This window comes from Nycticebus coucang, chromosome 4, assembly GCF_027406575.1.
Source record: "Nycticebus coucang isolate mNycCou1 chromosome 4, mNycCou1.pri, whole genome shotgun sequence".
Taxonomy (NCBI): domain Eukaryota; kingdom Metazoa; phylum Chordata; class Mammalia; order Primates; family Lorisidae; genus Nycticebus; species Nycticebus coucang.
In genome coordinates, this window is record NC_069783.1 from 137,417,178 (window position 1) to 137,561,356 (window position 144,179).

The 144,179-nt window shown below is 39.8% G+C and overlaps 1 protein-coding gene across 2 annotated transcripts; it reads right to left on the reverse strand.

The window, feature by feature from the left end:
- Positions 1–2,239: 2,239 nt before the first annotated feature.
- On the reverse strand, positions 2,240–47,942 carry LOC128583992 (solute carrier family 5 member 4-like). Of its 2 annotated transcripts, none has more exons than XM_053588737.1 (15): positions 47,781–47,942; positions 47,024–47,095; positions 45,239–45,343; positions 41,630–41,689; positions 40,151–40,255; positions 35,850–35,955; positions 27,384–27,464; positions 24,855–25,075; positions 21,872–22,007; positions 20,058–20,165; positions 18,763–18,913; positions 16,322–16,490; positions 15,007–15,222; positions 8,497–8,599; positions 2,240–2,454 (listed from the first exon to the last, which is right to left on the reverse strand). In XM_053588737.1, the coding sequence occupies exons 1-15, from the start codon at positions 47,937–47,939 to the stop codon at positions 2,240–2,242; spliced, it is 2,007 nt and encodes a 668-aa protein (XP_053444712.1). In that variant the 5' UTR covers positions 47,940–47,942. The 2 variants fall into 2 exon arrangements, with proteins under 2 accessions (XP_053444712.1, XP_053444710.1); XM_053588735.1 differs by having other exon boundaries at positions 2,240–2,443; positions 8,462–8,599; positions 47,781–47,915.
- Positions 47,943–144,179: the final 96,237 nt, after the last annotated feature.

A 144,179-nucleotide genomic window follows, 5' to 3' on the forward strand; every position in this document is an offset into this window, starting at 1 on the left:
TATTAAAATTTCATGTCCTATATTTAAATATTTTATTCATTGTTAATCAATTTTTGTAAGTGGTGAGAATTGTCAGTCAAGTTTTAGGCTTTTACATGTGGTTATCCAGTTCTCCTAGCACCATTTATTGATTAAGAATCATTTTCCCCAGTGTATGCTTTTGTTTGATTTATCAAAGATCAGATGGTTGGTTTCTTCTATAGGTTTTGTGTCCTGTTCCACAGATTATTCTTCTATTTTGTGTCAATGCTATGCTGTTTTGACCACTATACACTTTTAGTGTAACCTGAAGCCTGGTAAAGTGATACCTACAGTTTTGTTTTTATTTCTAAGAATTTTATTGGCTGTATGGGTTTTTTCTGGTTCCACACAAAATGAAGTAATTTTTTTTTAAGGTTTTCAAAGTATGATGCTGGTAACTTAATGGGTATTGAATTAAATCTGTAGATCACTTTGGGTAGTACAGACATTTTAACTATGTTGATCCTTTCCAGCCAAGAGCATGGTGTGTCCTTCCATTTGTTAGTGTTTTCTATTTCTTTTCTTAGGGTTCCATAATTCTCTCTGCATAGATTCATCACCTCTTTTGTTAGATACACTCCCAAGTATTCCATTTCCTTTGGAGATTCTGCCTGATTGTTACTGGCATATCTGAAGGCTCCTGATTTGTGGATGTTGATTCTATAACCCAATAAATACTGTATTTCTTTATCACTCCAAAGAATTTTGTGTTATGAGTCTCTGGGGCTTTCTAAGACCAGATCATCAGCAAAGAGTGAGAGTTTGACTTTGTCTGTCCCTATTTGGAAACCTGTAATATCCTTCTCTTGTGTTATTACACTGGTTAGAGCTTCCAGAGCTAGAATACAGCTACACATTTAAAAAAAAATTATACATCATGATCAAATAGGCTTCATCTCAGGGATACAATTGTGGATTAACTTTCACAAATTCATAAATGTAATACACCACAAAAATAGAAGCAAAAACAAAGGCCATATGATCCTCTTGATAGATGCAGAAAAAGCATTTGACAAAATTCAGCATCCTTTTTTGACAAGAACCCTTAAGAAATTAGGCATAGATGGGACATTTCTTTTTTTTTTTTTAATTAAATCATAGCTGTGTACATTGATATGATCATGGGGCATCACACACTAGCTTCATACAACCTAAGAATAGGGGGACATTTCTTAAACTGATAGAAGCCATCTACAACAAACCCACAGCTAGCATCATATTTAATTGAGTATAACTGAAAGCTTTTCCACTTAGAACTGGAACCAGACAAGGATGTCCACTATGGAGATGCTCTTTTTAAATGGACATTTCTGGAAACTGCAGAAAGCAAGTGTGGTGTAGAGTATTATGCCTGATCAACTTTATAAAACAAAAAGGTTCCACCTGTGAGTGGATCCTACAGTATTTGTCTTCCTGTGTCTGCTTGATTTCACTTAGCAAAATGTCCTTCATGTTCCTCCATGTTGCAAATTGCAGGATTTCCTTTGTCATTATTGTCTGAATATTCCTCTGTGCGTATGCACCATATTTTGTTCATTTGTCCACTTTACGTTTTTTTTCCAGGCCTTAGCTATTGAGAATAAGGCTTCAATGAAAAGTTGAATGCCTTGAAGCAGAGAGTGGGTAGTGTTTGCCAGGAGCTAGAGGGGTGGAGTTAGGGAGGAGATGTTGGTTAAAGGGCACCAAATTTCAGTTAGTAGAAAGGAATGTCACTCTCTAACCAAGGTACAGCATGGTGACTTCAGTTAATAATTCTGTCCTGTGTACTTGAAATTTGCTGACAGTAGATCTTAATTGTTCTCACAAAAGTTATTTCACATAAAGTGATAGCTATGTCAAATAACTGGATAGTGAGCAGTGTTTCAAAACATATAGATACATCAAATTATTTCATTGTATAATTAATGCCTTGAATATGTACAATTTTTGTTTGCTAATTATAGATCGATAAAGCTGGACAAAAGTATTTAGACCCATGTGACTAGTTTACACATATATAGGATCACTTCATACTTTTACAAATGATCAGCTTTTTCTTTTTGTCAACTACACAAAGAAACAACAAAAGTAAAATGTCACATCTTTAAGTCACCTCATTAGGCAAAATTACCAACTGCTTCCCTCCCCTTCGCAACATAAACTATAGAATTAAAATCAATACAATTATTCCTTACCTAGTTATTACTAATTACTAACTATTCTGGTGCTCGGGTAGAGTTCAAGCAAAATAGCCATAAGCAAAGACCACCAGGGTCATGAGGAGGATGGCATTGATGTTCACCACAGTCCTCCAGAAAGGCCTCTCAGACGTGTTGGTCAGCTTCTTCCTAAGGGCCTCTTCCTCCTCCTTGGTCAGTTTGGGTCCTGTCTCCTGCAAACCACAGAATAAGTCCCAAGTCTTCCTGAGACATCCACGAGATTGCTTAGAATGATCTGAAACAAATAAAAATAAACAAATGATGACCAAATATGGGAACTAGAAATCCTTGTCAGTGTAGTGAAGATGACTGTAAGGAATGACTACAACTGCTTATAATTAATGTTAGAGAAACCCCTGAGAAAATCCAGATAGATTTGATTATATGAAAATACAAAACTTTTGCATGGCATAAAGTTCAATAAACAAAGCAAAAACAAGTGACCAAACAGGGAAAACGTCTATATTTATATTTTAAGGTAGTTATTATATATATGTATATATATTTTGTATAATATAATATGCCTAAAATATAAATAATATATTTTGTATAATAAATAAATATAATATATTTTTATATGTATATATAATAGATATATATTATACAATACCTAAAAATATATTTTGTATAATAAATAAATAAATTTTGTATAATATATGTGTGTATATATATATATAGAGAGAGAGAAAATCTGAAATCTCTAGAGAGAGAGACTTTCAACAGCCCCATGTAAACATGTTAAAGAGATTACCAAGTCAAAGAAAATAGAAAAATTCTTCTTAAGCTCACTTATAAAAGTAAATCTTGAGCAAAACCTATACTGAGATATAATTTCTTGCTTAGCCATGGCAGAAATTCAAAGGTGTCACAATGTGCCATGTGAGTGAGTCTGTGTGGACATAGGCAGTCTCACACCTTGTTGCTAGGAAAGCTTGACTCACCTCCTATGGAGGGAATTGGGTTGTATATATCAAGATTCCATGAATATTAATCTTTTGACACAATAATCAAATTTCTCAGAAATCTATCCCAAAGGCTAATTTGGAAAAATACAAGACTTTAATACAAGGTCATTTGTTGCAGCATTGGAAAAATTAAAATATATTTCTAAATACAAATGTTTATGAAAAATAATAAAGAAAGGAAGACTACATTCAGAAATAAATGATACTGAAAATGATAGAAATTAAAATCTGTGAGAAACAGAAGCATTGTTTTCAGGGAAATGTATATGGTTTTAGTTACTGAGATTAGAAAAGAAGAAAGCAAACGTCCAGTTTCACTGGAAATCAGTGTTGGAATACCTTTCAAAATATGGAATAATGTTAAAAATAAAGTTAAGAAAAAACACATAAGAAACCCAAGTCATGTAGATAGATAGGAATATAAATGAAAACACAAAGTAACAGTATAGAAAGAAAGGGTAGTAACAGAAATAACAAAGCCAGAGTTTATTTTTTGAGAAAAGTACACTAGATAAGTCTAAATCTAATTATAGAGGCAGCAGAGATGGATAAGTAGGTGTATTCCAATATACTTAAAAATGTGTATTAAATAGCCACAATCCCAGAAACATATAATTTTTCCAAACAATGAATAAATATTCTAAATAGCCCTATACTTGTATAAATTTGACTCTTGCTTGCTCTCTGTCTCCTCACTCCTTAACAAGTAACACTAATGGCATTATTGGCAAAATATCAAAATTCAATGTAGATACAATTTTGATCATTTTGAAATATTTCTTTAAATAAATGGGACAATTTCTGGTTCATCAAATTTGAACACTGTGATCTTAATATCAAAATCAGATGGAGACTAAGAAAAAAAGGAGAAGAAAAGAGAGGAGAAAGAAGAGGAGAGGAGAGGAGAGGAGAAAAATGAAAAGGAAAAAAAGAATAGAAAAGGGGGGTGAAAAGATGACAAAAGAAAAATTATGGGCCAGTCATACTCAGGAGAGCTGACATAAAAAAATGTAAAAAGGAGCAGAAGGCATTAACCATTCAGTTTGAAGAACAAAACCCCAAACAAAACAGTGTCCAGTTTAAGACATCATAGCAAGGCTCAACTATAACTTGGACTTCACCTAACAAATGCACACAATGTAACCTATAAACCTAACAGTTTATACCCATATATTAATGTGAGGGAGAGAAAGACAACATAGCATGAAGTACTGGAGACCTTGTCAATAGTTTTTTAAAAAGATCGTGAATTTCTGAGGGGTCTGTTTTTATTTCATTGTTACCATTTCTGATTGATGAAATTTGGGATTTTACCCTTTTTTTCCTGGTTTGTTTGGCCAAAGGTTTATCTATTTTATTGATCTTTTCAAAAAAACAACTTTTGGATTTATTGATCTGTTGTATAACTCTTTTGTTTTCAATTTCATTTAATTCTGCTCTGATTTTGGTTATTTCTTTTCTTCTCCTGGGTTTGGGGTTGGAATGTGCTTCCTTCTCCAGTTGCTTGAGATGTCCCATTAAGTTGTTAACTTCCTCTCTTTCCGTTTCCTTGAGGTAGGCTTGCGGTGCTATAAATTCCCCTCTTAGGACTGCTTTTGCATGAATACTACAAGAAACTCTACTCTCAGAAATATGAAAATCTGAAAGAAATCAACTAATACTTCGAAGTACACCACCTACCAAGACTTAGCCAGAACAAAGTGGAAATGTTGAACAGGCCTATATCAAGTTCTGAAATAGTATCAACTATACAAAATTTCCCTAAAAAGAAAAGCCCAGGACCAGATGGCTTTACGTCAGAATTCTACCAAACCTTTAAAGAAGAACTAGTACCCATATTACTAAACCTTTTCCAAAATATAGAAAAAGAAGGAATATTACCCAACACATTCTATGAAGCAAACATCACCTTGATCCCCAAACCAGGGAAAGACCTAACCAGAAAAGAAAATTATAGACCAATATCACTAATGAATATTGATGCAAAAATACTCAATAAGATCCTAACAAACAGAATCCAACAACACATCAAAAAAATTATGCACCATGACCAAGTGGGATTTATCCCAGGGTCTCAAGGCCGGTTCAATATATGTAAATCTATAAGTGTAATTCAGCACATAAACAAACTAAAAAATAAAGACCATATGATTCTCTCAATTGACGCAGAAAAAGCTTTTGATAATATCCAGCACCACTTCATGATCAGAACACTTAAGAAAATTGGTATAGAAGGGACATTTCTTAAACTCATAGAGGCCATCTACAGCAAACCCACAGCCAATATTGTACTAAGTGGAGTTAAATTGAAATCATTTCCACTTAGATCAGGAACTAGGCAAGGTTGCCCATTGTCCCCATTGCTCTTTAACATTGTAATGGAAGTTCTAGCCATTGCAATTAGGGAAGAAAAGGTGATCAAGGGTATCCACATAGGGTCAGAAGAGATCAAACTTTCACTCTTGCAGGTGATATGATTGTATACCTGGAAAACACTATGGATTCTACTACAAAACTCTTAGAAGTGATCAAGGAATACAGCAATGTCTCAGGCTACAAAATCAACACCCATAAAACTTTAGCCTTTATATATACCAACAATAACCAAGCCAAAAAATAAAAAACAGTCAAGGACTCTATTCCTTTCACAGTAGTGCCAAAGAAGATGAAATATTTGGGAGTATGCCTAACAAAGGACATGAAAGATCTCTATAAAGAGAACTACGGAACTTTAAGAAAAGAAATAGCTGAAGATGTTAACAAATGAAAAAACATACCATGCTCATGGCTGGGAAGAATCAACGTTGTTAAAATTTCTATACTACCCAAAGCAATATACAATTTTAATGCAATCCCTATTAAAGCTCCATTGTCTTATTTTAAAGATCTTCAAAAAATAATACTTCGTTTCATATGGAATCAGAAAAAAACTTGAATAACCAAGACATTACTCAGAAATAAAAACAAAGCAGGAGGAATCACACTACCAGACCTCAGACTATACTAAAATAGATAGTGATCAAAACAGCATGGTACTGGCACAAAAAAAAAAAAACCAGAGAAGTAGATGTCTGGAACAGAATAGAGAAACAAGAGATGAATCCAGCTACTTACCATTATTTGATCTTTGACAAGCCAATTAAAAACATTCAGTGAGGAAAAGATTCCCCATTTAACAAATGGTGCTGGGTGAACTGGCTGGCGATCTGTAAAAGACTGAAAGTGGGCCCACACCTTTCACCATTAACTAAGATAAATTCTCACTGGATAAAAGATTTAAACTTAAGACATGAAACTATAAAAATACTTGAAGAAAGTGCTGGGAAAACTATTGAAGAAATTGGTCTGGTTGAATATTTTATGAGGAGGACTCCCCAGGCAATTGAAGCAGTATCAAAAATACATTACTGGGACCTGATCAAACTAAAAAGCTTCTGCACAGCCAAGAACATAGTAAGTAAAGCAAGCAGACAGCCCTCAGAATGGGAGAAAATATTTGCCGGTTATACCTCTAATAAAGGTTTAATAACCAGAATCCACAGAGAACTCAAACGTATTAGCAAGAAAAGAACAAATGATCCCATCTCTTGTCTTGTAAGGGACTTGAAGAGAAACTTCTCTAAAGAAGACAGACATGCGATCTACAAACACATGAAAAAAAGCTCATCATCCTTAATCATCAGAGAAATGCAAATCAAAACTACTTTGAGATATCACCTAACCCCAGTAAGAGTAGCCCACATAACAAAATCCCAAAACCAGAGATGTTGGTGTGGATGTGGAGGAAAGGGCACACTTCTACATTGCTGGTAGGAATACACACTAATACATTCCGTCTGGAAGGATGTTTGGAGAATACTTAGGGACCTAAAAATAGACCTGCCATTCGATCCTATAATTCCTTTACTAGGTTTATACCCAGAAGACCAAAAATCACCATATAACAAAGACATCTGTACCAGAATGTTTATTGCAGCCCAATTCATAATTGCTAAGTCATGGAAGAAGCCCAAGTGCCCATCGACCCACAAATGGACTAGGAAATTGTGGTACATGTATACCATGGAATATTATGCAGCCTTAAAGAAAGATGGAGACTTTACCTCTTTCATGTTTACATGGATGGAGCTGGAACATATTCTTCTTAGCAAAGTATCTTAGGAATGGAAGAAAAAGTATCCAATGTACTCAGCCCTACTATGAAGCTAATTTATAGCTTTCACATGAAGGCTATAACCCAACTATAGCACAAGAATATGGGGAAAGGGCCAAGGAAGGGGAAGGGAGGAGGGAGTTAGGGGGGAGAGAGAGTAATGCACCTATGGTGCATCTTAGAATGGGTACAGGAAAAACTTACTAAATGCAGAATACAAATGTCTACATACAATAACTAAGAAAATGCCATGAAGACTACATTGAACCATTTGATGAGAATATTTCAGATTTTTTATGAAACCAGCACATTGTACCCCTTGATTGCACTAATGTACATAGCTATGATTTAACAATAAAAAAAAAAAAGATTCATGAATCCTGAGTATGGACGTTGGAGACATTTTTGTGAAGAAAATGAGATAAGAAGTTAGTTTGGACCAGGCACTGTGGCTCCTGATTGTAATCTCAACACTCTGACAGGCTGAGGTGGGAGAATTCCTGGAGCTCAGGAGTTCAAGACCAGCCTGAAGAAGAGTGAGGCCCTGTTTCTACTAAAAAATAGAAAAAGTAGTGGGGTGTAGTGGCTCATACTTGTGGTCCCACCTACTCAGGAGGCTAAGGCAAGAGGATTGCTCTAGCCCAAGAGTTTGAAGTTGCTTTGAGCTATAATGCCACAGTACTCTACCCTGGGCATCTCTCTCTACAGAGTGAGAGATCTGACTCAAAAACAAACAACAATAAAGTTCCAAAGAATAGTTATTTTTCCTCTTGGAAAAGAGGTAGAAATATTTTAGAGTGCTTGCTGTATGTGGGGAAAGAATAGTGAGAAATAACACAAGAGAGAAAGGTTACTTGCTTCATCACAGCCAATCAAGATTGTACCCTTAATGAATAATTAGGAGTAAGAGGGTTTGTAATTGATCGGCATCTTGGAAGGTGGAATATGGTTTCATGGATGGGTAATGGATGCACAGACTGACAGGGAATCAAATGAACAGATGAATTTCATATGTTGTCTTGGTTGTTGGAAAAGTAAGAGTTTAAAGTTTCAGTTTTCCATAAATGTAATTATCAAAAGCTGAATTTAGTGGTAAAGGAAAGACAGTAACTCAAACGATGCACACATGGAATTTCTACATGAAAAATTGAGATAATACCTTCTCCAACACCATTCTCAGTTTCATCCTGCCTTTGCTCATCTGCATCTAAATCAATTCGTTCCTCTGTACTGTTTCGAAGAACCCAGCACAGGCGATATAGCTGAATAGAAGAGAATAAAAAGAAGTATATTAGTAAGAAATATTTGTAATATGCTGATGCTACGTTTTACTACTGCATAGTTTTAAAAAATAAAATTGCATAGAAGAGTATAGCTCATAAAGAAAATGTCTCCTAACACACTCATTCACAAAAGCATGCCACCCATTTCAAATAATCTCTGTTTTTAATTCTGGTAGTTATTCAAATTTTTAAATAATATACTTAAAATTTATAGTTCTTGACTTATAATTTCAGAAGCATTAAGATTTAACTAACTACATTCACTACTAACCCTAGCTTCATTCATTTTTCTTATCATCCAAATGTCGCTACCTAAAACATTATTTCTTTCAATTTGTGTGGTGGATACTTTTTCAACTTTTAGAATATCTTCTTAAGTTCTCTTTCTGGATCTATCATGTTTTGATAGTACTATTATTTGGTTCCAACTGCAATTAATACCTTCACATTTCCCTTTTCACAACCCACCTCAAAACATTTGTAAGCTATACCATTATCTTAAACCATTAAGCTTTATAGTTGTAATTTTTCTGTAAATATAATTTTAATACAATACCATTTACATATCATATACTTTTTTTATATTTTGGCCACAGGTATACAAGACCTGGTACTGGGAACAATGAACAACACTAGCACTGGGTCATTCTAAGAAAATTGTTCCAAGAATCAGTGGGCTTTTGAGTCCACAATTCAAGTCAGCAAAGGAGGAGGAGGGGGGAAAGATGGATAACTAGAGACATAGATCACCAGAATCTCCCAGCAAGGAAACATTTTAGATAAAATAAGAAAAAAAAAACACAGATATAATTCTGAGGGGAAAGTGCCAGTTCCTACTGAAGAATCTGTGGGAAGAACTTATGGAACCGAACAAGAAGGAGCAAGATTTTGGCAAAGACGAGTATTTCATGAGGAGAACCCCCAGGCAATTGAAGCAGCTTCAAAAATACACTACTGGGACTTGATCAAACTAAAAAGCTTCTGCACAGCTAAGAACACAGTAAGCAGAGCAAGCAGACAGCCCTCAGAATGGGAGAAGTTATTTGCAGGGTATATCTCTGACAAAGGTTTAATAACCAGAATCCACAGAGAACTCAAACGCATCAGCAAGAAAAAAACAAGGGATCCCATCGCAGGCTGGGCAAGGGATTTGAAGAGAAACTTCTCTGGAGAAGACAGGCGCACGACCTTCAGACATATGAAAAAATGCTCATCATCTTTAATCATCAGAGAAATGCAAATCAAAACTACTTTGAGATATCATCTAACTCCAATGAGACTAACCTATATCACAAAATCTCAAGACCAGAGATGTTGGCGTGGATGTGGAGAAAAGGGAACACTTCTGCACTGCTGGTGGGAATGCAAATTAATACATTCCTTTTGGAAAGATATATGGAGAACACTCAGAGATCTAAAAATAGATCTGCCATTCAATCCTGTAATTCCTCTGCTGGGCATATACCCAGAAGACCAAAAATCACAACATAACAAAGATATTTGTACCAGAATGTTTATTGCAGCCCAATTCATAATAGCTAAGTCATGGAAAAAGCCCAAGTGCCCATCGATCCACGAATGGATTAATAAATTGTGGTATATGTATACCATGGAATACTATGTAGCCTTAAAGAAAGATGGAGACTTTACCTCTTTCATGTTTACATGGATGGAGCTGGAACATATTCTTCTTAGTAAAGTATCCCAAGAATGGAAGAAAAAGTACCCAATGTACACAGCCCTACTATGAAACTAATTTGGGACTCTCACATGAAAGCTATAACCCACCTACAACTTAACAATAGGGGGAAGTGGGAAAGGGGGGGGTAGAGGGAGGGAGATCGGTGGGATCACACCTGTGGTGCATCTTACAGGGGTATTTGCGAAACTTGATAAATGTAGAATGTAAATGTTTTGGCACAGTAACTGAGATAATGCCGGAAAGGCTATGCTAACCACTGTGATAAAAATGTGTCAAATGGTTTATGAGGCGAGTGTATGATGCCCCATGATCATATCAATGTATACAGTTATGATTTAATAAAAAAAATAAAAAATAAAAAATAAATATCAACCGCCCAGACCTTGGAGTGCTTTGGAAAGGATAAGTGGGGTCTGTTTCTCCTTCACTCACATCTCTGGCAGACTGATGACTACAGACCTGCTGGAGAGCTTCTCCATCCCCATAAGCCCTACAGCTGCTTCCAGTGAACAAGGAGCTTCTTGAAAACAAAGCCAGTGCCCCCGATCAATAAAAACCTGAGTTGAGATGATGGATGCCATGGTGTGTCCCTAGCTATTGTGTCTTTGTGCTCCTAAGGGAGCTACTGATGTTCATGTCACTGGTCCCACTAGAAACACTTCCCATTGCCTGTACAGAATGTGGTGGCCACAGTGGACTTGTGGGTCTCAGGGTAACTGTGTAATCCAAGACTTAAGACATCCCAGGCAGGCTGCCTTCTTGGGATTAAAAACAAAGGGGACCAGAATGCCAGATCACCTCCATGTAGATTTTTTCCTCCCTGTCTCCTCCTCTCCCTATTTCTGCTGAGTAGCCCATGTTCCCCAAGAGACAATTGACCTGGGTCTCTTGGGCAGCTGCTTCCCCTCTCTTGGTATGTTCCCTACAGCGAGTCTCCCACAGAAAGTGTGGGCTTATACCTTTCTTGTTATGAACCTGCCAGTGGACCAAGTGGTTCTTGGACTGTGAGATCCTTGCTTGGCAGCCCTCCCTGGTGCTTCTTGTCTGGCTGCTTCAGCAGAATAAGGTACATGCCCACATGAAGGAGCATTAAGCCTACTTGAGCACTCCATGCACAACTTAGAACCAGTACATATCTTCGTGGTGTGGTCGTCAATTGAACTTGGGGGACCAGGGGTAGTCCCCTAGGCCAAATCCCATACACCCAGGATTCAACCTAGATTCTTGAGGGAATAGAGTAGAGATTTGTGAACTAATATCAGGAAGTAAAGGAGCTCAGAGCATTATCAAAAGGAGGGTGTAGTGTGGGTCTGAACCCCAGCACACTCACAGTGAATCCCTCCCCTCACATGGAAGCCAATCTCTAAGTACTGGGCAAAATCCTGGGTAGATAAATCCCAGCCTGTGACACCATTGCTAATGAGCTCAGCTACTTTGTGCTGCTACTTGTGGCCAAATATTGGAAGGAGACCTTGGGGTAGGGGAGAAAAGAGTATAGGCTGTACATTTCTGCCAGACTATGAATCCCAGAGGGTTCTTCCTCTGTGAGCAGACTTTTGGGTTTGGTGGGGCCATTTCAGCCCCTCCATGGTGGCTTTCCCTAGTGGCCTCAGATTTGTCCTTTAATCCCCACCAGGACAGCTTTTATGTCCACCTCTGTGGAGACTGAAGAAAGACTCACCCCAGCCAGCCTCCCTTTTCCACCAAAGTAGTCCCTGGGAGATCCAGGGCTCCACTGACTGCCTTGGGCATTGGAGTGCTTCTCCTGAAGTGCTGGAGCCGATCACAGTTCCTGCAATTGCCACTAAGTAGCAGGGAGGACAATTTACACAGCCCCAAACAGCATTTACTGAGTCAATCATACAGAGCTTGGCTGGCTCTCACCCAAAAGCAGCTCATACTCTCATAGAGATTAAACCTACCATAAAATATAATTCACATTGTTAAGAGACTAGAGCTGGGGAAAGATAAAGGATTTCAAAGATTCCAACTTTCCTTGTCAAAAGGGAATAGAATTGCTCATGTGCATAGCACACTATGGCCATAGTCTACATGTAACTGGAAATTCAGAAAACCACCACATGAAGGATATTCGTAACCATGGTGTTCATTCAGAATCTAGACCACCTTCTAAGTACTCAGAAGCAAAGCCAAAAGTTCTTTTCCAACATATGCTACAGACACATCATTATGAGTAAAGGGCAGGGCGGAGGGGGGACATCTAAACAAAAGAGAACTCAAAAACAAAAAGAGACAGTTGCTACAGATAGGAAGCCATTTAGTGCAAGAATTCTGGGAGTATGAAGAACCAGCATGAAAGGGCACCCTCAAAGGAGCACAACAGCTCTCTAGCTGTGAATTCCAACCAAAATAAAAATAGTATAATGTTATATAAAGAAGTCCAAACATAAGCTATAAGGAATCTCAATGACTTTCAAGAGAAAATGGAAAACAAATTCAAAGAACCCGGTAAAAATATTTTTTAAAAAAGCTTATTGAAGAAATAGATACAATAAAACAAGGTAACTTGCAGAAATAAAAACTCATTTAGAGAAATAAACACCCAGTGCAAATGTTAAGAATGAATTAAAAAAGAAAAGAATGAATTACACTAAGCAGGAGAAAGAATTGCAGAGCTTGAGGACAAGTGTTTCTAATTAACTAAGTCTTTCTAATTAACTAAGTCTACTTTTTTCTCAAAGAATCAAGAGAAATGAAGAAAGTCTATGAGAAATATGGGATTATACATATATAAAATGACCAACTGTAAGACGCACAGTCATCTCTGAGAATAAAGAAGATAAAACACAAGCCCTAGAAAACCTATTTAAGAGAATAATGGCAAAAAATTGTTGCAAAATGTGTTGCAAGAGATTTAGACGTAGAAAAAATGAAAATCCAATGAATACCTAGGAGACTCATTGCAAAAGGTAATCGTAAGGCATGTGATTCATCATAACACTGGCCAGAATTAACACAAAGGGGAAACTCTTATGAGTAGTGTGCCAAAACATTAAGTAACTTACAAAGGAAACCCCATTAGACTAATAGCAGACTTCTCAAGAGACGCTTTAAAAACAATTAAGGAATGAGTCTTATTTTTAGTGTCCTTAAACAGGATAACTGCTAGCCAAGAATATTGTGTCATGTTAAACTAAGTTATATAAGTTAAGAATATATAATGTTGTTCCCAGACACACAAAGACTAGGAGCATTTGTTACTTCTAGACCCGCCCTACATGAAATACTCAAAAGTTCATTAAAAATACAGCAGCACAAAAGCTACCCAAAAGTGTAAAAATACCCACAAGTTATAGCTCTTGGCTCTTCTAAAACAATAGCACCAAAGGGAATACAAAACAGTAAGATATCATCTAACATGTTGAATAGAACACTATCCAAAATATCAATACTACAAGTCAGTTTTAATTGTCTGAAGGCAACTTAAAAGACATAGACATCTATTTCATAGATGAAATAACACAACCCAAGTATTTACCACCTCCAAGAAATACATCTAAACTACAAGGATTCACATGGACTCAAGGATGGAAAAAAATAGCATATAGGCTGTATTTATATTTTTAAAATGATTAATATCTACAAAGCCCCTCTACTGCCCCCTTCTACCAAGATACTTCTTGTCAAAAATTTCAGGAGCATATGCTTTAAGACTTTTTCTGTGGTTGGACAAATATGTATCTGTCTACATGTAATATAGTACAAATGCACACTCTACAATATTATATTATTCTGTACTTATTTTTCTGCTTAACCATATAAAGTACATTTTCAAAGCAAATAATACAGCGTCCACATATTTTATGCAGGTGCATAATATTTAATACACTATCATTGTGTACTCAGGCTCTTCATGATAAAGTTTGGATTTCCCCACTTTTTTCCATTTTTAAACATTTACAGAGAAAATCCATATGTATACACAAATATATACATATATGTGAGTGTGTGTATATATATGTACATAAGTATGTGTATATATATGTATATATATTTCTACTTGTAAAGGATTTGTACATAATAAGCTCCTGAAAGTAAGAAGTAAGATTGTTGACTCTTAAGGTATAGAAATTTTGAAATAGATAAATACTGCCCAATTGCCCTCCTGTAAATTATAAAGCTTAGTCACTCATCCACAGTTCTGGACTGGAGGCATTTCTCCACATCTTCACCAACACTATATTTAATTCATATTAAAAATATTGCCAATTGGAAAGTCAAAAATCTTCTCATTACTCTACTTTCTCTGTCCTTCCCCCTTATGCTGTGTGTTTTTCTTTCTTCTCTCTCTATACCCGTGTCCGTGCTGTATACGACATTCTCTTCATCCGAAACAGGCACAACCCAGTGACAGTTCTGCAGTGAAGTCTTTAGACAACAGTTGTCATTCTCTTCCCTATAAGCTATTTTTAAAATGGTGTACATTTATCTCATGAAAGCACTGTGAAGTTTCCTAACACCTTACTATCTATTTCCCTGGTGGTTTGCACATACTAGGTGCAAATGGTTGTTTATTTAAAGGACTGGACGATAATCTCTTAGGGCTATTCTCACTCTATTGTTACAATGAATACATTGCTTGGGAGTCATATACTAGCAGCAACTTTAGAAGGCAACAAACCCTCATTTTTAAATGAGCATAATTCCATTACTTATCACTCACATGTATGTCAGGAATGGGTTTTGTTAACAGGGAAATTCCCAGAGCAGCCACAGTGGTACCAGAGAAGAGAATGATGGCAAAGTACAGATAGTGCACTCCACAGATAATCTTGGGACAGTCACTGGCAGCCAGGCAGCTCCCTGTTCCGTAGGAAAACTCTGCCATCATACGAATAAGGCCCATCACAAGTCCAGTGATTAGGCCCCAGAATGCTCCCTGAAAAAAAAGCAAGAACAAAATAGGAGTGTTTAGAAAAGATCAGAAACTCATTCAAGGAAGTCATAATTATCACCTTGCCTGCTTCCTCAGTGAAGGAGCAACAAATGGCTGACATTGAGCACAAAGTTACCAAAACAGAGAAAATTGCAAACATATATGTTTATTACTGGGGCAACACTATTGCAATGTTGATTCTCTAATTCCAGGAAACTACTGTCTATACTGACTCAAGATGAAATTTTCCTTGACACGCACACACACACACATACACACATTAATATATGTGTGTGTACATATATGCATGCCTATATATACCCACACATATACATGGAATTATGACTTATTTTAAAAAATAAACAGAACTATGAATTATGTTACACAATTTGCAGAGCTGATACTAGGTAGTTTTGAGAGTTCTATTAAGCTCTTGACAATGGAAAGCACTCATTTTCCCTGAGGCATTGATAGAGGTGGAAAGATATGAACTTTGGACTAATTCACCCAAGTCTGAATCCCATGACTTTACTTACTAATATTAAGTAATATGTGGAAAGGATTTCAATAGTAACATATCTCTATCTGATCCTCATGTGAAAAATATTAATAATAAGGCTAATATCCTAAGAACAATTAAGGGATTGAATGTACATGGTCCACTACAATTGATCATACATGAGGTGCACATGTTTCATAATGGAAATTAACATATTTTTAATCCTTACTAAGGGTTTTACTCTAAGTATTTCACATCCTATCTCATTTAATCCTCACAGTAATTACAAAGCCAAGTAATTTGCTTCAGATCACAATACTATTAAGTAGTACAGCCATGATTGGACTGTGACAGTCTCCTTCCTAAACCTGTGTTCCTCAGCACTGGGAAATTCACATACACAATATTTTTTAAGAAATATAAACACTGTACTATGAATGTGTACTGCATTTTTATCCTTTAGTAAGGTTCAGGAATTGTGGCTGACTTCAACAGAAATTGAGGTGGGCTATGATTTGTATAAATAGGATATCAAGAATGTAGTGGAAGAAACTATTTTTTCCCCACTCCATAAGGGAGAATGTTTTTTCAGTTTCCACTTACCTGTTCATTGATTCTTTTACAGAAGACGGCGAGCAGGAAGACAGCTGCAACTGGAGATCCAAGATAACTAACCATCGATTGTGTGTAATGGATCAGTTGTCCATTTTGAGATGCCTGTACTAGTGGGACCCATAGGATGCTGATGACAATTATTACAAGAATAAATACCCTGGCAAGAAAATAAATATGTACATATTAAACATAAATTATTATGGGCACATTTCTTGTGCTTTAGTTTTTGAACTTTTTCTAATTGCCATCTGTTGATTTTCCAAACAAAAATAAAGTCCTTGAGAAAGGACTCAAAGGTTACCAGTATACAAAACAACTGTGCCCACGATGCTGTTAGGGGCAGGGCTGCTTTCACTGACAACAGATGGAAGCAGGAAGCTGGGGAAGTGTGGTTTGGCCTTGGGTGGCTGCCGTGAAGGAAGGAGTCTGACCTCAGAGCTCATAAAAGTGTGCAGCAGACCCACTTCTGGAGTAAGCAGTGTTGCTATCACTTGCTTCTGCCTTGGCCCTAGTATTGGCAACCAGCAGTAGCAACAACTCCAGGTGGGGGAGCATGAAAATGTGCAATAGCTCTTTTTCTGGGTGCACAATGGTTTGACCTTTGGGTTTGATGGCAGAAACCAAAAGCAGCAGCAACTATGGGTGGGGGATGTAGATGGAGCTCCAGGGATGCGGAGATGCAGGGGCTGTTGGGCTCCAGGGATAGGCTCAGCTCAATGGGTGCTGGGCTCTCACATTAGCACTGTGCATACATACACCTCCTTAGGACTAGGGGGTGTATATAGGAACCATCATGTGCTCTCCATTTGAAGTAATGCCTTCACATGGTCTCCAGACACTTCCCTGTTCTAGGTTCAGGAGCCACAAAGGTCAAGGGGCTCTCTTGTGGCTTGAATTATGTCCATGGCAGGAATATAGGCTGTGAGTGGTTGGCTTCTCTTAACCTTACTTCTCATCAGAAAGCCTCTCTTGGTTCCTGGCCAGTCTGGTAGAGCCAGCTGCCTTGCTTCTCTCTCTTTCCATGCATCAGGAGCTTCCTGTCACTTCTCTCTTGGGTCACCTATTCAAATTGTGATTATCTACTTCCTATTTTGCTTTTTTTTTTTATTAAATCATAGCTGTGTACATTGATATGATCATGGGGAATCATTCACTAGCTTCACAGACTTTGTGGAGAATGTAAGTACCAGAAGCCTCTAGTCAACCATTTTAAAGCCCCTCCAACATTGAGAATCATTATCACCATTAATGCTACCATTTTTTGCGAAAGTCACAAGCAATTTCTTTTGAGATCTCTTCTCACTTTCCTTTCTAAAAAGAATGACTAAACTGTAAAACATTACATGTGTAATACATGCACACTTGTAGCAATCTACTCAGCAGAAATGTGAGCCAATGTTCACCAAGAGACATTAACAAAAACGATCAAGCCAAAAATCTAATATATTACTGTGACGAGATACCATATTGAAATGCAGTGAAGATATTTCAGCTACTCATAGCAACATGGCTGGATATCCCAAAAACAACACAGATAATAGAAGCTTTGCAACAATGATTAAATTTTGAATTAGTTTACTTCCATTACCTGAAACTGGGAAAAGACAAATTATAGCATTCGGAGTCTTAGTGGTTAGCTTTGGAAAGTTAGAGCCCAAAGGGGGCTTCTAGGTGCTGGTAATTTCCATTTCTTGACTTGGTTGGTGGTTAAATGGATGCTCATTTTGTAATAAATTACCGAGATATACAGTTATGTTTTATGCCTTCTGAATGAACATTACACTTTGATTTTTTGTTAGAAAATTCTATGACAACATAGGGTCCGCTCAGAAAGCATAAATGGAAGAGAGAAGACTAACCATTCTTTCTGCTTATTTTCTTCAAGCTCGCTGAAGGAAAATAAGCAGGGACCCCAGGTGCTGAGGAACCCCTGCATGGAGCGAACTCTCCCAGCAGTGTCTTGGAATTAGCCCCTTCCATGAGTCTGTCCCTTTCTAAAACGGTCCAATACTTAATGAATGCAATCGTGTCAGTGTTTGGATATCCTAATCTATTACCTCCATGTGATACACCTGGAACTGCTAAAGATAACACATTAATCTGTCAGAGGAGGATGGAATTTTACACACCATTAAGATACCGATGCAGTTACATGAAGATGTGGATGGGGAACAGTATGAGGAAGGAGAGAAATAAGAGATAATTGGAGGCAATTTAAAGTATGAAAAATAAATTATCCCATTTAAATGTGTAGCCCAACTTTTTGTATCTGGAAAGACGTATGCTGAGTTAAAAATGCTCTAATGATCCCTCCTTCACTTTAGGGCTCTATGCTTACTTTCACCAAAGCCATAGACAAGGGAGCTTTAGTCCACGTAGACATATGCACTTCTCCAGAGGATTCAAGGGAGAAACCAGGGTTCCCTCACCTTCCAGCTATCAGGAGCTCTCTCTCTGACGCCTGCTTCCGCATCTTGGTGTAGATGTCTATGGTGAAGAGGGTGCTGGCACTGTTGAAGATGGAGGTCAGGGAGCTCATGAGAGAGGCCAGCATGACAGACAGCATCAGGCCACGCAGTCCTGGAGGCAGGAGGGGCTTTGTTAGTGACTGGACACCATGCTCCATGAGGGCCTTGCTCAACAGGAGAGCCATTTATACATGTCATCTGGAACATTGATTAATTAATGTCCTTGTCCATCTACAAGCATGTGGAGGTTCCTGCATATTTCTTAATGATCCAAGAATAATCCAGTATAGAATTTTAGTCTTAAGTATAAACTTAGAGATCATCCCCTGCAACAAGTTTTAGAAGAATGGAAACCATGTTTTAGCATATTTATTTGGGGAAGGAACTCTTGGGTTCCTAAAGCCTTAGATAACTGGAAAGGAAGAAGGTGAGTAAGTTTTTCTGCTAAAGAAGTCTCTGCAGGAGCAAAGACAAGAGTTTTGAACCAGTTTGCTCTGCCAAGTAGGCTCTAAACCTCCCTGACTGACAGTGGATGGGGGTGTTCATGCCAGTGACTCCTGCCTCCTTCCTATTGATGAAGTTCATGTATATCATTGTGAAGGAAAGGTCACAGATATTAGCCAACCTCTGATGAGATTTTTCTGGTCAGTCCTGAGCTCTGTACCTGACGCTGCTTCTGTTCACTCCAGTAGGAAATCCTTCTGGAATCCTAACAATATACTTAAATTGTATGTGTTGTTTATTCGCTATTTCAAAATGCTAAAATGTGAACTCTTAAGGGCAGGGGCTTTGTACCTATTTTACTGATGTTTTCTAAGTGCAAGAGCAATACCTGGCACATGATAGGCACTCAATACGTGGTCATATATTAAATAGATTGAAATATAATATTTGAATACCACTAGTCCAAGAAAGGCAGAATAAATAGTTACTCTCTAGCCCCCTCCATTTATAATTTTATGGCCATTAAACTCTTTCATTCACAAGTAGATCATTTAACCATTTTTAATTGCCTTGGAAGATAATAATCTGTAGAAGTAAGGAAGGTTGTCTTCTGACAGGAAATGTATCTGGTTTGTCTGTGAAATCTCCAGGTTTTGCAAAGGGCTTGTAGCCTATGTAAGGTGCTCACAAAATGTCTGATGAAAAGAACTGAATTAATGGAAGTCAGAATTACCAAGAATTATACCACAATCCTACCTCAAGCCCCACCCATGAAGCCCTCCAACGCCATCTCAGCAGGGACATTTTCCTACCTGCAGGCAGCAGTTCCAGCACCATGATTGCATAGGCATAGTTGGTACAGCCGACTTCAGTGCCACAGTGTTTCACACATTCAGAAGGCACCACACAGGCCACCTTATCTGAGGAAGGATTCAGAGGTGAGTTCAGTGAAGTCCAGACAGCCACAAATCACAACAGCTGAACAAATTGGTAACTTCAATAGATCATGGGGAAGGAAAGACATTTGCCTTAAAATTGGAGATTGAACTTTGAAGTCCATACCATAGGTCTGTTGCTGCTTTGCCTAGAACAAGAGCTCATAGCATCTCATCTCTGCAGCTCTCCTTGAGCTGACCCATGGGGCAGGGCTTTCTCTTGGGATGTGGCCCAGCCACAGCATGAGAGCAAACAGAGGATGCTGATCCCACCCTCCAGAAAAATAGCAAGGGAAGAAATTCCTTCGGTAGCAAAACATTCCAGGGATGCACAGGAAGTTAAGTCCTCTGTCTGGTCATATTCAGCCCAGTATGTTTTGCCTACATCTGAGAGGAGGTGTCCCTTGTAGTGGCTAATCAGGCTGAGTACCTGGTGTGTGATGATGCCTCACGTCACCAGCAATTGCATAAGACATTGGGTTTTGTTTGTTTGTTTGCTTGGGGTGTTTTTTTTGGTTGTTTAAAAAGTATCATAACAAGGGCGGTGTCTGTGGCTCAAAGGAGTAGGACGCCGGCCCCATATGCCAGAGGTGGCAGGTTCAAACCCACCCCTGGCCAAAACTGCAAAGAAAAAACACAAAGTATCATAACAAGAGATATGGAAAGTTGATAAAGTAAGATCCAGGATAATAACAGTTTATGATATGAGCTTCTTTTTTTTTCTATATTCCTTTCTAATCCTTTTTCCCAGGGAATTATCTTTTGTGCATAACTATGGTAATGTTGGAGATATTATTTTGTAGCCTTCTTTTTACATGTAACAAAATAACCTCAGCATTTTCCCAAGTTCTGAGATAGTGTTCAGTCTCTTGTGTGCAACTTTCCAGAAAGAAAATATACAATGATCTCTTTAGCCGTTTGCTACTTGGATGGTTACACATTCCTTCCTGTTATAAAACACCATGAGGCTGCAATGAGAAGGGATTCTGATCCCTTGACGTGTTCCTCTCAATTAGAGTTCAGTGAAATAAACTAATGCCCAGTTGAGAAAACATGATATCCCTTGAGTCTTATCCGATGGTTTTCCATAGGAAAAATGACTTCTCTATTAGCCTAACAAAATTTGGTTACATTCTCCCCACTTTTCATAATAACAAAAGGAAGTGTATATTTTAGGAAGACTTCCAGCCCTAGAAGTTACCCTCAGATGACTCAGAAATTCACATACCGCAAACAGCCTGATTCCAAAGCAATGAAATTAGACTCAGTTTTCCAGCTGCCTCAAAGGGACTAAGATATGACAGCACATCTCAAAGCCCTTCTCAGTCCAAGACGTCATCAAACCCAACCACGACCACTCACCCAACTCAAATTCGCTCAAATCTACTCCAGCTTCCAGCGGCCTATGTCTCACACTCTGTGCTTCCTCAGTCCACGCCACTCACAAACAGTATTCACGGAATCAAATACCCACAACAAGACAGGCTTGTGGGATAAGGGAGTAAAGCGTCCACTGTGCCAAATTTCCCTGCCTCCAACCTGCCACACAAGCTATTCCTTGCACTTGGAATTCTGTTTTTCCTTCCATCCAGAATGGATTTTCTAGTTTGTAACGATTTTACTGCATCTTAAAAATTCATCTCAGAATCCAAGCATACAAGAAAGACAGGCCATACAGATTCTGGGCTCACCTGTGTACAGAATGCGGCTGATCATCCCCGGCATCACCATGAGGAACATGGGCAGCAGCTTCAGGTAAGAACACATGATGCAGGCAGCCTTCACGTGGGACATGTCCTTGCCGCACAGACCACGCTGCACAATAACCTGCCAGGAAAACACTCATGAAACAACCAGAGGATGATTTCAAAAAGTATCTATTTTCAGGGTTTAATGTTATAATGAGAAATTATGTTATGGCTAGTAGAAAATAAAAGGCTATAGAATCTGAACAAGATTTGAATCTCTATTCCTTCTACATAGTATTTGACTTCTGTGAATCTCAGGTTTCTCATCTCTAAAATAAGATTACCTACAGCAAGGACTTCTGAATATCTGGTATAATGTATGTAGGACCCTTGGCACATAGATGTCAGTACACATTAGCTACTATTAATATACATTCACAGCTCCCAGGTGACAGTGCAATAATGGTAATGTGCCCTGCCAGGTACAAAGTTGTCACTTCTGATTCCACCACAAATTATGTGTTTAAATTATGTCTGTAATACGTGGAAGCATCATCAATGCCTTTCTCTTGAAATGAGGCAGTTGCCTCCATGGGACATTAAGCCACTTGTCATGGAAACACCATGGTCAGGTAGCCATTAGAACAGAACGGTGAGACATTCGTTTCTAGATTTCTAAAATAATATTTTGAGAACCTCATCCAGTTGTGATTCAAATATGATAGTCCTGGGGAAAAGAATGCACATTATTTCATAACCCTACTTAAATTATACAATCTCTTAACTAAGAATTTTGCAGCAACATAGGACTTCTACCCATAATGACATAACTTCTTGATATTTTTTCTTCTTCAGGACTGTCAGAATAATAGAGATTCTTTTTCTGATTAATTATTCTTGGATAATCATTAGGGAGACAGCAGAGGTATCAATCCAGTGCTGAGGAAGCAGACGGTATATTTAGGCTGAGGCCCAGGACCAGGTACATGGAGATACAACACAAACCGCAGGTGAGCAGGGGAGCCCTGCTGGTAGGCAAGCTGGGTCAGGCATCAGAATTAAGATGAACACAGGGCCACTTACAGCAGGCAAGTCAGGTGTTCAGGGATGAAATATAAATAGTAGAGATGGTTGCACAGGCCAATGATGCATTTTTTTTTTTTTGAAAACCAGTTGATTATATAGAGAAAATAAAGCTCTGACTATGATTTAAATCTGGCTAACAATTGTGAAATTATAAGCTTCAAGTTCATAGACACTCTTCAGAAAGAAGAAAATTGAAAAAAAAAAAGAAATCCATACTATGAAAAACAATATTCAGTAAACAAAAAATAAGATCTCTAAAGTTATAAAAACAAAAGCAGAAAATCAAGGATAAAGTTAAAGAAGTGTCCTAGAAAGCAGAGCAAAATGATCAAGAGACAAATATGGGGAGAAAAAGTACAGACACCAGAGGACAGCCAAGTCCATCACTACATAGAAGGTCCCAAAGAGGAAACAAAATGGACAAAAATCAAGAAAAAAAATTCCCCCAAATTTTCCAAAACATTGATTACCAGATTGAACGGGTTCACAGTTGCTCATCGCAAGGGACAAAAATACATCCACACAATAGTGGTGAAATTTCAGAATTCTCATGACAAAGGAAAAACTTCCAGAGAGAAAAAAACAGTCATATCTAAAGGATTAAGAATACATTCTGGATTCTCATCTGTTAACAGATGAATTCAGAATACAATGAATGTATGACTGTGGGAAAATTCTTCCCAACCTAGAAATGTGTAAATGACTAAATTATCAACCGAGGCAAGGTTAGAATGAAGACATTCTCAAATATGTAAATTAACAGTAAATTGACCTCCCATGATAACACCTATCTCAGGAAGACACTAGATGTATTGATTGCCCCCAAAGAGGGAATAAACCAACAAAAAAAATCACATGGGTTGCTGAAAAAGAAGATTTAACTCAAGAATAAGGCAAAAGGCTTCCCAAAGACAATAGTGAAGGGGTCGTGGGCCGAGCAGGGCACAAAACAGACAGGAAACCCTGCCAGGCTCTGAGAGGACAGAGGCTCCTGGAGAAAATGAGCAAAAGGGTTTGTGGAGCACTTGGTGTGTTCACAAGTATTAAGGGAAAATTTTGACAACTTTATAGGGTATGGTGTTTAATGAGTAAAAATTAGTAAGAAAATTGGGCGGTGCCTGTGGCTCAAAGGAGTAGGGCGCCAGCCCCATATGCCAGAGGTGGTGGGTTCAAACCCAGCCCCAGCCAGAAACTGAAAAAAAAAAAAATTAGTAAGAAAATTTAAAACAAAAAATTAGGGACTATACATACCCTGAAAAATTTTCTAAAAAGCTAAAAAATAAAACCGAAGCATGTCAGGTGGCTCTGCTGTGAACTCCATTGAAGAAGTCACAAAATTCTGATGCAGATAAATCGGTAGGGTGGGGGAGCAGGAGATGTGCTTAGGTGGAAGTGAGAATGGAAGGTTGTAAGAGAGCTGAGCCCTCACAGCTCACTGAAGGAAGCCAGCAGAGAAATCCTAACACTGGAAACCAAGGGGCAGCAACACAGGCACTTATTTGATTCATTTGAGGATCAAGGTAAGGAGTAAATTCTGATTCAACAGTTCTGAACAGAATCATAGGGTCTGAGAGTGTTTATTCCTAATGATCTCCACAGTAATCTCCTTGCTGATGGGTCACAGATCACACACTGAGCACAGGGATTTAAAATGTAGAAATAAATGTCAAACACCTAATTGAAAGAGCTGAAAGGGTCTGCATCTGAGAGACAAGAAATAGGGTAGAGAGTGGAATGCCAGGCAGCTATTTTTTATTTTTTAAAAAAATCAGCCTAGAAATGTTTGACTCTTTAACTGGTGTGTGTGCACAAAATAGAAACTAAATTTTTTTCTACAAGAAAGAACAGCATAAACAAATGCATGCCCGCACATGTGTGCACACACACACACACACTTCACCTGATCCGTGCACCAGTACCACAGAGCTGCAATGGGTGCTCCAAATATCATTCCCGGCCACGGAACATCCGCCGTGGCAGGATCTCGAAATAAGTGGAAGGAGTCCGCCCGAGGAGTGTAGCAGCTGGCGTCGATTGTCAGGTTGTCCCCCTCCACTATGGACGGGATGGCATTCATGTACTTCTCTGTAAAACTCTCATAACCTCCAACTTCGACAAATGCTGAAAAGGCATCAGATGAAATGAAATGTCTTACTGAAATCCAACATACCTGATGTTTGGGTCCCTGCTTTGTGGTGGAGATGCACAAGCGCTTCCCACCAGCGTGCTCAAATCTGCACTGACCTTGTCCCAGGATTCTTGTCTTTCTAGCACCTCCCGTGGCAGTGAGCATGGTACCAGAATGACTGTCACAAAGTTCATAATGCAGACAACTCTAACTTCTCTCCCTAGAGTGCTCTTTAGAATTTTGAATTAATGTCTCACATTCAGGTAAAAATGAGACTGCAACCAGCAGGCTGATGCTGATATCTCACAACCATCCAGCACAGAAACAATCCAGAATATGAGCTAGCAAAGTGAGCCAGTAAAATTAGCCGTCAGAGAGCCCCAACTCCTCTGAAAGGAAGAGGAACCAAGCAATGGCTTCTCTTCCCGACTCAGATCTGGACTATTCACACCTCACTTGTACTCTGACTGCCTCCTACAATATTCTGCCTGTTATGACAGGAAAAAAAGCTGGAAAGATAAGAAGCAGAAATTGGAGGCAGCATTTTGGATTTGATAAGGGAAAATGGTGAGACTTAGCCCAGTAGGGATCTGGAAAGGCTAGTCAGGTGCCACAAAAGAATTATAGTTGATCTTATAAAGATGAGCCCAGGCATGTGGGGTCACTAAGTCTGTGTTTACATGATGCAAAATTCATCTGAGTAGCACACAGTGGTAGAGTTGTATTGACATTAAATTGCTTCTTCATTATTTAATTGAAGACCTACTATGTGCCAAACACTGTGCTGGGATCATGGGCAAAATGAATGTGTAAGGCAGGAATCAGGAATTCAGCCTACTGATGGATATGGAACACTGCAAGAAAATCAAGAAAATTTGATCAGATAAATACTGTTTATAACAAATACACATGGGAGACCTAAGAGATAAAGAGTCCTCCCTCCTCATCTGCAGGATGGGACAAGTGAGACTTAGAGAGACTGATGTCAGGGTGTGAATCACAGAGACCAGAAACAATGAAAGCATGAAGAAGAACAGCATAGAAGTTTCTGAATAACTGAAGAGAAAGTGCATGAGGGACTGTTGCTAGCAGTTGCCTCTGGAGCAGCACTGTGCAACAGAAACTTCCTGCAGTGATGGAACTATTCTATATCTGCACTGTCCAACATGGTATCCACTAGCCACATATGGGACACCTCAGATATGGCTAGGTAAGGGATAAGCTTGATTTTTAATTTTAATTTAAATAGCCACATGTGGCTAAGTGGCATCCATATTGTGTTGTGATCACTATAGTGGATTTGCTATTTTCTCATTTCCTTCTGCTTTTGCCTCGTGTACCTTCAGATTTTGTGATTAGGAGTAAAGCACAGTCAGCGCAGCTGTACTTAGTGCAGCCTGAGTGGGTGGACTCTGGTAGCTACAGGATAGGGAAGAGACATGTATTTTCACTTATACACTTATTACTGCGTGCAAGAATTTCCTGCGGAAAGATAAATGAATGCTGCAATAAAAGGAAATAAGAATTAGCAAGCTATAAATTAAATTTACCATTATCACTTATGGGCATGGCTTAATGAACAGAATGAACCAACAGATGATATTATTAAGTAAGAGTCATTAAGGAAAATCCAACCTATGTTTAGATATTCTACAATAGTCATAGTAGTGCAATTTAATATATATCCATTCAAAATAATAATCACAAGATTACTATTCAATTCTCTAAATTGTCTCTAGGATTTAACTCTTCATTTCATAAAGAGAAGACTCTATGTAATTTTTTTTTTTTTTTTTTTTGTAGAGACAGAGTCTCACTTTATGGCCCTCGGTAGAGTGCCATGGCGTCACACAGCTCACAGCAACCTCCAACTCCTGGGCTTAGGTGATTCTCCTGCCTCAGCCTCCCGAGTAGCTGGGACTACAGGCGCCGGCCACAACACCCGGCTATTTATGTAAGTTTTTTTTTAAATGTCCAGGCTTTGAATCCAATCTACCAATATTTCTGTCAAGTTATCAACCTGATGGTATTGATTTTGTCTTTTGTGAACACAAAGATATTAGTGTTAAACAAGGCAACTTACCTAAACAATAAGTTTTTAAAAGAAGTGAAGTTCTTCCCCATTTCTTCATGTTGAGATAATATACCAAGAAAGAAGTCAGACAGACAATTCAATGATGAGAATTATATAAAGAATGTGAAAATGTGACCTGAGAGAATGCAGTAAAGAGCAGACAGACTGAGCAGGAACAAGTCCCAGGATATCTGACGGTTGGTACTGCACGACCTGTCTTCACTTACCAAAACCCATGAGAATGAAAGATCCAATCAACATAATGACAGCTTGGAAGGTGTCTGTGTAAATCACTGAGGCCAAGCCCCCTGTTGAGAGAAACAAAAAAAAAAACTAACGTGAGGCATTTTACCTATGTGTATTCACTATTTGCCTTTACCTCTAGGTTTCCTTCCACCCAAGCCCTGGCATGACTCAGCAGAAAATATATCATAAGCTCCTTGCTGGTATGGCTGAAAACTGCAAGCTCCTTTTGGAATCATCTCCTCAGTATTGCTGCCTTTTATTCGCCTATTTCCCTTGCTTCATCGTGATTCAAAGTTTCTATGAATAATAGTGTAGGTCCATCTTTGTGGGAGTTTTTGAATATTAAGTAGGGAAAAAGCAAAATTATAATACCATGAAATTCACCCTTAATGATTTCTCAATTCACTTCCTTTAAGCACAATATACCTGCTCTAAAAAGAAAAAAAAAAAAAAAAAAAAACTAGAATATGTAAAAACAAGATGGCTGACTAGAGGCAGCTTTCATCAGAAAATCTTGGCCAGAAGGAAAAAAAATGTACTTTAGTAAATTTAAAGCAGTTGAAATTGGTGGTGTAGCAGGGAGAGGGTAGGTCATGGGGAGAAGAAATTAAGGCATTTAGCAACCACACTAAGACAAGCTACAAGATGAGAAAGAGGAAAGGAGAAAGCAGAGGACAGTTACAGAGTAAACCAGACTCAGAGGAGTCAGAGCTGAATAGAGGGATAAGGGACCCCTTCTTCCACTGGGGGTTCTCCAGGAGGAGTGAATCACAGAAACTCTCATCCCATGGGACAGTGCTACAAGGGACAAAAGACACAGCTTTCCTGCACTGAGGTGTAACCTCTTCTGGGTCCCCCTCCTATCTGGCAGAATAGTGAGCAATTTTGGCCCCTAGAGGTTGTAGCCACAATTCATACCCACTTTTCTTTGGTTACTAGACAGAATACTCCCTATTAGGGCCTGCTTCCCTCTGCATGGGTAGTGGAGATGCTACCCAGCTCACACAGCCTGGAAAAGCTGTCCCACTCCCAGGCACCAGCAATGGGAAGGGACTTTGGACCCTATCCAACCGCCATAATGACTTTGGCAGCAAGTGTCACAGAGGTTGGTTCATCTGTCACTGGAAGCCTGTAAGAATGACTTGCAGACATGAAAAGTGATGCAGATGGGCTCTGCCTCACTATCATATGTAACAGCAGCTCAGGAGGCCTCTGTACTGTGTTGCCCAGTGAGCTGGGAGAGCCCCACTGCCTCCTCCCCCTGCACAGGAGGGAACTGTGGCTCAACTAGTCTATCTCCTTCTAGGTGGGATCTATCCCCACTTTGTGGGGTGGTTCAACCACCACCTGTGCATATCCCCCAAACTCAGGGCACCTCCTAGAAGTTTGGCCTCCAGCCTTCTGCCCCTACTAAATGGAGAAGGGTGGACCTGCTCTCAATTGATCCCACTCTATAGAATCTTGGGAGGCAAACTGCAAGCTGCAGATTTCTCTCTCCACAGTTTTTGAATCTGTTGCTTGCAGGGCTGACACTTTGGCTGGGACAGTTGACTCACTAGCCATGAGTCACTCCTGGCCTAGGAGCATCACCTGGGGGTCCTGCCCCCAGCCTGGCCCCACCCTACCCAGATTAGAGAAAACAAAAGAGAAAGAGAAAGCAAAGGTAACTATGAAATTGTGGCCTGAGTGACCACAGTTAACCCTGTGTTGGTTCTTTCTACATCTGAGCTCATTTGAATCCTCACAGCAATCCTATACCATAGTGGCACCTGTCATCTTACAAAAGAGGAAACTGAAGCTTAAGAAGTCAAACAACACGCTGTTAGTCCCATAGCTGCCCGGAGCTACTGTCCACTGTCCGACCTGGATCCTGGAACCCACACTGGCACCGGCTGGTCTCTGAGCAGAGAGCTTGGGTGTCCCTTTCTCCTGGTTCCCATATTCAGTGCCACTGGGGTCTTCAGAGTCATGTGCCTCTCTCTCGAACCCTGTCACCTCATCACCATTGTGTCCACTCAGCACTGCTGGCCACTGTGTCCTCACAGGCTGCTCCTGAGGCTCCAGGTCCCATGTCTGATTACTCTGCAAAATGAATGATGCCCACTCCCACCTCAAGGAGCTCCTCTTTGCCCCTACACTGCATTGAAACTGCTCTTGCCAGTGAACCAATGACCCAGTTGCCCTCCCAGTGACCAAATAAGTAGTTTATCTTCTTGACCTGAGGCTCCTTGACCTGAGGCTCTGGGGCACACATAGCCCCGGGCTCCCAGGGGCTGTCCTTCCACACTCTGCACAGCCTCCTCACTGCTCCCTTGTGGGCCTCCTTTCTCCTTCCTCAAATTGCTTTTTGTCATGGCATTCTGGACCTGGCTCACAGTTCTCCTTTCCTCTCTTCTGGGTGATTCCATCCTGCTCCTCTGACTGAAGTCACCAGCCTTGTGCAGAATGAGCCCTCCTCCATGTGTCCAGCCCTGCTTTCACTCCGGTTCTCACCCTCAAACACCCAGCAGCCCACTGGATAGTCCACTTTCATGGACCACAACAGTTCAAACCCAACTTACCAACAAGCCTCAAACTGAAACATTGCTCTTTCCCTGAAGCACACCTCCTCTCAAGGGGATTCGCCATCTTGGTAAGAGCTACCCCTTCCTCCTCATGCTTATCTGGTTGCCAAGTTCCATGTCTTCTCTGTGTCAGGTCACTGCCACATCCCCTCCTGGTGCTGAGTCCTCCGGTCCCTCCTGAGACCATGAAAGGGGGACTGCTTCAGGTCCCTGTGCTTATCCACACAGAAGCCAGGTGCACCTTCTATCCCCAAGCCCTCTGACGACCCCTCCCTTCTGGACCCAGCCCTGGGCTCCACAGGCAGCCCACAGCCCATCAGGGCCTCTCAGAGCCCATTCAATGCACTGACAATCAGCAAAGTAAAGATAGATTGAAACTAAAGGACAAAACCTAGCTTCCACAATGGCCCAAGTGATAAAACTAAGCAATGGACCTCCACAAAATGAGTCAAACAGAACTCCACCATACTTATCAATTGTCTCAACAAATGTAAATGGCTTAAATTCTCTCACTGAAGAGGCAAAGGCTGGATAACTGGATAAAAATTCACAAGCCGACTATATACTATATTCAGAAAACACATATACCTCCATGGACAAACAAGAATGATGGTGAAGAGTTGGAAAACAATATTTCAGGAAAATGGAAATCAGAAGAAAGGAGGGGTGGCCATCTTATTTGTAGATACATTTCACTGTAAATCAACAAAAGTAAAGAAAGATAAAGATGGTCACTATATACTGATCAAGGGACTAATACAACAAGAAGATATTTCAATCTTAAATAAATATGAACTCAATTTAAATGTTCCCAGATATATAAAATGAACCCAAACTGGTTTGAACAACATGATATCCTGCAACACCATAATAACTTAAGAATTTAGCACCCTACTGACAGAACTGGACAGATCCTCCAAGCAGAAACTGAGCAAAAAAATGATGGACTTAAACACAACTTTAGAACAAATTGGCTTAACAAACATGTACAGAACATTCCACCCCAACAATACTGGGTATAAGTTTTGGTTGTCAACTCATGGACCATTCTCCAAAATTGATCATATCTTATGCAAAAATCAAATCTCAACAAATTTAAAAGAATAGAAATTATACCCTGCATCATTTCAGACAATAATTGAATAAAAGTAGAATTCAACTCCAACAGTAACCTTCATCCCCACACAAAGTCATGGAAACTAAACAACCTTACACTGAATGACAACTGGGTCAAGGGGGAGAAAAAAAAGGAAATCATTAAATTTCTGAAACAAAATGGCAATGAAGCCATCATCTATCAAAATCTGTGAGATACTGTAAAGGTAGTCCTAACAGGAAAATTTATTGTATTAAATGCCCATATCTAAAAACAAATGATGAATCAACAAGCCAATGAACCATCACAAGGAACTGGAAGAAGAAGAGCAATCCAATCCAAAGCCCAGCAAAAGAAAAGAAATATCAAAATCAGATCATAATTAAATAAAAATGAGAACAAAGAAACATTTGGAAGATTAGCAAAATAGAAAGTTGTTTTTCTGAAAAGATTAATAAAATTGATAAACCCTTAGCCAGATTAACTAGAAACAGAAAAGTAAGATCTCTAATAACCTCAATGATAAACAATAAAGGGGAAATAGCAACAGACACCGCAGACATACAAAAGATCAATACTGATTAACACAAAAAACTCTATGCCAGAAATATGAAAATGGGGAGGAAATGGACCAATATCTGAAATCACACAACATCCTTATACTTAATCAAAAGAATTAAACTCTTGAACAGACCAGTATCAAGCACTGAAATCACAACAATAAAATGCAACCAACATAAAAAGCCCTGTACCAGAATGTTTCACACCAGAATTCTACTAAACCTTGAAAGAAAAGATGGTACCAATATTCTAGAACATATGCCAAAACACTGACAAGGAAGGAACCCTCTCCATCTCCTTCTGCAAAGCAAATATCACCTTGATATCAAAACCAAGAAAGGATTAAAAAAAAAAGCAATCTAAAACCAATATCATTAATGAATATCAACATAAAAATACTCAAAAAATCTTAGCAAATAGAATACAGCTACATATTTTAACAATATACATCATGAAGAAGTGGGTTTTATCCCAGGGATGCAAGGCTTGTTCAACATACACAAATCCGTATGCACAATTCACCGTATAAATAGAAGCAAAAATAAAGGCCATATGATACTCTCAAAAGATACAGAAAAAGCATTTGACAAATTCAGCATATTTTTCTGACAAGAACACTTGCAAAAATAGGTATAAATGGTCATTTCTTAAACTGATAGAAGCCATTTATGACAAACTCACAGGGCAACATCATATTAAATGGAATCAAATGGAAATCATTTCCATTTAGAACTGGAACCAAAGACATCCACTATCACCACTGCTATTCTGCATAGTAGTACTGGAAGTCCTAACCAATATGATCAGGCAAGAGAGGGATATCAAGAGTATACAGATAGGGACATTGGGGTCAAACTTTCACTCTATGCTGATGATACGACCTTACACGTAGAAAACCCCCAGGGACTCAACCATGAGATTCATGGAAGTGATCAAGAATTACAGTATGTCTTACGATATAAAATCAACCTCCACAAATCAGTAGACTTCATATTTGCCAACTACAGTCAAGGTCAGAATCAAATCAAAGATACAATTCTATTCATAGTTTCAAAGAAAGTGAAATTCCTTGCAATATACCAAACAAAGCATATGAAGGATCTCTACAGAAAGAACTATGAAGCTCTGAGAAAAGAAACAGCAAAAGATGTCAAGAAAGGGAAAAACATACCATGTTCATGGCTGGGAAGAATCAACATTGTTAAAAGGTCCATAGTACTCAAAGCTATCTACAGACTTAATGCAATCCCTATTAAAACACCAATATCATAACTTTGAAGAACTTGATGAAAATAGTTCTTAATTTCATATGGAACTGGAAAAAAAAAACCTGAATAGCCAACAGAATTCTAAGAAATAAAAACAAATACAGAGGGCAGTGCCTGTGGCTCAGTGAGCAGGGTGCCGGCCCCATATACCTAGGGTGGCGGGTTCAAACCCAGCCCCAGCCAAACTGCAACAAAAAAATAGCCAGGCCTTGTGGCGGGCACCTGTAGTCCCAGCTACTAGGGAGGCTGAGGCAGGAGAATCGCCTAAGCCCAGGAGTTGGAGGTTGCTGTGAGCTGTGTGACGCCATGGCACTCTACCCGAGGGCCATAAAGTGAGACTCTGTCTCTACAAAAAAAAAAAAAAAAAAAAAAAATACGGAGGCATCACACTACCAGACTTCAGGTTATGATACAAGTCTATGGTGATCAAAACAGCATAATTTGGGCACAGAAATGGAGATATATGGTAAAGAATAGAGAACCTATAGATGAAACCAGCCATATATCACCATCTGGTCTTCAACAAACCAAACAAATGCATACACCAGAGAAACAAATTCCTGTTTAATAAATGGTGCTGGGAGAACTGGTTAGCCACATGTAAAAGACTGAATCTGGGCCTACACCACTTACAAAAATTGACTCATACTGGAGAAATATTTAAATATAAGACACAAAATGATAAAACTCTGGAAGAAAGTGTGGGAAAAACTTGACCATATCAGCCTGGGAAAAGATTTTATAAAGAATGCCCTATTAGAAATTGTAGCAATTCCAAAAATAAATAAACAGGACTTAATCAAGCTAAAAAGCTTCTGCACATCTAAGGGCACAACAACTTCAAACAGACAACCTTCATAATGGGAACAGATATCTGCATGTTATGAATCTGATAAAGGTCTAATAATCAGAATCTACAGAGAAATAAAGCTAATTATCAAGAAAACACCAAATAGCACCATTTATCATTGGGCAAGAGACATGGACAGAACCTTGTCCCAAGAAGACAGACAAGTGGTGAACAAACACATAAAAAAGTACTTGTCATCCTTAATCATCAGAGAAATGCAAATCAAAACCAGTCTGTAATATCACCTAACCCCAGCAAGAATAGCACACATCACAAAGTCCCAGAACTACAGATGTTGGTGTGGGTGTGTAGAGAAGGGGACACTTACACACAGTTTGTGGGATTGCAGACTAATATAGTCTTTTTGGAAAGAAATATGAGGAATCCTTAAAGAGCTGAAAATAGACTTTCAATTTGATCCTGCAATCCCATTGCTAAGTATCTACCCCAGAATAAAAAGTTATTTTACCATAAGGACATTTACACTGCAATGTTTATAGCAACTCAATTCACAGTTGCAAAGATGTAGCAGTAACCCTGGTGCCCATCCACCCATAAATAGATAAATAAACTATGGTATATGTATACCATGGAATAATATCAGCCATACAGAAAGATGGAGACCTCAATTTTCTTTTTTTATTTACCTGGAAGAATTTGGAGAACATCCTCCTAAGTAAAGTACCACAAGAATGGAAAATCAAGCACCCAATGTACTCAATATGAAACTAATAGATGAACAACAACATACCCACGTGAGAGAAAAATACATTTAAATGCAAGAATGGGGGTGGGAGAGGCAGTATAGTAAGCTCTCATCTATCAGGTACAATGGAGAGGTATTTGGCAGACCTAACAAATGTAAACAATGTCACCCAATTGTGTATATCCTTATATTAATCTGAAATAAAAGAAAAATCATTGTGCTTAGCTGCTCAGTATTGGTGTGTATCATTGTTAGTTGTGCAAAAACCCTTCTCTTTTAATTCTAAACTCACCAGACTCTAGCCACCATGATAGTTATTTCATGAGAGTGTCATGAGGTAACAAGACTGATCCTCCAAGTAGGAAATTCATATTCTTATCTTTTATTTATTGTGGAACATATGCTCTGTGAAAATTGGCTGTACAAAAATAGAGTGACTTATGTCAGACTCTAAGAAAATGGATCCAGGAGGCCATGAATATGGGTCTCTCATGCACCTATGCCTGTAACAGGAACTATTACAAGAGTTGTCCCACCCGGTACTTTCAAGCTAAGCCACTTCTATGAAGACTCTCTTCTAGCTACACCCAGTACCACCAATGGCCAAGTGCCATTGCCAACAATAAACCCCTACAATCAATGATCTTTCTTCTAAACCATTTGTGTGGAATCTTTCTGTCTTTAAAGGTTTCCCATTGCCTCGACTCCCCTGGATGTGCCTAGAGTCTGCAGGACCGTGCATATTCCAGACTGTTATTACCACATAAACTGTTGGTTCAATGTATGAAAATGGCTCCAGAACTGTCTTGATTGTTCTAGCAGCTATTTTTCTTTATTTTTTTTTTCTGACTCAGCTGGCGTAGTTTAATTTTCATAAGTTAGAGTATACATGAGACACTGCACTGATACCTGGTTCATGAGAGCCTATTTGGACCATTTCCACACACCTCCTCCCCACCACCATCCCACTGCTCCAGTTCTCCTCCTCCAACTGTCCCATTCACAGCCCTAGGCCACTCCCTGGCATCCTGTGTTCATGTGAACTTTACCTTGTATTTGCCAGTCTCATATCTGAGCTGCCATTTCAGATAGCCTTCCATGTGGATGATATGCTGAATTCTAAATAGCAATCTGGCACCAAACACAGAGCTGAACTAAATCACCAGTTCCCCATTCCATCTGCCATATCATTTTCCTTCATCGAGGTGCTCATATCTGATAAGGAGGATTCTGTTTTACTTGCTCTAGCTGTGCCTCTGAGGCTGTGCTAGACTCTCACAGTGGGAATGAAATGGTGACCTTACCTCAACAGTGACAAGGCTAACACAGAGGTTGCTAATTGCAAGTGGGGGTGGGATTAGCAGAAGGCAGTGTGACTGAGCAAAATATGCAAGAAACTCACCAGTGATGGTGTAAACAGCAGTAATAGCCAAGAGGATGAAGATTGCCAGGTAAAGGTCCAATCCCAAGGCCAGCTTGATGAATATGGCTCCTGAATATATGTTTGACTAAAAAGGGAACAGTCAGGATGAGGAAAATATGTATTTCAGGCCACTGGTTTCTTTGCTGCAATGTTCACTATTCCCCCTCCTCCCACTATTTCTTTTCCTGGTAGATTCCTACTTCTCTCTGAAGACTCCACTTACATGTCCCTACAAGGATGCTTTTCATAAAGCCTCAGAATATTTTTTTGTGACTTAAACTTATAAACTTAAACTTTATTTCAGAAGAGGGTGCAGTTTAAATGCCAAGAGAGAAAAAATACAAAGAACAAAAACAAAAATTGCTAAATACCTCTGAACATAATGATTTGTACAATGTGAGAATCAATCTATGTAAGTTAACAATTAAATATAACCCCACCAGTGTGTGTGAGGTGCAGTTGTCTAGGAGGAAGTTTTGTATAGCATTTTTCTTGTACACAACTACAAATACATACTTAAAACTATATTGAAGTGATCTTGATTTTCTATGAATCACACAAAAATATTGAGTTCATCTTGTACTTTTCATGAGCTGCAGGTTTTTTGAAGTCACTTTTGGAAGCATAGAGCCATAAACACCTTCGTGACCTAGCTGAAATACAGTTAGCTATAAACATTTGATTAAGGTTTAATGACATTTAATTTAATGGAGCATGTACTTATGTGGATTTGCTGGCAGTTAAGGCATAAAGTGAGCGTTCTATATTAATCTCTAATATCAAGTAATATATGGGCAATTAATTACTGAAGGCCTTTCCACATTTACTGCATTTGTAAGGTTTTTCTCATGTATGAAAATTCTCTCCTGTACAATAAGAGCACCAAGAAAAGGCTTTGTGACATTCTTTACATTTGTAGAGTTTCTCTCCAGTATTCACTGTCTTGTGTTCAGTGGGCTGAGAGTACTGCTTAAAGTCTTTGTCACATTATTGCCAGTTGTAGAGTTTTTCTCTAGTATGTATCACTTTATGTTTAGAAAAGTCTGACCTATACTTAAAGACACTGTCACATTCTCCACATTTATGGAATGTCTCTCCCGTATGAACTTTTTTATGTATCCTAAGATGTAAGTAAATCACACATTCATCACATTTGAGGGTCTCTATCCAATAGTAACTCTCTAATGGTTAGTAATGACTAAATGTTCATTGAAAGCTTTGCCACGTTATTCACATTTGTTAAGTTTTTCTCTAGTATGAATTCTCTTATGATTAGAAAGACTTAATCTTCGATTGAAAGCTTTGCCACATTCTTCACAGTTTTAAACATTCCCTTCAGCATGAATTATTTTATAAGAAAGGCCTGAGCAATATTTAAAGACTTTGCCACATTCTGCACACTTGTAGGGTTTCTCTTCAGTATGAACTCTTTTATGCACACTAAGGCCTGAGAACTGGTTAAAAGCCTCGCCACATTCCTCACATTGATAGTGTTTTTCTCCAGTATGAATTTTCCTATGTATTGAGAGGTTTGAGCACACAGTAAAGTCTTTGTCACATTCTTCACATTTGTAGGGTTTTTCTCCAGTATGAATTCTCTTATGATTAGAAAGGCTTGTGCTGTAGTTAAATGTTTTGCCACATTCTTCAAATTTGTAAGATTTCTGTCCAGGATGAACCTTCTTATGATTAGAAAGGCTTGCTCTACAGCTAAATGCTATACTCTTCTGTAAACATTCTCATATGTTCAGTAAAGAGTGAGCATTGGTTAAAGGCTTTTTTACATTCTTTAAATTTGTAACATTTCTCTAAAGTATGTCTTCTATAATGTTTGTTTAGATTTGACAGTTTCCTAATAACTTACAAATACTTGTTACATTGGGAAATTTTGCTACGGGTAGGTGTTGAACATTCATTAAATTTACTAAAACACATTTTCTTCCCCTTACACTCACATTTTCTGCCCCTCACACTTTTCCAGGTTTTCTTAAGATTAAATTCTCAAGGCCACTTCTTCCATAACTATTTAGTATCACCTTTGTTGTTGTTGTTTGTTTGTTTGAGACAGAGCCTCAAGCTGTCACCCTGGGTAGAGTGTCATGGCTTCACAGTTCACAGCAACCTCCAACTTCTGGGCTTAAATGATTCTCTTGCCTCAGCCTCCCAAGTAGCTGGGACTACAGGCACCCGCCACAACACCAGGCTATTTTTTGGTTGTAGTTGTCATTGCTGTTTGGCGGGCCAGGGTTGTATTCAAACCGGCCAGCTCTGATGTATGTGGCTGGTGCCTTAGCCACTTGAGCTACAGGCGCCGAGCCTAGTATCACCTTTTGGAATGACTGTTTTATGCTCTGTCTTCCATGCCAGCAACTGATTTTACATATATATTGTAAAAAGATTTACATACATACATGTATATTACTATATGTATATACAATAAAATCTTTTTTTTTTTTTTGCAGTTTTTGGCTTGGGCTGGGTTTGAACCCCCCACCTCTGGCATATGGGGCCAGAACCCTACCCCTTTGAGCCACATGCACTGCCCTATAATAAAATATTTTTATAGTATATATCTAAAATCATATACATATGTATGTATGTATATATGAATATATATATATATATATATAGTGGGTGAAAAGCCAGAGAGAAACATGATCTTTTTCAAACCTGGCAGAGGAGAACTATGAGAACTGTCCTGTCCTGACTCATCACGTTGGTCTGTCTAATAAGTAGCAAGGACAGAATCTGTTATCAGAGTATGGAATTACACAAGGTACTGTGTAAGGTCATGTCTAAGATTAATCATTGTTAATATCATGTAAAATGAAACCTTGCAGGTGAGAATGCCCTCCTGTTGGAGAATCTTTCCAGCCAAGCACAGATGCTGCAGGTCACCCTGCTGGCCTCCTGGCACCCCACCCGCCCAGCTCACCGACTTTCCAGCCCTAGTCCACCACCAGGAACCCCCCACTGCCAGAAAGCTGCAACCTTCAGGGGCCCCTTTGGCACCTGTCATTCTGTCTCCATATCTGTTCATGCTCTTTGGAGCCATAAAGCTGTAGGTGTCAGAGCCAGAGGACAGATGGGAGATGAGCAAGCCCAGCCCACCTGAGGAACATGTGGGCACAAAGCCCTGACACCTGTGGGCTCCTCTGCTTCCCTCTGCCTCCCCTAACCTCCTCATCCCGGGGACTGTTCAGGTGTCTCCTCTGTGAGGACAACCTCCAGTTCCATCCAGAAAGGACCATCCCCTTTCCTGGGTGTGCATAGGGCTTCTCCTGTAATTGTCCATATGCTCCAGTCCAGCACAGATTTTCACATATTTTTGTGGATTGCCACAAGAGGCTAATTATTTCATGTGTAAAATTACCTCCTTACCCATGTGGTGAGCTCCTGTTGCTCAGGAATCTTTCTTATCCTAACATAGAGCTCAACAGTACACAGTAAGTGCTGGGAAATGCTCACGTTGCATTAGGAAAGCTCATGCTGTCTAATCTAAGCAGCTGGATTGCTTTCAACAACATAGCTCAATAGAAAAGCAATAGTAAAGGTATATTTTCTTCTTCATGGACACTGAGACATGTGTCTGGACCATAACCCTGAGATTATTTCATTATTCACTGATACACAGGAGCAAACAACTTACTCTGCCTTTGTTTTCTACATGTGTGCTGCTGAGTCTTCAAATTACTTTCTTCTTCCCTCAGTGACTATCTCCAAAAAAATGTGACTTTTAAGTTCTTTTAACACTTATTTGTGACATTTGTTTTACAGGGATGGTCTTAGATAAAAGAAGGTAAATTTAATAAAAATTTTAAATAATAAAATCAATATAATAATACAAAATGCAGTTTTTTCTGCTTAACATGACAGAGAATCCAAACTGAAGAGCTAAAAATATAAACCTAGACTAGCTCTGATAATATAAAAGTTATCATGCAGTGCAAATGGTAAGAGACCAAAGAAGTGGTTTTCTTTACTACTAAGCAGCTATGTTACTTGAAAGAGACATTAATTCTTTCTGTACATCCAAGTTTTCATAGCCTCGATGAAGGCTGTGCACATTCACTCTGTAGCCTCTCATGACTTGAAAGTCTACTCCTCTGTGAACACAGGGTTTCTGAAGCTCCTTTATCCCTCCATTAAAACTTGATAGAGAGACCTCCAGGAGTTTAAAACTTCCATATGGGCTCGACCCCTTTAGGACTGTTGCTAGTCTACACACCCAGATCTGTGATCTCAGCACTCTGCCCCATCAGGAAACCTTTTGAACTCACTGCGATAGACAAAATCACACAGAGGAAGAGGGAGAGGATGGAAAAGTAGACCTGGAGACGATTCCCACCAAACCTCTTCTTGAGATACCCTGGCATGGTCATCACCTGCAGAGACAGAAATCAACAGAAATTCACCTTCAGGGCCCCTCATATTCAGATTATTAAACATTCATCAAATACCTGTGAGCAGTTATGTGCTGTGCCTGACGCCTGGGGAATGGGGAGGTGAGGTAGGCATGGTCCCTTGGGAGAGTGACAATGCTGGAATGAATATATAGACATAAGAATCAGACGACCTTGGGATCTTGTCCCAGTTCCACCTTTAGCAAATGACGATGTCTCTGAATCTCCATTTTCTCATCTATAAAATGGGAGGTTAACACAAAGGAACAGATAATGTACCTACACCATCAAGTACCTAGTAGACACTCAACAGATAATCTTTATTACGTTTACTAATAATGTTTCAGTCCACTGAAACAGTAAATATTACTTGTAAATAATTAACCACAGTTTACAATTAATTGACAACTGAACAAATTGCAAATATACAATTGGGTATATGTTTATTTGATTATCTTTACTGAAAAGAAGAGAATCACATTAAATCTTAGAGGAGAAAAAACTGTGGTGGCCCCGCATAGTGGCTCACACCTGTAATCCTCACACTCTGACAGACCAAGGCAGAAGGATCACTTGAACTTAGGAGTATAAGACAAGCCTGAGCAAGAGTGAGACCCCTGCCTCTAGTAAAAATAGAAAAATTAGCTGTGCATCCAGCAGGTGCCTATAGTCCCAGCTACTTGGGAGGCTAAGGCAGGAGGATCACTTGAGCCTAGGAATTTGAGGTTACTGTGAGCTATGACACCATAGCACTCTAGCCTGGGGCAACACAGTGAGACTCTGTCTCAAAAAGAAAAAATAAATAGAAAATCAAAACCTGTAGTTACCATTACTGAGGTATGGTAATGCATATTCGTGATGCATATTATGAAAGGCACAGCTTTCTGGTTTCTTCACAGCTCATGATTGACTCTCTCCATATAAAAGAAAGTTAAATATTTATATAATGCTATAAAAAAATGAAAGAGAATCCCTGGCCCACAAGAAACTAGAAAGGACCCCTGAAAGATGGCAATCCACACGTACAAACTATAGCCATGGTTCTATGGCAGGAGTTTTTGTGTTAAAGACACAAAAGTTTTCAACAGAGCTCGTTCAAGTATGGAAGTTGAAGGAACCTGGGGTGAAAAGAGGGTGAATATAGGGGGGTCTGCAGGGTATTACCCAGAAGGATTTCCCCTGATCTCTCTCACCCCAGAAATACAGCACCCTTTAAACAGTAGTAACAGATGGAATAAATGTGGGACCTAGGCTCAGAGATACAGGGCAGCACACCTGGTTTCATGATTGAACAGAAAGAATAAGCAAATAAATGAAGGCCACAGAGATTCACCTTCAACACCTGTGGATACTCACCCCTGCCTTGAGGTAGATGGGGATAAACACCCACCCTAGAACCAGTAACATCACCGAGGACTGCAACAAAAACAGAAGGTAATGTTAAAGTGGGTTGGTGTGTGGACCTTGTCATTGTATGACCTCTGAAGCCCGAAAAAAAATTATTTTTTTCCTTAGATCCTGCCCCGCTCAAACAATGATCACCTCCCAGGACAACTACGGGTTCCTTGCTTCCTTTTCTGTAATTCAGATGTGACCATAGCTGAGCCTAGCTGGACCTAATAGAATATAATAGAATCTTTATCAAAATAACTTTTTCTTGAAGGCCAGTTATTATAAATAGAATGACAGAGAAATGGGAAAGAAATTTGGAGACAGAAGAATATTCCCAGTGCCTCCCCAAGTCTCACCATACATGATAATGATCACAACATAATCCAACATTAATATGAAATGTCTGAAAAGACTCTTCCCATATGAAGTTGAACAGCTAAGTTCATGAACTCATCCTAGAAAAAGTGCTACATACCTCATTGCTGAATGTCACTATGGTTACATTTGAAGTACTCCCCTTGGCCACCTGGTGACCGTAATGATATTCTGCAATGAGGTATGTAGCACTTTTATCTAGGATCAGTTCATTAACTTAATTGTCAAACCTTGTAAATCATATAGGAGGTTCTTACACCAAGCAGGTGAGACCAATAAGGTAAGCACAATCATTCTTATCTTTTTTGTTTTTGTTTTTTTTTTTTGGTTGTATAATTTCTTTTTTTATTATTTTTTATTAAGTCATAAATATATAAATCATGCATACATTAATGCATTCATGGAGTAGAATGTGCTCACCTTATATATAATTTGAAATGCTTACATCAAACTGATTAACATAGCCTTCACCTCACTTACTTAATTATTGTGTTAAGACATTTATACTCTACACTTAATAGCTTTGACATGTGCCCTTGCAATATGCACCATAGATGTAGTCCCTCCAATTACCCTCCATCCATCCAACCTGCTCCCTTCCTTTCCCTACCCCTCCTCTTCCCTCCTTCATCCTAGACTATAGTTGTGTTTTATCTTTCACATGAAATTGTGGGTGATTATAAATTGGTTTCATAATAGTACTTAGTACACTGGATACTTTTTCTTCCATTCTTGAGATACTTTACTAAGAAGAATATGTTCCAGCTCCATCCATGTAAACATAAAAGAGGTAAAATCTCCATCTTTTTAAAGGCTGCATAATATTCCATGGTATACGTATACCACAATTTATTAATCCATTCATGGGTCAGTGGGCATTTGGCCTTCTTCCATGACTTGGCAATTATGAATTAAGCTTCAATAAACAATGTGGTGCAAATATCTTTGTTGTAAAGTGATTTTTGGTCTTTTGGATATACACCTAGTAGAGGAATTGCACAATCGAACAGCAGGTCTACTAAGATTAATAGAATCATTCTTATCTATGGAGGCAGAATCCAAGCCTCACAGAGATTAAGAAAGTGCAACCTCACAGTGCAGGCTAAAAGGAAAGAAGACACATTCTCAGCAGCCCGGTCATCACACCCATGTTGACCATAGATCATTCTGTCCATGCCCCTGGAGGCTGGCTTCGTGCTGTGAGCATGGCACTATAGAACAAAGCTCTGTCCATAGGGTACATCTAAATTCTGGGTCCATTCTGGAGTCCCCAATACTACTGAAGTAAAAGGGGGCAGAATCTTCAACAAGGGAGGGGCACAGGAATTTGTAAGGATTGAAGGTCATTTTTAGAGCCAATCGAGGGATGGTTTGTGCAAACATTCACTATGATCCAATTTCCTTCCACACAAGCCTCTTCCACACATAGTATTACCACTATGCACACAGATGTACAAGGAACTCATTATGCTAGAATGAGTAATAGAAAAGAACAGAAAAAAAAAAGAGGCAACTCAAAAACAGAGGATGATATGTCCACACCATGCCCGGCTCTGTGCTAGGTGTTGGGTGGTATGAGCAGATACATGGAACGGCCCCATTTAAAAAAAAAAAATTAATGTATAATTAAGAGGACACACTTCTGTTGAAATGATAATAGAACATTTAGGATGTCAATCATAAACTCTTGTAAAGTCTACCTACTGTCTCCCAAATTATTTGCTCCTTCCTCTGCTATCACCACCTTGAGCAGGCCTCTATGGACAATGTCTCCTCCTCTCTGGCATCATGCCAGGAGGCTCCTGGACACATGCTGAACTCACCCACGGCCTAGGGTGTATGTCCCTCTGTGAGCCCCTCGGTCTACGGTGCATGCTTCCCTCCTGTGCTCTCTGCACTCTGGTGAATGCATGACTGTCTCTCCCCCTGAAATAGAAGTTCCCCCAAAGAAGGAACCCTTGCTTTCACATTTTAAAATGTCTTGCATCTAATTCAGCGCTAAACACACAGTGTAATAGCTCAAGGAGGAGATATAAAAGTGAGGAGATGATTAAGAAAATAAAATGAAAGCAGAGATTGAATCATGTAGAAATGAAGTTCCTGGGGAGAATATCTGCTTGAGAAAAAAATGCTTAGAGGTGAGTAATGACAAGTCTCTCTAAATGCTTAGAGGTGAGTAACGGCAAAGGCCCAGGCAGAAAGGGCCACAGAGGGCTGAAGGTCAGTCAGACCGAAGAGGCCTGGCATCACATAAGCACTCCGAGAAAAAACCCAAGGGATATAGGTTTGATTAAAATGCCTAGATGTGTGGGAACTTAATCCTCAATCCGACAGTGATGAGTGGTGTAAAAACTTTCAAAAGATGATTATATCAAGGGAATGAGTTTTCCAAGGAGTTCCCAATAAAAGGATAAGTTTGACTGTCTCTTCTCTTTCTCCTCTCTCTGTCTCTCCCTCCTCTCTCTCTGGTCTTTCTCCTCTCTCCTCTCTCTCTGTCTCTCTCCTCTCTTCTCCCCCCCTCTCTCTCCTCTTTCTCTCTTTCTAGCTCTCTCTCCTCTCTCTTGTCTCTATATCTCTCTCCTGTCTCTCTCTCTTCTATCTCCCTCGTCTCCCTCCAACTCTCTCTCTTTCTCCCACACTCCCTCTCTCTCTCATGCTCTAGTCACCTTCCTCCTTTCCCCCTTAACACACCAAGAAGGCCCTCACCAGATGCACATCCCTTGACCTTTGACATCCCATCCTCCAAAACTGAAAGAAAAAAAATCTCTGTTCTTTATAAATTACCCAGTCTGGCTCAGCTCCCGTAGCACAGTGGTTACGGCCCCAGCCACATACACTGAGGATGGTGGGTTCAAACCTGGCCCCAGCCAGCTAAACAAGAAGGACAATTGCAACAACAAAAAAAATAGCCAGGCGTTGTGGTGGGCACCTGTAGTCCCAGCTACTTGGGAGGCTGAGGCAAGAGAAGTACTTAAGCCCAAGTGTTAGTGGTTGCTGTGAGCTGTGATGCCACAGCACTCTACCAAGGGCAATTTAGTGAGATTCTGTCTCAAAAACAAAACTAAACAAATTAATTAATTCATTAATTAAAATAAAATACCCAGTCTGTGGTATATGTATTTTGGTATAGCAACCTGAAGAATGCTGAGACACCAGACGTGGGATTGATTTAAAGAAAAAGCCAAAGCTGTCACTTACATGCCATTCAAAGGTTGCAGTGGCGATTCCCGAAGATGCTCCTGTCCCAGCCAACCCCACAAAGTGGGTGCTGCCTATGTTACTAGCAAAGAGAGAGGCTCCCATCTGGAACGCAAGAGAAGATATTAGGATTAGAGTCCAATGACACAAATCAGACTTCTTGAAAATGGATTGAGTTGCGAAGTTTCGATCCCTACTCCTCAAAATGGGAGTCAGTAAACTCATGACCTAAATTCAGCCTGTCACCAGCTTTTGTGTGTCCCATAAGCCCAAGAATGCTATTTACATTTTTGAAGTATTAAAAAAGGTTTAAAATATATACATAAAAATACTTTTTGAGATGTGAAATTGTGAAAATGTGAAATTATATGATTCAAATTTCAGTGCCCATAAATAGTTTTATTTTAACACAGCCATGCTCACTGGCTTTACATGACCGTGGCTGCTTTTGTTCTACAGTGGCAGGGTTGTGTGGTTGCAATAGCCTATATGGCCCAGGATCCCTAAAATAACTGCAATGTTGTCAGAACAGAAAAGCTCCTTGAGTCCTGCCTTAGGGAACATTGGTCTATCTACCTAAATGCTTTGATTCAAGCCTGTCCTTGGCTCAAGATCCAAGAACAGCCAGACCTCCCATCCCACCAGTTCCTGCCCATTTAATCAGCCTGGAGGACCCCAAAGCTGATTAGGAGGGAGTCATTCTCTGTTCTTCCTGCCATGGGACCCTCTTCTCATTCATCTCTTTTTCAGCACATTGTCTGCTGTTCTTAAGGCTTGATGGTTAAAGCAATCTCTTGAGTGGACATAGACGGACTCCAGTCCTAGCAGAACAGCACTGGGGTGTGGGACCTGCTGTGGTTCTTCTGTTCCTGTGTTTTTAGCCCTCTGTGAATTCACTCTTTCTATTCAGATATTTGGGGCAAAGGGATGGGATTGAACTTGTTTGTGGCTTTGGGATTGCTTCAGCCTTACATGTCTTCCAAAACACTCCTCAAAAGGAAATGTCTGATTGAATGATACAAATAATCCATTCCATACATGCAACTGGTCTGCCTAAATCACAACAGCCAGGACAGTCCCCAGTCTCCACTTCCCTTCATACCATTTAGAAAATGGGTCCGCAAACCAGTGAAGGAAGCATTTACTGAGCACCCACTATCTATCCAAGCCAGGGCTGACAGTCTCCACATTCAACGAGGAAGAGGCAGCCTCTGCTGCAATGGAACACCACCCCCGAGGCCACACATCTGAACCCACAGCGCAAGGGTCAGAGAGACATCACACTAGCACCCTCACAGGGACACCCCCCACTGCCACAAACTGCATACAAGAAAAAGTCTAGACACACAGGGCAGGGCTGGAGTGAGGGGTCTTTCCAGATAAGGAAGGGCTTAAGACAGTCATTGAAAGAGGGGAGCAGGGAGGTGCAGGAAGGCAAACCAGAGTGGCAGTCTGAGCTCAGAACTGGTCAACAGGAGTAATGTGCAGGGCTAGTTAGCAACCAAAGCAGAGATTTCTTGTTGAAGATTAGAATAAAAAGAATATGAGGTAGGGCTGAACTGGGAATGCTTAAATGCCAGACTCCACCTTCTGTCATAACTGGTAACGCATTGTATTTCTAGGAATCATAGGGCAGAGCCATGAGGTCAGAGATTTAGGAAAAAGAACCACCAACAAGTGAGCAACCAATGTACATCAGAAATGACCACATCCCAAATGTTTTTGATATTTGCTCTTAAACGCACATCCAGGAATTTTATGCACAGGACGCTGTGGTCCACTTACCGGCCACCAGGCTGTATCTCGGCCAGCTAGAAAGAAGCCTCCCACAGAGCCCCGGTTGGTCCTCAGCATCGCCTGAGCAGAAGGGAAGACAGGGGAGAGTCACACCGCAGGAAAATCACCCAACAGAGCCTACGTGATCTGGCCAGAGCTTATGGTGGTGGCTTTTTCAGCACTCCTACACAGAGAAACTTGTTCCTAAAAATTTATATAGCTTCAAATTTTAAAGTACTTCTAAGTCATAGTGTTACAAAAACCCAGAACTGGGATAATTTTAAGAAATCCCATTCCTCAACTTCTGTCCCAATTTCTCTGTTGATTTGCATTTATGAAAACAACATAAGGTAACACTTCAGCTGTGCTTGGAAGACAATTTGCGGCCTCGAACTCATTACTGAAAAGAAAGAATAAATGTTAATGAATTAAGCATCCAAATCACTAAGTTAGAAAGTGAGCTAACAACAAAGGAAGGCAGGAGAAATGAAATCATAAAAAAATAACACGTCTGTTCTGTATAACAGGTGCCGGAGATGCCAAACAGAATAAGTCTGAGGAGCTCAGGGCTGGTCATGCTCACTCAGGGGGGCTCCCTGGAGAATAAATTGTCAATGTAAGCATTATTTATGCCACACACAAAAGCAATTCTGGAAAGAAAAAAAGACAAAGACATTTGCAAAAACTCTCAGTCTTGTCTCAGCTTTGTTACACCACACCTTTCCCTCCCACCTATGCCCACCCTGAAAGCCCACTGGTTTCATACCCACAGCCCAACAGCCGTCACCACCACGAAATACACAACAATGACAGAGATGTCCGTAGGGTTTTGGATACGTTCTGACAGCGCAGGGGGCTCTGGGGTCCCAGTCATGGTGCTGGGGCTTAGCGTGCTGGCCATGGCTGCAGGAGGTGTTGTACCCATCTCGGGGATGACTCTTTCTTTTTATAAGTGCTGGGTTAATCATCAGCCTCAGGCAGATGAGGGGAGATAGCAGAGACAGCTCCATTGTGTGCAGACCTTTAAACCCTACCTTTGAAGCCTGGCTCTGATGTCCTGGCCCTCCAAAGATTGGTGTTGGCCTGTGTAGGGAGTAAGAATGATGGGCGAGGGGCCAGAAATGTAAGATAATTGGAAGTGGAGAGTGGGGTGTTACAGAAATGAAGTGTCTCTAGGAGCATAGCATGTGGAGGGGCAAGGCCAGGGATGCTGGGTCAAGGGGTGAATCAACCTCAGAGTCTGTGATGGTGGTTCTTATAATTTGGAATGCAGGACTCATTGACCACCACCTTCCTGAAGTGAGAAGCATTGAGTCCTGGCTCTCTTTTGTCCCTCATATTGTCTCTGTGTGTGTGTGTGTGTGTGTGTGTGTCTTGTGTGTGTGTGTATTTGTTTTAATCATCTATGTACAATTCAGTTACATTAAGTACATCCACAACGTTAGGCAACCCTCACTACTACCCATTTTCAGAGATTTGTCATCATGCCAGACAGAACTTCTGCACCCAAGAAACAATAACTCCCAACTGCTTCCTCTCCCCATCCTCTGGTAACTTCAGTTCCACATTCTGTCTATATAAATTTGCCTACTCTAAATGCAAGTGGCAGTCACACAGTACCTGACCTTTAATGTCTGGCTTATTTTGCTTAGTTAAATATTTTCAAGATTCATCCTTGCTGCAGTATGCATGAAAATAGCATCTTTCCAGGACAATATTCCATGGTATATATAGACAAAATTTTATCCATTTATCTGCTGATGGACATTTAGCTTGTTTTTGCCTTTTAGCTATTATGAAAACTTCTGTTATGAACTTTGGTATACAAATATCTATTTCAGTGTCTGTTGCTGGATCACATAATGCTCTGTTAAACATTTTAAGGAACCACCAGTCTGATTTCCACAGAAGGTGTGTGAATTTTGCATTTCCACGAGCAATGTACAAGAGTTCTACTTTCTCCGTACCCTGAGCAATACTTGGTATGTTTCATTTTAAAAATTATACCCTTCCATTAGGTGTGAAGTGGCATTCCATTATGGTTTTGATTTGTATTTCTAATGCGATGATTACTGACTCTGACCATCTTTTTATGTTCTGGTTGACCATTTGTCCATAGTCTTTAGAAATGTGCATTCAAGTCCTTTGCCTGTTTTAGAATTGCATTGTGCTTTTTCATTCATAGACGTTCTTTAGATATTCTAGTTGCTAATCGCTCATTGGGAATATAATTTGAAAATAATTTTCCTATTATGTGGTTACATTTTTACTCCCTTCACTGTGTACTTTGAGGCACAAAAATTTTCATTTTGATGAAGTGCAATTTATTAATTTTTTTTTTAGGATTTTTTTTCTGCAGTTTTTGGCCAGACCCAGGTTTGAACCCACCACCCCCAGTATATGGGGCTGGCACCCTACTCCTTGAGCCACAGGCGCTGCCCCAATTTATTTATTTATTTTTTTCCCTTTTTATTTTTATTAAATGTTTTATACATAGATCATAAATACCTTTATGCCAATTTCAATGTGTTGATTATTTGTACAAATTGGAGTGCTCACATCATACTAATCAGCATAGCTTTCACCTCATTTACTCAATTATAGCATTAGGACATTTATGTTCTACACATGATAGAACCAACGTGTACTTGCAATGTGCTCCATAGTTGTGGTCCCCCTGCTATCCCCTAGTACCCCTCCCATCCCCTCACCATTCCTCTCCCTCCCCTTCCCTCCTTCATCCTAGGTTAAAGTTGTGTTTCATTTTTCATATGCAAGTGTGAGGGATTATAAATTGGTTTCACAGTAGTACTGAGTACATTGGATACTTTTTTTTCATTCCTAAGATACTTTACTAAGAAGAATATTTTTCAGCTCTATCCAAGTAAGCATAAAGGAGATAAAGTCTCCTTTTTTTTTACTGCTGCATAGTATTCCATGGTATACCTATACCACAATTAATTAATCCAATCATAGGTCAGTAGGCACTTGGGCTTCTCCCATGACTTGGCAATTATGAATTGAACTGCAATGAACAATCTGGTGAAAATCTCTTTATTGCCAAATGATTTTTGGTCCTTTGGATATATACCTAGAAGAGGAATTGCAGGATCAAACGGCAGGTCATTTAGACATTTAGATCCCTGAGTGTTCTCCAAACTTCCTTCCAAAAGGAACATACTAGCCTGCATTCCCACCAGCAGTGCAGAGGTGTTTCCTTTTCTCCACATCCACGCCAACATCTATTGTTTTGGGATTTTATGATGTGGGCTACTCTTACTGGAGTTAGATGGTATCTCAGATTTATGAGTGTTTGCATTTCTCTGATGATTAAAGATGATGAGCATTTCTTTTATGTGTCTGTAGGCCATGTGCCTTTCTTCTTCAGAGAAGCTTCTGTTCATGTCTCTTGCCCACAATGAGATGGGATCACTTGTTTTTTTGATTAGTAACAAGTTTGAGTTCTCTGTGGATTCTGGTTATTAGACCTTTGTCAGAAGTATAACTTGCAAAAATCCTCTCCCCTTTTGAGGGCTGTCTATTTGCTTTACTTAGTGTGTTCTTGGCAGTGCAGAAGCTTTTCAATTTGATCAGATCCCAGTAATGTATTTTTGATGTTGATTCAATTGCCCGGGGTGTCTTCTGTATGAAGTATTCTCCCAGGTCAATTTTTTCAAGTGTTTCCTCTGAACTCTCTCTAAGAATATTTATAGTTTCATGTCTTAAGTTTAAGTCCTTTAACCAGTAAGAGTCAATTTTTGTTAGAGGAGAAAGATGTGGGTCCAGTTTCAGTCTTCTACAAGTTGCCAGCCAATTCATCCAGCACCATTTGTTGAATAAGGAATCTTTCCCCCAATTTATATTTTTAATAGGCTGATCAAAAATCAAATGACAATAAGTGTCTGGGTTCCATACATCTACCTCTCTATTTTTGTGCCAGTACCATGCTGTTTTGATCTCTATTGATTTATAGTATAGTCTGAAGTCTAGAAGCATGATTTTTTTGTTAGAGGAGAAAAGTGTGGGTCCAGTTTCAGTCTTCTATAAGTGGCCAGCCAATTCATCCAGCATCATTTATTGAATATAGAATCTTTCTCCAAATTTATATTTTTAATTGACTTATCGGAAATCAAATGACGATAAGTGTCTGGGTTCACCTCTTGGTCTTCAATTCTGCTCCATACATCTACCTCTCTATTTTTGTGCCAGTACCATGCTGTTTTTATCACTATCAATTTATAATATAGTCTGGAGTCTGGAAGCGTGATTCCTCCCGATTTATTTTTATTTCTGAGTAATGTCTTGACTATTTGAGGTCTTTTCTGTTTCATATGAAATGACGTACTAATTTTTCCAGGTCTTTAAAATATGAGAGAGGTGCTTTAATAGGGATCGCGTTAAATCTGTACATTGCTTTAGTTAGTATAGACATTTTAACAATGTTGATTCTTCCCAGCCATGAGCATGGTATATTTTTCCATTTGTTAATGTCTACAGCTATTTTTTTCTCAGTTTCATAGTTCTCTTTATAGAGATCTTTCACGTTCTTAGTTAGATACACTCCCAGATATTTCATCTTCTTTGGCACTGCTGTAAAGGGAATAGAATCCTTGATTGTTCTTTCCACTTGATTATTGTTGGTGTATATAAAGGCTACAGATTTATGAGTGTTAATGTTGTATCCTGAGACATTACTATATTCCTTGATCACTTCTAGGAGTTTTGTAGTTGATTCCCTGGGGGTTTCCAGATATATAATCATATCATCTGCAAAGAGTGACAGTTTGACCTCCTCTAGTCCTATTTGGATCCCCTTGATTGTCTTCTCTTGCCTGACTGTGTTGGCTAAGACTTCCATTTCAATGTTAAAAAGCAGCAGAGACAGCAGGCATCCTTGCCTGATTCCTGATCTGAGTGGAAATGATTTCAGTTTTACTCCATTCACTATGATATTGGCTGTGGGTTTGCTGTAGATGGCCTCTATCAGTTTAAGAAATGTTCCTTCTATACCAATTTTCTTAAGAAAGGATGCTGGATATTGTCAAAAGCTTTTTCTGCTTCAAATGAGAGAATAATATGGTCTTTGTTTTTTAATTTGTTTATGTGATGTCTTACATTTATGGATTTACATATATTGAACCATCCTTGGGACCCTGGGATGAAACCCACCTGGTCGTGGTGTATAATTTGTTTGATGTGTTGTTGGATTCTGTTTGCTAGGATCTTATTGAATATTTTTGCATCAATATTCATTAGAGATATTGGTCTATAATTTTCTTTTCTTGTTGGGTCTTTTCCTGGTTTGGGTATCAGGGTGATATTTGCTTCATAGAATGTGTTGGGAACTATTCCTTCTTTTTCTATGTTTTGGAAAAGATTAAGTAATATAGGTACTATTTCCTCTTGAAAGGTTTGGTAGAATTCTGATGTAAACCCATCTAGTCCCAGGCTTTTCCTTTTGGGGAGATTTTTTATAGTTGATGCTATATAGGCTTGTTCAACATTTCCACTTCTTTCTGGCTAAGTCTGGGAGGGTGACATGTTTCCAAGTATTGATCTATTTCCTTCAAATTTTCATACTTCTGAGAGTAGAGTCTTATGTAGTATTCATTAAGGATTTGCTGAATTTCTGAGGAGTCCATTGTTATTTGGCCTTTATCATTTCTGATTGATGAAATTAGGGATTTTAGTCTTCTACTTCTGGTTAGGTTAGCTTATGGTTTATCTATTTTATTGACCTTTTCAAAAAACCAACTCTTTGGTTGGTTGATCTGTTGTATGATTCTTTTGTTTTCAATTTCATTTTGTTCTGCTCTAATTTTAGTTATTTCTTTTCTTCTGCTGGGTTTAGGGTTGGAAAGTTCTTCTTTTTCCAGTTGCTTGAGGTGACCCATTAAGTTATTGACTTCCTCTCTTTCCATTCTCTTGAGGAAGGCTTGCAATGCTAAAATTTTCCTCTTATGACTGCCTTTGCTATATCCCAGAGGTTCTGATAGTTCATTTCTTCATTATAGTTTTTTCCAAAAAATTGGTAATTTCCTTCTTAATCTCATCAATGACCCAGGTATCATTCAGCATGAGGTTATTTAGTTTCCATGTTTTTGCATGCATGTGGAGATTCCTGTTGTTACTGAGTTCAACTTTTATTCCATGGTGGTCTGAGAAAATACAAGGGATGATTTCTATTCTTTTAAATTTGCTTAGGTTAGACTTGTGACCTAAGGTGTGATCAATTTTGGAGGATGATCCATGGGCTGATGAGAAGAATGTGTATTCGGTTTTGCTAGGATGAAATGTTCTATAGATGTCTATTAGATGAAAATGTTGAATGGTTAAGTTTAATTCTAAAATTTCTTTGCTTAGCTTCTTTTTTGAAGATCTATCCAACACTGCCAGAGGAGTGTTAAAGCCTCCAACAATTATGGTCCTGGGGAAAATCAAATTGCTCATGTCAGTTTGAGTTTCTCTTATAAATTGAGGTGCATTCTGGTTGGGTGCATAGATGTTGATGATTGAAATCTCATCATGTTGAGTGTTGCCCTTAACAAATAAGAAGTGATCATCATTGTCTTTTCTTACTTTGATTGGTTTAAAGACTATTGTATCTGCGAATAAACTTGCAACACCTGATTTTTTCTGATTTCCATTTGCCTGAATTATAGATGACCATCCCTTCACCCTGAGTCTATGTTTATCTTTTAAGGTAAGGTGAGATTCTTGAATGCAGCAGATGTTTGGCCTGAGTTTTTGTATCCAGTCAGCCAACCTGTGACTCTTTAGAGGGCAATTCAAGCCATTCACATTAATTAAGAGTAATGATAAACCCGACAGTTTTGGGTATCGAGTTTTTTGAAATTCCAGTGGACATTTTTAATCCTTTTGCCACTATGGAAGTTAGAATTTGATCAAAAGTTTCTGAGTGATTTTACTTTGGCGGTGGAGGATTGTGTTTTTAATTATGGAGATAGGTCTGAGAATATCCTGGAGAGCTGGTTTAGTTATGGCAAATTTCTTCAACATGTCAATGTCGTTAAAGTATTTAATATCTCCATCACAGATGAAACTCAGTTTATCTGGATAAAGATCCTGGGTTGAAAGTTATTTTGTTTAAGGAGATTAAGGGTCGATGACCACCCTCTTCTAGCTTGAAAGGTTTCAGTGGAGAGATCTTCAGTCATTCTAATGTTCTTACCGTTGTATGTAATGGTTTTCTTACATCTTACGGCTTGAATTTTCTCCTTCATATTAACTTTAGTGAAATTAATTATAATGTGTCTATGAGAATTTTTATTTGGGTTGAGTCATGCTGGTCTTCTAAAACTGTCTGCTATCTAAATTTCAGAATCTCTGGGCATGTCTGGGAAATTCTCTTTAATAATTTCATGAAGCAAAGCATCTGTATCCTTCACAGCAACCTCATCACTTTCAGGTATTCCTATAAGGCGAATATTAGACCTCTTTGAATTATCCCAGAGCACTCTGAGAGAATGATCCATTTTTGTTCTCCACTTTTTTTCCTCTTTGAGTGTTTGGGAACATTCAAAAGCTTTGTCTTCAATATCAGAGATCCTTTCTTCTGCCTGCTCCATTCTGTTACTGAGGGATTCTACTGTATTTTTTAGATCTTTGAGGACTGCAAATTTTTGCTTTAATGTGTCAAAATCTTTGGTCATTTTGTCTTTAAATTCATTGAATTCTTTATACATCTTTTGAATTTCTGCTTTAAATTCTAATTTCATCATTTCCTCCATTTTGTTGATCTTATTTGCTATCCAAACTCTGAACTTGACTTCTGACATCTCAGCCATTTGTTTGTGAATAGGATCTTGTGCTGTGTCTGCTTTATCATTTCTTGGGGAAGTTGATCTACTCTGATTGTTCATATTGCCAGAGTTTTTCTGCGGATTCCACCTCATGATTGTTTTTCACTGTTGGCCCTAGCGGGGCCTAGTGGTCTGGTAAAGTGAGATTGGATTGGAGTTTCTTGGAGTTGTGGTTAACCAGCCCTTTGTTAAGGATCTGGGACTGATGACTACAGCTTTTTCCCCTTTAGCTTTGTGAAGGACCTGTAAAGTATTACAGTCTGAGGCTGGGGAAACCTGCTTGGTATGGTGGGGTTAGATGGCTCAGTCTTGTATTCAATTGGTTCTTGTCTGATCCTGGTGGATCAGTGACACTGGTGAAGTCTTAGCTCAGACACGAGAGGGAGCGTGCAGTTAAGATGGCCACCAGCATGCGCACCGCTGCCCCAATTTATTAATTTTTTTATATTGCCTCTGCTATTGGTGCCATATCCAAGAAATCATCATCAGATCAAATGCCACAAAGTTTTACCATTTCTTTTTATTAGTTCTTGCTGTGGTGTTTAGATCTTTGATCCATTCAGAGTTTTTCTTCTTGTATATAGTGTAAGGTAAGAATCCAGCTTCACATATTTACATTCAAGTGTCTGAATTTCCAAGCACTGTTTACCAAAAAGCCTGTTCTGGTCCCATTCGTATACCTTCTAGAAATTATGTGAGTTGAATCTGAGGGTTTACATGTGGACTGCCTAATTCTATTGTTCTATAGGTCTATACTTGTGCCAATAGCACAATGCTTTGATTACTGTAGCAAATTCTGTAGCAAATTTTGAAATTGAGAATTTTGAATCCTCCAGAATGATTCTTTTTTCTTTGCTTCTTTATTTTTTTTATTAAATCATAAACACATAGATCATGTATCCATTAATGCATTTATGGGGTACAATGTGCTGATTTCATATAGAATTAGGAATGCTTACATCACACTGTTAATATATACCTCATCTCTTTTACTTACTTATTGTGTTAAGACATTTATACTCTATACTAATACATCCGACATGTACCCTTGCAGTATGCACCATTGGTGTGATCCCACCATTCACCCTCCCTTGATCTGACCTCTCCCCTCCCTAACCAACCCCCCTCCTCCCTCCTTCATCTTGGACCATAATTGTGATCTATTCTTCATATGAAAGTGTGAGTGATTGTAAATTGGTTTCATAATAGTACTGAGTACATGGGATATTTTTTCTTCCATTCTTGAGATTCTTTACCAAGAAAGATATGTTCCAGCTCCATCCATGTAAACATAAAAGAGGTAAAGTCTCCATCTTTTTTAAGGATGCATAATATTCCATGATATACATATACCACAATTTATTAATCCATTCATGGGCTGATGGGCACTTGGGCATCTTCCATGACTTGGCTATTATGAATTGAGCTGCAATGAACAATCAAGTGCAAATATCTTTGTTACAAAGTGATTTATAATCTTTTGGATATACACCTACTAGAGGAATTACAGGATCAAATGGCAGGTCTACTTTTAGATCCCTGAGTATTCTCCATATTTCTTTCTAAAAGGGGTGTATTAGCTTAGTTGCTTATATATCTCCACAGCTGAGATATCAGCCCAATGCCATTGATTCATTAGGATTTGACAGAGACTAGCTAAATACCGGTGCCATCTAGCCCCACTAGATGGTCCCCACAGATTCAGGCTGTAGTTCTGAATGGGACCTTTGTAAAACTCTAAGGGAAAAGCTGCAATCACCAGTCCCAGATCTTTGGTAAAGGGCTGGTCAATTACAACTCCAGGAGCCCTCAATTCAATTTCACCTTGCCAGCTTCTCTAGCCAAATGGTGAAAAATAATCATGGGACAAAATCAGTGGAAAAACTCTAGCAACATGAAGAATCAGAGTAGATCAACTCCCACAAGGAACGACAAAGGAGACACAACAGCAGGTCGGAAAGGCACAGAATGATTCTTTATCAAGATTGTTTTAGCTATTCAGAGTCCCTTGGTGTTTCACATGAATTTTAATATGGGTTTTTCTATTCCTGAAAAATAATGTATTGGAGTTTTAATAATGATTGCATTTAACCTAAGGATTGCATCTGGCTAGTATTGTAATATTAACAACATTAAATCTTTTGATCCATGACTATGAGATGATTTGCCACGTATTTATGTTTCCTTTAGTCTCTTTCTACAGGGTCTTATAGTCTACATTGTAAAACTCTTTTATACCTTTGGTTAAATTAATCTATAAGTATTTTATTCTTGTTAGTGCTGCTGCAATAAAGATGTTGATTTATTTTTGGTATTGTTCATGATTTGTATAGAAATGCAATAGATTTGGTGTATTGATTTTATATCCTGCAATGTTGATAAATTAGTTTATTAGTTCTAACAAAAATTTTGTGGAATTTTAGGTTTTTCCATGAATATGGCCATGTTATTTGCAGATAATTTTTATCTTTTTTTCCTTTTGAATTTGGATAGCTTTTATTTTTTTTCTTGCCTAATTTCTCTGGATACAACATCCAATATTATTTTTGTCTACAGCCATCCAATCTTAATGTTGCTAATCTCATCATATCTTAGAAACTAAACAGGGTCAGGACTGGTTAGTACTTAAATCAGGAGACTGATATTACTTTGTTATTTTTTTATTATTATTAAGTCATCTGTACATAGATCATGAATACATTTATGCCATTATGGGATTCAATGTGTTGATTATTTGTAAAAATTGGAGTGCTTACATCTACTAATCAACATAGCCTTCACTTCATTTACCCAATTACAGCATTAAGACATTTGTGTTCTACACCTGACAGATCCAACTTGTACTTGCAATGTGCTCCATAGGTGTGGTCCCCCTACTAACCATCCCTCTATTGACCCAACCCCCACCTTCTCCCCTCCCTTCCCTTCCCTCCTTCATCCTAGCCTACAGTTGTGTTTCATTTAATGGAAATGATAAAGTCGTCCTTGATTTGTTTCCCACCTTAAGGAAGGAATTTTCAATCTTTCACCATTGAAGATGATGTTAGCCATGTGTTTTTCATATATGGTCTTTTTTATTAAGTCATAAACACATAGATCATGTATACATCAATGTATTTACGAGGTACAATGTGCTGATTTTAAATAGGCTGAGGAATTTTCTTCTATTCCTTATTTATTGAGTGCCTTTTCAATAAGAGAGGATGTAGAAATTTTTCCAATGTTTTTCATATTAATTTTGTCTTCACTCAATTAATTTGATGTATCAAGTTGATTTATTTTAGTGGGGTGTGCTCTTTCTGCATTCTGGGAATAAATCTCACTTAGCCATAACGTATAATCCTTTTAATATGCTGCTAAATTGTGTTTTCTAGTATTTCACTGAGTATTTTGCATCATATTCAAAAGGGCTAATAGTCTGTAGGGGTTTTTTTCTCCCTTTTTTTGCGTATTTTTGTTATCAAAGTAATAGATGAATTAGAAAATTTTCTCTTCAATTTTTTTTAGCTATTTGAGAAGACTTGGTATTAATTATTTTTTACATATTTGGCAGAATTCACTAGTTAAGCAATATGGTAGAGGGCTATCCTGTGTGGATTTTTTTTTTAACTTTTACTTGACACATAGTAATTAATTTATGGGATACAGAGTGATATTTTGATACAATAAATCAGGGTGATTACCACATCCATCGCCTGAAACATAATTTCTTTGTGTTGAGAATATTAAAAATCATCTCTGATGGCTTTTTGAAAATATAAAATCAATTGATATTAACTATATTCACCCTATAGTGCTAGGGAACATTAGAAGTTATTTATCCTATCTTGCTAAATGTATGCACTAACCAATCTTTCCCTCTCCTCTCCCCTTGCCCTTCACATTCTCTGGTAACCACAACTCTACTTTTACTTCTAAGAGCTCGACTTTATTTTTATAGCTCCACATTGTGAGCAAAAACATGTGGAATTTATCTTTATTGGCCTGACTCATTTTACTTAAGATCATATCCTCCAGAGTCCAGGGGTCCTCAAACTTTTTAAATAGGGGGCCAGTTCACTGTCCCTCAGACCATTGGAGGGCTGGACTATAGTTTAAAAAAAAAATCTATGAACAAATTCCTATGCATGCTGCACATACCTTATTTTGAAGCAAAAAAACAAAATGGGAACAAATACAATCACACCACCTCATGTGGCTCGTGGGCCATAGTTTGAGGACTCCTGCTCTAGACCCAGCTATGGTGCTACAAATGGCAAGATTTCATTATCTTTATGGAATAGTATTCCATTGTGTGTGTGTGTGTGTGTGTGTGTGTGTGTGTGTGTGTGAGAGAGAGAGAGAGAGAGAGAGAGAGAGAAACCTCTCTACTGTTTTCCATAATAGTTATACTAATTTGCATTCCCACTCACAGTGTATAGGAGTGCCCTTTTTTCTGCATCCTCACCAGCATTTACCATTTTTTCTTTTACTAATAGTTACTCTAAGTGGGGTAAAATAATATCTCATTGTGAATTTGTTCTTATGATCCTTGATGATTAGTGATCTTGAACATTTCTTCATATACCTGTTGGTTATTGGTATGTCTTCTCTTTAGAAATGCTTGTTCTGATCCTGTGGTTGTTCTATTTATTCTTCATTCATTTCTTCCTCTCCTTGTTTTCTTTCCAGCTTGTTTTTTATATTTGGAAGTGGTAATGTTTAATTCCTTTCTCTTTCATTTTTGTATATATGCTCTCCCAGTGAGTCTTACACTTCCATGTGTTTTCATGAGGGTAGATATCAGCCTTTCACTTTCAGATGTAGGATTCCATTAAGCATTTCTTGTAGGCTTGGTCTAGTGATGATAAATCTCTTCAGAGTTTGCTTTCCTGGGAAAGACTTCATTTATCTTTCATTTCTAAATGGTAACTTTGTTTGATATAGTATTCATGGCTAAGAGGGTTTTTTTTTAACTCCAGTAGAGTTAATATATGTGTATCATCTCATTTCCTCCTAGCCCACAAAATTTCTGCTGAGAAACTTTCTTTGATTCTAATGAGGATTACCTTGTATGTCACTTGACACTCTTTTTATTGTTGTTGTTCTTTCTAGAATTCTTTTTTCTTTTTGTCTTTGATTTGTGATAGTGGGACTATGCTGTAAATAGAATAGGATTTTTTTGTTGTTGAATCCATGTAGGAAATGAGATTCCTGCATCTAAATATCTATCACTCTCCTAAGACTTACGAATTTTCAGCTATTATTTACTAAATAATTTTTCCATAACTTTTCCTACTTTCCCTCCTTGTAGAACTCCCAAAATGTGAAAATTTATTCACTTAGTGGTATATCATATGTCATATAGGCTTTCTTTATTCATTTTTATTCTTTTTTTTTTTTTCTTTACCTGGCTGGCTTATCTCAAAAGATCTGTCTTCAAGTTCAGAAGTTATTTGTTCTGCTTGATCTAATCTGTTGCTGAAGCTCTATTGTACTTTTATTTTATTCATGGAATTCTGCAACTCTAAAATTCCTTATTTCTTTTTTATAATACCTATATTTGTTGACTTTCTAAATCACATCATGAATCAATTTCCTGGTGTTTTGAATTGTCCTTGTCTTCTTGAATCTTTCTGAGATTCCTTAAGATCATTTAAAAAAGCCTCCTCAGTAATTTCATAAATTTTCCTCTCTTAAGGGTCTGCTACTAAAGAATTATTGTGTTGTTTTGCAGCTGTAATGTTTCCTTACCGTTTTGATATTTCCTGCGTCCCTATGTGGGTATCTATGCATCTTCTGATTTTATGGAGCAGCTTTTCGGGGACTTTGGCCTGTGGATGCAACTACAGTGTCAGGTGACCAGACTGTTCTGACTTTGGTTCTCAGTGGGTACAGTATCTCAGCCTCTGCATAATTTCCTCAGCTCTCATTAATATCAGAGATGCCTGTAATTCCTCACTGGCCTAGGCTGCAGTTGTTTGTGGAGGCTGTGGTGCACCTTTGTTGGGAATGGTGACCCTTGACAGGCTGATCCTTTGGGGCCATAAAGGTGCATGTGGGCACCCTGTGAGCTTTTCAGTAGTGGTGACTACTGAAAGGTGACTCATATGGGCACCAGCTGTGGTAGTAGCAAACCCCAGGTAGGTCATTTCTTGGGCCCATGGGCATCTCACAAGTGTGCTGGGAGTGACAGAGGTGTTCCATTTGCTGACTAGTCTTTGAGTTCCTAGGCAAAACATGTAGGCATTGCCAATGTTGGTGGAAGGCCCAGAAGTTTCACTCCTCAGGCCACTGAGCAGTGCATATGTGTGGCAGTGGCCCCAGGTGGGCCAGTCCTTGCTACCCTGGGGTGTCCTATGTGGGCACTCAAGATCATGTGGTGGGTGTTGGGTGAGCTTGGTTTCAGCCTCCTGGGGCTGAATCACTGTTGGCAGTGGCTGCCCTGAGCTGATAGCGTTGGGCTCTAGGGAATGTGTGTTTCAGCTCCGTTTATCCTGGAGATAGCCTCCCTGATGAGCTAGGGCATCTATCCCCAGAGTATAGTGCACTGCATGGACTCAGGTGCTTGTAATGGTATGGTTGCCCTGCTAGGTCCAGCAGGTGTCATGATACTGTAGCCAGCTGGTGGATGAGGAGGTATGTCAGTAGTATTCTGAGTTGTGGATGTGCTGGGTCTACTGGGCCTTGGGGAAGGTGTCCTTGTGGTAGCTCTGCTCTCCAAATGATACCCTGCTGTAGCAGCATGGGTCTTAGGGGTGGGAAGGTCCCTGCATGAACTTCCTTTATGTAATAATGTAGTCTTATGGAGTCCAGGTAGCTTCCTATACTAAGCTCAGGGCCTGTGTGGGCTGAGTGGACATCCTACAGCTTGGATTGCAGGCCTCTGTGGTGGGAATGTGGATTGCTGAGGTCCTCCTACTTACCATTTCCCCAAAATAGGGGTCCTTCTTGGCTCTGAGTTGACCCTGACAAATCTTCGCCATCTTGTGTTTCCATGCTTCATAGAGTCTTTTTCACTGCCTGACTGAATTTCAGTTTTCTCCCCTAGATAGTCTGTTTAATGTTTGGTTATTTATTTACTATTTTCGTCCTTGTTGTGGATAAAGCAAATGCTGATCACCTCTAGTTAGCTATTTTGATCAGACCTTCTCAAGGTGTTTACTGATTCAACTTCCTTACTAGTTATATGTCTACTTTTATATTCTATCCATTTAGGATTTACTCTTAGTAGACTGTGTTTTTCTAAGAATTAGTCCATTTGTTTCAGGTTAACCGATTTGTTGACATTCAAGTGCTCACAGTATTCTCTTACATTTTTTTTATTTCTATAAAATTAGTAATAATGTCCTCCAGTTCGTTTATTTGTTTTTATTTTTTTTATTATTAGGGATTCATTGAGGGTAGAAGAAACCAGGTTATACTGATTGCACTTGTTAAGTATAGTCCCTTTTATAATTGTGTCTTGCCCCCCAAAAGGCATGTCACACAGCAAGAACCCATCATGCTGCTTTCTTCCCTCTCTCTGTTCTTCCTTCCCCCTCTTTCTTCCTTTCTCTGCTCTCCCCACCACCCCCCCACTGTGTACTAGGTCATTAATTGTCCTTACATCAAAATTGAGTACATAGGATTAATGTTTCTCCATTACTGTGATGCTTTACTAAAAACAATGTGTTCCACTTCCATCCAGGTTAATACAAAGTATGTAAAGTCTCCATCTTTTTAATGGCTGAATAGTATTCCATGGTGTACATATACCACAGCTTGTTAATCCATTCCTGGGTTGATGGGCATTTAGGCTGTTTCCACCTTTTGGTGATTGAAAATTGAATTGTGATAAACAGTCTAGTGCAAGTGTCCTTATGGTAAAAGAATTTTTTTCCCTTCTTGGAAGATTCCCAGTAATGAAATTGCAGGATCAAATGGGAGGTCTAGTTTGACTTCTTTGAGGGTTCTCCGTACTTCTTTCCAAAAAGGTTGTATTAGTTTGCAGTCCCACCAGCAGTGGGAAAGTGTTCCCTTCTCTCCATATCCATGCCAGCATCTGCAGCTTTGAGATTTTGTGATGTGGGACATTCTCACTGGGGTTAAGTGATATCTCAGGGTAGTTTTGATTTGCATTTGTCTGATGATTAGGGATGAAGGGCATTTTTTCATATGCTTGTTAGCCATTTATGGTTATATACTTTGATTTTCTTCTCATTTTCTTTTGTATATTTGGTAGATATTTTGTTTCTGATTATCATGAGGATAGCCTACCCAAGATTTCATACAGCATTCTAAAGCTATAGCTACCTGTTTCAAATTGATGTTGACTTAATGTTACTCACAACAAAAGCCCTGTTTTTATGAATCTCAGACCTCCTCTTTATGTTATTGACGTCACAATAACATAAATATTTTATATGTATGTAGATTTTAAAAATAGATTTTAGAATTTTTATTTGAGAGAGAAATGCAGTCATTCATTCAAGTCTTTATTGACTGGCTCTCTGAAGGCTCCATTCTTCACTTTTTTGGCTAGACTACAGATCAGCCTGAGTGAAAGTTTGGGATCATCTCAGGACTTTTCTGAATGTGTTTCTTGGCCAGCCAGTCACATGTCTTTCTAAATTACCCCCATGTGTATTTGCTCTTGAATATCCTAATAAATTTTCTAATGAATGTCTAATGTCCCAGTTAAATGTCCCAAGATTCCCATTTCACCTTCTTCTTTAGGATTTAGATGTTCTACTTCATGTCTTTACCTAGAAGGTCTTACCTCAGGTATCAGTGTGTTTGGCGTCTCTCTGTAGCCTTTACAAGCAGGCCTGGTGCTTTCATTAGTTATGAGATACAGAGATGATGAGTCAGTCCTCCAGCGATTTGCCCCAGCCAGATTAGAGCAGACATATCTAAAAATTTACTTTTCTGCTTTCAATTTGAATAGGGAAACTGGGAACTAGATTTCCACCACTTGAGACCAAGACTATGTCCTTCCTGGGAAAGGGATGGGGCAAAGTCAAATTAAAATACCACAAAATTTTCTACTGTTTTGGAGACATCTTTTTCTTGACCAGGCAATTTCTTGGCTGCTGGTAACCTCTGACTATTCTCATAAAGCTGTTTCATAAAATGTTTTGATATTTCTATGGGATAGGAGAGTTTAGAATATCCTCTTCCACTAGTTAGCTGACCACCTTATTTTTACAATGAAGTCAGTTAGGGTGATGCACCTGTGTCCCCTTAGGTCACCACTGGAGGTTTTGTTGGGGATCACTTTATCTTCTACCTAAGTCTGGGGTTTTGACTTTCCGAGGGCTCACCTGATCTTGTGGGCAGTGGGAAGTTTCAAATCTCAGCATCTTTTTCTTTGGCTCCTTCAGATTGTGCAGCTTCAGTTCCTCCAGTTCCTATAGCTGTGTACTCAGATACTCTCATCTAATACCCAGGAACAGAGGGAAGGGGGAGGTAGAGTGAAAATCTCAGAGACATTGGGGTCTGCAGTTCCTGGATGTCGACCAGTCTGGGACTAATTAATGAAATAAAAGTTGTGCACTCAAAGAGGAGCATGCTCTCCTACATTCTCTGGGAGGTTTATGTAGAAATTTGATGTGAAACTGTTTTTGCAAATGTATGGACCTGTGTTAGACCCTGTGGACAGCTCCTCCCATCTCTTGCACCCTGTCTCTCTGCTGGAGCCACAATGGCCTTCTATGTGTTATCATCAGCGTATACTGGGTTCCTTAAATAATTGCCTACTGAATAAATGAATGAATGTTAGTAACACTAAGAATAAGACACTATTATTTGTAGATCATTCCTACAAGAGGAGAGATTAGAGTCCCCCATCCTTGAACTTTCCCTGAGTCTCACCACCATATTTCCTTCTAATTCCACCAGGATCCATAAGTTCACAAAACACAAAATACCAAACTTATTACCAATTTTGCTCAGTTTTTCACCTTCTCACATGTTTTCTCTACCAGCCTTTGTTTCTCAATCTTGCCACTGTTCACATTTGGGTTAAACAATGTTTTTATGGAGGGCTGATGTGCATATTGTAGGGTACTTGGAAACATCACTGGCTTCTACCAACCAAACACCAGTAGCAAACTGTCCTACCCTCCTCCCAGTTGTGACAACCAGAAATATCCCCAGTCATTGTTAATTGTCCACTGGAGGACAAAATCACTCCTGATTTAGAATTATTGACATAATCAATAAATCCATTTTATTAACTCCATACGATTGACTTTTTTTTTTTAAATTTTTTTATTTTTTAAAATTTTTTTTTTAGTGACAGAGTCTCACTTTGTCACCCTGGGTAGAGTGCCATGGCGTCACAGCTCACAGCAACCTCCAACTCCTGGGCATAGGCGATTCTCTTGCCTCAGCCTCCCGAGTAGCTGGGACTACAGGCGCCTGCCACAACGCCCGGCTATTTTTTGTTGCAGTTTGGCTGGGGCCGGGTTTAGAACCCGCCACCCTCGGTATATGGGGCCGGCGCCTTACCCACTAAGCCACAGGAGCCACCCCATACAATTGACTTTTCATCTTTCTCATCCTCCAGATCCACTCTGTCACTGGCCTAGTAGGTTCTATTTCTAATAATGTTTCAACTGTCTCTCCTTTGATTTCTATACTATGGACACTCCCATAGCCATATTTTTTCTTTCCTGGATTTCTCTAATTTATGTAATTTTAAAGAGCTTTCAAATATGAAAACCTGAAAATCTCTCTGCCATGTTTAAAATCTTCCATTTATTTTGAGTAAATGAAACACCAAATCCCAAGATGACATATAAAACAGCCTCACCCCTGCCAAGACTCCACCTCACCACCTTCTGCAAGATGGTATGCACAGCAAATTCTGTCATCTCATAGGGGTCACATGGTCTTAAATGCTACAGAAATGTTACGCCTTCTTATTTATTCTTCTTACAATGTCTGATATATCTAATTTAGAATTAGAACAAGGTCTACTTCCTCTGGGAGACCCAAATATAAAGAATAACATGGCAATTTATATTCAAATTGTAACATTAAGGTGGACTTATTCCTGTCATTTTATTAATTGATTTGTGGTTGTTTTGAATATCCTTTGTTTCTTTACTTCTCTCATATTATTAGTGGGGTTTGGAGATTTTCTGTAATGATGACATTTGAGTTTTTTCTCTTACTTGTTTTTGTGTTGTTTGTTGCCTTTTTTTTCCTATCAGTAACTTTTTATATTTTTGTGTGTTTCCATAATGGTATACATCCTTCTCTTAATTCCAGTCCTAGGACTCCCTTAAGCATTCCTCAGAAGGCCACTCTAGTGCTCCTGAGTTCCCTTAGCTTTTGCTTGTCTGGAAGAGACATTATTTTCCCTTAATTTATCCAGGATAACTTTTCTGTGTATAGTATCCTTAGTTTTCTTTTTCTTTCAACATTTTGAATATATGACATTATCCCCTATCCTAGAAGTTTTCGGCTGACAAATATGCTCTTAGTTCAAGGGAGAGTCTTTTATAAGTGTATATACACTTGTGCTCCTTTTATAATTGTGTCTTTGTGTTTGACTTTTAACATATTGGGATATAATGGAAAGGATCTCTTTACATTGCATCTGTTTGAACATTTCTGAACCTCCAGCATCTGGATGTCTAAATCACTTGCTGTACTCAAGTTTTCATCTATTATTTTGTCAAATAGTTTTTGCAAGCCTGTCATTTTCTTTTAGCCTTTGTAACTCCAAACCTTTGTGAATTTTGTTGCTTTATGCTGTCCTATATATTACACCAATTTTGCTTATTTTTTTTATTATTTTTTATATTTTTGTCTGACAGGGTAATTTCAAAAGCGGAGTATGGCACACCTTTTCTGTATTGAACACAACTACAAGAGGGACTATACGTAATAAATTCAAATATTGTGACCTAGTTTTTGTACCCTCCATTAACCTGAAATGAAAAATTTATCTTCAACCTCTGAGAATATTTCTTCTTCTTGATCTGGTCTATCATTGAATAAAAAACATTTGAAATGTATTTTTTATTTCAATCAATGAATTTTTCTGGTCTGGAATTTCTATTTTATTCTTTTTAATAACATGTATTGCTTTGGTAAATTTCTCATTCAAATCTTGAGTTGTTTTTATGTACATTACATTGTTTTTCAGCATCTTTCTGAACTTCTTTCAAATCAATATATCTATATTTTTATGGGGTTATGTAAAATTCTTTATGATTGGGATGATTGGGATCTGTTGCAGGATTGGTTCCTTTGGAGGTTATACATTTCCTTGCATTTTTATGGTCTTTTTTTTAATAGTTCTTTTTTTATTAAGTCCTTTGTACAGAGACCATAAATACATTTATGCCATTTTCAATGTGTTGATTATTTGTACAAATTGGAGTGCTTACATCATACTAATCAGCATAGCTTTCACCTCATTTACCTAATTATAGCATTAGGACATTTGTGTTCTACACATGATAGATCCAACTTGTACTTGCAATGTGCTTCATAGGTGTGGTCTCCCTACTATTCCCTATTTTCCCTCCCACCCCCACCCCTCCTCTCTCTCTCCCCTTCCCTCTTTCATCCTAGGCTAAAGTTGTGTTTCATTTTTCATATGTAAGTGTGAGTGATTATAAAATGGTTTCACAGTAGTACTGAGTACATTGGATACTTTTTTTACCATTCCTGATATACTTTACTAAGAAGAATATTTTCCAGCTCCATCCATGTAAACATAAAAGAGGTAAAGTCTCCATTTTTTTACTGTTGCATAGTATTCCATGGTATACATATACCACAATTTATTAATCCAATCATGGGTCAATGGGCACTGGGCTTCTGCCATGACTTGGCAATTACAAATTGAGCTGCAATGAACAATCTGGTGCAAATATCTTTATTGCCAAATGATTTTTGGTCCTTTGGATATACACCTAAAAGAGGAATTGCAGGCAAATGGCAGGTCTACATTTAGATCCCTGAGTGTTCTCCAAACTTCCTTTCAAAAGGAATGTACTAGCCTGCATTCCCACCAGCAGTGCAGAAGTGTTTCCTTTTCTCCACATCCATGCCAACATCTACTGTTTTGGGATTTTATGATGTGGGCTACTCTTACTGGAGTTAGATGGTATCTCAGATTTATGAGTGTTTGCATTTCTCTGATGATTAAAGATGATGAGCATTTCTTTTATGTGTCTGTGGGCCATGTGCCTTTCTTCTTCAGAGAAGTTTCTGTTCATGTCTCTTGCCCACAATGAGATGGGATCACTTGTTTTTTTTTTTGTTGTTTTTTTTTTTTTTTTGTAGAGACAGGGTCTCACTTTATGGCCCTCAGTAGAGTGCCGTGGCCTCACACAGCTCACAGCAACCTCCAACTCCTGGGCTCAAGCGATTCTCTTGCCTCAGCCTCCCGCGTAGCTGGGACTACAGGCGCCCGCCACAACGCCCGGCTGTTTTTTGGCTGCAGTTTGGCCGGGGCCGGGTTTGAACCCGTCACCCTCGGTATATGGGGCTGGCGCCCTACTGACTGAACCACAGGCGCCGCCCAATCACTTGTTTTTTGATTAGTAATAAGTTTGAGTTCTCTGTGGATTCTGGTTATTAGACCTTTGTCAGAAGTATAACTTGCAAAAATCCTCTCCCCTTTTGAGGGCTATTTGCTTTTAGTGTGTTCTTGGCAGTGCAGAAGCTTTTTAATTTGATCAGATCCCAGTAATGTATTTTTAATGTTGATTCAATTGCCCGGGGTGTCTTCCTCATGAAGTATTCTCCCAGGTCAATTTTTTCAAGCGTTTCCCCTGCACTCTCTCTAAGAATATTTATAGTTTCATGTCTTAAGTTTAAGTCCTTTAACCAGTAAGAGTCAATTTTTGTTAGAGGAGAAAGATGTGGGTCCAGTTTCAGTCTTCTACAAATTGCCAGCCAATTCCTCTAGCACCATTTGTTGAATAAGAAATCTTTCCCCCAATTTATATTTTTAATAGGCTTATCAAAAATCAAATGACAATAAGTCATTTGGGTTCCATACATCTACCTCTCTATTTTTGTGCCAGTACCATGCTGTTTTGATCACTATCAATTTATAGTATAATCTGAAGTCTGAAAGTGTGATTCCTTCCAATTTGTTTTTATTTTTGAGTAATGTCTTGGCTATTCGAGGTTTTTTTCTGTTTCCATATAAAACGAAGTACCAATTTTTCCAGGTCTTTAAAATATGACAGAGGTGCTTTAATAGTGATCACGTTAAATCTGTAGATTGCTTTAGGTACTATAGACTTTTAACAATGTTGATTCTTCCCAGCCATGAGCATGGTATATTTTTCCATTTGTTAACATCTGCAGATATTTCTTTTTCTCAGAGTTTCATAGTTCTCTCTATATAGATCTTTCACATCCTTAGTTAGATACACTTCCAGATATTTCATCTTCTTTGGCACTATTGTAAAAGGAATAGAATCCTTGATTGTTTTTTCCCCTTGACTATTGTTGGTGTATATAAAGGCTACAGATTTATGAATGTTAATTTTGTATCCTGAGACGTTACTATATTCCTTGATCACTTCTAGGAGTTTTGTAGTTGATTCCCTGGGATTTTCCAGATATATAATGATATCATCTGCGAAGAGTGACAGTTTGATCTCCTCTGGTCCTATTTGGATCCCCTTGATTGTCTTCTCTTGCCTGATTGCAGTAGGTAAGACTTCCATTACAATGTTAAAAAGCAGTGGAGACAGTGGACATCCTTGCCTGATTCCTGATCTGAGTGGAAATGATTTCAATTTTACTCCATTTTTATGTTTTCTGTGTTCCTATGTTAACATCTGAATGTCTGATGTGAAAAGTTGGTTATACTAATTCTGTTTATTGGCTATTGTACAACAGAATTTTTTCCTGAAGATGTATCTATGGTGTTGGTTAAGTAGGGAACTTTGACCTTGATTCTAGCTGCATGCAGTAGTGTAGTTTCTATTTGATTGCTTGGCTGTAAACACAATCATAATTGTCTAGGATTTCCTTGGTGCCTCTGGATGTGGTTATTATTCGAGGGCATGGTTATTATTCAAGGGTGTGGTAAAGTTCTTCTGGGGGTTGGGGTGTCATGTGGGCAAGATTTAGGCCCCAGTGGTGGCAGAAGTCGGCTAAGCCTGCCTGAACTTGGGTCCAAGGAAGGCATACACTGACATGAGTATGTCAATACTCATGTAGTCCAAGTAGGCCAATTCTTGCCTCCTTTGGCTTCCTCATATGATAGTAGTTGTGTGGCATGACAGGTGACTGAGTAGGTTTTTGCAACACCAAGCAACAGAAAGGGTGTAGAAGATGGCAGTAACAGTAGCAGGGCAACCATCTCTGGGTCATACGTGGGGTGTGCTGATGTTGGTTGTGGCTGCAATTCTCTGTGACATGTGCGGGTAGGTGCCAGCTGTAGTGGTAGTGGCAGGATAAGTGGGCTTAACTTCAGGCCCCTGGGATGAGAGTACAGGTGTCAATGGTGTTCATTTAAGCTTTATGACTCACAGCACTGGAATACATGCTTTGGCATAAGGGAACAATGGTGGGCTAAGCGGACTTTTCCTAATGACTCTGATGGTGTGTTCGGGCACTGGCTATATTAGACAGAAGAGAGGGCATCCCCAGAACCCTAGCAGAATGCATATCAAAAGCTGGTAGCAGCTGTGCTGCAGCCCCACAACAGGTTTGGTGGGGCTGCTTTCAGTGGCAGTAGCCACATGCATGAACGTGAGGAGGGCAATGTGTGCTATACTTCCACCTCAGCAGCCCTCTGTGATGAGAGCTATGGGTGGAGAGCTCTGTCTGGGAGTTTAGTACAAAGACTGTGTCCATGGTTGTTGGGCTGCTGCCTAGCTACACGGAGACTGGGTTGGGCCTGAGCCCTGGCTCCATTAGAACCCTAGGCTGGGAAGGCTAGTTTGGTGCTTAAGGGAAATGACTCCTGGGCCAGCTGGAAATGCCCTGAAATCTGTGTCAATGGGTTCCATTTTTGTGTCTAGACTGTAAGGATCAACCTAGCACTGATGTGGGTCTAGAGGTTGATCCATGGGACCAGGCCTGGCTTCTTCCTAGGAATGTGGATACCTGCCTTGGCTTCAAGGACATATATTTCTCTTTCTTCCCCCATTTTTGAAAAAATTTTACCATTATTTCTTTGAATAAGCTGTATGTCCCTTTCTCTTTCTTCTCCTTCTATTGCAAGAATGTGAATATGGCTCTATTTGACAATGTCCTATAAGTCCCTTAATCTGGCTTCAGTATTTTTCATTTATTTTTCTTTTTCCTCCTCAGATTCAATGATTTCCATTGATGTGTCTTTGAGTTCACTGATCCATTCTTTTGCTTGGTCCATTTCTCTGGTGAACCTCTTTACTGAATTTTTTTTTTTCTTTTAGTTCAGGTATTGTATTCTTTAGCTTTAGGATTTCTGTTTGATGTATTTTATGTGAGTTTTTGAGACAAGTTCTTGTTGTGTCACCCAGGCTGGAGTGCAGTGTCATAGCCATAGCTCACTTTAACCTCAGACTCCTAGGCTGAAATGATCCATCCACCTCAGCCTCCCAAGTAGCGAGGAAAACATGGGCACCTCACCACACTCAGGTAATTGTTTTAAAGTTTTTCTGTAGACATGAGATCTTGCTATGTTGCCCATAATGACCTTGAATTCTTGGCCACATGTAGCCCTCCAGCCTTGGCCTACCAAAGTGCTAAACTTTCAGGCATGAGCTACCTTACCCAGCCTGCTTTTATATTTTCTATCTCTTCATTGAAATTCTTCTTTTGCTTATATACTGCTGAGCTTTCATTTAATTCTTTGTCAGATAATCATGTATATCCATCTCATCAACTCAATTTCTAGGCACTTTTTCTTTGGTTTGGAACAAATTTCCTTATTTTCTTCATTTTCCTTGACTCTGTGTTGGTAAGATAACCAGAAATTCTAGCTGTCTCTCAGACTTTTGTGCTTGCCAAAACTACGGCCTCTGCCCTAAGTAGTCCCATGAGATTGGGTTTTATTAAGTCCTATCAGTGGCTTGAATTCCCCACTGAACAGACACAGGTTGGCCAATTGGATAAAAGAGTGCAAGTCATCTATATAAAGTCTCCAGGAAACACACCTAACTTTGAAGGATAAAACAAGACTCAGGGTCAACGTATGTTCTTCCATCTTCAGGGAGCAGCTGAGAATTGGACTCTATTTCCAAATTACTCTGCACTAGAAAGGTATCTTATCTATAGAAAACAGCTACAATATTTTTCAGACTACATACTCTGATCATGGGAATAAATGGGTTCGTTGAAAAATTATCTCTTTGTTCTCTGCGTTCTAGTAATACTCAGGAATGTAGAGCCCAATCTTCACCTAGAACTAAGTGATTAAAGAGGCAGTCCCTTGGGTGGGAGCTATAAAATTTGGGACATTTGATGAATTCACAAACTCTTTCCAGGAAAAAAAAATCCTTCATATCTGGATTTATCTGCAGAGTGAGCTTAAGGGAACGTATAAGAAGTGCTTTACTCTCTTTCAGGCTCCTGAAAATACGTTGTGTGGCCAAACACAAACTTTTTAAGGCCCACCCTCAAGCAGCAGCTGAAAAAATGTGCTGAAAAACTCTTTTCAGAGAGAAAGTTGGAAGGTGGAATATTATCCCATTTACCACACTAATCATGGGGGATATAACTCCTGGAAGTGTTTATACACCTGATCAAAACCACCTTTTTGTTCTATGATCTACAGAGACTCGTAAATGCCAAATTCCTTCTGCTCCCACAGACAAGTGGTTTAAGATACAATTACTTGTGCCAGAGCTGTAGAAGTTGGGCATTCAATGTGTTCTTGACTCTTTCCAGGGAGAATCTGCAGACTTGGATTTATGACTGATGCAACCCAGAAATCGTGTGCTCCACTACATTTCAGGTAGGAGAGGTCCAAAGTTTGTCTGTCCAGTCGCCTCCCTCATGTCAGCTAGTTATAAGCCTGAGTCTCAATCACAAATTAGAAAAATGGGCAGATAAACTCTTTCTAGGGAGAAAGCTGAAACTGGGCTTATTTATTTATTTATTGCACTGATCACAAAGTTATCAGCCCTGGAATTTCTCAAGCTCTTGTTTAAGGCCATGACATAAGGAGATTCATGAAAGTACCTTCCATTCCCATAGCCAGCTACATTAAGAGCCAAATTCTCCTGTAAGGTCCTTAAAGTTGGGTCCAATTGTTATGTGTGGTCTAAAAAGAAGCTGGGTGTTGGGGATTCCTTTCTGATTATAAGATGCAGTTCCCAGGGTGGATTTTGTGCCATCATTTTTCTACTTATTTCAATATGTATTTTATTCAGTTGCACAATGTGTGGAAATTTTTCAACTAATTTCTGACTTTCTCTCAGAGGAAACCGATCCATAGATACATGGGTATTTGGTGCATTCGTGGGAGGGGTGATGTGAGAAGCTTCCTATTCCCCATTTCCCTGACTTCCTATACCTCTTCTATTTCCTCCACAAGCAGCAGAGTCTCTGATTCCATTTCAGTTCTTTAAGTTATTCACAGAGTCCACCATTTGTGACAGGGCACTTCATTGATAATGGAGGACAGAATTTCACTTTCATATATTTACTGGTACATCATCTGTCACTTACTTTCTAACAAATGAATACAAACGCTTACCACAGACCTCAAATGGGGTTCTATGTAATATCTCCTATGAGAGTTAAGAGTAGAAACATCTTACAAAATCAACTGTATTTCTGTACACTAACAATGAGTAATCAAAAAATAAAATTAAGAAAATAATTCAGCTTAAAATGGCATCAAAAAGAATAAATTACCTCAAATAAAATTAACCAAGAAGATGAAATACTTATATACAGAAAATGACAAAATGTTGTGAAATACATTAAAGAAGATATAAATAACAAAAAGTGTCTTTTTTCACATATTAAAAGACTTAATAGTGTTAAGATGTCATACATGTTTTACCAAAAGAAATCTACAGATTTAATGTCAGATTTATTAAAATCCCAATGGCATTTTTCCTGAAATAGAAAAATGCATCTTAAAGTTTATGAAGACTCTCAAATACCTGAATAGTTAAAATAATTTTGAGAAAAAACAATCTTGAAGGTCTCACACTTTCTGACTTCCAAACATACTTCAAAGCAACAGTAATCAAAACAAGTGTGGTACTGGTATAAAGATGACATAAAGTGAAATAGAATAGTTGAGAGAGCACAGAAATAAACTTTCTAATACATGGTCAAATTCAGCACACAGGCCAAAACCACTCAATGGGAAAAGAATATTTCAATATTTTCTTCAACAAATTATGCTGAGAAAATCAGATATCCACATGCCAAAGATTGAAGCTGGATCTTTACCTTATACCATATACAAAAATTAACTCAAAATGGACACAACATCTAAACATAAGAACTAAAACTACAAAACTTCTAGAAGAAAAAATAATGGAAAACCTTCAATACATTGAAATTGGTGATGAATTTCTGGGTATGACGCCAAAAGCACAAGCAACAAAATCGAAATTAGGGGCAACATCAAAATTTAAAATGTCTGTGCAGGGGCAGCGCCTGTGGCTCAAAGGGGTAGGGCGCTGGCCCCATATGCCGGAGGTGGTGGGTTCAAACCCAGCCCCGGTCAAAAACTGCAAAAAAAAAATAATAATAATAATAAAATGTCTGTGCATTATACAATACAGTCAACAAAATTAAAACACAATTTACAGAATGGGATAAAATATTTTAGACTCATATACAGGGTAAACATAAAGTTTGTGTGCAATTTAAAATAGTTTAATATAGTATATTTCATACAATCTTTATGTCCACTCTGCATAAACAACATTAACAGCAACAACAAAAACACAAATAACCTTATTACAAAATGGAATTTTGTAAATCATGAATTTTGTAATCCATGAAATAAATCAAATTTGTAGATAATCTTTGGAAAAAATTACTTGAATGGACATTGTTTCAAAGATGATCTGCAAACAAAAAATAAACATATAAAAGGATGGAGAGATGCTCAATATTACATGTCAAACCAAGACCACAATGACTATCATGTCACACTTATTAGGGTGGCTGCTATAAAATGAGTAATAAAAACAAACAAACAAATGAAAAATATCAAGTGTTGGCATGGTTGTAGAGAAATTAGAACCCTATGGGCTGTTGGTGGGAATGTAAAAATGGTGCAGCTGCTATGGAAAACTGTACAGTGGTCCCTCACAGAATTCTCATATGATCCAGCAATACCATTTCTGGCTATATCCAAAAATACTGAAAGCAGGATCTCAAAGATATGTTCATATAACCATGTTCACAGCAGCATTATTCACATTAAACAGCACACAGAAACAACCTAAATGTCCATCCACAGATGAATGGATAAACAAAATGTAGCATATACATACAATGGGATAATATTTAGTCTTTTTTTATTTTATTAAATCATAGCTGTGTACATTAATGTGGTCATGGGGCACCATACACTAGTTTCATAGACCGTTTGACACATTTTCATCACACTGGTTAACATAACCTTCCTGGCATTTTCTTAGTTATTGTGCTATGACATTTACGAATATTTAGTCTTAAAAAGGAAGGAAATTCTGTCTCATGCTATAACCTGGATGAATCTTCAATATTATTCTAAGTGAAAAAGGCCAGTGACAAACAGACAAATACTGTATGATTCCACTTATATCAGGTATCTAAAGTAGTCAGATTCATAGAATTTAATGGATATAAAGTTGGCAAGACAAAAATGTTCTGGAGGACTTAACAGTATTCTTAACACTACTGAATGGCACATTAAAATGATGAGTTTTATGTTGTGGGGGGGTATCCCCCCAAAAAGTTTTTTTTTAAGAAGCCAGGCTAGAAATGGAGGGACCCATTAAAGTACAGGCTGCTAACATGGGCTTCAGTTTGGGTGTGAAAAATGGGCTTCAGTTCACTGACCTTGGGCTGAAAAGTAGCACATTCACAAATCTTATCCCCAGGCATAGTGGCACCAATGGCAGTCCTGTGGCTGTGCCTGCAGAGTAAATCACAGAAGCTTTCATAGGACATCATGGTGGTCACAGACTCTCCACATACCATTTATTCTCATCCTAATTCAGAATCACCGACCCTAATTCTATACTGCCATTTTATTAGGCTCAAGTTTTGGCTTAAGACTACTCAACGTAACACCTAAAGTAGTAACACTCGGTTGGTCCACAAAATGAGGAATCTCAAATTGATATTAACTCTTCTCTCTACCTTATCCAGAGATCTGGTTGATTCCCCAGCTCTGAAAATCCTTTCTGCAAAACTCTTTCAAATTCATCTAGTCCTGCTGACTTTGCATTTTGATGTCTTTATTTCAAATCTTCATGGCACTGCTTGATCATAGGCCCTGATTAAATTTCCCTTGATTCAAACCCAAGCCCATCCCTTCAGGATGTCTTCTGATGATGAAAAATGGTCTCCCATCCCAGTGTCCCTCCCTCTTCCTTCCAAAATGTCTGGGCCTTCTTTCATTCAAGTTTTCCAGACTCATCCCACGTGGTCCATCCTGGGGAAGACACAGCCCTCTTCTTTATTCCTTCGAACAGCCCGTTCTCAATATGATATTTGTTACCTCTAGCTGAGCATAGTGGTGTACACCTGTAATCCCAACCACTCAGGAGGTTGAGGCAAGACTCCAGCCCAGGGGGGTTGAAGTTTCAGTGAGCTATGATGTCATTGCACTCTAGTTAGGGTGACATGGTGGGACTCTGTCCCAAAAAAAAAAAAAAAAAAAAAAAAGGTATTCCTTACCACTAGTAACCCAAAGTGACTCAAAACGTCTGAACTTGAGCAGTGTTCCTTACCATATGGAGATATTTGATGGTTAGGTGCACAGTGAACACAGGAGAATGAGGAGAGACCCCTGAACACTAGACATATGATTGGAACTGCGAGGGATGAGAGTTGGGAAAGGGCAGGAGCCCTGAGCATGCACTTGCCCAGAGCTAACTTGTCTTCTCTAACCACCAGTTGGCGCTGTAGTCTAGGCACTTGCTTTGCACTCCCCAGAGCCTCAGCTATTTATCCACCCCCAGGAGGTGCTCGGCGCCTTCAAGGGAGTGAATATCCTCCCCTACCCCCTACATGCACAGTCCTGGTCTCTGTCCTTACATATCAGATGCCAGTAGCAACCTAATGCCCAAAAAGTGACAAACAAAAAACAAATCCCCATATATTTCTAAGTATTCAATGGGTGCAACGTTTCCCCAGTTTGAGAGCTAATGGGTTAAAAGAGCATATTCTTAGCTATTAGGAAGCCTTGGTTTGAATCCTCTGTATGCCATTCAGCTGAATGTGAGGCTTGATGTATTATCTCCCTGTGCTTTCACTTTTGCATGAGTTAAATGAAACAATAACACATAAATCAAATGATCGTTTTGGTGGGGGAATAATATTCCAAGCACCATGACATCAGAAAGCCTGATACTCAGTCACACAGAATGTCCTCACAACCAGAGTGGAGTAAAAAAAAAAAAAAAAAACAACAAAACTTTTTTTTCTTTTTTTCTTTTTTTTGCAGTTTTTTGCCAGGGCTGGGTTCGAACCTGCCCTCCTTTATATGGGGGCCACCTCCTGTACATGGGGGCCAAGGCTCTACTCCTTTGAGCCACAGACGCCGCCCTGGAGTAATTTTTTTTTACCAGACTAGGTGTGTAATTAATATTTCTAAACTTTTACAAGCCCATGAAAATATAATACAGGTACCACTCAACTTATGATGGGAAATTGTAAGGTGAACCATACTGAGTTGGGGACTGCCTATACGTCCACTGTCATTTATTCTCTCAGGGAGCATTTTTTTCAAGCATGAGCTACAAAGATGGAGAAAAATATGACAAGGTCCTAAACTCTCAGAATTTATGTTTCAAGATGGGAATGAGACAACTGAGTGGGAAAAAATGTCCTCTTATTTCTTTTTTTTTTATTAAATTATATATAATACATTTGAATACATTTATGCCTTTGTGGGGTTCAATGTGTTGATTATTTGTACAAATTGGAGTGCTTACATCCTACTAATTAACATAGCTTTCACCTCATTTACTTAATCATGGTGTTAAGACATTTGTGTTCAATACTTGATAGATTTGAATTGTACCCTTGCAATATGCTCCATAGGTGTGGTCACACCATTAACCCTCCCTCTATCAAGCCCTCTCCTTCCTGCCCATCCCGCTCCCTTCCCCCTTTTCATCCCAGACTATAGTTGTGATTCATCTCTCATATGAAAGTGTGAGTAATTATAAATTGGTTTTATAGTAGTACTGAGTACATTGGGTATTTTTTTTCCATTCCGGAGATACTTTACTAAGAAGAATATTTTCCAGCTCCATCCATGTAATCATAAAAGAGGTAAAGTCTCCATCTTTTTTTAATGCTGCAGAATATGTCATGGTATATATATATCATAATTTATTAATCCGTTCATGGTTTGATGGTCATTTGGGCTTCTTCGAAGACTTGGCGATTATGAATTGAGCTGCGATGAACAATCTGGTGCAAATATCTTTGTTGCAAATTGATTTTTGGTCTTTTGGATATACACCTAGTAGAGGAATTGCAGGATCAAATGGAAGGTCTACTTTTACATCCCTGATTGTTCTCCAAACTTCTTTCCAAAAGGAACATACTAGCTTGCATTCCCACCAGCAGTGCAGAAGTGTTCCCTTTTGTCCACATCCACACCAACATCTGTAGTTTTGGGATTTTGTGATATGGGCTACTCTATTTCTTTTTTTTTATTAAATCATAACTGTATACAATGATATGATTATGGGGCATCATACACTCACTTCATAAACCATTTGACACATTTTTATCACAGTGGTTAACATTGCCTTTCCGGCGTTATCTCAGTTACTGTGCCAAAACATTTACATTCTACATTTACCAAGTTTCGCAAATACCCCTGTAATATGCACCACAGGTGTGATCCCACCGATTCCCCTCCCTCTACCCTCCCACCCCCTTTCACACTTCCCCCTATTGTTAAGTTGTAGCTGGGTTATAGCTTTCATGTGAGAGTCCCAAATTAGTTTCATAGTAGGGCTGTGTACATTGGGTATTTTTTCTTCCATTCTTGGGATACTTTACTAAGAAGAATATGTTCCAGCTCCATCCATGTAAACATGAAAGAGGTAAAGTCTCCATCTTTCTTTAAGGCTGCATAGTATTCCATGGTATACATATACCACAATTTATTAATTCATTCGTGGATCGATGGGCAGTTGGGCTTTTTCCATGACTTAGCTATTATGAATTGGGCTGCAATAAACATTCTGGTACAAATATCTTTGTTATGTTGTGATTTTTGGTCTTCTGGGTATATGCCCAGCAGAGGAATTACAGGATTGAATGGCAGATCTATTCTTAGATCTCTGAGTGTTCTCCATATCTCTTTCCAAAAGGAATGTATTAATTTGCATTCCCACCAGCAGTGCAGAAGTGTTCCCTTTTCTCCGCATCCACGCCAACATCTCTGGTCTTGAGATTTTGTGATATAGGCTAGTCTCATTGGAGTTAGATGATATCACAAAGTAGTTTTGATTTGCATTTCTCTGATGATTAAAGATGATGAGCATTTTTTCATATGTCTGAAGGCCGTGCGCCTGTCTTCTTCAGAGAAGTTTCTCTTCAAATCCCTTGCCCAGCCTGCGATGGGATCCCTTGTTTTTTTCTTGCTGATGCGTTTGAGTTCTCTGTGGATTCTGGTTATTAAACCTTTGTCAGAGATATACCCTGCAAATATCTTCTCCCATTCTGAGGGCTGTCTGCTTGCTCTGCTTACTGTGTTCTTAGCTGTGCAGAAGCTTTTCAGTTTGATCAAGTCCCAGTAGTGTATTTTTGAAGCTGCTTCAATTGCCCGGGGGGTTCTCCTCATGAAATACTCACCCAGACCAATTTCTTCAAGGGTTTTCCCTGCATTCTCCTCTAGTATTTTTATAGTTTCATGTCTTAAGTTTAAATCTTTAATCCAATGAGAGTCTATCTTAGTTAATGGTGAAAGGTGTGGGTCCAATTTCAGTCTTCTGCAGGTTGCCAGCCAGTTCACCCAGCACCATTTGTTAAATAGGGAATCTTTTCCCCACTGAATGTTTTTAATTGGCTTGTCAAAAATCAAATAGCGGTAAGTAGCTGGATTCATCTCTTGGTTCTCTATTCTGTTCCAGATATCTACTTCTCTGTTTTTGTGCCAATACCATGCTGTTTTGATCACTATCGATTTGTAGTAAAGTCTGAGGTCTGGTAGTGTGATTCCTCCTGTTTTGTTTTTATTTCTGAGTAATGTCTTGGCTATTCGAGGTTTTTTCTGATTCCATATAAACGAAGTAATATTTTTTCAAGATCTTTAAAATATGACAGTGGAGCTTTAATAGGGACTGCGTTGAAATTATATATTGCTTTGGGTAGTATGGACATGTTGATAATGTTGATTCTTCCTAGCCATGAGCATGGTATGTTTTTCCATTTGTTAACATTTTCAGCTATTTCTTTTCTTAGAGTTTCATAGTTCTCTTTGTAGAGTTCTTTCACGTCTTTTGTTAGGTAAATTCCCAAATATTTCATCTTCTTTGGCACTACTGTGAATGGGATAGAGTCCTTAACTGCTTTTTCAATTTGACTGTTGTTGGTGTATATAAAGGCTACCGATTTATGAATGTTGATTTTGTAACCTGAGACGCTGCTGTATTCCTTGATCACTTCTAGGATATGGGCTACTCTTACTAGAGTTAGGTGATATCTCGAAGTGGTTTGGGTTTACATTTCTCTGATGATTAAAGATGATCATTTATTCATGTATCTATAGACCAGGCACTTGTCTTCTTCAGAGAAGCTTCTGTTCATGTCTCTTGCCCACAATGAAATGGGATCACTTGGTTTTTTTTTTTCTTATTAATAAGTTTGAGTTATTTGTGAACTCTGGTTATTAGACCTTTGTCAGAAATATAACCTGCAAAAATTCTCTCCCTTTCTGAGGGCTGTCTATTTGCTTTACTCACTGTGTTCTTGGCAGTGCAGAAGCTTTTTAATTTGATCAGATTCCAGTAATGTATTTTTGATGTTGCTTCAATTGCCCAGGGCGTCCTCCTCGTAAAGTATTCTCCCAGGCCATTTTTTTCAAGTGTTTCCCCTGAACTCCCCAAGAATTTTTATAGTTTCATGCCCAAAGTTTAAGTCCTTTAACCAGTGAGAGTCAATTTTTGTTAGAGGAGAAAGGTGTGGTTCCAGTTTCAGTCTTCTACAAGTCGCCAGCCATTCACCCAGCACCATCTGTTAAATAGGGTATCTTTCCCTCATTTTATATTTTTGATAGGCTTATCAAAGATCAAATGATGATAACTGTCTGGGTTTATCTCTTGGTTTTCAATTCTGTTCCATAGATCTACCTCTCTATTTTTGTGTCAGTGCCATGCTGTTTTGATCAGTATCAATTTATAGTATAGTCTGGAGTCTGACAGCATGATAACTCCTGATTTGTTTTTATTTCCGAGTAATGTCTTGACTATTTGAGGTTTTTTTCTGTTTCCATATAAAACGAAGTACTAATTTTTCCAGGTCTTTAAAGTATGTCGGGGTACTTTAATAGGGATTGCATTAAATCTGTAGATTGCTTTGAGAAGTATAGACATTTTAACAATGTTGATTCTTCCCAGCCATGAGCATGTTAACATCTTCGGCTATTTCTTTTTTCAGAGTTTCATAGTTCTCTTTATAGAGATCTTTCACATCTTTTGTTAGGTACATTCCCAGATATTTCATCTTCTTTGGGACTATTGTAAAAGGAATAGAGTCCTTGATTGTTTTTTCCCCTTGACTTTTGTTGGTATATATAAAGGCTACAGATTTGTGAGTATTGATTTTGTATCCTGAGATGCTGCTGCATTCCTTGATCACTTCTAGGAGTTTTGTAGTTGAGTCCCTGGGGTGTACAAGATATACAATCATATCATCTGTGAAGAGTGACAGTTTGATCTCCTCTGATCCTATTTAGATACACTTCATTGCCTTCTCTTTCCTAATTGTGATGGCTAAAATGTCCATTAAATGTTAAAAAGCAGTGAAGACAATGGAAACCTTGCCTGGTTCTGATCTGAGTGAAATTGATTTCCATTTTACCCCATTCAATACCATATTGGCTGTAGGTTTGATGTAGATGGCCTTTATCCATTTTAGAAATGTTCCTTCTATACCTATTTTCTTAAGTGTTCTGGTAAAGAAAAGATGCTGGATATTATCGAAAGCTTTTTCTGCATCAATTGAGAGAATCATATGGTCTTTGTTTTTTATTTTCTTTATGTGATGTATTATATTTATAGATTTATGTATATTGAACCATCCTTGGGACCCTGGGATGAAACCCACCTGGTCATGATGTATAATTTGTTTGATGTGTTGCTGGATTCTGTTTGCTATGATCTTATTGAATATTTTTGTATCAATATTCATTAGTGATATTGGTCTATAATTTTCTTTTTTTCTTGGGTCTTTTGGGGATTAGGGTGATATTTGCTTCATAAAATGTGTTGGGAAGTATTCCTTCTTTTTCTATGCTTTGGGAAAGGTTAAGTATTATGGGTACTAGTTCCTTTTTAAAAGTTTGGTAGAATTCTGATGTGAAACCATCTGGTCCCGGGCTTTTCTTTTTGGGGAGATTTCTTATACTTGATGTGATTTCAGAACTTGATGTAGGCTTGTTCAACATTTCCACTTCTTGCTGGCTAAGTCTACGAAGGTGGCATGTTTCCAAGTATTGGTCTATTTCCTTCAGATTTTCATACTTCTGACAAAGTTTTTTGTAATATTCATGAAGGATTTTTGGAATTTCTGAGGAGTCTGTCATTATTTGACCTTTATCATTTCTGATTGATGAAATTAGGGATTTTACTCTTTTATTTCTGGTTAGGTTGGCCAAAGATTTATCTATTTTATTGACGTTTTCAAAAAACCAACTTTTTGATTTATTGATCTGTTATATAATCCTTTTGTTTTCAATGATATTTAATTCTGCTCTAATTTTAGTTATTTCTTTTGTTCTGATGGGTTTGGGGTTGTAATGTTATACCTTTTCCTGTTGCTTGAGATGTCCCATTAAGTTGTTGACTTCCTCTCTTTCCATTCTTTTGAGGAAGGCTTGCAATGATATAAATTTCCCTCTTAGGACTGCCTTTGCGGTATCCCAGAGGTTCTTGTAATTCATGTCTTCATTATCATTTTGCTCCACAAATTTGATAATTTCCTTCTTAATCTCATCTATGACACAACTATCATTCAGCATAAGGTTATTTAGTTTCCATTATTTTGTATGAGTATGCAGATTCTTGTTATTGAGTTCTACTTTTATTCCATGATGATCTGAAAAAATACAAGGAATTATTTCTATTCTTTTTATTCTTTTAAATTTGATGAGGTTAGACTTGTCACCTAGGATGTGATCAGTTTTGGAGGATGTTCCATGGGCTGATGAAAAGAATGTGTATTCAGTTTTGTTAGGATGAAATGTTCTGAAGATGTCTCTTAAATCCAGTTGTCGAATGGTTACATTTAAGCCTATAATTTCATTGCTTAGTTTCTTATTGAAGGATCTATCCAACATTGCCAAAGGGGTGTTAAAATCTCTATTATGGTGCTGGATGAAACCAAGTTGCTCATGTCCATTAGAGTCTCTCTTATAAATTGAGGCGCATTCTGGTTGGGCACATAAATGTCAATAATTGAAATCTCATCATGTTAAGTGTTGCCCTTAACAAATATAAAGTGACCATCCTTATCTTTCCTTACTTTTGGTGGGTTAAAGCCTATTGTATCTGTGAATAAAATTGCAACACCTGCTTTTTTCTGATTTCCACTTGCCTGAATTATAGATGACCATCCCTTCACCCTGAGTCTATATTTATCTTTTACGGTAAGGTGAGATTCTTTAATTCAGTAGACATCTGGCCTGAGTTTTTGTATCCATTCATCCAATCTGTGCCCCTTTAGAAGACAATTTAAGCCATTCACATTAATTGAGAGTATTGATAAGCCTGGTAGTATTTTGGGTAACAAGTTTTTAAAAAGTCCAGTGGACATTTTTAATAAATTCGCCACTGTGGAAGTTGGAGTTTGATCAAAAGTTTCTGGGTGGGTTTAATTTGGTGGTAGAGGATTGTGCTAGTCATTATGGAGGATAGGTCTGAGAATATTCTGGAGAGCTGGTTTAGTTATGGCAAATTTCTTCAACATGTGAATGTCATTAAATATTTAATTTCTCCATCATAAATGAAACTCAGTTTAGGTGGATACGGGATCCTGGGTTGAAAGTTATTTTGTTTCAGAAGATTAAAAGTTGATGACCATCCTCTTCTATCTTGAAAGTTTTCAGCAGAGATCTTCAGTCATTCTAATATTCTTCCCCTTGTAAGTTATAGTTTTCTTACATCTGGCTGCTTGCAGAATTTTCTCCTTCATATTAACTTTGGTGAAGTTAATTATAATGTGTCTGGGAGATGGTTTATTTGTGTTGAGTCGTGCTGCGGTTCTGAAACTGTCTGCTATCTGAGTTTCAGAATCTATTGCCATGTTTGGGAATTTCTCCTCAATTATCTCTTGCAGTAGAGCATCTGTGCCTTTCGAACCAACCTTGTCACCTTCAGGAATTCCTGTAAGGTGAATATTAGTTTTCTTCGAATTATCCCATTGCTCTCTGAGAGAATGCTCTCCACTTTTCTTCCTCTTTGAGCATTTGGAAGAATTCAAAAGCTTTGTCTTCAATGTCAGAGATCCTTTCTTTTGCCTGCTCCATTCTGTTACTAAGGGATTCTACTGTATTTTTCAGATCTTTGAGTGCTGCTAGTTCTTGCCTCAATGTGTCAAAATCTTCGGTGATTTGTCTTTGAATTCATGAGACAATTTTTGAATTACTCCTTGAAATTCTAATTCCATCTTTACTTCCATTATGTTGATTTTATTTGCCATCCAAATTCTCAAGTCGATGTCTGACATCTCAGCCATTTGTTTATGAATGGGATGATCTTGTGTATCTGTTTTGTCATTTCTTGGGGGAATTAATCTACTCTGATTATTCATTTTGCCAGAGTTTCCCTTCTGATTTCACCCCATGATTATTTTACACCATTTGGCCAGATGGGCAAGTAAGGTCAAATTGGATTGGGGGTTCCTGTAGTTGTGGTTAACCAGCCCTTTTCCAAGGATCTGGGACTAGTGAGTGTAGATTTTTCCCCTACAGCTTTGTAAAGAACCCACACAGTATTACAGTCTGAGGCTCTGGGGACCTGCTTGATGTGATGGTGTTAAGTGGCTCTGTCTTGTATTCAGCTGGTATTTTTCAGATCCTAGTGGATCAGTTACTCTGGGTTGGAGAAATACAAGCAAGATACCCGCACCCCATGGGCAACAACTGGGAGAGGAAAATCAACCCTTCTTGTTGCCACACAACCAGGGTACCACCTGAGAGGGTCCCTGGGTGACAGGCCCAGGTTAAGAGTTCCAAACAAATTAACTCAGTCAGTACCAGCTCTCAAGTGGGAGAATTCAAAAGGTCTCCAGCAACTAAATAGCATGGGACTACTGGCTGCTAAAATGTGGCTCACTCCAGTGCACTGTGGAGTCAGAAAGGCCTGCCCAGTAGCAGAGTTGGATGAGGAGGCTGGTATCTCTTTCCCCGCCTTCACCTCTTTCATGCCCAGTAACTGGTAGCCCCATGGTGCTATGGTCCTGCTCCCTCCAATAAGCAGATGTGCCAGGGCTTTGTGCCTGCCAGAGTCAAAGGAAAGTCAATGCCCCCTCAGCCTGGCCATCGTGCTTTGCCTGCTTTGCCACCTGCCGGCGGGGGAAGTGAGGTCTGCTTGCCTTGGGTACTCAATGGCAACTGGAAAGTGTTTCACCTGAGCTCAGTCCAAACCTGGGGAAAACAAGTAAGCAAATTATTTTCTCCCTCAGCCATTGTGCCTTTGCCCCAACCTTTCTGCTGCACTCCTGTCCCTATGGGGCAAGGTCTGGTTTCCTCTGGCAGCCTCAGAGTTTGGGAGGTGTCTCTCCAAGATTAGACCCTAGTGGGATTGCTCTACTATTGCTGAATCTTGGTGGGAGGTGTCCCTGCACAGCTCCAAGGTGGCTCCCAAGGCCAGGGAGGTGGCTGTAGCAGCTTCCCTTGGAGTGCAGGGCAAATGGCTACAGCAGCAGGACAGGGCCACTGCATGCAGTTCTGGCAGGGTGGGGCACCTGGAGGCTCTGGCAGGGCAGGCTGATGGTGGCTGCAGTGTTCTTGGTGAACAGCTCTGACTGGGGTAGGGGCGTGGTGCTTGCAGCTCTGGCAGGTCATCTCTGGCTGGGTGAGATGCTGGGTGCTCAATTCCAGCAGGGTGAGGCACTTGGCTTGCAAGCCTCCTCCTGTAGCTGGTTTTCACTTTTGAAGAGCCAAGCCCAACAGCTTCCCCCCTTTGTCTTCACTATTGCTGGGCTCACTGTTATAGTGTAGCTTTTCTACCATGGCCCTTGCAGTGCCCAGACCTGACAATGAACTGCAGATATTCTGTTCTCTGTGGGGGTTAGGCTTCTGGACCTTCAGGTGAGTGGGGGAGGGTGGACTGGAAGTTCAAAATGTCAGGGAAAATGTTAGTTCAACTTTCATGCTTGGCAAGAGAGTGCTCAGGGCCACAGCAGGGTCCCTCTGGATAAGTAGTCCCCACTTTCTGCAACTCTCTCCCGTGGGGTGAGACAAGACGTCCTCAGTTCACCACTCACCTGTAGAAAACTTACAGTGAGCCAAAGGGAAAAAAATACTTTGGGAGGAGGGGGTGGATACTTTTCCTTTGGGATGAGTTATGTACCTGAAATTTGCTTTCTTGTAGTCTCAGCTTGCATCACTCTGAGATGACATGCAGTTATCACTCTTCTCTCTCAGCTCAGCTCCCAGTCATCAGCATTGTTGGGTACTTGATGGTCATAATCCTTCCCTCTGGATGGAAGCTTCTATCAAAAGCTGGCTCCAGTTGGCCATCTTGCCCCTCTCCAATGTCCTTTTATTTCACCAGGGCATTTGTGCTAAGATTTTGGATCTGCCTATTTATAAGCCCTTTACCTTCACTGTACAGTATGGACACCACTAAAAACATGTGAGTATTCATATTTACATTTAAGTTAATTAAAACTAAATAAAATTTTAAAAGCCTATTGTCCAGTTGGATTTCAACTTCTCTGCCTAGTGACCATCATATTTGACAGGTCGGTATGGAACATTTCCATCAGAGTAGAGTAGTTCTGATGCAGACAGTTCACTTAGTATTTTGTTACCTCTGTCTCCTTATCTGTAAAATGAGAAGTTTAAAATGCTAAGAAAATTCCAACAGTTTTCACAATTTCCAAAACCCTCTCTGTAGGAATTTATTGATCATCTCAACCCTACTGAACTCAGGCCTGGCTCTATAACTGCCTTTGTCCAGTGAAATGAATAGAGATGTGTTATTTCTTAGCAGCAGATGTAAAATTTGTGTGTGTGGTGCACCCCATAGAATTTCTTTCTGCCAGTCTGAATTTCTTTCTGCCAGAATAAAAATCAAATGCACCAGAGGCACAACTGAGTTATTGGTATGATGTTACTATAACCTACCCTGTCCTATCCTAGTCTGAGTACTATAGGAATTAAAACTGAAAGCATGTGTGGGGTATGGGGATCCACAGTCACAATAATAATGAACTATTAATGAAATATGTAAAATTGGTTTCGATGCCAAACAGGAGACATTAAGAAAATTGTTTATGGAGGTTGCAGATATGGTTTTCCATTTTATTCATTGGCATATATTCCATTAATCTGTTACCTGTGAAACATGCAGAAAATATAATTCTAGTGAACTGATGGCTGTAGCATAAGGGGTTTAAAAGCTGATTAGAAATATGGGTTAGGGCGGCGCCTGTGGCTCAGTGAGTAGGGCACCAGCCCCATATGCCGAGGGTGGCGGGTTCAAACCCAGCCCCGGCCAAACTGCAACAAAAAAATAGCCAGGCATTGTGGCGGGCGCTTGTAGTCCCAGCTGCTCAGGAGGCTGAGGCAAGAGAATCGCATAATCCCAAGAGTTAGAGGTTGCTGTGAGCCGTGTGACGCCACAGCACTCTACCCGAGGGTGGTACAGTGAGACTCTGTCTCTACAAAAAAAAAGAAAAAAGAAAAAGAAAAGAAATATGGGTTAATTCCCATTGGTGGAATTTTGAGGCATTCTACTCTTGAGAGAAGCCTAGAGAGAACTGGAGGTTCTCCCCACTCCACAATCGGAAGAAAAAGGCATCAAAGACAGTCAAGAAAAAGAGACTTGTAGACTTGGAAAGGCAATCATTCTCAACCCCAAACACTTAAAGCCAAATCTGAAAATGTGTGAGTTAAGCAATGGCAGGTGGGTATTTCTGACTTCACCAGGAAAGGGAGGTATACATCCTCAAATCACCTGGTGTCTACTTTCTTAGCACCTTGTTCACATCTTCACTTTTATTCTTCTGATTTCTAGCTTGGAAATCCACTACAGGTTGCCTCCTAAGCATTTTTCAAAATCATCCTTTCATTTTGATTTCCCCCTTGGTTCCTTTCTTTGAACTCTCATTATTGTCACATCCTGGCAAGGTCACCCCTCCCCTCTGCACTCCTCACCTGCAATGTCCCCTCATAGCTACCCTCCTGGGAGCTGCTGTGACCTTTCCTACTCTGAGATGTGTTACCTTTTTTTCTTCTTAAAAGGCCTAAAATTTCTATTTCTTTCCTGGAAGTGCTACTCCAAAATTTCCCCAAGAACAAAATAAAAGTTGTCCACTCTGAGAAGATTTCCCAAATTTCCCCATGTAGTGGGCGAGAGTATTTTAAAATAGTCACTGTGATATTTATTCCTCAGAGGTGAATTTTTTTCCTTTGAAATCACAAGCTCCTCAAAAATTACAGAGTTTAAGAAAACTTATCTGAGCCCAGTACTTGGCACACAGTCATCTCAATCAGGGTGTGTGGAATCATGGTGAAAAGGCAAAACAACAGAAACTCAGGACCAACAGGATGTTGAAGTTTTCATGTAGTCAACAGGAGACACTGTAGGACAGTTTCTGGAGCCTGAGAACACAGTGCTCACTGATGTGGACTCAGCTTCCTCACAAGCTCTGTACATCAGGCAATTTACTGTCCACAGACTCCCAGGCCATGTATTGTGGTAACAACACATTTGCGTGAACAAGGCCTTCTTTGTGATCCCTTTGAGAATGGATAAGACAGCCTGGGACAAGCTGAACCACTGTGAGGATGGGAGGCTGTGTCCACCATGGCCCAGGCAAGCTTTCCACACAGCTGTTGGACACAATTCCTCTTCTCCTCCTACTCTTACTTTACTGCACAAGTTAGTATAGGCTTCAGAGTCTAGGATCAGATCCCCTAGTGGACCATGCCCTAACTCAGAACTCCTGCAGGTTCCCTAGTCCCTGCACCAGCACCCACAAGTCCCTGGGTTTGCAGATTCCCTCTCCCAGCTTAGCCTCCCTCCCTCTCTTCATCCTTGGGAGCAACACCCAGACTCACCTGCACCCTGGGCAGTGGCTTCCATGCAAGTGATTTCTAGGTATGCTCATATCATCAAAAGCCAGGGAGCCCTCCTTGTATCTCCTGAGCTACTACTCAGACTCAGATAAGCACCATCGCTCTGGGGTCCCCAGCTTCTTCTCTGGATCCAAAGATGCCTTGACCAGGGAAGGGATTCTGCACATCTCTGAGCTGCAGTCTGAGTATGAGGCTGACTATCACTGTCAGTCCAGAAACAGTGATGATTCCCATAGTAGCACAGACATATGGAGAAGGGGACATACACTCCACAGGTGCTGGTCTGTGACTCTGCTGAAACTCAAAGGCACCTACATTGCTCTCATAAAAACAAGACTTGGGACACAAATATAAGACGGTCCTTATCTAACAAAACAATCAACCTAGTTCTGTAACCTAGTTCTGTCTACCTTCAATGAATCCTCAACAATAAAAAAAAAAAGAATCTCAAATGAGAGATTCCTTCCCAATTTTTCCTCAAATAAATGCAAAGAATGAACATTTTTGCTCAAACCAACACAAATACAGGAGAGAAAGGATCTGAGAGGAATTTCTTCTGCTCACCTACATGTGTACCTGAAGTTCACCATCATCCAGAGGGCAGTTGACAGGGAGAGATTATGTCCTGTCAGCATGGGAGCTGACCTATCGTCCTTCCCCAGGGGCTCTCTTCATGGAAAGGGGAAGACTCGTCAGCCCTGGGGGAGACTCCTGGTTCTCCTGCTAGATTTCACTGCAGGGTGCCTCCAACACATATTTCAGACCCATCCTCACATTAAAGTCAGTGACATTTCCAGGTATTCTCCACAGAATTCAGGAAATTGTATTACCAAGAATTGAAATTCAGTTGTGAAGATGGAAACAGGAGCCAAAAATGAGAAGAACTTGTGACTTCCAGATTGAAAAATAAATACTTTGATATTCATTAGTTAATGTCAAATACAGTCCAGGGGATACAAGGAGTTTATTTCTCAATTCGGTGCCCGCTCTGGATGGAAGTTGTTCAGGTGTTTTTAAGCTTACAGGACAGTAAAGCTCAAATCATTGTAAATCATGAATTACATAGTCCCTCAAATTGTCAAAAGTAGATAATACTTGTTATTTAAGAACATTCGGCGGGGGGGGGGGGGGCAGAGCAAGATGGTGGACCAGAAGGATGTTCAGCTGAGCTCTCTTAGTATGACTGGGAAAAGAAAGAGAACCAAGCTACATGGTGCAGGAACTTTATTTGGAATCATACATCAAAGTGCACAGTGAAATGGTGATATACTGTGCCGGGACCCAAAACATATCACAAAAATGCCCCTTGCTATCTTGATTTTACAAGCAAACTATTCTCAGGAATTCAACCGTAAATAGCAACAGTACTTTCTCCTTGCATATCTCCTCAAAAATGCACCCCCCGCCTTAGGGTCCTTCTCCTAGTAATTTTCCAGAAACTAGCCCCCTCCCCGTACTGCTAGGAACAGCCCTTAGTTACTTCCTCGTTTGTGTGCTTGTAAGCCCAGCTGAAAAATAAACTCGACAGAGCTTGATCAGACTCTTGACTTGCTCTCATTCTTTCGTGTCTCTTGTCCCCTCATTCGACTGACCCCTTTGTTTCCCAGGTCCCCGTTGAATTCCCCGTGGGCCGGGGCAAACTGGAGACAGTGTGTGATCTGAAGCAGTGGAGATCTGACACACTAGGCAAGTGTTTGGGATCCGGCGGGAACAGCTGGCCACCCCCCTGGCAATCCATGGACGGAAAGAAACCCTTCCATAGTTTTCTGTTCTCAGGGTAAAGTTGCACTGTTGAGTACAAAGCGTAGAAGGGTAGGCAGAGTTGAGCAGTGTATAGCAGCCAGTATACACCAACAGAGCTGGTTGGTGTGGATTTGACATCAGTTTGGTGGCAGGTGGGGCAGCCATACTGGGGAAGTCCTAGATCCCAGGGGATAGCTATTGTGGGAAGGTCACGAGATGGTTATGAGGGTGGACATGTTGCCAGGGTCCTAAGGGATGGCCATCATTGTTCTGCCTGCCTGGATCAGAACTCCACTCTTGGGACAGGCTCAGGGACCCCGCACTCCACGGAAACTGTTCTCATGGGGTGCTGTGAGACCTGCTTCTGAAGGATTCTGGAGAATTTTATAATCCCAACTCAACAAGGTCTGAATGCTGAGCAAGCAGTCAATCACTGAGGACAACTAAGTTGGGAAACAGGACCATGCCTGAGAACTAGAGAGAGGTTCCCAGCAGAGTTCTCATTAAGAAAAAAAAAAAAACCTTGTGTCCACCAAATATATTGCAACATTTACATATTCCTATTAAAATTGGTCCCTTCTGCTATATATAAAATTTTTTTAGTATTTTTTCTTCTCTTTGTTGCTGAGGTTACTGCTATTTTTGGCTGTTACGAGATTTTTTTGTTATGTTTTAATGTGTTTTGTTTATGGCTAACTTTTTTGGTGGGTTCTGTTCTTAACTTCCATTTTTACTTTCATCAAAAGCAGTCTCCTATTTCTTAGGGGGGGTTATGGTATTTTACCCTCATTTATTCTCTGTCTCTATTTCACTCCTCTCCATTCTGTCTTCTGATGGACACTCTTCTACTTTTCTTATCTTTCCCACATAATGCTCATACAACAGCCAAGACATCCCCTCCTCTTTTTTTGTTTTGGTGTTTCTTCTCACCTTCTTTTTTCTTCTTCCCTCTCTCTCCTTTATTTGATTCAACTGTATTTTTAATTTTCTTTATCTAGTCATTTTATTCTTTTGTTTGTTTGTTTGTTTGTTTTGCTGAGAGCTGGAGTGACACAGCTGTGATCTATTAGTGAGGTCACAGCAATAGTCTGGCTCAAGGAGGCCAAGAGATTGTGGTCTAGGAAGTCCTTCTCCCTTTGGCTTTAGGAAGAAAGTATTGGCAAGACCACTCTGTGGAAATTTTCTATTTCTTTTTCATGCTTACTTAATTTTCCCTTCTTGTGTTTCATTTTTACTCTTTTCTTTCTCTTCTTATTTTCGCAGAGGAAGTCTGGCTTTGCTCAGGCTGGGAAGAAGCTCCTGATTTCGAGAAACTCACTCAGCCCATCCCCTCAAAATCCTTGAATTACAGGCATGGCCTTAGCACTGTGTCAATCAATACCATTTCTTCTATCACTCTCCTCCTTTCTTCCTGTCCTTTTTCTCTCCTCTTCTTCATTTTTTTCTTTCTTCCTCCTTAATTTTTTCTTTTCTTATGCTCTTTCCTTCTTTTTTCTTCTTTCTTTCTTTTCCTGTCATTTCTCCCTGCTCTCTCTTTACCCTTCTCTTCCTTTTGACCTTATACCAAGAGGCATCTTTAACACCTAAACTCTGAAAAAAGGTAATTTTAAGCAAAGGAAGAAATGAGAAGGAAAAAGGATGGCAAGGAAGTGAACAAAAAGAAGGCACATATAAGGAGGAACCAACAGAAAAATTCAAGCACCATAAAAAATCAAAACAGAGCAAACTCCTCCAAGGGACCACCACATTGTTTGTGTCACTCATCAGCCTCATTTGTATGAAGAACAAATCTCAGGCTTCAGCTGGTGCTGATGGTATAACAGAGACCTCTTGGAGGGGAAGTGATTTGCATGAACATCCTCTCCTACCTGAGGCCACTGAAGGAGATAAGGTGATAAAAGATGCTCAGAGCACCCCATCCCCAACTCTGGAGCCAAAGAAGGGCTGTGTCCACCTTGTCGTGGATACTTCTAGTCATCTCCTTTCTCACTTAACAGGATAAGATCAGGCCTCAGAGGCCCAGAGAAGCTCCCCAATCTGTGTCAGCCCCTCTGGCTCAGAATGCCAGATACTATACCTGTCCCTGTCGCATGAGAGCCTGTGTTTACAGGTTCCCTCCCCATTGGCCACCCTCTCTATCTGAATCTGTGGGAAGGTCTATGAGGGTCACCTGCACCCTGAGAAGTGGCTCCAATGTTGATGACTCCTGGATATGTTGATATCAGAAACCAGAAACCCCCCGCCCCAGAATCTCCTGACATTTCATAAGTTGGTTTATTTATTTATTTATTTATTTATTGTTTATCAAGTTGTTTGCCATACATTATTTTGATTTAGGAAAATGTACTATTTCCCAGTGCAATGTTGTACAATCTTCCAGAGAATAGATACAGAAAGAACACACCCACACTGCCTCCTGACTCCAAACACAGCAAGAGACACTGCAGGGAAAGGAATGGAGGTCCACACTAAACCAAATTGTACTGCAGTCTAATGCCTGAGATGTTTGAAAGGAAAGAAATTCAGATTTATTGGTGGGGTGTCTGTCATGAGCAATGACACCCCTGCCTGGTCCACATGGGCAGGAACAATCACTGACCTGTGAGCACACGTGGGGTAGAGACCCAAGACTGGAGCAGAGGTCTGACATGGGTAAGAGTGGGCATTTCTAAATGGAACAAAGTCTATATTTTCAACACTTCTGTAATAGATTATCTTTTTTAAAAAAATGTTCTTAATTATAATTAATAGTCATGATAACAGTTTTCCCTGTAATTGCATTCAGTCTCCCAGTTTAAGGTTGCTTTTTCTTTCTTTTTATTTCTTTGGGGGTTTTTTGTTTTTTTTTTTGTAGAGACAGAATCTCTCTGTACCACCCTCGGGTAGAGTGCCATGACATCACACAGCTCACAGCAACCTCTAACTCTTGGGCTTACACGATTCTCTTGCCTCAGCCTCCCTAGCAGCTGGGACTACAGGCGCCCACCACAAAGCCCGGCTATTTTTTTGTTGCAGTTTGGCCGGGGCTGGGTTTGAACCCACCACCCTCAACATATAGGGCTGGCGCCCTATTCATTGAGCCACAGGTGCAGCCCTTTATTTCATTTTTTTATTATTTTTGTATTTCTTTTGGTACTCAGAATGGCAGATAAAATTAATTTTAATCAACTGCAAAACTGTAAATACTTGGAGGGAATTGCACTGGCAGCACTTGGGGGCCCACAGAGGCTGAAGGGTCTGGGAAGATGCGAAGAGGGTAGCAACTTAGCAGGAGTTCAGCATGAGCAGGAGAAGGCTGGGCCTCTGTCATTTAATAATGGCACATAGCTTGTACAAATCCAGAGTGAACATTTCATGCTGGTTTAGATGCTGTCTGTTCCATAAGTTGGGGGCTCAGAATCTCATCCTTTCCTGGCCTCTCCTTTTCTAAGCTTCTTCCCCCAGGAGCATGCCTGGCAGCATCCCAGTCTTCACTGGTGGATCCAGCTCCATCCTCTCTGGTGCTGTGTCCAGGCCCTCAAGCCCCTGAGTTACCCACCCCCAACAGCACTAATGCACTCTCAACTATTCTGTTTCCTCCTGGTCTTCCCAAGGGTCTATTAGAGAAAGAGTCATGTCTAAAGCCATGGTAAGGTCACCTGTCTTCGTCTGAAATAGATACAGTGATTTCTTGGGTTATTTTCAAATTAATTCATGCATGAAAATATGACCACATACTCAATAGATATATATAATTTTTTGTAGGAGGCTGGGTGTGAATAGTTGAATCCCTTGCCACTGACACCTGACTCCACAGGGGATTTACAAATAGCAGCACCTTATAAACCATTAGAGGACCTGTCCTCAGTACTAGAGTTCCTCCCGGGATTAGTAATTATTCATTTCCTCCACAATGTACAGGACAGAATCCTCCAGGGAAAGCTCATCCCTTTCCCACAGGGGTCCTCCACACTGACTTTGGGGCCTTGGATGGGACTACAATTTGCCCTTTGCTTTTATTAAGTAACCAAGAGAACAAAATACTTGTAGGTAATGCACAGCATTGCCCAATTCCCAGTGTTTTCTTTTTATAACTGCAGGTGTTCTCAAAATTAAGCAAGAAAAAAATAGTATTCTGAAAGCACTCACTTGCTGAGAAAAGATCTAGGTTGAGACTTTCTTATTGGCTGTAGTCCTGAGAGCCTCCCCAAGTCTGGGCTCCAGATGGAGATGAGAATTGGGGTGTGAGGATGCAAACACATTTTCCAGATAAATGACTATGGCCACATTTCAGCAAGCAGGCTTATTCCCAGGAGGAGGTGTGGGTCTGTGCACATGGGAACAGTGTTTCACTATGTGAATCTGTGTGGTATGTGTCTGAGTGTGTGAGTGTGTGGGATTCCCTGGGATTATGTAGAAGCACAATTTCTAGTTTCAACTTTTAAATGAAAAAAAATATCCCATAACCATGGTTTCAAGTGCATATATATACTTCAGAATTTATCAAGTTGTATTTGTAAATCTTTACAGCCCATAATACCTCATGAGCTTCTTGGCATAAACCCCAGAATCATTTACTTCAAGAATCCCTTTGGGCTCTTTTTCTGGGTGATAATATCATTGGAATGAACTGTAGGCCTTGCTGTGACAGCTGGTCTCAAGCTGTCACTGATTCCAATTGTCCTCCTCCCCATCCATTCTGGATTCCCCTTGCTGTAGAATAAGTGTGTCCCTTGATATTTAAGTGTTAGGGCTCCAAGTAGATACCTGGCAGGGCCAGATGCAGTGGTGATGGAAGCACCAAGGGCATTGTGGCTGGATCCAGGCAGGCATCTGAGCAACCAGACAGGCTGGAGGACAAGTGGGCAGCCCCACAGGGTGGCTGTGGCCCCCCAGACGGAGCCAGCCTGAGACAAGCTGCAGGCTGAAGGGCCCAGGCCAGTACTGAGGATCTGGCTTTTGGAGAGAGCAGAGCCAGTGCCTGGGGGAGACAGGGGAGCACAGTGAGGACAGAGCCAGAGAGTGTCAGGGAGGGCCAGGAGCAAGGGCAGCTCTGAGGGCAGGGGCGGTGGGCTTGGAGGGGCCCAGGGCTCCTCACTCCCTTCTCTGCAAGCCATGTTAGCCAAAGGCAAAGAAAGCATCAGTGGTGCAGGTTCAGGAAAAGTCAGCTGTATAAGTGCATTTAGTGCTCACAGGAGCACAGAAATCTGCACTGCCTTCCTATAGGACCTTAGATGGGGAAAATATGATGGGAGAACTGCTTGGACTTTTCACTCATGTTGGTGCATATTTGGGACCTCTACGGGGCAGCTCCTGAAAGAAGAGACACTTGTGAACAACGAAGTGAAACAAAAACCTTTCTTTCTTTTTTTTTTTTTGTGCTAGACTACAGCACAGCAGATACCCCAAGACAGGGATTGACAACACCTTCCCAGGACGGTGTGCATGACGGGTCCTGCAGGGTTACAGCCCTCCCCACACACACAGCCTCTGCCTCACAGTCCTGAGAGCACCACAGACCTCACAATCAGCCTTTTAAGATGTGCAGGTGGCCCCAGCCGCAGATCAGAATGGGAACCAGCTTCCAGGAAGAGTTTCAAGGACACAGACACTGTTACTCAGTTCCATGGGTCCCACAGGACAGCAAGGCCACCTCTACATGGGAGGATACAGAAAGGGAATGAGCCCTCCCTTGGAGATGGGGCCTATGGGTCCTGCCATAGAGTCATGGCAGCAGTGAGAAACCCTCTCCCCACTCCCTGGCACATTCCTGGATTAACCTGGGCCCTGGAGCCAGAAGCCCAGGCTGTATCTTAACAGGGCTAACTCAGTCCCATACTCCTCATCACCCTATACCCGTGTAGGGGCCCCTGGTGGTGATGATCCCTCAGGAACAGCCATCACAGCCAGTATTACAGACTCAACAAACTCCAGAGGCAACTGATATAATCTCCTGATGAGCCTTGGCTCTGACAGCCCAATTGGTAGCTTGGGTGGTGTGGAGCCACACCCCATGAACAGACCTTAGGGTCAGGTAACACAGATGGATCCAAAAACATCCTCCTAACAATACAAGTGTCACAAGCAATCTTCTAGGAAACCCAGAAGAAGATAGGGAACTGGGAGGGAACATCCTCCACCCCTCCCAGGAGGACAGTCATCTTCAAGCATGAAAATAAGCATGTGCTCCCTCTCCCCCAGTAGCTGAGAGAGCCTCACTGTGAGCAGGATATGTCATAAATCATGCAAGAAGGAGTGAGGTGCCCTCACCCAGGACCCAGGGGGAGGGTGGGTCGCTGCTTCCCTCAACCACCACCCACCCCTCTACCCAGTTTTAGTTTTCTACCATAAAAAGACTGGACTTTCTTTTCCCATAAAACATGAAGGAGAAAACTCAAAATAGAAAGTGATTTTAAATCAATGACAAGAAATACCCCACCCCCAGCCCTTTCCCAAAAGGATTTTTTCTGCACATGACACTTTTTTCTTGTTTGGAGTTTTACTGTTGGGACTTCAAACCTTATTTTCAGGGGGAAACATTTTTCCCCCCAGTGGAAGCCTATAGCAATCCCCTACCACCACACTCCCAATCTCTACTTCCTTTTTTGAACAAAAGAAAAAAGGGACAAAAACATAAAGAAAGAGAGAAAGTGGAAAAAAGGAAGGAAAGGTGAGGTAAGGGAATGGAAAGGAAACAAGAAGAAAAGGAAAAAATAGAACACTAGTGATAGTGCAGCCTTGACAATAAACTAACATGGAAAAATGAATTATCTAACATGCAGTCTAAGTAACAGCATGAACTAAATCCTGTCTTTAAAATTAGTCACATGAGCTGTGATGTTAATTTACTACCTGGGGAGTTCATTTTTACAGCAATGAAAAGATCAAGCTAACAGAAGAAAAATGTAAATTCTCCTTACCATTTACCAGACAGGCCAGGCCAATTCCAGTGAAAAGATAAGGACAAAGAAGAAAAAAAGAAAAAAAAGGAAAAAGCAAGCTATCTAACTTGCTGTCATTAAGATTAACTACATGGAGGTTAAATTACTTTTCTTTTTTTGATACTTAAATAGACTTGAAGCATTCCTAAGAGGACAATAGGGATGTGAATTTCCTGCCTCAGTTTCTGCCAAAACCACATCCCAAGGATGAACCCACCTCTAGAGGGAACAACAGAGGCAAAGGCAGCTCCCTGACATCTCACAGCCACTCGTGTTGATATTCCCGTAAAGGAAAAAGGAAAAGAAAATGCACCAGTTTCAGCACTGTCTCCTGCTGATTGGCCTCCAGCCATGAAATTTCCTTTACCTTCCTTAATAAGGAGACAAGCTGCTTTGTTCCTCTGCTGACACTTCACCATACTTTCCTCAGTGCTGTGCTATTTCCCTCCTCCTCCTCCTCCTCCTCCTCCTCCTCTTCTTCTCTCTCTCTCTCTCTCTCTCTCTCTCTCTCTCTCTCTCATAAATTAACTGTTTCCTTTGTATTGTAATATTTGCATTGAGAATGCTTTCTCCAACCCACTTACAAATTCCCACCCTAACAGCTAGTAGCCCTTCTGTCTGCACACAGCCTTTACACCAGGGAAGCCAGTCTGCATGTGAGCAATCACACTGCCTTTGTGGCCATCTAAAAATAATAATAATAGGGGGAAGGAGACAAAATGGTGGACTGAAGCCAGCCTTCAACAGAGGCTCCTGTCCAGAGGAGAGTTAAGGGACAGGAATTTAGTAAGTATCCTGGTGGATTTGAGCCGCACCAAGAGAGAAGGTTGAAGAATGCACATCAACACCGCTGAGGCAAGCTGTGATCACAAGGACGCAAACAAAAGGTACAAAATCCACCACCAAGCGGAGGGACTCCCCCTCCCCCATGAGACTGGCTCAAGAGCCCCACAATTAAACAAACGGGCAGAAATTAAAGGCCCTCCCACTACACTCCACGGGAGAGACCTTCTAAAAACTGGACCTACCTCCCCTACTAGGGTGCCATGGCGTTCTCCTGCCGGGCATAAAACTGTATAAAACTTTCAAAATTCTTTACCAACAACCCTGAATCCCCAACACTCCCCTCCCGCTCAATGAGGTCTGGAGGGCTGTCCCCCAGGAGTTTGGATTCTTGGGTGATTTCTCAAGGGGAGTGGACAGTCCCCGAGCTGCAACTGGTCAGCGCTGACTCTGAGGCATGCGAGTGTGGAGAGGGCACCGGGCTGAGGGGGAGTCAGGCCTCCGTGGCACTTCCCTGCAGTGCGGTGCAGCAGCCTTCCCCGTGCATCAATATGGCCAGGCATAAAACTAAATGAAGCTCTAGCTTCCCCGCTGAGCTCTCAGCACTCCCCCCCACTCTCACTCAGGGTCTGGGGGCCTGTCCCTCAGGAGTTTGGATCCTTGGGTGATTTCTCGAGGGGAGTGCACAGTGCCCAAGCCGCAAATGGCCAGCGCTGACTCTGAGACACGCAAGTGAGGAGAGGGCACTTGAGGAGAGGGCATTCGGCTGAGGGAGAGTCACACCTTGGCGGCACTTCCCTGCAGTGCAGTGCAGCAGCCCTCCCCGGGCAACAATACAGCCAGGCATAAAACTGAATGAAACTCTAGCTTCCCCTCACTCTCACTCGGGGGTCTGGTGGCCTGCCCCCCAGGAGTCTGGATTCTTGGGAGATCTCTTGAGGGGTGTGGGCAGAGCATAAACTGCAGCCACTCAGTGCTGACTCTGGGGCGGGGGACAGAGGAGAAAAGGGTCAGCTGGGTGCCCACATCAGAGTGGCAGTTCCTGGAGGCAAATCAACAGCCGTTTTTTTTTAACAGCAAAACGGCTCACTTCTGGATATTCTGAAGCCACACCCACTGTCTCCCTGGGCAACCAGAGGAGGCCACCAGTGAGCAAAGGATTTGCCTGACGCTGCTCACACACCCGGGAAGCTTCCAGGGCAGGGCCGACACAGAGAAGTAATCAGGTACAAACATCCAGCACCAAAGACATTTGAACTCAGAACAGCCCATCTTCTGTAGGCGATTTTAGCAGAAACAGAGACAGAACCCCACAAAGTTCTCTGCTCCGTTCTGTTCTGTTAGCAACATCAATCAGGGACGGGGCTAAGCCTGAGTGAACACCTCCCTCCCACCACCTGCATCAAGCACTCAAGGATGTCAGGCCCCATCTCCTCCTGCTAGATAGCAGCAGACTGCAGGGGCCTGGCAGATTTCCTTGCAATTCAGGCAAGTGCAAACCCCTGGAGTATCTGTTCACTACAGGCAACTGGGTTAGCCATCTGCAGAGATAACAGTGACTGGGTCCGATGGAGGGGCAAAGTGGGGAAGGAGACATCAACCTTCCCAGACTGATCTATTTGCTAGGTGGCTCCTCCTGACTCCATGTAGCACTGGAGTAAGCCATATCAGAGGAGTCACCAGACCCCTGTGATCCAGTTCCCAGAGACCTCTTGAACTCTCCCACCCGAGACAGGTGCCAATTTGGACCTTTGAACTGAACTAATAGATGGAGTACTTTTCAGGCGCTGCCCTGGGTTATGCGGTTGTAGGAAGGTTTGGTTTTCCTTTTCCAACTGGTGCCAGAGGTGGGCGGGCGGGGTGAATTAATTGCTGGTTTTTCCACATAGCTCAGACTTCAAGCCAGAGTAAACATTACAATAGGATCAAACAGAAACCAGCTGAAAACAAGACAGAACCACTTAGCCCCACCACACAAGACAGGGCCCCAGTTTCTCAGGCCACAACACTATATGGGTCCTCGATAAAGCCCCAGGGAAAAATCAAAGGGAGTAAAATAACCATGGGGCGGAATCAGTGGAAAAACTCTGGTAACATGAATAACCAGAATAGATCAACCCCCCCAATAAAAGATACAGAAAATGTGATTGAAGATCCCATTCATAAACAACTGGCTGAGATGTCAGAAATCGAATTCAGAATTCGAATCGCAGACAAGATTAATAAAATGGAATTAGGAATTCAAGGAGAAATTCAAAAGTTGTCTCAAGAATTTAACGAATTTAAAGACAAAACCACAAAAGACTTAGACACACTGAAGTAAGAATTTATAGCCCTCAAAGAAATGAAAAATACAGTAGAATCCCTCAGCAACAGAATGGAGCAAGCAGAAGAAAGGATTCTGACATTGAAGATAAAGTCTTTGCCAAAACATTTATATTCTACATTTACCAAGTTTCGCAAATACCCCTGTAATATGCACCACAGGCGCAGTAACTGAGATAACGCCGGAAAGGCTATGTTAACCACTGGGATAAAAATGTGTCAAATGGTTTATGAAGTGAGTGTATGATGCCCCATAATCATATCATTGTATACACTTATGATTTAATAAAAAAATTAAAAAAAAAAAAGTCTTTGAATGCTCCCAATCTCTCAAAACGGAAGAGAAATGGAGAGCAAAAACGGACCACTCACTCAGAGAACTCTCAGATATTTCGAAGAAAAGCAATATACGAATAATTGGGATTTCTGAGAATGATGAAGTGGCCTCGAAGGGCACAGAGGCCTTTCTGCATGAAATTAGGAAAGAAAAATTTCCAGACATGCCTAGAGAATCTGAAATTCAGATAGCAGACAGCTTCAGAACCCCAGCACGATTCAACCCCAATAAGTCATCCCCCAGGCATATCATAATTAGCTTCACTAAAGTTAACATGAAAGAGAAGATTCTCAAAGCAGCCCAGTGAAAGAAAACTATTATGTACAAAGGAAAGAATGTTAGAATAACTGCAGATCTCTCTGCTGAAACTTTTCAAGCCAGAAGAGGGCGGTCATCAACTTTTAATCTCCTAAAACAAAATAACTTTCAACCCAGGATCTTGTATCCAGCTAAACTGAGTTTCATTTATGATGGAGAAATTAAATACTTCAATGACATTCATATGTTGAAAAAATTTGCCATAAGTAAACCAGCTCTTCAGGATATTCTCAGACCTATCTTCCACAATGACCAACCCAAGCCTATACCACAAAAATAAACTCACCCAGAAACTTTGGATCAAACTCCAACTTCCACAATGGCAAAAGGATTAAAAATGTCCACTGGACCTTTGAAAAACTCGATACTCAAAATTCCACCAGACTTATCAACTCTCCATTAATGTGAATGGCTTAAACTGTCCTCTAAAGAGGCATAGGTTAGCTGACTGGATACAAAAACTCAAGCCAGATATTTGTTGCATACAAGAGTCACATCTTAACTTAAAAGACAAATACAGACTGAGGGTGAAAGGATGGTCATCCATATTTCAGGCAAATGGCAATCAGAAAAAAGCAGGTGTTGCAATTTTATTTGCAGATACAGTAGGCTTTAAACCATCAAAAGTAAGGAAGGACAAGAATGGTCACTTCATATTTGTTAAGGGTAATACTCAATATGATGAGATCTCAATTATTAACATCTGTGCACCCAACCAGAATGCACCTCAATTTCTCAAGGAGAAACTCTAACAGACATGAGTAACTTGATTTCCTCCAGCTCCATAATCATCAGAGATTTCAATACTCCTTTGGCAGTATTGGATCAATCCTCCAGCAAGAAGCTGAGCAAAGAAATCTTAGATTTAAACCTAACCATCCAATATTTAGATTTAGCAGACATCTACAGAACATTTCATCCCAAAAAAACTGAATACACATACTTCTCATCAGCCCACAAAACTTACTCCAAAATTGACCACATTTTAGGTCACAAGTCTAACCTCAGTAAATTTAAAGGAATAGAAATTATTCCTTGCAGCTTTTCGGACTATCATGGAATAAAACTTGAATTGAGTAACAACAGGAATCTGCATACTCATACAAAAACATGGAAGTTAAATAACCTTATGCTGAATGATAGCTGGGTCAGAGATGAGATTAAGAAAGAAATCGCCAATTTTTGGGAACAAAACAACAATGAAGACACAAACTATCAGAACCTCTGAGACACCGCAAAGGCAGTTCTAAGAGGGAAATTTATAGCACTGCAAGCCTTCCTCAAGAGAACGGAAAGAGAGGAAGTTAACAACTTAATGGGACATCTCAAGCAACTGGAAAAGGAAGAACATTCCAACCCCAAACCCAGTAGAAGAAAAGAAATAACCAAAATTAGAGCAGAATTAAATGAAATTGAAAACAAAAGAATAATACAACAGATCAATAAATCAAAAAGCTGGTTTTTCGAAAAGGTCAACAAAATAGATAAAACTCTGGCCAACCTAATCTGAAAAAAAAGAGTAAAATCTCTAATATCAATCAGAAACAACAAAGGCAAAATAACAAAAGACTCATCAGAAATCCAAAAAATCCTTAATGAATATTACAAGAAACTTTATTCTCAGAAATATGAAAATCTGAAGGAAATTGATCGATACTTGGAAGCACGCCATCTTCCAAGACTTAACCAGAATCAAGTGGAAATGTTGAACAGACCCATATCAAGTTCAGAAATAGCATCAACTATACAAAACCTCCCTAAAAAGAAAAGCCCAGGACTAGATGGCTTCACGTCAGAATTCTACCACACCTTTAAAGAGGAATTAGTACCTATATTACTTAATCTGTTCCAAAAGGTAGAAAAAGACAGAAGACTACCCAACACGTTCTATGAAGCAAACATCACCCTGATTCCCAAATCAGGAAAAGACCCAACGAGAAAAGAAAATTATAGACCAATATCACTAATGAATATAGATGCAAAAATATTCAACAAGATCCTAAGAAACAGAATCCAGCAACACATCAAACAAATTATACATCATGACCAAGTTTGTTTTATCCCAGGGTCTCAAAGCTGGTTCAATATACGTAAATCTATAAATGTAATTCAGCGCATACACAAATTAAAAAACAAAGACCATATGATTCTCTCAATTGATGCAGAAAAAGCTTTTGATAATATCCAGCATCCCTTCATGATCAGAACACTCAAGAAAATTGGTCTAGAATGGACTTTTCTTAAACTGATAGAGGCCATCTACGGCAAACCCACAGCCAATATTATATTGAATGGAGTTAAATTGGAATCATTTCCACTCAGATCAGGAACCAGACAAAGCTGCCCATTGTCTCCATTGCTTTTCAACATTGTAATGGAAGTTTTAGCCACTGCAATTAGGGAACACAAGGAGATCAAGGGTATCCACATAGGGTCAGAAGAGATCAAACTTTCGCTCTTCGCAGATGATATGATTGTGTATCTGGAAAACACTAGGGACTCTACTACAAAACTCCTAGAAGTGATCAAGGAATACAGCAGCGTCTCAGGTTACAAAATCAACATCCATAAATCGGTAGCCTTTATATACACCAACAACAGTCAAGTTGAAAAAGCAGTCAAGGACACTATCCCATTCACAGTAGTGCCAAAGAAGATGAAATATTTGGGAATTTACCTAACAAAAGACGTGAAAGATCTCTATAAAGAGAACTATGAAAGTCTAAGAAAAGAAATAGCTGAAAATGTTAACAAATGGAAAAACATACCATGCTCATGGCTGGGAAGAATCAACATTATCAAAATGTCCATACTACCCAAAGCAATATATAATTTCAACGCACTCCCTATTAAAGCTCCACTGTCATATTTTAAAGATCTTGAAAAAACATTACTTCGTTTTATATGGAATCAGAAAAAACCTCGAATAGCCAAGACATTACTCAGAAATAAAAACAAAACAGGAGGAATCACACTACCAGACCTCAGACTTCACTACAAATCGATAGTGATCAAAACAGCATGGTACTGGCACAAAAACAGAGAAGTAGATATCTGGAACAGAATAGAGAACCAAGAGATGAATCCAGCTACTTACCGCTGTTTGATCTTTGACAAGCCAATTAAAAACTTTCAGTGGGGAAAAGATTCCCTATTTAACAAATGGTGCTGGGTGAACTGGCTGGCAACCTGCAGAAGACTGAAATTGGACCCACACCTTTCACCATTAACTAAGATAGACTCTCATTGGATTAAAGATTTAAACTTAAGACATGAAACTATAAAAATACTAGAGGAGAGTGCAGGGAAAACCCTTGAAGAAATTGGTCTGGGTGAGTATTTTATGAGGAGAACCCCCCGGGCAATTGAAGCAGCTTCAAAAATACACTACTGGGACTTGATCAAACTAAAAAGCTTCTGCACAGCCAAGAACACAGTAAGTAAAGCAAGCAAACAGCCCTCAGAATGGGAGAAGATATTTGCAGGGTATATCTCTGACAAAGGTTTAATAACCAGAATCCACAGAGAACACAAACGCATCAGCAAGAAAAAAACAAGGGATCCCATCGCAGGCTGGGCAAGGGATTTGAAGAGAAACTTCTCTGAAGAACACAGGCACACGGTATTCAGACATATGAAAAAATGCTCATCATCTTTAATCATCAGAGAAATGCAAATCAAAACTACTTTGAGATATCATCTAACTCCAGTGAGACTAGCCTATATCACAAAATCCCAAGACCAGAGATGTTGGCATGGATGTGGAGAAAAGGGAACACTTCTGCACTGCTGGTGGGAATGCAAATTAATACATTCCTTTTGGAAAGAGATATGAAAAACACTCAGAGATCTAAAAATAGATCTGCCATTCAATCCTGTAATCCCTCTGCTGGACATATACCCAGAAGACCAAAAATCACAACATAACAAAGATATTTGTACCAGAATGTTTATTGCAGCCCAATTCATAATAGCTAAGTCATGGAAAAAGCCCAAGTGCCCATCGATCCACGAATGGATTAATAAATTGTGGTACATGTACACCATGGAATATTATGCAGCCTTAAAGAAAGATGGAGACTTTACCTCTTTCATGTTTACATGGATGGAGCTGGAACATATTCTTCTCAGTAAAGTATCTCAAGAATGGAAGAAAAAGTACCCAATGTACTCAGCCCTACTATGAAACTAATTTGGGGCTCTCATATGAAAGTTATAACCCAGTTACAACCTAACAATAGGGGGAAGTGGGAAAGGGAGGGGAGAGAGGGGGGTGGTAGGTAGAGGGAGAGGGATCTGTGGGATCATACCTGTGGTGCATCTTACAGGGGTATTTGCGAAACTTGGTAAATGTAGAATGTAAATGTTTTGGCACAGTAACTGAGATAATGCCAGGAAGGCTATGCTAACCATTGTGATGAAAATGTGTCAAATGGTCTATGAAGCGAGTGTATGATGCCCCATGATCATATCAATGTATACAGTTATGATTTAATAAAAAAAAAAGAAACTTAAAAAAATAATAATAATAAACTTAACAAGGTACAATTGGGGATTACTTTCCAAAAGCACCTTTTGTGAAGAAAAGAAGGGGTCACCCTTTTCCACTTGGGCTTGTGGCTTGTGGGGTGCATATAAGAGGGGTCGAGCTGGCTGTGTTCTGGTTGGTTTCTGGGGATATAGCCACAGGACACTTGGGCCCTAGAACCCACCCACCCTCATGACGTGGCTGGAGGGTCAAGACCGCCCCGCCCCTTTCAGGGTTCTGCCACAGTCCAGACCTTCACGGAGACCTGGTGACTGCACTGTGGTCCCAGGATAGTTCCAACATCCCCACTGCACTGTGGTCCCAGGAGAGCTCCAACATCCCCTCTCTCCTGGGCTCTCTCCTCCTGGCCTTTCTGAGACTCATGCCCTCTTCCACCCCACCCAGTGAGAATCCTGCCAGCTGGGTGGTGGCCTGCAGCAGAGTAGAGAGGCCACCACCCACAGGATAGAAGGGACTGGGGCCTTCCACATGCTGGACTTCTGATCCTTGTATCATCCTTATTGTGGGTGTGGGCAGGGTGGAATGGGTGGGGGGTTTATGTTCTCTTTATTTGCCCTTCTTTTTCAAAGTTGGGATATTGAGTGGACTGCTCTGTGTATGCTTGAAACTGGGTGCCTCAAGACTCTGGAGGGCCTCTGGTGGTAGGGTTTACCAGTAGGCAAGCAGACATGCTACTTCCAGTCGTGGTTTGATTTTCAAAAACCGACAGACTTCATGTGGTAGCCTGACTCCTCTCTGGAGAGGTCACTCACAGCCACCTCACCTCATCACTGCCCAGGGAAATCTTTGTGTTCTGCCCTGGTAGACACATTCAAATTCTCAACACATGGACCCTCCTTTCTCCTCCTCGTTCCCTCCCCTGTGGCTGGTCTTTCCTTGTTTGTTACCTCCTATTTCTAATCCAGGTCTATCTTATTAAATGAGATAATATCTGCCTGAAAAAAGACTTTGGGGGGATTTGGGGGAGCATTGTAGCTGTTTTTGTGATTTTTCCGTTCTTGTAGTCTGATTGTGAGTTTAGAGTTTGAAAGAAAAAGTAATTACAATTATAATACATTGCAGTTTGTGTGTTGATAACATTATCCATCTCAGAACCATGTGGCTGCTAGTGCCCATTTATCAAAATGGATCAGGGATCCTGTCAGTAGCTCCAACTCCTGTTAACCATGGCATCTGCTGTCTGCCTTGTGCAAGAACAGCCTCTGCTTTTCCTGATGATCAGGGTCCCTTGTTCCTAACAATTTGGGGATATCTTCCTTGACCCGGTTTCTTACTGAAGGGTGTCTTTTTCTATTTTTTTTTTGAGTTCTTACAATTTTACTTTTTAGATGTTATTGTTTTTTATTTCAGTTTAATTCAAATCACAATATTTGAATTTGTTAGGTACAGTCCCTTTTATAGCTGCGTCCTACACTGAAAAGGTGTGTCATACACTACTACATTGTGAAGGGTTTCAAGTAAGTGACACAGTGGAGTTCAGTGGGTGTTTAACTGTGACTTCTCTTGTGCACATTCACATGTGGAAATCACAACCTCCAAACCCACAAATCCAAAAGTTCCAGACAATAGCACATACATCCCCATGTGGGTCACCAAGGTGGTGAAATGTGGCTTGTTCCTACCTGTCCCCTGGAGTGTTGGAATCTATATTTCAGTTCAGAACACATACCCTATGACAATAATGAAGGACAGCAGACACACATTGTTGAGTGGGTACTCATCGTGCGGGCTGTCATCCTGGGCTGGCCTTCTGCTGTCCTTTCAGCCTCTCTGACATTTATACAGGATAACGTTACGCTGTGATGGACGCCCCTTTTCAGAGGCTGCTCTCTGCTCCTGGGTCTAACTCTAAAGTTGCTGAGTACATGCAGTTTTCTATTAAACTCTCTACTCTTTATCTTCTACAATTGGGAAATACAGCAAGACATGTAGGTAATATTGTCCCTGGAAGTTTAGGTCAACACTTGTCTGATATCCTTGTCTCAAGCCATAGCAGCACCTACATCTTCTGTTTATTATTTATTTATTCATTCATTTATTTATTCTTTTTTTTTTTTTTTGGTTGTGGTGAGGGTACAAGAAATCAGGACACACTGATTGCATTTGTTATGTAAAGTCTCTCTTACAATTGTGACTTGCTCCCAAGAGGTGTGTCACACACCGAGACCCCACCCCCCTCACTCCTTCCCTCCCTGCTCTTCCCTTCTCTGACCCCCTCCCACCTTCCTTCTCTCCCTCCTTCTCTCTCTCTCTCCCTTTCCCTTCCTCCATCCCCCCACAGTGTACTAGGCCATTAATTGTCCTCATATCAAAATTGAATACATAAGATTCATTCTTGCGATGCTTTACTAAGAATGATGTGTTCCACTTCCATCCAGGTTAATACAAAGGATGTAAAGGCTCCATCTTTTTTAATTGCTGAATAGTATTCCATGGTATTCATATACCACAGCTTGTTAATCCATTCCTGGGTTGGTGGGCCAATATCTAAAGTTTTGAGATTTTTGTGATGTAGGCCATTCTCGCTGGGGTTAGATGGTACCTCAGGGTGGTTTTGATTGGCATTTCTCTAATAATTAGGGATGATGAGCACTTTTTCATATGTTTGCTAGCCATTCATCTGTCTTCTTTAGAAAAGGTTCTATTTAACTCTCTTGTCCATTGATACATGGAATTGTTGGCTTTTTTCATGTGGACTAATTGAATTCTCCATAGATCCCACTTATCAAGCTTTTGTCTGATTCAAAATATGAAAATATCCTTTCCCATTGTGTAGGTTGTCTATTTTCTTTGATTGTTGTATTCTTAGCTGTACAGAAGTTTTTCAGTTTAATTAAGTCCCATTTGTTTATTTTTGCTGTTGTTGCAATTGCCATAGAAGTTTTCTTCATAAAGTCTTTCCCCAGGTTGATATCTTCCAGTGTTTTTCCTATGCTTGATTTAAGGATTTTTAATCATTTCATGCCTTAAATTTAAGTCCAATATCCATCTTGAATCAATTTTTGTGAGTGGAGAAAGGTATGAGTCCAGTTTCAGTCTTTTACATGTGGATATCCAGTTCTCCCAGCACCATTTATTGAATAGGGATTCTTTCCCCCAGTGTATGTTCTTGTTTCGTTTATCAAAGATTAGGTGGTAGTAACATGTTAGTTTCATTTCCTGGTTTTCTATTCGATTCCAAATGTCTATATCTCTATTTTTGTGCCAGTACCATGCAGTCTTCACCACTATGGCCTTGTAGTACAGCCTAAACTCTGGGATGCACATGCCCCTGGCTTTGTCTTTATTACTAAGAACTCCTTAGCTATATGCGGTTTTTTTCTGGTTCCATACAAAATGCAGAATCATTTTTCCAAGTCTTCAAAGTACAATGTTGGTGTTTTGTTAGGGATGGCATTGAATCAGTAGATTGCTTTGGGAAGTATAGACATTTTAGCAATGTTGATTCTTCCCAGCCATGAGCATGGTATGTTTTTTCATTTGTTAATATCCTCTGCTATTTCCTTTCTTAGGGTTGCATAATTTTCTTTATAGAGGTCCTTCACCTCTTTTGTTAGGTATATTCTCAGGTATTTCATTTTCTGTGAAGTTATGGTGAAGGGAGTGTGTCTTTAATCAGCCTTTCATCTTTATTGGTGTAAACAAAGGCTACTGACTTGTGAACATTGATTTTATATCCTGAGATATTACTATATTTTTTGATGACTTACAGGAGTCTTTTGTTTGAGTCTTTGGGGTTCTCTAAATATAAGAGCATATGCTCAGCAAACAGGGAGAGTTTGACCTCCTCTGCTCCAGTTTGGATGCCCTTTATTTCCTTGTCTTGCCTAATTGTATTTGCTAGAACTTCCAGCACTGGGTTGAATAGTAGTGGTAACAGAGGACGACCTTGTCTGGTTCCAGGTCTGCATGGAAAAGCTTTCAGTTTTACTCCATTCAGTAACATATTAGCTGTGAGTTTGTCATAGATAGCTTCAATCAGTTTCAGAAATGTGCCACGTATGCCTATACTCTTCAGTGTTCTAATTAGAAAAGGATGCTGGATTTTATCAAATACTTTTTCTGCAACTATTGAGAGAATCATATGGTCTTTGTTTTCACTTCTATTGATATGGTGGATAACGTTTATAGACTTGCGTATGTTAAACCAGCCTTGCATCCCTGGGATGAAACCTACTTGATCACAATGTATGACTTTTTTGATGATAAGCTGTAATCTGTTGCTAGGATTTTGTTGAGAATTTTTGCATCTGTATTCATTAGTGAAATTGGTCTGAAATTCTCCTTTTTAGTTGGGTCTTTTCCTGATTTTGGGATTAGGGTGATTTTTGCTTCATAGAACATGGGGAAGATTCCTTCCTCCTCAATTTTTCAGAATAACTTCTGCGGTATGAGAATAATCTCTTCTTTGAAGGTTTGATAGAATTCTGGTATGAAGCCATCTGGACCAGGACATTTTTTGTTGGAAGATTTTTTTATATTGTTTCTTTGGTCTCAGTACATGAAATTAGTCTCTTCAGGAGATCTATTTCTTCTTGGCTCAGTCTAAGGAGAGAGTGTGATTCAAAATATTGATCCATTTCCTTCACATTGACAAATTTCTGGGCATAGAGTTTCTGGTAGTATTTAGAGATAATCGCTTGTATCTCTGTGGCATCAATTGTTATTTCCCCTTTATCATTTCTGATTAAGGTTACTAGTGATTTTACTTTTCTATTTCTGGTTAGTCTGGTCAAAGATTTATCTATCTTATTAATTTTTTCAAAAACCAACTCCTTGTTTCATTGATTTTCTGAATGATTCTTTTGTTTTCAATTTCATTGATCTCTGATTTAATTTTTGGATATATCTTCTCTTCTCGTGCATTTAGGCTTAGATTGTTCTTCTATTTCCAATTCCTTAAGATGGCTTGTGAGTTCGTTGATTTACTCCATTTCCATTTATCAAATGTAGTCATCTAAAGTGATAAATTTTCATAAGGTTTGCATAAGGTTGTTTAATTTCCATGGCTTTGTGTGGGGTTGAATGTTTTTGTTGGAGTTGAGTTCCACCTTTAGTGCCTTGTGGTCTGAGAAGATACAAGGTAAAATTTTAATTCTTTTGATTTTCTTGAGGTTTTTTTGTGTGTGTGTCCTAGGCTATGATCAATTTTGGAGTTTGCTCCATGGGCCAATGAGAAAAATGTATATTCTTTAGCTTTGGGATGGAGTGTTCTATACATGTCTACCAAGCACAGTTGTTCTAGGGTTTCATTTAAGTCCCTTATATCTTTGTTTAATTTCTGTTTAGAGGATCTGTCCAGCTCTGTAAGAGGAATGTTATTATCATGTTATTATGGTGTTATAGGGTATCATATTGCTCAGACTAATTAAAGTCTGTTTCAGGAATCTGGGAGCATTTAAGTTGGATGCATAAATGTTTATAATTGAAATTTCTTGTTCTATTTTTCCCTTGACTAATATAAAGTGTCCATATTTGTTTTTTTTTAACATTAGTTGCTTTAAATCCACAAGTATCTGAAAATAAGTTTGCAACCTCTCTTTTCTTCTGAATTCCATTTGCTTGAAAAATTGTCTTCCAACTCTCAACTCTGAATTTTAATTTGTCATTTGAGGCTAGATGTGTTTCCTGCAGACAGCAAATGGATGGCTTGTTTTTTTAATCCAATCAGCCAGTCTATGCCTCTTCAGTGGGTATTTCAAGCCATTAACATTTATTGAGATAATTGATAAGTGTGGTAGCATTTTATTCATCTTATTTTGTGAAAGTCCATTGCTTAGTTTTATCTTTTGCATCATTGTAGAAGGTAGGTTCTTTAATTTCTGAGTGCTTACTTTGCTGTTGATCCATTGTCATGGTCAGTGTGTAGAACAGATAGAATTATTCCCTGTAGAGCTGGTCTTGTTGTGGCAAATTTCCTCAATGTTTGCATATCAGTAAAAGATTTGATTTCTCCATCAATTTTAAAGCTTAGCTTAGTGGGATATGAAATTCTAGGCTGGAAATTGTTCTATTTAAGTAGATTAAAGGTAGCCAACCATTCTCTTATTGCTTGAAAGGTTTCATTGGAGAAGTCTGCAGTCACCCTGATGGATTTTCCCCTGCAGATCAGTTGGCGCTTACTCCTGACAGCTTGCAAAATCTTTTCTTTTGTCTTGGCTCTGGACAGGTTCATCACAATGTGTCTTGGAGAAGCTCTATTAGAGTTGAGGTGACCTGGGGTCTGATATCCCTCTGAAAGGAGTGTGTCAGAATCTTTGGTGATATTTGGGAAATTTTCATTTATGATATTCTCTAGAATGGCTTCCATTCCTCTGGGGCATTCTTCTTGCCCTTCTGGGATACCTATAACTCATATATTTGAGCACTTCATAAAGCCTCATAATTCTATCAGTGACCGTTCTGCTTTCTCTCTCTTCTTTTCTGCCTCTTTAACTGAGTTATCGCAAGAGCTTTGTCCTCTACCTCTGGGATTCTTTCTTCTGCATGGTCTAATCTATTGATACTTTCTACTGCATCTTTAAGTTTCCTAATACTGCTTCAATTCCTTCAGCACTGCTATATCCTTTCCATATTCTTCATAATGTTCATCTCTTATTTGTTTTCGGATTTCCTCTTGGTAATTTTTCACTTTCTCAGAAATTTCCTTCATTGTTTTCATCATCTGTATTTTAAATTCCTTCTGTCATTTCTAACGTTTCTTTTTAGGTGGAATCCTCTGCAGTAGCCACCTCATGTTCCCTTTGGAGGGTTTCTCTGGACTGGTTTTTCATGTTGTCAATAATTTTCTGCTGATTCTCCCTCATGAGTATTTTCTTTTATCTATTTCCTTGCCCTAATTTTCCTTTCACTTCCTCTTGCTCTGGAATTTACTGTGCCTCTGGCCTAAGTTTCCGGTGAATCCAGTTGTCCAGTCCCTTTGTCCTCCTGCTGGGGTCCAGAAGTCTCTCACTATTTCTCTGTGTTCCCAAAGGGATGTTTCTGGGCAGAGCCCACAAGCCAGAGATTCCTGGATTCTTCTCTCCCCAATCTCATAGCACCAGGTTGCAAAGAAGCTGTTACTTGGCCACTATCTTTCTTCCTCTCCTAGATCTTCCTTTTATTGAATGTACCAAATGCCCAACAGAAGCCATTGTTACATGAAACACCCCTGTGAGCTTACAGTAATTACACCCACTTCCTACAGGTATCAACTTGATATTGATACACAAATATTTATGTGTAGTACTTAGCATTGTGAAATAGGAATCATATTGGGCAGAAATGGGATGTCATTTTGACATCTACTAATGGTGCTTACACTAATACCTGTGCTTTGATTCTTACACTCCAGTGCCATTGCAGAATTTTCTTTTTCTCAATAACAGCTTCCTGGAGCCATGCACAGTGACTCACACCTGTAATCATGCCTTTCTGGGAGGCCAAGGTAGGAGGATCACTTACACTCAGGATTTCAGTTCAAGATCAGCCTTAAGAAGAGGAAGACATCCATCTCTACTAACATAATAAACAAAAAACATCACCCTGGCCTTGTGGTGGGCAACTATAATCTCAACTACAGAGGAGACTGAGGCAGGAGGATTGCTTGAGCCAAAGAGTTGAAGGTTATTGTGAACTAGGCTGAGGCCATGGCTCTCTGGCCCCAGCTACAGAGTGAGACTCTGTGAAAGAGAGAAAGAAAGAAAGAAAGAAAGAAAGAAAGAAAGAAAGAAAGAAAGAAAGAAAGAAAGAAAGAAAGAAAGAAAGAAAGAAAGAAAAGAAAGAAAATTGTCTATACATTGACACTCCTTACTCTTCTTGTTCCTTGTCTTTTAGTGAGAAAATGGGCTCTCAATAATTAGTGTAGTTTCTTACTTAAGCCTGTAAACCTCATTTCATAGATTCATAAATGCTGATTCATACTACTAATATAACCAAACCTGGTAACTAGAGTTAAATATATTCCTCTAACATTGAGAATAATAATGACAGTAAGGTGTCCAGTGTTAATTGGATTGTGTTTGATTACTTACAATGTTATAATATTTTTAGAAATTTAGGATCTACTGTTTGTGTAGGAAAATGAGAATGGAAACTCAAAACTGGTCATAAGTTGATCACCCTTAAAATTAGATAATGGTACATGATGATCCCTTATTCTATTCTCTCACTTCTCTGTGCTTTAGAAATTTTTATTAATAGCGAGTTTAATTTTCTTTTTTTTTTGCAGTTTTTGGCTGGAGCTAGGTTTGAACCCACCACCCCTGGTATATGGGGCCAGCACCCTATTCCTTGAGCCACAGGCGCCACCCATAAGTTTAATTTTTAATCTACATTAGTGATGATGGTAAATGAATAACTAAGCACAAGCATTAAAAGAGATTCTCATTTTACACCAATCAAAATTATAAAATGGCAATAATAACAACTCTCATAGCAATGCATGATGGCATTACTCCTATCCCTCGGAGCACAATCACTGCTTCTCCACACTCTGTGATCTTCCTGTCTCAGAAACCTTGGCTCTCATAAGTTGAGTCTCATCTTACACACCTGAGCTGGATAAAAGGGGAACTTACCTTTAAAACAGGAATAGGAGATAGACTTGGCACTCAGAATACTGAAAATCAAAAGCTGACTCTCAGAGCTTCCCCATTTTGTCACATTGTTGGAGGAAATTGTGTAATTACTCAGCTCACTGTTCCATCTCATCTCCTCCCCTCTCTCCACTGGCCTCCCTTTGCCTCAACAACATCTGGTTTCTTCCTGCCTCAGAGACTCTGCACATGCTGTTACCTGCCCTGAAGTGTTTTTCCCTGTACACCCACACAGTGTCCTTCAGTGCCTTCATTGATTTGGGAAGTGGCATAGAAGGTAAGTATTCTCCCAAGGAATGAGCTGGCTTGGGTAATTTTGGTTGTTGGCAAACAAACAAAAATTAATTAATGACATGATCTCTTGCAGGAGGCCCCTGTCTTCTTGGCCACTGATTTCTATATTCTCAACACAGACACATAGGTCAGTATGAGACAGGACTTTAAAAACAAATACACTATAAATTTGAATAATTTATTTATACTTATGGTTCAAAAATCCAAAAAATCTTCAAAAATGTAATAATAAAGTAAAAATATTTGACATGATTTCTGTCTCCACTTATTTTGATATCATGCTAACTATTTAAATTAATTTTTTTCATTCTTCTTTAAATTTGATTGTATTTCCTATACATGTGCCAGAACACTAATATATTCCTCTTCCCTTCCTAATTCACCAAATTATACCAACTACAGCAGCAATGATGATGTTCCATTATTCCTACATTCAGAGATCTTCCTAGGCACCTTCACCACTGTTTTGCTATTTTTACAGCTACACAAAATACAGTGGACAGATGTCCCAACACCAGTTAATGAACATTAAGCTCCAAAGTGGAATGTTTTGTGGTGTCAAGTAATTTTTTTTCTAAATTTTCCTCCCATTACTACTTCTAGGAGATTTCTTCAATATTTAAAAACTAATGACTTTAATGCCCATTCTAGAATCTGTGATACATTTCTATTTTTAATGCTTATCTCAAATTATGCTTAGACCAGGCGTGGAGGCTCATGCATGTAATCCTGGCACTCTGAGATCCTAGCCAAGGCAGGTGGATTACCTGAGCTCACGGGTTCAAAAGCAGCCTGAGCCAGAGCAAGACCTCATCTCCAAAAATAGCCAGGCATTGTGGCAGGCACCTGTAATCCCAGTTACTTAGGAAGCAAGAGAATCACTTAAGCCCAAGAGTTTGAGGTTGCTATGAGAGGTGATACCACAGCACTCTACTGGGTGACAAAGTGAGACTCTGTTTCCAAAAAAAAGGAAAGAAAAAAAAGAAAGAAGAGGAGAGAAAAAGAAAAAAATTGGCTGTAATCAAATAATTTTTAGGTTTTAAACCTAAAAATGGGGCCTGAAAACCAAGAGGTATAAATGCTACAGCAAAATAAAATGATTGTAGAGAATACACAGATAGAAACAAGAAACAACATTATTTTAAAAACTTTAGTAAAATATATTAGAGACTAGTCACAGGTGACTATGACTGTCTATTCCTCCTGGGGAATCAGTGAGGGCTCCTGGGACATCACAGCCTGAGTGCTAGACCCTGAAACAGAAACACATTCATGTCAGGAGTGAGGGAGGAGGATGGAGAGATCATCCCAAAGTCTGATTTAAAATACCCATGATCCTGAGCAGAGTGAGGAGGAGGAGGAGCAGGAGATAAGTCCAGGCCATGATGTGGGTATGACAAGAACATTCTGGCCTCAGAGTTGCTGCTGGTCTCTGTGATGGCCCTTTATCTCCCCCTTAGCTCCCTGGGTACAGAGTTTATGTCTTGGTGGTGCTTTATTCCAGTCTGAGCCCTTTCCCACCCTCAGACACCCTGTTCTGTGTCCCCAGCCCCAGGAGCAGCTCCAGTGTCAGGAGCTCTGAGTGTTTCCTTTCCCTGCAAGAAGTAGCTATGTGACCTCTACCTCAAGCCAGTGATCAGGGACCCAGGGCCTTCTGAATTTGAACTTGCTTCTGGCCTTGCTCACTGGGAACAGATTACAGCACCCTGGTGACACCCTCAGGAGAATGCTAGTGGTGGGGAGTGCTGTGCAAACTGAAGGGCCACTTTTACCTTCCAATAAATAAATATTGCTTAATCTATGTAACATTTCTACCTTATTTGCCGCATCAAACCAGCTTAATTGTTTTTTCTACTTGTTGCTAATTCTCATTAGTACTTTTCATCATTCAATTGTGTTAAATAGATTCCTACATATCCAAAATAATATTTAATTGTTGCCTATCCCTGAGTCCACACAGTAAGGTTTTGCTTAATCTATCAAAAATTTTAGTCTTCTATTACCTATTTCTGTTTAGTTGTAACTTATGTGACACTCCTGAGATTTTCTCATTTTGCATTTGTTGAAAGTGTCTGTTACTGCTCATAATAGTAATTTTGTGATTTCCTCTTTAAAACTTCTATCCACATAATTCCATTATCTACATCATCTCAATGTTGGTGTCTACCAATTGTCTTTTCTCATTTAGTGGTGATGTGTGATTATTTTTATCATATCTCAGGCATTTTGGATACTGTGTTATGATACTCTGGGTCTTATTTAGTCTCTCTTTGCTCACAGGACCCCCTGTGGAGTGCAGCTCAGGGCCCGGGGTGTGTCCAGCTTCCCAATGCACAGTGGGGCCCTAACTTTCAGTGCTGTGTGCTGACCCTTCCTGGAAGTGTGGGCAGTGATCCATCCTGACTCTTTGTCTCCAAGTGGGAGTGTGTGTCGTTGTGCCCAGTTGTCCCCTCCATCCCAATCACCATGGCCACTTTGTCATAATCTTTTAGACAGTGACTGGAGTGTGTGGGGAAAGATGCTGACCAGTAACTACTGAAAGGTCATCCTGTCTTCCTGAGTGTAATTCTTTTATCTGAGGTCACACTTTGGTGAACATTCAAATCACATACAAATATCTCCTTGTTTTTGTCCATTTAGAGAGGTTTACTCCTAAACCTCTTCTCCAGATCCTCTTGTCAGCAATTTCCAACTATGTACTTTCCAAGTCCCTGATCCTCCAGAGAAATTGTTGTTCACATCTCAGGAATATCTGCCTTGCTCTCTTCACATTGGAAATGAAAGAATCATGAAAATACTTTAGAGGTGAGAGACGGCAGTGCAAAGGCCCTGGGGTAGAAATGATACTGCTGTGTTAGGGGAATACCCAGGAGGCCAGTGCAGCTGTAATGAAGTTTGGGGATGAATAACAAGAGGAGCCACACTGTAGACTAGTACAGGGACATTTAGAATTATCAACAAAGCCTTCATACACCATGGACACTGCTTACAGTTGACTGCAAGGTGAGAAGCAGATTAGGAAACTATACTATAGTATGATGCCAACTGTGTGAATTATTCTACACTCCTATAAAACATAATAAAAAGGTAAATATACCCAAATATTAATGATTACAGCTGGGCAAGGAGATTTTATGTTTTCTAAGTTTTCTAGTTTTGTAATCCAAATAAAAATAAATTATTCTCTAATATAAGTAACAGTGCCATGCTTAAAACATTTCCACAAAAAAATATGAAAATATGCTTAATGCCATCAATCATTATGGAAATGCAAATCAAAAACACAACAGGTGTCATCTCACCACCTCATTCAGTGGTGGTTTTCCTGAACATTGGCATGATGTGTGATTATTTTTATTATATCTCATGCAATAATATCCATCCTAAGATGGATATTATTAAAAAGACAAAAAAATGTAAAACCCTTGCAAGGATGTAGAAGAAAGCAAACTGTTTTACCTAGTGGATTGGAATGTGAACTAGCAGAGCCACCATGAAGAATAGTATGAAGGTTCCTCAGAAGACTGCAAACAGAACCACCAAATTACCCAGCAATCCCACTACTGCACTTTACACAAATGAAAGGAAATGAGTATATCTGTACTTTTCACAATTGCCATGGAATGGCGTTCACCACCAAATGAATGGATGAAGACAGTGTGGTTTAGCACAGGGTAGAGTTCTGCTAATGCCCTTGGGGGAGCATAATGCCAGCCCTGCCACAGGGGAATCCTCCACCCTGAGTCCTGAGTCCTGATTAGTGCAAAAACTAAAGGACAAAAGCATCCTGGGTCCTGGATCTAATTTATAAGGCAGTTGGGTCACACACAGGCTGCAGTTCTTGGTCAGTTCCTGGAGGTAGGCTGGCTCAGAGCCAGTGGTATTGGGGTGTATGTGACCCACTGAGAGACTAGCCTCAGTGAACAAGCCATTGCTTGTGTCACCCCTCTACAGCTCTGAGAGTACAGCTCAGAGTCTTCTTCCACTTGGGGAAAGGGAAGAGTTTGGAGGCCTGCATTTTGCAACTGATTACCAGCTCAGCCACAATAAAATGAAGTATCAAGAAGACTCTTAAAGCCCAAATCTAAGGCTTGAAACTATGAAGCTGATAAAAGAAAACATTGAGGAAATGCTTCAGGACATTGGTCTGGGCAGGGAGTTCTTGAGAAATACCCTCAAAACAGGCAACCACACAGCATAGGAAACAATCAACCAATGGGAGTGGCAACAAGATGAGATAAAATATTTGAAACTACCCACCTGACAAGAGATAAATAAGTAGAATATATAAGGAGCTCCATGGATTCAAAGGCAAAAAGTTTGATCCAATTAAACAATAGGCAAAGGTTTAGTAGAATTCTGATGTGAATACTTCTGGTCCTGGACTTTCCTTTTTGGGGAGATTTTGTATAGATGATGCTATTTCAGTGCATGATATAGATCTATTCAAAATTTCTAATTCTTTCTGGTTGAGTCTAGGAAAGTGGCATGCTTCCAGGTATTGGTCCATTTCTTTCAGATTTTTATATTTCTGACAATAGAATTTTTTGTACTAATCATTGAGGGGTTTTTTTTTGTATTCCTGTGGTACCTGTTTTTATTGCTCCTTAATCATTTCTGATTGACATTATTAAAGATTTTACTTTTCTGTTTCAGGTCAATTTTATTAATCTTTTCAAAGAACCAACTTTTTGTTTCATTGGTCTTATGAGTGATTCTTTTGTTTTCAGTTTCATTTAGTTCTGCTCTTATTTTCGTTATTTCTTTTCTTCTGCTGGGCTTCAGGTTGGATTGTTCTTCCTTTTCCAGTTGCTCAAGATGTCCTACTAGGTTGTTGACTTCCTCTCTTTGTTTTCTTGATGAAGGCTTCTAATGTTATAGATTTCATTCTTAGGACTCCCTTTGTAGTATCACACAGGTTTTGATAATTTCTGTTTTCATTATTGTTTTGTTCCATAAATTTGATGATTTCCTTTTTAATCTTTTTTTTTTTTGAACCAGCTATCATTCAGCCTAAAGTTATTTCATTTCCATGACTTTGTTTGAGTATGAAGATTTCTGTTGCTGTTGAGTTTAACTTTTATTCCATAGTGGTCCAAGAAGATACAAGGAATAATTTTTATTCTTTTAAATTTGTTGACATTATACTTCTTCCTAAGATAATGATCAATTTTCTTAGATGATCCATGAGCTGTTAAGAAGAATGTGTATTCATCTTTATTAGGATGAAATGTTCTGTATATGTATGTTAAGTCCATTTGTTCTAGGGTCATGTTTAAGTCTATTATTTATTTAGTTTCTTCTTGGAGGATCTATTCAGAACTGATAAAGGATTAAGATCTCCAATTATTATAGTGCATGACAATATCACATTGTTCATATCCATTAGGGCAGTGGATCTCAACCTGTGGGTCATGACCCCATTGGACTGTATTAAAGGATTGCAGCTTTAGGAAGGTTGAGAACAACTGAGTTCGGGTTTTCTTTATAAATTTAGGAGCAAAGGTTTTGGTAGGTCACATAAATTTTAATTATTGAAATCACTTCATGTTGAGTATTTCTCTTAACAAATATGCAATGTCCATCCTTGTCTTTTCATATCTTTGTTGGTTTAAATTCAATCGTATCTTCAAATAAAATTGCAACCTCTGCTTTTTTCTGATTTCCATTTGCTTGTATTATAGATGTTCATCCCTACAAAAAGACTCAGACTCTGAGTCTTTTTCTAACTTTTGAGGTAAGATGAGTCTCTTGTAGGCAACAGATACCAGGCCTGAGTTTTTGTATCCAGTCATCCAACCTGTGCCTCTTTAGAGGGCAATTTAAGCCATTCACATTAATTGAGAGAATTGATAGGTATGGTAGTGCTTTGGCCATCATGTTATTCAAAAGTCCAGTGGATATTTTTAATTCTTTCAACATTATAGAGGTTAGCTTTTGTTTGATAAATTCTGGGTGAGTTTACATTGGTGGTAGACCATTGTGTTGGTCTTATAGAAAATGGGTTTGATTATTCCCTGGACATCTGGATTAGTATGGCAAATTTCATCAACGTGTGTATGTTAGTAAAATATTTAATTTTTCCATCACAAATGAAACTCAGTTTAGCTTAATACAGGATTCTTAGCTAAAAGTTGTTTCATTTTAGAACACTGATAGTCCATGACCATCCTCTTCTGGCTTGAAAAGATTTGGCTGAAATATCTATGGTCATTCTAATATTTCTCCCTTTGTAGGTAATGCTTTTCTTACATATGGCTGCTTGCAGAATTTTCTCCTTCATATTAACTTTGGTGAAGTTAATTACAATGTATCTTGGAGACGCTTTCTTTGGATTGAGTCTTGCTGGGGTTCTGAAACTGTCTACTAACTGAATTTCAGTATAACTTCCAATTCTTGGGAAATTCTCCTCTATTATATCTTGGAGTAGAGCATCTGTGCCTTTTGGACCATCCTCTTCTTCTTCAGGAATTCCTATAAGTCGAATGTTTGATTTTTTGAGTGATCCCACAACTCTCTCAGGGAATGATCAGTTTTTGCTTTCCATTTCTCTGCCTCTTTGAGCACTTGGGATCATTCTAAAGCCCCATCTTCAATTTCATAGATCCTTTCTTCTGCCTGCTCAACTCTATTACTGAGAGATTCTACTGCCACATTACCACAGAAGCCCTTAGGTGATATTATTTCCCTGATCTCTTGTAGAGGTATGAAGAAATTTCAGACAACAAAATGCCAAGAAAGACATAGAATAGGATACATCACAAGAACTAAACCTGCCATTATTTATATAATTCAGTCTAAATGGGGGTGATATGAGAGGGTGGGACCTTTCTGGTGGTAACCAGGGTGATAGCCTTATAACAAATTATTAAGAACTGCCTACATTTTGGTCCTTTTCTACACATAAACTATATTTTATATAAAAATGTTTTTTAAAAACAATTGTAACAGGTAAACATTTTTGAATGATACTAAATTCAACATTAGATATAAAACATCTCTAAAGATAATTCTTAATACAAGCAATTACAAACGAATAACTAGACCTGCATTAGCTGACTCAGGGAGGACAAGCAGTGGGCCAATCTCTGTCCTGTGGCTTCATGTCTAATTCAAATTCCCAACCCTGTGCCAGCTGAAGCCCCCTGAGTCCCAGGCTTAGCCCTGCACATCACGGCCTTTCCAGGTCTCAATTCAGGGGTGTGCAGCACAGACAGTTTTGGGGACCTCTGGGGAGGAAAAGAGAGGGGTCAGGCCCTCTCTGGGTGGGCGTGTAGGGCCCAGCAGGCTCCTGAGGATGCAGGGTGATGTTATAGGTATTAATGATGAAAGTAAATCAACTGCCTGATGAGACCAGGTCCTTTAGGGAGAGAGTCAGGAAAAATAGGGAAAGAGTGATTGGAGAAGAGCCACCACAAGGACCTTGTGTATTGGAAATAGAGTAGAAAAAAGATGCAAGTAGGAAATAGATTACTTTTCAAGATACTTTCCTCCTCATCATCTGAGAACCCTGCCTCTGCATGGACCAGAACAGTGACTACAATCTGGTGGCCTTGGGAAAAGAAAATATAGAATTAGATTTTAAGTAAGTGCATGAACCCTGATACTGCCAACATTTTATAGCCAATGACAGAACTCAAGTCTTCCGTGCCTTTGCAGATTTATCTCAGAGAGTCATTATCTCACCTCTGCAGAGAGAAATGGCCTGTGGATCTCCAGGGCCACTTAAGCAGTTAAAATTCTTTAAGTATAACCAGGAAGGAACAACTGTTCCATCCTGTCTCTCTAGGGCAGCCACTGTCCCCACAGTCCTCTGTGCCTGGCACTGCCTCCCCTTTCCTCTTTCCCTCCCTCCCTGGCTCCAGGCTCAGCTAGTGCTGGGGAGGGTGGTGCTTCCTGGGAGGAGTTTTGCAGTGTGGTTCAAAATCAAACATTTAAATCATAATCCCTAGTGCCTTATGCTGAATGATAGCTGGTTCAGAGATGAGATTAAGAAAGAAATCGCCAATTTTTTGAAACAAAACAACAATGAAGACATGAACTATCAGAACCTCTGGGACACTGCAAAGGCAGTTCTAAGAGGGAAATTTATAGCACTGCAAGCCTTCCTCAAGAGAACAGAAAAAGAGGAAGTTAACAACTTAATGGGACATCTCAAGTAACTGGAAAAGGAAGAACATTCCAACCCCAAACCCAGTAGAAGAAAAGAAATAACCAAAATTAGACCAGAATTAAATGAAACTGAAAACAAAAGAATAATACAACAGATCAATAAATCAAAAAGCTGGTTTTTTGAAAAGCTCAATAAAATAGATAAACCTTTGGCCAACCTAATCAGGAAAAAAAGAGTAAAATCTCTAATCTCATCAATCAGAAAAAACAAAGATGAAATAACAACAGACTCCTCAGAAATCCAAAAAATCCTTAATGAATATTACAAGAAACTTTATTCTCAGAAATATGAAAATCTGAAGGAAATTGACCAATACTTGGAAGCACGTCACCTTCCAAGACTTAGCCAGAAACAAGTGGAAATGTTGGACAGCCCCATATCAAGTTCGGAAATAGCATCAACTATACAAAACCTCCCTAAAAAGAAAAGCCCAGGACCAGATGGTTTCACGTCAGAATTCTACCAAACCTTTAAAGAGGAATTAGTACCTATATTACTCAACCTGTTCCAAAATGTAGAAAAAGAAGGAAGACTACCCAACACATTCTATGAAGCAAACATCACTCTGATCCCCAAACCAGGAAAAGACCAAAGAAGAAAAGAAAATTATAGACCAATATCACTAATGAATATAGATGCAAAAATATTCAACAAGATCCTAACAAACAGAATCCAGCAAAACATCAAACAAAATATACATCATGACCAAGTCGGTTTTATCCCAGGATCTCAAGGATGGTTCAATATACGTAAATCTATAAATGTAATCCAGCACATAAACAAATTAAAAAACAAACACCATATGATTCTCTCAATTGATGCAGAAAAAGCTTTTGATAATATCCAGCATCCCTTCATGATCAGAACACTTAAGAAAATCGGTATAGAAGGGACATTTCTTAAACTGATAGAGGCCATCTACAGCAAACCCACAGCCAATATCATATTGAATGGAGTTAAATTGGAATCATGTCCACTGACATCAGGAACCAGACAAGGCTGCCCATTGTCCTTTTTTTTTTTTTTTTGTAGAGACAGAGTTTCACTTTATTGCCCTCGGTAGAGTACCATGGCGTCGCACAGCTCACAGCAACCTCCAACTCCTGGGCTTAGGCGATTCTCCTGCCTCAGCCTCCCGAGTAGCTGGGACTACAGGCGCCCACCACAATGCCCACCTATTTTTTTGTTGTTGTGGTTGCAGTTTGGCTGGGGCTGGGTTTGAACCCTCCACCCTCGGTATATGGGGCCAGCGCCCTGCTCACTGAGCCACAGGCGCATGGTCTCCATTGCTTTTTAACATTGTAATGGAAGTTTTAGCCACCGCAATTAGGGAATAAAAGGCAATCAAGGGTATCCATATAGGGTCAGAAGAGATCAAACGTTCGCTCTTCACAGATGATATGATAGTATATATGGAAAACACTAGGAACTCTACTACAAAACTTTTAGAAGTGATCAAGGAGTACAGCAGCATCTCAGGTTACAAAATCAACATTCATAAATCAGTAGCCTTTATATATACCAACAACAGTCAGGTTGAAAAAACAGTTAAGGACTCTATCCCATTCACAATAGTGCCAAAGAAGATGACATATTTGGGAATTTATCTAACAAAGGACATGAAACACCTCTATAAAGAGAACTATGAAACTCTAAGAAAAGAAATAGCTGAAAATATTAACAAATGGAAAAACATACCATGCTCATGGCTAGGAAGAATCAATATTGTTAAAATGTCTATACTGCACAAAGCAATATATATTTTCAATGCAATCCCTATTAAAGCTCCACTGTCATACTTTAAAGATCTTGAAAAAACAATACTTCGTTTTATATGGAATCAGAAAAAAACCTCGAATAGCCAAGACATTACTCAGTAATAAAAACAAAGCAGGAGGAATTACGCTACCAGACCTCAGACTATACCACAAATCAATAATGATCAAAACAGCATGGTATTGGCACAAAAACAGAGAAATAGATGTCTGGAACAGAATAGAGAACCAAGAGATGAATCCTGCTACTTACCATTATTTAATCTTTGATAAGCCAATTAAAAACATTTAGTGGGGAAAAGATTCCCTATTTAACAAATGGTGCTGGGTTAACTGGCTGGCAACCTGTAGAAGACAGAAAGTGGACCCACACCTTTCACCATTAACTAAGATAGACTCTCACTGGATCAAAGATTTAAACTTAAGACATGAAACTATAAAAATACTAGAGGAGAGTGCAGGGAAAACCCTTGAAGAAATCGGGCTGGGTAAGTATTTTATAAGGAGGACCCCATGGGCAATTGAAGCAGCTTCAAAAATACACTACTGGAACTTGATCAAACTAAAAAGCTTCTGCACAGCCAAAAACACAGTAAGTAAAGCAAGCAAACAGCCCTCAGAATGGGAGAAGATATTTGCAGATTATGTCTCTGATAAAGGTTTAATAACCAGAATCCACAGAGAACTCAAACGCATTAGCAAGAATAGAACAAGGCATCCCGTCTCAGGCTGGGCAAGGGATTTGAAGAGAAACTTTTCTGAAGAAGACAGGCACACAGCCTTCAGACATATGAAAAAATGCTCATCATCTTTAATCATCAGAGAAATGCAAATCAAAACTACTTTGAGATACCATCTAACTCCAGTGAGACCAGCCTGTATCACAAAATCCCAAGACCAGAGATGTTGGCACAGATGTGGAGAAAATGGAACACTTTTGCACTGCTGGTGGGAATGCAAATTAATACATTCCTTTTGGAAAGAGATATGGAGAACACTGAGAGATCTGAAAATAGATCTGCCATTCAATCCTGTCATCCCTCTACTGGGCATATACCCAGAAGACCAAAAATCACAACATAACAAAGATATTTGTACCAGAATGTTTATTGCAGCTCAATTCATAATTGCTAAGTCATGGAAGAAGCCCAAGTGCCCATCGATCCACGAATGGATTAATAAATTGTGGTACATGTACACCATGGAATATTATGCAGCCTTAAAGAAAGATGGAGACTTTACCTCTTTCATGTTTACATGGATGGAGCTGGAACATATTCTTCTTAGTAAAGTATCTCAAGAATGGAAGAAAAAGTACCCAATGTACTCAGCCCTACTATGAAACTAATTTAGGGTTTTCACATGAAAGATATATCCCAGTTGCAACCTAAGAATAGGGGGAATGGGGAAAGGGAGGGGAGGGAGGGGGGAGATGGGAAGGGGATTGGTGGGATTACACCAGTGGTGCATCTTACAAGGTTATATGTGAAACTTGGTAAATGGTCTGTAAAGCTAGTGAATGATGCCCCATGATTATATCAATATACACAGCTATGATTTAATAAAAATAAAATAAAATAAAATAAAATATGGATGGTGAAAAAAAGAAGGAAATTGCTGCGAAAGTGGAAAATAACCAAAAGAAAATGCAAAACCAGAATCAAATAAGAGATGAACAATATGAAAAATATCTAAAGCATATAAGCTAGTTTAAGGAATTGAAGTAGTCCATTAGGGAACTTAAAGATGCAGTAGAAAGTATTAACAACAGATTAGACCATACAGAAGAAAGAATCTCAGAAGTAGAGGACAAAGCTTTTGAGATAACTCAGATAGTTAAAAAGTCAGAAAAAAATAGAAAGAAAGCAGAATGTTCACTGACAGAATTTTGGAACTTCATGAAGTGTTCAAACATACAAGTTATAGGTGTCCCAAAAAGTAAATAAGAATGCCCTAGAGGAATGGAAGCCATACTAGAAGATATAAATAAAAATTTCCTAAATATCACCAAAGATTTTGATACACTAATTACAAAGAAATATCAGACCCCAGGTCATCTCAACTCAAATAAAGCTTCTCCAAGACACCCTGTGATGAACCTGTTCAAAGTCAAGACAAAAGAAAAGATTCTGCAAGCCACAAGGAGTACACGCCAATTGACCTACTTGGGCAAATCTATCAGGGTGACTGCAGACTTCTTGAATCATTATTATTTTTTTTTTTTGAGACAGAGTCTCACTATGTCTCCCTTGGTACAGTGCCATGGTGTCGCAGCTCATAGAAACCTCAAGATCTTGAGCTTAAGCAATTCTCTTGTCTCAGCCTCTCAAGTAGGTGGGACTACAGGCACCTTCCACAACACCCAGCTATTTTTTTTTGTTGTTGTAGTTATCATTGTTGTTTAGTTGACAAAGGGCCAGATTTGAACCTGCCAGCCTGAGTGTATGTGACCAGCGCCCTACCCACTAAGCTACGGGTGCTACTCTAAAATGAAACTTTTCAAGCCAGAAGGTAACAGTCATCTACCTTTAATCTACTTAAATAGAATAATTTCCAGCACAGAATTCTATATCCTGCTTAGCTAAGCTTTAAAAATGATGGAGAAATCTAACATTTTACTGATACACAAATATTGAGGAAATTTGCCACAACAAGACCAGTTCTACAGGAAATACTTTGACCTGTTCTACACACCGACCATCACAATGGACCACCACCAAAGTAAGCACCCAGAAACTAAAATACAAAACCTAGCTTCCACAATGATTCAAAAGATAAAACTGAGAAATAGACTTTCATAAAATAAGATGAATAGTCTATGAAACCAATGTATGGTGCCTCATGATCACATTAATGTACACAGCTATGATTTAATAAAAAATAAGATGAATAAACACCACCACACTTACCAATTATCTCAATGAATGTTAATGGCATGAATATCCCACTGAAGAGGCATAGACTGGTTGATTGGATTAAAAAACATAAGCCATCCATTTGCTGTCTGCAGGAAACATACTTAGCCTCAAGAGACAAATTAAAACTCAGAGTTAAGTGTTGGAAGACAGGAGGCAGAGGCAAGATGGCTGACAGAAGCCAGCTTTCCACAGAGGCTTCTGTCCAGAAGGAGAGTTAAAGAACAGAAACTTAGCAAGTAACCTGGTTGATTAGAGCTGCGCCAAGAAAGAAGGTTGAAGAATGCACATCAACCCTGCTGAGGCAAGCTGCAACCCCAAGGATACAAACAAAAGGTACAAAATCCATCGCCAAGCTGATGGGAGTCCCCTCCCCCATGAGAACGAGTCAGAGTGCCCCACAAACAACCGGGCAGAGTTCAAAGGTCCTCCTACTACACTCCATGGGAGAGACCCTCTAAAAATTGGACCTACCTCCCTTACTAGGATGCCACGGAGTCCTCCTGCCAGGCATAAAACTGTATAAACTGCATATAGTCTCTACGTGGAATTCTGAGCTCCCAGCACTCCCCTTCACTCACACTGAGGTCTGGAGGCCAGTCCCAGTCGGCAGAGAGGGGACCACATCAGAGTGGCAGTTCCCTGAGCCACAGCGCAACAGCCGTCTTTTGGTGACAGTACGGCCAGGCATAAAACTGTGTAAAGCTGTGTGTGTTCCCTGCCCACAACCCCAGGCTCCCAGCACTCCCTGCACTCCCCTCTGCTCTCACTCCAAGGTCTGGAGGCCTGTACCCCAGGAGTCCAGACTCTTGGGCGATTGCTAGAGGGGTGTAGACAGTACTGGGCTGCAGCCAGTCGGTGCAGACTCTGGGGTAAGGGAGAGGAGAGAGGAAGGTTGGCTAGAAGGGAGCTACACGGGAGCAGCGGTTGCCTGAGCCATAAAACAGCAGCCCTCTTTTGCTAGTAATATGGCTCACTACCGAATATTCTGAAGCCACACCCCCTGTCTCTCTGGGCAACCAGAGACTCTGAGTATAGGGTTTGCCTGAGGCAACTGCAACTTGCAAACCGGGGAAAATCCCAGGGTGGACCTGACCCAGAGGTCCGCTTTACTAAACCTAAGATGCACCTGGCCCTCAGAGGATCATCAGCCTATACACAATACAAGAGAAAAGACAAGCTGATTTGGAACTCAATTCAGGTTCTCTTCTGCAGGGGAACCTCAGAGTTGTTCTGTTCTGTTCTGTCAGTAACATTAATCAGGGGCAAGACTGGACCTGAGTGAAAACCCCCCAACCTTCATCAAGCATCCGAGGTTGTCAGGCCTCACCCCTTCCTGCTAGAGAGAGGCAGAGCGCAGCGGCCTAGAAGACTTTCTTGTGATTCAGGCAGGTGCAAACTCCTGGAGGACCGAATCACTACAGGCAACTGGGTCAGCCAACTGCAGGGCTATCAGTGACTGGGTGTGACAGCAGTGCAAGGTGGGGAAGGAGTCGTCAACCTTCCCAGACTGATCTATTGGCTGGGTGGCTCCTCCTGACTCCACGCAGCACTGGAGCAGGCCATACCAGAGTAGTCACCAGACCTCTGTGATCCAGTTCCCAGACACCTCTTAAACTCTCTCACCTGAGACAGGTGCAGAATGAGACAATTGATTTAGACTTTTTGAACTGAACCAATTGAGGACAAATCAGGTGGTGCCCTGGGTGCATAGTGGTAGGAAGGTTTGATATTTCTTTTCCAATTGTTTGCCAATGGGGGGTGGGGTGACTTAATTGCTGATATATCTCCACAGCTGAGACTTCAATCCAGAGTATCAGTTTCACTAAGGTGGAACAGAATCCAGATGAAAACAAGACAGAACCACTTAGCCGCACCACACCAGACAGGGCCCCACTTTCTCAGGCCACAACACAGTTCAGGCCCTCAACAAAGCTCCAGGGGAAAACAATAAAAGGGACTAAAACAACCAAGGGGTGCATTCAGCGGAAAAACTCTGGTAACATGAAAAACCAGAATAGATCAACCCACCCCACAAGGAAAGACATGGCAGATGCAATTCAAGATCCCATTCATAAACAACTGGCTGAGATGTCAGAAATCGAATTCAGAAATTGGATTGCAGATAAGATTAACAAAGTGGAATTAGGAATTCGAGGAGAAATTCAAAAGTTGTCTCAAGAATTTAACGAAATTAAAGACAAAAACCATCAAAGACTTAGACACACTGAAGGAAGAATTTGCAGCCCTCAAAGATATGAAAAATACAGTAGAATCCCTCAGCAACAGAATGGGGCAAGCAGAAGAAAGGATTTCTGATACTGAAGATAAAGCCTTTGATCGCGCCCAAACTCTCAAAGAGGAAGAGAAATGGAGAGCAAACACGGATCATTCTCTCAGAGAGCTCTGGGATAAATCCAAGAATGTGAATGTCTGAATCATTGGAGTTCCAGACAGATGAAGTGGCCTCACTGGGCACAGAGGCCCTTCTGCATGAAATTATGAAAGAGAATAATCCAGACATGCCTAGAGATTCTGAAATTCAGATAACGGACAGCTTCAGAACCCCAGCACAACACAACCCCAATAAGACATCCCCCAGGCATATCATAATTAACTTCACTAAAGTTAATATGAAGGAGAAAATTCTCAAAGCTGCCAGGAGAAAGAAAACCATTACCTTCAAAGGGAAGAATATTAGAATGACTGCAGATCTCTCTGCTGAAACTTTTCAAGGCAGAAGATGCAGGTCACCGACTTTTAATCTCTTAAAGCAAAATAACTTTCAACCCCAGATCTTGTATCCAGCTAAACTGAGTTTCATTTATGATGGAGAAATTAAATACTTTAATGACATTCATATGTTGAAGAAATTTGCCAAAACCAAACCAGCTCTTCAGTATATTCTCAGACTTATCCTCCATAATGACCAGCCCAATCCTATACCACAAAAGTAAACTCACTCAAAAACTTCGGATCAAGCTCCAATTTTCAGACTGGCAAAAGGGACGGCGCCTCTGGCTCAAGGAGTAGGGCACCGGTCCCATATGCTGGAAGTGGCAGGTTCAAACCCAGCCCCGGCCAAAAAACACACACACACACACAAAAAAAAAAGTACCAGACTGGCAAAAGGATTAAAAATGCCCACTGGACTTTTGAAAAACTCGATACCCAAAACTTCACCAGATTTATCAATATTCTCCAATAATCTGAACGGCTTAAACTGTCCTCTAAAGAGGCATAGGTTAGCTGACTGGATACAAAAACTCAGACCAAATATTTGTTCCATACACGAGTCACATCTTAACTTAAAACACAAATACAGACTCAGCATGAAAGGACGGTCATCCATATATCAGGCAAATGGGAAATAGAAAAAAGTAGGTGTTGCAATTTTATTTGCAGATACAATAGGCTTTAAACCATCAAAAGTAAGGAAGGACAAGAATGGTCACTTCATATTTGTTAAGGGTAATACTCAAAATGATGAGATCTCAATTATTAATATCTATGCACCGAACCAGAATGCACCTCAATTTATAAGAGAAACTCTAACAGACATGAGAAACTTGATTTCTTCCAGCTCCATAACAGTCGGAGATTTCAACACTCCTTTGGCAGTGTTGGATCGATCCTCCAAAAAGAAGCTGAGCAAAGAAATCTTAGATTTAAACCTAACCATCCAACATTAGGATTTAGCAGACATCTACAGAACATTTCATCCCAAAAAAACTGAATACACATACTTCTCATCAGCCCATGGAACTTACTCCAAAAATTGATCACATCTTAGGTCACAAGTCTAACCTCAGTAAATTTAAAGGAATAGAAATTATTCCATGCATCTTCTCGGACCACCATGGAATAAAACTTGAGCTGAGTAACAACAGGAATCTGCATACTCATACAAAAACATGGAAGTTAAATAACATTATGCTGAATGATAGCTAGGTCAGAGATGAGATTAAGAAAGAAATCACCATCTTTTTGGGACAAAACAACAGTGATGACACAAACTATCAGAACCTCTGGGACACTGCAAAGGCAGTTCTAACAGGCAAATTTCTAGCACTGCAAACCTTCCTCAAGAGAACAGAAAGAGAGGAAGTTAACAACTTAATGGAACATCTCAAGCAACTGAAAAAGGAAGAAGAATCCAACCCAAAACCCAGTAGAAGAAGAAAAATAACCAAAATTAGAGCAGATATAATGAAATTGAAAACAAAAGAATAATACAAGAGATCAATAAATCAAAAAGCTGGTTTTTTGAAAAGGTCAACAAAATAGATAAACCATTGGCCAACCTAATCAGGAAAAAAAGAGTAAAATCTCTAATCTCATCAATCAGAATCAGCAAAGACGAAATAACAACAGACTCCTCAGAAATCCAAAAAATCCTTAATTAATATTACAAGAAACTGTATTCTCAGAAATATGAATATCTGAAGGAAATTGACCGATACTTGGAAGCACGCCACCTTCCAAGACTTAACCAGAATCAAGTGGAAATGTTGAACAGACCCATATCAAGTTCAGAAATAGCATCAACTATACAAAACCTCCCTAAAAAGAAAAGCCCAGGACCAGATGGTTTCACATCAGAATTCTACCAAACTTTTAAGGAGGAATTAGTACCTATATTACTCAACCTGTTCCAAAAGGGAGAAAGGAAGGAAGACTACATAACACATTCTATGAAGCAAACATCACCCTGATCCTCAAACCAGGAAAAGAACCAACAAGAAAAGAAAATTATAGACAGATATCACTAATGAATATAGATGCAAAAATATTCAACAAGATCCTAACAAACAGAATCCAGCAAAACATCAAACAAATTATACATCATGACCAAGTCGGTTCTATCCCAGGGTCTCAAGGCTGGTTCAATATACATAAATCTATAAATGTAATCCAGCACATAAACAAATTAAAAAACAAAGACCATATGATTCTCTCAATCGATGCAGAAAAAGCTTTTGATAATATCCAGCATCCCTTCATGATCAGAACACTTAAGAAAATCGGAATAGAAGGGACATTTCTTAAACTGATAGAGATCATCTACAGCAAACCACAGCCAATATCATATTGAATGGAGTTAAATTGGAATCATTTCCACTCAGATCAGGAATCAGACAAGGCTGCCCATTGTCTCCATTGCTTTTCAACATTGTAATGGAAGTTTTAGCCACCTCAATTAGGGAAGAAAAGGCGATCAAGGGTATCCATATAGGGTGAGAAGAAATCAAACATTCGCTCTTCGCAGATGATATGATAGCATATCTGAAAAACACTAGGGACTCTACTACAAAACTCTTAGAAGTGATCAAGAAATACAGCAGCGTCTCAGGTTACAAAATCAACATTCATAAATTGGTAGCCTTTATATATAGCAGCAATAGTCAAGTTGAAAAAACAGTTAAGGACTCTATCCCATTCATAGTAGTGACAAAGAAGATGAAAGATTTGGGAATTTATCTAACAAAGAACGTGAAAGATCTCTATAAAGAGAACTATGAAACTCTAAGAAAAGAAATAGCTGAAAATATTAACAAATGGAAAAACATACCATCTCATGGCTGGGAAGAATCAACATTGTTAAAATGTCCATACTACCCAAAGCAATATATAATTTCAATGTAATCCCTATTAAAGCTCCACTGTCATACTTTAAAGATCTTGAAAAAACAATACTTCATTTTGTGTGAGATCAGAAAAAACCTCGAATAGCCAAGACATTACTCAGAAATAAAAATAAAACAGGAGGAATTATGCTACCAGACCTCAGACTATGCTACAAATCTATAGTGATCAAAACAGCATGGTATCAGCACAAAAACAAAGTAGATGTCTGGAACAGAATAGAGAACCAAGAGATGAATCCAGCTACTTACCATTGTTTGATCATTCACAAGCCAATTAAAAACATTCAGTGGGGAAAAGATTCCCTATTTAACAAATGGTGCTGGGTGAACTGGCTGGCAACCTGCAGAAGACTGAAACAGGACCCACACCTTTCACCATGAACTAAGATAGACTCTCATTGGATAAAAGATTTAAACTTAAGACATGAAACCATAAAAACACTAGAAGAGAGTGCAGGGAAAACCCTTGAAGAAATCGGTCTGGGCGAGTATTTTATGAGGAGGACCCTCTGGGCAATTGAAGCAGCTTCAAAAATACACTACTGGGACTTGATCAAACTAAAAAGCTTCTGCACAGCCAAGAACACAGTAAGTAAACAAGCAAACAGCCCTCAGAACGGGAGAAGATATTTGCAAGTTATGTCTCCAACAAAGGTTTAATAACCAGAATCCACAGAGAACTCAAATGCATTAGCAAGAATAGAACAAGGGATCCCATCGCAGGCTGGGCAAGGGATTTGAAGAGAAACTTCTCTGAAGAAGACAGGCATGTGGCCTTCAGACATATGAAAAAATGCTCATCATCTTTAATCATCAGAGAAATGCAAATCAAAACTACTTTGAGATACCATCTAACTTCAGTGAGACTAGCCTATATCATAAAATCTCAAGACCAGAGATGTTGGTGCAGATGTGGAGAAAAGGGAACACTTTTGCACTGCTGGTGGGAATGCAAATTAATACATTCCTTTTGGAAAGATATATGGAGAACACTTAGAAATCTAAAAATAGATCTGCCATTCAATCCTGTAATCCCAGAAAACCAAAAATCACATCATAACAAAGATATTTGTACCAGAATGTTTATTGCAGCCCAATTCATAATTGCTAAGTCATGGAAGAAAACCAAGTGCCCATTGATTCACGAATGGATTAATAAATTGTTGTATATGTACACCATGGAATATTATACAGCCTTAAAGAAAGATGGAGACTTTACCTCTTTCATGTTTATGTGGATGGAGCTGGAACATATTCTTCTTAGTAAAGTATCTCAAGAATGGAAGAAAAAGTACCCAATGTACTCAGCCCTACTATGAAACTAATTTAGGGTTTTCACATGAAAGCTATAACCTAGTTACAACCTAAGAATAGGGGGAAAGGGGAAAGGGAGGGGAGGGAGAGGGAAGGTGGGTAGACGGAAGGGGATTGGTGGGATTACACCAGTGGTGCATCTTACAAGGGTATATGTGAAACTTGGTAAACGGTCTGTGAAGCTAGTGAATAATGCCCCATGATTATATCAATGTACACAGCTGTGATTTAATAAAAAATAAATAAATAAAAATAAAATCTTCTCAAAACAAAAAAAAAGAAAGAAATATGAAGTGACCATCCATGTCTTTCCTTACTTTTGTTGGTTTAAAGCCTAAAGTATCTATAAATAAAATTGCCACCCCTGATTTTTTCCCATTTCCATTTGCCTGGTGTGGAAGGCTGATACCACAGTATCTATTTTGTAGGCCAAGTGCTATTTCCGGTACTAACAGACTTAAGTTTCTATTTCCCCTCAAATGCTAGCCCTAAGTTTCTATTTCCCTGCAAATGCCAGGCCTCTTCTCGTAAATCACGTGAGTGAAACTTGGAAGCTTGCTGTTTGGAACTTATCTCAACCAAGACCAGGTTGCTTGGATACCTGGTGACGTAAACCTCCTCCTTCACCTACCCTTATATACCCTGGAAGAACTTTGCAATAAATGAGACTTGATCAGAGTCCTGTCTTGTCTCCATTCTTCATGCCCCTTGCCCCTTCCCATTCTCACCCCCTCCTCCAGGTATCACTGTCGACTGACCCGTGGGCCAGGTCATGTGGTGCCCGACCAGGGATCTGGATATGAGGGAAAACGGTGAAGAAGCTACTGGAGGCAGCCGGCCAGCTCAGAGAAACATCAGGACCTGGCCACGCAGTAGCCTGCTGTGCTGGAACGAGGATCTCACTGAGTAGTAGCGATCATGGGGCAAGAAGTCAGTCAGCATGAGTTATTTGTGGAACAGTTAAGAGATGCACTCAAGACGCGAGAAGTAAAGGTCAAAATTAAACAGCTATTTCAATTTTTTGACTTCTTAAAAGAAGTCTGTCCTTGGTTTCCCCAAGAAGGAACCATAGATGAGAAAAGATGGAAAAGAGTAGGTGATGCTTTAAATGATTTTTATCAGATATTTGGACCTGAAAAAGTACCAGTCACTGCTTTCTTGTACTGGAATCTCATTAATGATATTATTAGCTATCGCAGTGTTTGTCCCACGGTTGCAGATGTCATAAAAAAGGGAGAAGAACTGTTAGTCACCACAAAGAAAAGGATATTAAATTCCAAGATCCGTCCCAGGATTTTAGGGCTGCTGGAGGCACTCCTCCTAGCAGTCAGCTTAATGAGCAAGAGGATCTTATCTCACTAGAGAGTGATGAGCAATCAAACAGAGAGGAGCAAAAGACCCCTACTGTCCGGCCAAAAATTAAGCCGAGAACAAACGGAGAGCTCAAGGTCAAGGCCCCAGAGCCAAAACGTAGGCTCTACCCAGACTTGAAAGTTTTCAAAATAGACTCTGATGATAAGCTTTCAGATGAGGAATGGAATGAGTTAGAGGAGAAGGCGGCCAAGTATCATAATCCAGATCGGCCCCCACTTGGAAAACGGCCCCCCCCATACAGCGCAGCATCCTCCATGCTGTCCGTGGCAATGGCGCTATAGACCCAAAAAGGGATCTAGAGAACAAAATTGCACATTTACAAGAACAAATAAAACTCAAGAGGGAACATAAGGAGCTAATCAGTGAATCAGAGAAGCTTAAAACAGGCAAATTGGACCGTAAGGAGCAGAGGCCTCGAGAACAAGAATCCGCTTGCCCCATATCCCAATCTTCTGTTAGAGGTGTAGTTATGAGGAGACCCCCTCTTAACCAGGAGAGAACAGAGGCATTCCCGGTCACAGAGACCACAGACAATCAGGGTCAGACATGGAGACATCACAGTGGATTTGATTTTCAGATGATTAAGGAATTAAAAATGGCAGTGGCCCAATATGGAGCTACTGCTCCCTATACACTAGTTATATTAGAATCTGAAGCAGAGAAATGGCTTGCTCCTGGAGACTGGTATATTCTAGCCAGAGCTGCCTTATCTGGGGGAGATTACTTATTATGGAAATCTGAATATGCTGAATTTTGCAAAGACACTGTCAAAAGAAATGCTCAGGCAGGAAATGGCTGGACTTATGATATGCTTCTTGGTGAGGGGCATTTTCCTAGTACAGACGCTCAAATGCAATATGATCCAGGTCTGTATGTGCAAATCCAAGCCACGGGAACCAGGGCTTGGAGAAAACTCCCAGTGAAAAGAGATTTTAGCTCTTCCCTCACCGCAGTGAAGCAGGGCCCTGATGAGCCATTTTCAGAGTTTGTCCACAGATTTTTGACAGCTGCAGGCAGGATTTTTGGTAGCGCAGAAGCTGGAATGGACTTTGTTAAACAATTGGCTTATGAAAATGCCAATGCGGCATGCCAGGCAGCTATTCGACCATACAAAAAGAAGACAGATTTGTCTGGATATATTCGCCTTTGCTCTGACATTGGCTCCGCATATCAGCAAGGTCTAGCAATGGCTGCCGCCTTACAGGGCTATACTAGCAAAGATTTTTTAGCTCAGAAAACTAAAGGCCGATGTTTTAATTGTGGGGAACCAGGACACTTTGCTAAAGACTGCAAAAAGGAAAAATCTTCAACTCCTAAAAAACCACCCCCGCAAGGGCCACACTGGGCTAATGAGTGCAGATCTAAAACAGACAATCAAGGAAATCCCCTCCCCTCTCAGCAGGGAAACGGGGAGAGGGGCCAGCCCCAGGCCCCGAAACCCAAGCAAGTTTATGGGGCAGTCAGCTTTGTTCCAGCCAACAGCAATCCGTTTCAGACCTCTGCAGAGCCACCCCAGGAAGCGCAGGATTGGACCTCTTTTCCACCTCCTACACAGTATTAACCCCTGAAATGGGGGTGCAAATTTTACCCACAGGTGTGTTTGGTCCTCTGCCCCCAAAAAATTTTGGGCTAATTATTGGATGCAGCAGTAGTGCTGTCCAAGGACTCCAAATTTTCCCAGGTGTAATTGACAATGATTATGAAGGAAAAATTAAATTAATGGCTGCTTCCCCCCAAAATATCTCCACCATACCCCATGGCCAAAGAATAGCCCAGTTATTACTATTACCCTTCTTGTCAACTAATAATAAAATTAAAATAAAGCACTGAGGTGCAGGAGGCTTTGGCTCCTCTGACGTTTACTGGGCTCAGCCTATCTCACCCCAGAAACCAATGCTTACTCTTAGCCTAGATGGCAAGGAATTTCATGGCCTTGTGGACACTGAAGCTGATGTCACTATAATTAATAAAGAACTATGGCCCAGCCAGTGGCCCCTTTCCCCAACCTTAACTCATTTAACAGGAATTGGTCAAAGCCAAAGCCCTGAGAAAAGCACCAAAATACTTACTTGGAAAGATAAAGATAGCAATCAGGGAACCATACAGCCTTTTGTAATACCTGGCATCCCTGTCAACCTTTGGGGATGAGATCTCTTGTCCCAAATGGGACTCATAATGTGTAGCCCTAATGATGTAGTGACAGCGCAAATGCTTGCCCAGGATTTTCAACCAGGAAAAGGATTAGGAAAAGAGGAATCAGGCATTCCCAGCCCTTTACAAATTACTGGAAAAACAGACAAAAAAAGGCTAGGAAATTTATCTTAAGGGCTATTGACATTCCTGCATGCCATGCAGATAGGATCGCTTGGAAAAGTGACGAGCCTGTATGGGTTGATCAATGGCCCTTCCCAAAAGAAAAATTAGAAGCCGCTCAGCAGTTAGTGCAGGAACAACTAAAAGCTGGGCATATAGAGGAAAGCAACTCCCCATGGAACACTCCAATCTTTGTCATAAAAAAGAAATCAGGGCGATGGAGACTATTACAAGTTTTAAGAGCTGTAAACTCCAGTATGGTCCTCATGGGGGCGTTACAACCAGGATTACCCACTCCTGTAGCCATCCCTCTTGGTTACTATAAAATTATCATTGATCTTAAAGACTGTTTTTTCACTATACCACTCCATCCATTAGATCAAAAAAGATTTGCATTCAGTCTCCCCTCTATCAACTTCAAGGAACCTATGAAAAGATTCCAGTGGAAAGTTTTACCACAAGGCATGGCCAATAGCCCCACCTTATGCCAAAAATTTGTTGCCGCAGCTATTCAGGAAACTAGGCTTCACTGGAACTCCATGTACATCATTCATTATATGGATGATATTCTTATTGCTGGACAGAATGCTCAGCAGGTTTTACTATGTTACAGTGATTTATCATCCTCCCTCACAAACCAGGGACTTAAAATAGCCCCAGAAAAAGTTCAGCTAAAAGATCCCTACCTTTACCTTGGTTTCCACCTAACTGGACCCAGAATTACTAATACTCAAGCTGCCCTCAGATTGGACAAATTAAAAACACTAAATGATTTTCAAAAGCTCTTAGGGGATATAAACTGGCTTAGACCTTACTTAAAACTAACCACAGGGGATTTAAAACCTTTATTTGCTATTTTACAAGGCAATAGCAACCCCAATTCTCCTAGAACATTAACAGAAGAAGGCCATCAGGCTTTAGCATTAGTACAACAAGCTATTCATTCACAATTTGTTACAACCATAGATTACACTCAGCCCCTGAGTTACATCATTTGTAAAACTTCTCTTACACCCACAGCAGTATTTTGGCAAACTGCCCCCATAATGTGGATCCACTTACCTGCTTCTCCCACGAAAGTTATTTATCCCTATTATCAGGCTGTCACGGATATCATCATTATGGGAAGGGAAAATAGTAAAAAATACTTTGGTAAAGAACCAGATATCATTATACAGCCTTATTCTCAGGCACAAATTAATTAGTTATTTCAAACTACAGAACATTGGCCTATTGCTTGTGCTTCTTATTCAAGTAAACTTGACAATCATTATCCACCCAATAAATTATTACAATTTATTAGTACACATGACTTTGTATTTCCCACAAGAACCTCCAATTCCCCATTGCCCAATGCCTTATTAGTTTTCACAGATGGCTCCTCTTCTGGTCATGCAGCTTACACCTTTAATACAGAGATTGTGCAATTTCAAGTAAAATCAAATTCTGCGCAAATTGTAGAACTTCAGTTATCACAGTTTTCTCTGCATTTCCCAATCGAGCTTTGAATATTTATACTGATAGTGCTTATTTAGCTCACTCAGTTCCCTTATTAGAGACAGTAGCGCAAATCAAACATGTATCAGAAACTGCTACCTTTTTCTTGCAACTCCAAAATCTTATACACCAAAGGACTCTCCCCTTTTTCATTGGACACCTTAGGGCTCCTTCCAATTTACCTGGCCCCCTAACTGATGGCAACCACAGAGCGGATGAAGCCACTCACTTGGTCTGTACTGCCCAAACCACCAGACAGCCTGATCAGATCGCCTTAGCCTCCACTGCTCACCAATTACATCATCTAAACGGTCACACCCTTAAACTCATGTTTCAAATTACCGGGGAACAAGCCCACCACATCGTAAAGCAATGCCCTTCATGTGTAATTCTACTCCCTACTCCCCATCTAGGAGTAAATCCTCGAGGTCTCATACCCAATGCCATTTGGCAAATGGATGTTACTCACCTACCTGAATTTGGAAAACTCAAGTATGTTCATGTAACCATAGATACCTTCAGTGGATTTATTTATGCCACTGGCCAGTCAGGGGAGGTTGGCAAACATGTCATTGCCCATGTACTAGCCTCCATGGCTGTACTAGGCACCCCTAAACAAATTAAAACTGATAATGGTCCAGGATGCACAGGACATGCATTTAACACCTTCTGTAAACACCTCAGTATCAAACATGTCACTGGTATACCATTTAACCCACAGGGCAGGGCATAGTAGAACATGCCCACTTATCTCTTAAAAACACTCTAGAAAAAATAAAGAAGGGGGAATGGTACCCTGTTAAGGGGTCCCCAAGAAATCTCTTATCCCATTCATTACTCATTTTAAATTTTTTCACACTGGACCAAGATGGCCGGTCTGCAGCAGACCGCTTCTGGCACCCAGATACTAAACGGGATTTTGCCACTGCCCTATGGAAAGATCCATTAGATAATAAATGGCACGGCCCTGATCCAGTTTTCATTTGGGGTAGAGGTGCAGTATGCATATATTCACAGAAGATGGAAGCAGCAAGATGGTCACCTGAACGACTGGTCAAACAAGTAGATAACATCATCACCTCTAAATCCAGGGAGCAAGAGACCCCCTGAGAAGGCTTTCTTTTCTTTCCTTTGCAGGTAACTATGAGCACCTGGATATGGCTACTGCTGGGAATCTCTCTCCTAATACGAAAAAATGAAGGTGGTTTCGGTAATCCCCATGAGGCTTGGGCACTCTTACAAAAATTAGCTGGTACTCCTTGTGAGTGCCGTGGTGGCACCTGGAATGGTGAGACAACCCCTCTCCTAAATGTAGATTGTGGTGATAAAACAGCATACTTAGTAATGAGACAAGGTGTTCATGGAGCATAGGCATGGGTCTGTAGCAAAAAGGCTAAAATTATCCCCACCTTTAATAACAAGCCTGGACCATGCCCTTGTATAGAATTCCATCCATCTGTACATAATACCTGTTATGAGCAGGTTCAACTATGCACTGGTACAGATAATAATACCTATTTTACAACAATCTTGACCAGTCATTTTTTGGGGACATTTGGAGGCGAGTGGGACACAGTCCCTCAGGTCCAGGGGACCTCAAATAAATATGCCCAATCTGGCTGTCCTGATACAGTAGGAAAAACAGTTTGCTGGAATAAAACTCCACCTGTGCACGTCTCTGATGGAGGTGGACCCCAAGATCAGGTGAGACAGAATATAGTCCAAAAGAAACTGGAAAACATTGTAAACCATATGTCTCCTAAATTTAACTACCATCCAATAGCTTTACCCAAAAATAGGGATGCGAATCTAGACCCCCAAATCCTGAAAATGCTAGACATCACACATAGATTACTTAATCAATCCAACCCTTCTTTGGCTCAAAATTGCTGGTTATGCCTTCATTTAGGACTATCTATGCCTATTGCTATCAATGTTAATTCCATTGAATTATCATCTAATAACTGCATGCCCATCATGCCTTTACCAGTACAACCTGTCTTTTCTGAAGCACCCCGTATTGTCTCCCCTTATAGAGACGACAGTTATGCTATTGATATTGGCATACTCTCTTTGACCAATTGCACTGACATCATCAATATTACTTATTCCCCGTGTGCTCCCAATGATATGGTATTTGTTTGTGGCAATAACTTGGCATATACCATTCTGCCCACTAATTGGACAGGATTATGTACTATCGCCCTTTTGCTACCCGATATAGATATAGTCAATGGAAATGAATCTTTACCTATACCATCCTTTGATTATATATCTGGCCGTTCTAGAAGGGCTGTCCAATTTCTCCCTCTCTTGGCCACTCTGGGAATCACTGCTGGCATGGCCACTGGTACTGCTGGTATGGGAATTGCTGTACATAAATATACTGAACTATCTCAACTTATGGCAGAAGATCTACAAGCCCTATCAGGCACAGATAGAGATCTTCAAGATTAATTAGATTCCTTAGCTGAAGTAGTACGACAGAATAGAAGAGGTTTAGATCTTCTAACGGCTAACCAAGGAGGCATCTGCTTAGCATTACAGGAAAAATGCTGCTTTTATGCAAATAAATCAGGAATTGTTCGAGACAAAATAAATAAATTACAAGATAATCTAGAGGAAAGAAAAAGAAAAATTATGGACAACCGTTTTGGAGCAGGCTAGATGGCTTTCTGCCTTATCTCCTTCCATTTTTAGGGCCCCTCTTTGGCTTACTAATATTACTGTCGCTAGGACCTTTTCTTTTTAACAAAGTCATGGCCTTTATAAAACAACAAATTGATGCTATTAAAATGCAGCCCCTTCAGGTTCATTATCGCAGACTTGCTATGGAAGATGAATACATAACCATAACTACTTAGGGGACTGGCTAGTCAAGGATGGGTAACAAGGACCCTCATCTCAGACTTTACTTATCCTACCAACCTAAGACAGGAGCCCAGTCAGATAGCTACCGTGTATCCCATGACGGGTAAGGAGGATCAGCTGAGATAGTAAGGCGGTCCCAACCTAAGACAGACACAGTCACCCCGCCCTCTCGGTCGAGAGTTGGCAAAACTTTAAAGGTAAAATGTACATTTAAAAATATTATAAAAAAGGGGGACCTGTGGAAGGCTGACACCACAGCATCTATTTTGTAGGCCAAGTGCTATTTCCGGTACTAACAGACTTAAGTTTCTATTTCCCCTCAAATGCTAGCCCTAAGTTTCTATTTCCCTGCAAACGCCAGGCCTCTTCTCGTAAATCACATGAGCAAAACTTGGAAGCTTGCCGTTTGGAACTTATCTCCACCAAGGCCAGGTTGCTTGGATACCTGGTGACGTAAACCTCCTCCTTCACCTACTCTTATATACCCTGGAAGAACTTTGCAATAAACGAGACTTGATCAGACTCCTGTCTTGTCTCCATTCTTCACGCCCCTTGCCCCTTCCCATTCTCACCCCCTCCTCCAGGTATCCCTGTCGACTGACCCGCAGGCTGGGTCAGCCTGGATTACAGATGTCCATCCCTTCACCCTGAGTCTATATATATATCCATTAAGTGAAGATGAGATTCTTGTATCAGCAGATATCTGGCCTGAGTATTAGTATTCAGTCAGCTAACATGTGCCTCTTAAGAGGACAATTTAAGCCATTCAGATTAATTGAGAGTATTGATAAGCCTGGTAATATTTTAGGTGTCAAGTTTTTCAAAAGTCCAGTGCACATGTTAAATTTTTTCACTGTGGAAATTGGGTTTTGGTCAAGAAATTCAGAATGAGGAGGCAAAGCATGATGGCGCATGGGACAGGCATGTAGCCCAGCTCTGCCAATTCATCAGGTGAGAGGGAGGGGGCTCTGGAACTTTTCCCCGCATGTATTATTTGTGTGGACA

Coding starts and splice junctions, on each gene's coding strand:
- LOC128583992 (XM_053588737.1), bottom strand. CDS start 47,939: ATGGGTACAACACCTCCTGCAGCCATGGCCAGCACGCTAAGCCCCAGC. Junction 41,690..45,238: donor CTGCAACCTTTGAATGGCAT/GTAAGTGACAGC, acceptor TTTTTGTTGCAG/TCCTCGGTGATGTTACTGGT. Junction 20,166..21,871: donor CAGCCGCATTCTGTACACAG/GTGAGCCCAGAA, acceptor ATCCTTCCTCAG/ATAAGGTGGCCTGTGTGGTG.